This window comes from Lycium barbarum, chromosome 2 (genome assembly GCF_019175385.1).
Source record: "Lycium barbarum isolate Lr01 chromosome 2, ASM1917538v2, whole genome shotgun sequence".
Taxonomy (NCBI): Eukaryota; Viridiplantae; Streptophyta; class Magnoliopsida; order Solanales; family Solanaceae; genus Lycium; species Lycium barbarum.
This window is the reverse complement of record NC_083338.1, coordinates 130,299,144-130,443,322: the sequence shown is the minus strand read 5'-3', so window position 1 is coordinate 130,443,322 and position 144,179 is coordinate 130,299,144. Positions and strand designations below refer to the sequence as shown.

The following is a 144,179-nucleotide window of genomic DNA, read 5'->3' as shown; positions in this document are numbered from 1 at the left end:
TCTTTGCCCTTGTTTTTATTTTTTATTTTCGCATTGCTTTGATTTGCCTGTCGGTATCTGACTTTTCTCCCCTTGTTTTCTGATTTTCTTTTGAGCCGAGGGTCTTTCGGAAACCGCCTCCCTACCAAGGTGGGGGTAAGGTCTGCGTACATTTAACCCTCCCCAGACCCCAAACTGTGGGATTCAACTGGGTATGTTGTTGTTGTTGTTCCTTCTATAAAAGTACTCATCCATTCCCTAGGCCTTCCTAATAATTATTTACAATAAGATCGAAAAGAATAAGAGTCAAAATTAAAAGAGAGGATAGTGGTGGAAAAGAGAGAATGGAATCTTTTTCTTTCATTAACTGAAAAATAAAAGAAAATTATTGGTAATGTTTAACACAAGTTCCATTAGTGGGTATCTTTTTGTTCTTAGCACATCTTAATGCAGATGCTTTTTGGTCACTATGAGGAAGTTTTATTAAAATAGTTCTGTACTTATGCTTTTGCTGAGAATAAATATCACCTTCCAATAAATCCCCGTTCTTTATACTTTCTTACATGTTCTCTGAATCCAAAGATGTTGAAGAAGCAAAAGAGAGGTGAGACTTTGAGAGCGATTATACAAGTATGTTTAAAGGACAATCTTTTTCCCCCTAAATAGAGAAAATGTTAGTGATTATAAATCTATAGCTAAAGTAAGAAAGTAGGGTTAAACTCACGGGCATATGAGAACTTTTTATCAATCTCGTGGCATATGAGTGTTTTATAATGAAATATTCACAAATATCTTGAAAAATATTTATTTGATGACAAAAGTTATGTATCTCTTTATTTTATGGTTTTCTTTTTTATTTAAGATTAACTGTTCACCCACTTGTAGAAAAATACTACTATTACTGTTATGTGATAATACTTTTTCAGTTAATCCTCAGATGATTATTATTGTAATGCCTGATCCACCTATATTTCACCCTTTACAATCCTGACCATCCATGGAAAACAAAATTAAAAAGTAATTTGAGTAAATCTTGGGTGGATTGAGCCCTTGTTGTGTTGTTGATGCAAACTATCTTGGTCTTCATTCCCTTGGCTTGGGTTTCACTCAAAGTTGCAATTGGACTCACCTGCTTTGGAATGATTTGTAAAAGTAAACATAAACGAGACTCATTATTAAAGCTTGAGTTTGTGATGGATTCACATTATGGCTGAATCATATATAGATCATGAGTTAGGGCTTGACTCATGATATAAGCTTCTGAGAATTTTGAATTTGCAAATTTGTGGAGTTTATGACTCCTAACTGATATGGGTATTGAGGATTCCACAAGAGTTGGTTGATAACTTGCTATAGATGAGTGTTGTTACAGATAAGGTCAAATAAGGTTTGAACCAATAAACTGGTATCAGGGATATTGAATCCTATGGTATTACGTACTAGATAATTTTTTTGAGCTTTATCAATTGTTAATCCTTAGATATGCATTGTCTCATAGATTTGTTGAAGGAGTTGAGATCGAGTAAATTGGATGATATAATATGAATGATAAATTAAATTCCTCTTCCATCTTTTCTTCAATTGCCCAACGAATAACTTCAACATGTCCTAATAAGTCACAATAATCCTAATCAATATAAAATCAATAACATTAGACTAGTTGAGCATATATTACCACCAAAAATACTCAATGGACGATAAAAGTAGGAGTAAATTAACACTAAAACATATATAAATATGCTCAACATCACTGGCCTGCACCATATGCTAACTTTCTCTGGGACATTTCCAGTTTTCTAGCTTGAAAAAAGCATCTCTTCCATGAGAGACATCAAAATTTTCCGCACTGCTTTTGGAATTTTAGGTTCATGCATCTTAATTCTTGTTCTCATTCCTAGTTTTCTCTGAATATTGGTTATTATAACTCTTTTTTCTTTTTTCTTCTTGGAATAGGAGATGTTTTTGGTTTATTACTGTTCATGGCGCCCATGTAAGCCTTCTTGAAAATTTTCTTTATTTTGTTACGTTTGTGTGTGCGCGCTCTTTTCGTCTTCTAATTTGGTTTATTTTTCTCATCAAAACTAATAGAACACTTTAATGATCAGATTTTGACACTACATACAGGATTACATTCAAAAGGATTATTAGGAAGAGATCAACAGAACAGTTCTCTTGCATGCCTTATGTAATAGCTTTGCTCACTTCCTTGGTCACAGCTTGGTAAGTTTCTTCAATTAGCTCTATTGTAACTTGAAAAGCATCTGCTTTTTTCTACCTACCTTGGTCTTTCTCCTATTAATACTTTGTAAATAGTTTTATATCGAATAATTGACCACACTCAGGTCAGAGCTATGGCCAGGGGAGTTTAATCTTCTGAAGCGGCAATGTTACGTGAGGGAAAAATAAAAATCCAATTTTCGCCGCCAAAACTATAGTCTAGTGGTGGTTTCATTGTTCTCTTTCCCCCTTTAGCATCTTTGTTCAAAGGATAAAAATCAACCATTTTCTGTTTCAATTCATATACTAATGAAAAGTTGGGTTTTTCTTGTCATTAGTCAAATTTGAACTCGAAAACAAAACTACATATAGGGTGTGTTATTTTTCACGAAAAATGTTTTCTCTATTTATTTTCTGGCGTTTAGTAAGTAAAAGATATTATTTCAAGAGTATTTATATATAATCTAGACAAGCAATATGGTGTCAGGATATGTGGTGAATTTTTTTTTTGCCGGGGGGTGGGGGGTGGGTAAGCGAGGAGGGTGGGTGAAGGGGGAGGAGTGGGATAGGAAAGGGTGGGGGTCTTGGGGTAGGGCGGGCGTAAGGGGGGTGCAGGAGGATTGTATTGGGGTTGGGGTACGGTGTTTAGGGGTGCGGAGGATACATTTAGTGTGAAATGCTACTTAAGGAGCTTGTTTTTCTAGAGAAAATATTTTTCAAATTTTTGACCAACCAAACATAGAAAATTAGGGAAAATATTTTCCTACGAAACACCTATAGAGAAGTTGGTGAGACTCAATGGAATATTTATTTAGCTCCGAAATTTCAAGTGAGTTTAGTTTTTGTTAGTGATGGTGTAAAAATGTTAACACAGTCTGGTTGGAGAATTAGAAATAAATTCTATAATAAATATTATTAAATGCTAACCTAGTAAAAATGGTACTAACATGCTGTTACATATTAAACTACACTGATGGTGTAAAGAACTCTTAACTGTTGGTGTATATAATTCAAGTCCAAACATAATATTATCGATCTTTTGCTTTTTTCTTCTTTAAATAAATATTGAGTTTAATTTAGGATTCCAACTTTGATGAATGCAAACAGGTACAGTTTACCTTTTGTGTCACCAGACAACCTGTTGGTAACTATCATTAGTTCCATAGGCATTGGCCTGGAGGCAACCTACGTGCTTATTTTCCTCATATTTTCCTCCAAGAAAGAGAAGGCCAAGATCTGCGGATACCTCTTTGTGGTCCTTTCCATCTTCTCATGCCTCGCCTTGGTTTCCATGTTAGCATTTAAGGGCAATAAAAGGAAACTCCTTTGTGGCTTTGCGTATGCAGTTTCTAGCATTATGATGTATGGTTCTCCTCTCTCTGTAATGGTAAGTTTTTCAATCTTCCTCTTGTTTAGATAAGTAACTAGCTGATTCAGTTTTAGTATACTCAATAGGTACTAGAAGTAAGAAAGTTTTACAATGTCATCCTTTATGATGTTTTTTTGGTTTGAGTTTAGGCATTTCATTTACCTTTAGATGTAGGTTGGTATATTTACTGAATGGATTTATCATTGTTATGGACAGGTTACAAAAGGTATGTTCGTCTATAATCTATTTTTATGTGTTTGCCAATTTAGGCATTTTATCCACCTTTTGCTATCCGTTGGTTAATCTATTAGATTTATCGGTCAATTATGGTAAGTAAATCACTGATTTTATTCAAATATCTTTCCAGTGGACTAAGCCCCGTTTGTTTGCCTGTTAAGATTATTTGAGTCTGATACATATCCAATTATTAGGAAATTTTTCTTTTTATATGAGCACTGGATATTTAGGATTGTTTACTCCTCAATGTCTGAGTGTGTTTAATTATTTTTATTTGAAAATTAATAAAATAAAAATTTAAATAAAATAATAATCAAATGTTATATTCACAAAATATTAGGGAAAATCTTCATTTACATGGTATTGTGAAAACTGTTTATTTGACTAAGCACGCTCTAAAAGCTAGTTGCAGTGGTAGTTGACAGTAATGGTGGCCAATATTGATGGTTCAGATGTGATGCCTACTGGTGATTGTATCTGGTATAGCTGATCAGGAAAGGTGGTTGGCTGGTTGTGCAATGGTGTATGGAAGGTGGAAGTTTGTGGTGGTGATTGTGATTTGTGAGGCGGAGGCTAGTGATAGAGGCTGTGGTGGCCTGCGGGTCGAGATGGAGGTGGTTATTGGTGGTGGGCTGGTGGCTGTGTAATGGAGGTGGTTGGTAGTTTTGGCTAGTGGTGGAAATGGTTAGCGGTGCTAGTTGTGCAATAGTGGATGTTTAGTGGAGGCTGATGGTGGTTGTTGTGCGGTAGTAATGGATACAACAATGATAAAAGGTCACCTTCACAGAAAACTTTTAAGTATACATCATCTTAACGATTTTATGATTTTGCACTTAAGCTGTCATCCTGACATATTCAGAGTAAGTGATTGTAAAAGAAAAAAAACAAATGCACTTAATATACTGAGATTGATGATTCAAATTTAGACATTCATAAGTAAGCATGTATTATGCAGTAAAACAAAATACTCTTTTATGTTCTTTTATTTTTATTCCATTTCTCACTTGATAGATGCTGGTGATCAAATCTAAAAGCGTGGAGTACATGCCATTCTTCTTGTCGCTATCTGTTCTCATCTGCAGTACCTCATGGTCTATTTTCGCCCTCCTTGGAAAGGACCCTTTCATTCTTGTAAGTAGCTTTTATTTGAAGTATTCAGTAACTTTTACGTTGGTCATTTTGTGACTAGAATTTTTGTAAAATTTTCAGAGAATCATGATACTGAAGTCAGTACCAACAAAATAAAGGAATAAAAGATTGAGTTAATAACAATGAGAAATCTTAAGATTAAATCTCAGAGAAGTGTTTATTTTACAGGTACCGAATGTCGTTGGAACTTTATTAGGAGCAGTGCAGTTGATTTTATACACAATTTATCGTGATAACAGAAGGGAAGTCAAGAAAGATGAAATGAATGATGTAGTGGAGATGAGGGTTGAAAAACTCCAGGATAAAGAAGCTAGCTGACACCCAAAATGCATGAGATTGGAAATTCATAAATTTCATTCAAATGTACGCAAAGTTTCTGAAGTTATATACCTACTTAAAAAGTATTATCTTGTAACACTCCGTTTGGATCGATAGTTATGGTTGCTTCTTTCAACTGTCTGGGAGCGAGCATATGCAACCACTTACCTTTCTATACCTATAAGAAAATTAAATACTGAGATTGTGGTTAATGCAGTCTTAAGCTTCTGAATGCTCAACCCATACCCAACTACTCATCAGAATTGCGTGCCTCTCGAGTCATCTGAGTGGTATTGCTATGTTTTGATATGTCAAATCACCTTTATTTCACTGTATACTTTATAAATGTAGTATATGGCCTTCTAAAGGTAAATTTCTATGTTCTGATTCGTTGTATCTTGCTTTATTGAATTCTAAATCAGTGGATACTAAGTCGTAAGAACTTTTGTTTTTTGCTAAAAAACTTTTTCAAAAGTATTCAAAGAACCTTTGCATAGGACCTAAATTAGAAGTCTTACCTATTCATGATAACAATTTTGTCCATAAAAGACCCTTTATAATAGGATTTTAGTGAGAGCAAATCCAAGGGAGAAGGAAAATATCTTGGCAATATTTTAATTCGTTTTGTTTAAGTTTTTAAGTATTTGGGATGTAATATGTGTTGTTTTTATTTAATTTAATTTTAAAAAAAAAAATATTCTTACTTAGTGTTTTAGGAAATGAATTTCAACGGATAGGCAACTGTGATGCACGGGAACCCTTTCTCATTTCATGGGAATCTCCAAGTCTGAAATTCAAGGATTTCGTAATACTTTTATACTCCATTAAATAACCACTTAAAAATAAAAGAGGATTAGGCGCACTAATATACTTATTTTTTCTTCTTTTTTATTATGTTAGGTAGGATGGGGTTACATTGCAAATCCAAACCTTTACTTTGCCAGGAAATTACACCCAATAACCTTGAAAATGGGCGGTTTTGTACTTTTGAGCTCCACTCGCTTCATGATCAAATTTTCAAGGTTAAAAGTCAAAATTTACTATTAAACTTGATTTACCCAATAACCTTGAAATGCGGTCTTGAACTTTTGAGCTCTGCTTATCTCATGAGCAAATTTTCAAGGTTAAAAGTTAAAATTTACTATTAAACTTGATTTACCCGATAACCTTGAAATTAAGTGGTCTTGAACTTTTGAGCTCCACTTATCTTATGGGAAATCTTAAAGGTCAAAAGTTAAAACTTATTAAATTTGAAATTTTGTACATAAAGTAAGCGGGGTCAAAAGTCCAAAATCATCAAATTTGAAGAACATCCCTGTAAATTACCCTTGCTCAATAATTTGGTCCGCGAAGGTCCTATATTTTGTTATAATGCATTTTTGTTATTTAAAAAAAGCTTTTTCAACACCAAACTCGTCGTATTAAGTAGCCCCTTATCTCTCAAAAAGAAAAAAAAATTGGAAACTTATTCTATTAGATTTGGAGCTATGAGATAGTGCTTTAATTTACCCTTTTAAAGTCTTGCAAGTTCTCGAGTTCAATGAGAGAATTCAAAACATTAAAACATCTTCTTGCTTCAAGAAGTAAGTCTCTTCTGGTGTCCTATGTTCATGTAACCATTATGCAATAAGCAATACATACAATCAATTGTTAATATAAAATCTTACACAATTCTTACATACTGTATTGAGCTTCGGAGAATTTGGAACAGGGAACAAGCCATAAAAAACCATCTCAAAATTTGATCTATAGGTATAGATCTTGGGATAAAAAGAAAATCAAATTTATCTAAAGAAATGGCTATTTGTCTCATTGGAGAAGTGTTATTCACTGGGTTCTTAATTAAAATAATTAGACCTGAACTTATAATGCTTAAAGGAAACGAAAACAGTACTGTTTAAATTTAAAATTTAATTTTCAGCCCAAAATTGACCGTGTGTCCTTAAGAGATTTAATCTCTTCACAGTACTCGAAGTATAGATTAATTATGTTCTCTCAGGATAGAACATAATATCTTTACTGGAATAGCGGTGCCTAAACTCTGGCAACGTTCGGATGCAATGGTCGGGGAGCAGAGAGCAGAGCAAATCACACGACTCTACTTTTTATTTTGAAACAATGCAAAGAAAAGAAAAGAAAACGAATTTGAAATCTATGCAAAAATCCGAGGCCAGGTCTCATTATATAGACAACTAACAAATAGATGTTGTGATGAAAATGTATAACCTAATCTGGTGTTCATCCAAAGTAAAAATTGGTGTGCCTTTTCTAAAGATAAGTGACTTTTCGGAAAATAGTTACTTTGAAAAAAAAACACTAGAAAAAACCTTCATTTTTCATTCGCACCCAAAACAAAACCCAATAAGAAGTTGGGAAAGAATTAGCTAATAATAATATTGACATCATGGTCAGCTCCACATTAGTTATTTAGCATGGTCTTCTGTTGGAGGTGCTTTGGTTTTTGGTCACTGGCCGACCCAATTTTGTGACGAAAACATAGTGCTTTTATCAATCAACTTTGGCTGGTTGGTGAGATATTCATCTCATGACAAATCGAATTACAGATATGATTACACTAAGTATTAGTGTAAGACCCACAAATTAAAGTGAGAATACATCTTATCTAATCTAATCATGGTTAAGTGTATAAGTTTAAATATATAAAAGACAAATATTTTACATTCATTGAATCATCCCTTTATTGAACGATTTATTTAATGAAATTAAGAGTATACATACCAAAATTTTAACTCTATACATTGTCGCAGTAAGTATCTACAAGTTTCTTTTTTCTCTTTTACTTTGATTTTACACATAAATTTGCCATGAGCAAAGTTTTATTTTATTTTATCTTATTTCTTATATTCTTTTAAGAGCGAGTGTTAGACGTGATGCTTTTATTGTCATGTTGTTTAGAGACACCAAATATCGCAAGGAAAAAAAAGATTGCAAGCACAATAAGAAAACACAGTACCAATCAGTTAATGCAGTATCAAATGGTCGTCATGCGAAATTGTGAATACAAACAATCCACCGGGTGGAGTCTGCAGAGAGTAGAGTGTACATACACCTTATCTTTATCTTTTGACGGGTAGATAGGTGTTTTTGATATTCCCCCGACTCAAAGAGAGATGAAAAAGCTTTAGGAAATAAATAGTAGTATGTAATAAGCAGTAATAACAACAAGATAATAGAATAACATAGTAAAAGATGTTAGAAAAATATTAGAGATGATCACATTAAGAAGAACAAATAACAAACAAATAAAGTATAGTAATAACAATAAATATCAGACAAAGTTGAAATTGGAAAACCCGATTCAAGGCATGCTATGGATGGCGCTATCATCAGAGTAGATTTCCATTGCTATCCCGGTGCAAATAGCAAAGTGACGTTCTACTCCCAAGATATAATGAACCACTCAGGAATCTTCTAATGTGCACTCAAATAGAAGTTCCGGAGAACTCTTTTAATCTCTCAACCGCTTTTGTAGGAATTCGGAATAAGAAGAAAAATGGACTCTGGAAGAGAATGACATAATAAAGAGCCTAAAGATCTAGATCTGTTGGTTTTTATTTTCTACATAGGGCTAGTATTTATAGAAAGTGTCACACCTCTTCATGAATAGATATACCCCTTAAGATTGGATGACACATTTTCACAATGAATAGGTGTATCCTTTAAAGAATGGGTAACACATCTTCATAATATATTGCGTCTTTTCAAAGGTACTTTTAAATTTTGAATCACTCCTAAAATAAATTCTAACAAAAAAAAACAATCAAATAGTACTAGAAATAAAAACAAGCAATTCAAACCAGTATAAAAAGGCATGATGAAATACTATAAAAAGAAAAATAATATGATAATCGAAGTACAAGCAACAACAAATCATGAGATATTGTGAATCCTGAAGATTATTTTTGTTGGAGATATTACTTGATGATTTTATATAGGTTTTATATAATGTGTATATTGTGTATATTTCATTCTTTGTACATATAACAAATTCTGATTAGTTTTTAGTTGATTAGTCCAGGCTGGCCCAATGTAAATACCAAGTCCATTTATCCAAAGTATCTGAATTGGGACATTGTCATTTTACTTTCTGTCACAAGGAATGACACACGGTTTCTCTCTTCCTTCTCTCTACAATTAGGGCTTTGTCCCAATTTTAAATTTCCTTCGATTATCTCTTCGTCTTCAAGTTAACATGGTATCAGAGCGGTGATTCCGACTCCTCTCGTTCTCCGCTTTCGTCCGATTGTACCCTTGGGCTTTGATTCTGATTTTTCTAGATGATTCGAGAATGTTCGAGAATTCTAGGGTTTCGATTTTTCGTTGTTTTCAAACCAAACAAGGCCTTACTTATTCAGGTTGCGAAGAAGACCGGTAAACTCTTCCAATTTTCACTCTTTTGAGGATTTTTTTCCAGTTCATAGTTAGGGTTGCTTGTACGATAGTTTTTGTAGTGAGTTTTACTTTAGATTCGCATATCGATTTGTCGATTCTCTTATTGTATTAGTTGTTCTTGTTCTTCCGCATCAATTTTTAGTTACGATGGGTACAGATCAACCTCGAAATGTTCAAAATTCGACTGGGAATTCGAGTGGTTTTACTGAGTTCACTATAGAACATTCTCACCCCTTTTACATACATCCTTCAGATAGTCCTGGTTTACAACTAGTTCATGTTCCCTTCAATGGCACTAGTTTGTCATTTGGAGGAGTAGCATGCTAACTTCCCTATCAGCTAAGAATAAACTAACCTTAGTAGATGGTAGGGAGCCTCAACTTGAGAAGAATAGTCCTCTATATTTATTTTGGGAAAGATGCAACCATATGGTGAAAGCTTGGATAACAAACTCACTTTCTAGGGAAATAGCTATTAGTGTCATGTGCATGACCACTGCCAAAGAAGTCTGGAAGGACATCAATGACAGGTTTGGTCAATCCAATGGGTCCAAATACATACAACTCCAAAGGGAGATAGCATCCACTGGCCAAGGTTCCTTAGATATTGCTGGGTATTTCACAAAAATGAGGAGCCTCTGGAATGAAGCTAAATTCTTCATATGTTGGACCTGAATGCATATATGGTGCCTTGCCCAAATTCATACAAGATCAACAATTGTTTCAGTTCCTGAGTAGGCTCAAGACACTTATTCTACTGTTAAGAGTAATACCTTGGTGATGGCTCCTCTCCCTACTCTGAGTAAAATGTACAATCTTCTATAGCGGGATGAAAGTCAAAAGGAAGCTAAGCCTGTTATTCCAAGTTTTTCTGGTGACTCAGCTTCCTTCTCCGCTTCTACCAGTCACCACAACTACAATAGAAACAATCAACACAGAGTCTCTTTTGACTCAAAGAAACCTTACTATCCTTTAACAAACACATCATCAAACAATGTATGCAAGTATTGTAAAAGGTGTGGCCACACTATTGATGATTGTCATAAATTACATGGGTATCCACCTGGTTACAAGTTCACTAAGAACAAAAAGGTTGCAGCATCCTGTGTCCAAGTGAACACACAACAGCAGTCTAACTTTACTCCACCCAATTTTAACAGTGTCTCTCCTAGTTCTCTTGCCCCTGTACTTTGCAAACAGCCTGATTTCAATGGTTTTAACAAGGAACAATGTAATCAGATCATGTATATGCTACAACAACATCAGGCTTCCCCTTCTCAGCAGAATCAACCTATGTTTCCTTACCAAGCTCCAAACATGGAAGACTCATCTGGCTTTGCCAACTTTGTAGGATCTTTCTCTGAGAAGGGTACTTTTGCAGGTATGGTTGGCAGTTGTGGTTCTGTGTTTAGTCAAAATGGCTATATTGTGTGTGCATCCTCTCACTTAGGTGTAAATCCTTGGATTTTACACTCAGGTGCCACAAACCATATGACACCCCATAAACATTTTTTACACAACCTTACACCTCTATCTAGACCTTTCTTAATTACTCTGCCCAATGATTACAAAGTAAAAGTAGTTTCCACTGAATCTTTGAAACTAAGGGATGATATTACTCTGCATAATGTATTGTTGGTTCCTTCCTTTCATTTCAATTTGATTTCTGTCTATCAACTTCTTAAACAACTCCAATGCTTAGCAATATTTTCCATTTCTGCCTATTATTTGCAGGGCCCTTCTCTGAAGAGGCCACTGGAAATTGGTAGGGCTGCAAATGGATTATACTTTTATCATCATGCAGGAAATTCTACTCCTAGATCCTTGTCCATCCCCGTTTCATCTTTTAATTTTTTAAATTCTGATGACATTGTTGACACTGTCCCTTCCCTAATTTCCTCTTGTAATCCAAATGTTCCCATTAATAAAGTGGATCTGTTTTGGCACCAAAGACTGGGCCATATGCCCTATAACATAATGAAATCTATTCCTTCCATTAGTTCTATTATATCACCCAAACAAACTTTCACACTCCCCAACAAAATGGGGTGGTAGAGAGGAAACACAAACATCTTATTGAAACTTCTAGGGCATTACTATTCCAACTCAAACTTCCCCCTAAGTACTAGGGTGATTGTGTTTTGACAGCCACTCACATTATTAACAGACTTCCTTCCTCTGTTCAAAATAACCTTTCTCCTATTGAGAAACTGTATGGTGCTCCTCCTAATTACACTCACCTTAAATCCTTTGGTTGTCAATGTCTTGCTACCACTCCTAAACTTGGCAGGGACAAATTCCACCCAAGATCCATCCCTTGTGTTTTTCTAGGCTACCCATCTGGCAAAAAAGGATACAAACTACTAAATCTCCTTAACCACTCTATTTTTTTCTCCAGAGATGATGTTTTCTTGGAATACTCTTTTCATTATGCTTCTTCCTCTGAACATGTGTTTCCTAATTCTTCACATGCAGACTCATCTGTCCCTCCCTCTTCCATTTCCCTACCTTCCATCATTCCACCAGTTCTTCCCTATTCTTCTTCTTCTATGCCTCCTACTCCACCTTCTCCTAATCCATCTTCTCCTACTCCTCCACCTCTTTCCAACTCTTCCACTTCCTCCATTCCCACTAGAAAATCTAGCAGATCACACCACACTCCTTCATATCTCTCAAACTACATTTGTTCCTCAGTCATTCCTTCCTCAATTCTACCTTCAGATTCCAAGATTTCATTTAGTGAGATATACATGCATGAACCTCAGAACTTCCAGCAAGCTGCAGCTCATCCTGCCTAGCAAGAGGCCAGGCTACAGGAATTCAAAGCTTTGGAAGCAAATAAGAATTGGGAACTGGTCCTTTTACCTCCCTACAAAAAGCCCATATCTTGTAAGTGGGTCTACAAAATAAAAAAGAGGTCTGATGGGTCTGTGGAGAGGTACAAAGTCAGATTAGTGGTCAGAGGTGACACCCAAAAAGAAGGTATTGATTACACAGAAACCTTCTCTCCTGTTGTCAAATTTACTACCATTAAATGCTTTTTATCTCTTGCTGTCAAAAAGGCTTGAACAGTTTATCAATTGGATGTCAATAATGCCTTTCTTTATAGGGATCTCCATGAAGAAGTTTACATGAAGATCCCACCTGGTATGCAAGCCCAATCATCTGATTCCACCTCTATTCCTTTAGTTTGTAGACTCAGAAAGTCTTTGTATGGCCTTAAACAGGCTTCCAAGTAGTGGTTCTCAAAGTTGTCTGAAGCTGTGTCTTCTAAAGGCTACATGTTAAGCAAGAATGACTACTCCTTATTCACCAAATCTACCAATGGTTCCCTTACTGTCCTGGCTGTTTATGTAGATGATATCCTCTTATCAGGAGATAATGTATCTGAACTAGATAGCCTGAAAGCTTACTTGGATGATCAGTTTAGGATAAAAGATTTGGGGCTGTTCATTATTTTTTGGGTTTGGAACTGACTTCACATCCCCAAGGATACATCATGTCTCAACATAAGTTCACTAATGATTTACTAGCTGAGTTTCATTGTGATCAGTTTACTCCAGTTGGTGCTCCTCTTGATCCTTCTATCAAGCTCATCCCTAATATGAAAGCACCTTTGACTGATCCCAGCTTGTATAGAAGGCTGGTTGGAAAGTTGAATTTCCTTCAACACACTAGACCAAATATTTCGTTCTCAGTCCAGCATTTGAGTCAATTCCTGCAGGCTCCTCACGTCCCTCGTATGCTAGCTGGTTTGTATGTTTTGCGATACTTATTGAATGATCCTGCATTGGGTATTCTACTATCCAGTTCTGCTGATTTTTCCTTGAAGGCCTTTTCTGACTCTGATTGGGCGGCCTGTGCTCTTTCAAGAAGGTCTATTACTGGTTTTTCCTTACTTTGGGTGGTTCCCCTATTTCATGGAAGAGTAAAAAGCAGCCTACGGTCTCACTTTCTTCAGCAGAAGCTGAGTACCGGGCCCTCAGGAAGGTTGTAGCTGAAATTTCCTGGTTGGTCCGATTATTAGTTGATCTAGGGCTTTCCATATCTCAACATGTTCCAATTTATTGTGACAGTTAGGCCGCATTCCACATTGCGCGGATGAGCACACGAAGCATATCAAGATCGACTGCCACTATGTTCGAGACTGCCTATCATCAGGCCTCATATCCTTACACTTTGTTCCTTCTTCAAATCAGTTGGCTGATATATTCACCAAGTCCCTTCCAGGCTGCACTCACAAGCCTCTACTTGGCAAGCTTGGACTGGTCACACCCTCCAGCTTGAGGGGGGGGGGGGGGGTGTTGGAGATATTACTTGATGATTTTATATAGGTTTTATATAGTGTGTATATTGTGAATATTTCATTCCTTGTACATATAACAAATTCTAATTAGTTTTTAGTTGATTAGTCCAGGCTGGCCCAATGTAAATACCCGGTCCATTTATCCAAAGTATAAATAGGACTGGGCCCATCTGAATTGAGACTTTTGTCATTTTACTTTCTTTCACAAGAAATTATACATGGTTTCTCTCTTCCTTCTCTCTACAATTAGGGCTTTGTCCCAATTTTAAATTTCCTTCGATTATCTCTTCGTCTTCAAGTTAACAATTTTTGTGCATATGTTTTTTTTTTCTTTTCTTTTGAGTACTTTTCCCACTATTATATGAGTTTTAGTTTCACTATTGTTATAGTACAACTAACGTACCATATCCAAGCTTTAACTCTCATACTGTTATAAAATATATATATATATGAATGTCCATATAGTCTAGGTTTTTCACATGTCCTAAATAAGAGTAGGTACATGTACATTTGGTGGTGTTGCACCCTATTTTTACCAAAGGCTAAACAAAGCACAACTTATGGAGCTCTGAAATAATTAATTATATACAGAGTCGCCACCTAGCATTTAAGGTATACTAGGGTACCTATAAATTATTAATATATGCAGCTTAACATGGTCTACGAAAATAAGTGAGATTCTAGGTAAGGGTTCAAATTATTCCGAAGGGAAGGTGTTAGGCATCCTTCAGAATCCACAAATGTGGTTCCCGGCTGGACCAATTTAACTATACGAGGGATGTGTAAAAAGGCTTGATTATTATTTACAAAAATTAATAGAATTTAGACTAAAGAATAACTAATATGACTATTCACATAAATAATCATGCAATACGTATTTTATACATATGTGATATAATAATTATTAAAAAAAAGTTATGTGCAACTTAGAAGCTTGGGTATGTGAAAAGGGTATAAAGAATGGACATGAAATTACTCAAGGTGAGTTAACTAATTTAACTAGCTAAGTATGTACGCCTAATCAATTAATTATGAGAGTACATTCTAAAGCCTAATATTGAGGCAAATCACCCTATTTGTTCACTTAAGTGTGCTAAGCTATTGAATTAAAACTCGAGCGAAACATGATAACTATAAGAATATTAGCTACAAAAATGATAACTGCCTAATATTAATTTGTCTAAAACACATAAAATTTAAATCACCTAAGCAGATCATAAATAAATACCACCAACCTGCACCCTAAAAAGTAAAGTTTCACTATATTTTATGCTTGTATAATTTAAGACTGTAAAATATATATATATATATATATATATATATATATATATATATATATATATATATATATATATATATATATATAAACAGAGAATTTAAGAAGCTATTTAAACTTCTTTTGAGTGTCATCTTCAAAAAGTAACTCCGAATACCTGCATGAGACTTAATAAAAATGTTAGTAAGAGAATAAATAACTATCGGATGAATTAAAGAAATAATGAATAAACTTAAAATAAAAACCCGTCTTTGTATATGGAAGGCCTTGGAAATCGACCGAAATTTCTTCATCGGCCATTTGAATTTAGTATCTTCAATCCTTACAAATACCTCCCTCAATAACTCTGAAGGCAAATTAGCCCAATAGCTCTCTATAAACACTTGATCAATCTCAATTCCTTCAGTTTCCTCTGCCACAGCAACCACTTAATTGTGGTGACACCTTGACTTTGACCCATAACCCCACTTCATCCCACAACCCCAAAAATACTTTAAAAAAAAATAAAAAAAATAACTCAAACAATGCTTACAAACTCAACAAAAACAAATCCAACTTACAGAATTTTATAAACGTCCCACAAACCAAAAAGAAATGAATTCTCAAACAATGCTTACAAACTCAACAAAACAGATCCATAAGCTAGAAAAAAACTCAAATCTACAATCTAAAATGCGCCTCAAATCCAGATCTGAAACCCAAGGTTCACCAAACACCAAAAATATTGAGTCTTTAACATTTATGCACGTCTATAATCAGTACCCATCAACCAAAAAAAAAAACTGATATGTGAACTAAAAACCAAAAACTGAGCTAAGACAACAAGAAAACCAGATGGGGTTTGAATTGAGCTGAAAAATTAAGGACTTGGTTATTCACCAAACACCAGAAAGACTAAATCTTTAACATTCATCCACAACAAACACTGATATGTGAATTAAAAAACCAAGAATTGAGGTAAAACAAGAAGAAAACCAGATGGGGTCGGTTTTGAATAGAGCTGAAAAATAGAGAAGTTGATTATTCAGTATTGGTGAATGTTGAAGTGATAAGCATAAATAAAAGTGAAAGTGAAGATAGAGATTCTTAAGTTGGAAGGTGAAATCATGCGTTTAAGGTTGGGATTTAAGGAGAGAGGAGAAAAGATATGGAAAATGTTTTTTTGGCGTGTGTAGCAGCGGTGGTGTGGTGGTGACGCGACGACGTGGTTGCGGTGAAGGAGAAGACGAGAAGAATGTAGAGAGAAGGAAAGGAAGGAGCAGGGGCAGTGCGTCGTTGGGGTTCGCCGAATCTCGGAGCTCCGGCATGGAGGGGCTGACGGCGGATGAGGAGTGATGTGAAGCTCGTCGTTCCAATGAAAAGACGAAGGGGTTGTTTGGTGCCGTTTGGTTGTGGTGGGGATTCGCCGGAGTTCGGAGTTTCGGCGTGGAGGAGGCTGGCGGAGAGGCGGCTGGAGAGAGATGTGGCGGAGGGAGTAGAGGGAGACGAAGAAGGAGGTGCGGGGGTTGTTTGGGGTACGTCGCCGGAGCTCCGTGGAGGCGGCGGCGGCGGCTGTGGAAAAAAAATGAGAGGGAAAGTGTTTTTATTAGGTTTAGAAATCTGAGTGTTTGTGTGTGTGTGTAAATATATGTAGAAGATGAATACCCTCCCTTTTCTTATAATGCAAAATGGCCCCTGTTTTGTCCAAAGAATAGAAGATTGTACCCTTTTGTCTCCTCAATGCTTACCTTAATCCTTTTTTTTTTTTTTAAATGATGAACCTTGACTTGATCGGATTTTACTCTGCGTTTAAAAATTAATTACTCTGATTTTCTCTGCACAGTCAGACTGTACTAAAATATAGTTAATTAATACATGTATAAATAATAACGCAAGTATAAAATATAAACATTAATGTCTATGATATGAAAATGTATTGCTATGAAATTAAGAAACAATTATTAATTGCACAAAAATGGTAGTATTACGCTGTACATGTGCAAAATAATGATTCTTGAAAAAATGACAATAAATTGAGAAAATTCCTAAAATAAGGATAATCATCAATAAATTGTTGAAGAAATGTAAAAATGTGTAAAAATGTATTTCGTGCTCTTTAACGAATCAGGGCCCCCCAAAACGTTAATTTTAAGCACGTCGAGCCAAAATTAGGTGTCAACAACTTGTCCCTCTTCGACCGGAGACGATGAAAGAGTTTTCGGACGAAGACGTTGACATTTAGCCTATTTTGGCTCGACAAAGAATTGCTAAAAGGATATGTACGGAGAAAGAGGCCAGACGTTGGTAGAGCTTTGACAATACTCTCAGTCCGTCGGCAAGGTTGCGATAAAAAAATGATTAAAAGGGAAGGATTGTATACTTGCTGGGGAAAGAATGATTCTCGTCCCAATGTGACCGAACTCTGCATAGAGCTTCCTACATATCTCGTCAATCACGAGAATCAGGTCAATGTAGTTCGAAAGGTGATAACTAATAGATGTTGTGGCAAATTTTGATCGTCCAATCAAAATTTTGCCCCAGTGTTGTCAGAATGGTCCTAGCAAGTGTAGGATGAAGAACGGTCGTGTTATGTAACGCCTTTTTTTTTTAAGCTGGTATGATGCAATGCGTTTGAAGGGTATCTGAAAGTGATAATGCAATGCATGTGCAGTGTTTGCGAGCATTCGCAAAGCAATGATGCAATGTATGTGCAGTGCGTCTGCGAGCATACGCAGGGCATTTAAAACAAACAAATGCAGGTACGGTGCAATGCGTCTGCGAGCATACGCAGGGGCATTTGAAAACAATAAAACAATGCAGGTGCAGTACAATGCGGCTGCGAGCATATGCAGGGGCATTTGAAAACAATAAAGAAATGCAGGTGCGGTGCAATGCGGCTGCGAGCATACGCAGGGGCATTAAGAAAACAATAATAAAACAAGGGAGATGCAGTGTGATGTCTTATGCAGAAATTTTCAAAGGGCGGTGCGCGGCCCGTGCAACATATGATAGGCGGTGCTCAGCCTTATGCAGAAATTACAAAGGGCGGTGCATGGCCCATGTAACATATGAAAGCGATGCGAAAGGCGGTGCGCAGCCCGTGCATCGTATGAAAGGCGGTGCTCAGCCTTATGCAGAAATTACAAAGGGCGGTGCATGGCCCATGTAACATATGAAAGCGATGCGAAGGGCGGTGCGCAGCCCGTGCATCGTATGAAAGGCGGTGCTCAGCCTTATGCAGAAATTACAAAGGGCGGTGCATGGCCCATGTAACATATGAAAGCGATGCGAAAGGCGGTGCGCAGCCCGTGCATCGTATGAAAGGCGGTGCTCAGCCTTATACAGAAATTACAAAGGGCGGTGCATGGCCCATGTAACATATGAAAGCGATGCGAAGGGCGGTGCGCAGCCCGTGCATCGTATGAAAGGCGGTGCTCAGCCTTATGCAGAAATTACAAAGGGCGGTGCATGGCCCATGTAACATATGAAAGCGATGCGAAGGGCGGTGCGCAGCCCGTGCATCGTATGAAAGGCGGTGCTCAGCCTTATGCAGAAATTACAAAGGGCGGTGCATGGCCCATGAAATATATGAAAGCGATGCGAAGGGCGGTGCGCAGCCCGTGCATCGTATGAAAGGCGGTGCTCAGCCTTATGCAGAAATTACAAAGGGCGGTGCATGGCCCATGTAACATATGAAAGCGATGCGAAGGGCGGTGCGCAGCCCGTGCATCGTATGAAAGGCGGTGCTCAGCCTTATGCAGAAATTACAAAGGGCGGTGCATGGCCCATGTAACATATGAAAGCGATGCGAAGGGCGGTACGCAGCCCGTGCATCGTATGAAAGGCGGTGCTCAGCCTTATGCAGAAATTACAAAGGGCGGTGCATGGCCCATGAAATATATGAAAGCGAACTAGCCTAAACTGTCCTATTAAAGGCGGACTAGCCTAAAATGTCCAATTAAAGGCGGACAAGCCTAATGTTATAGTAAAGGCGGACAAGCCTAAATGTCCAATTAAAGGCGGACGAGCCTAAATGTCCAATTAAAGGCGGGCTAGCCTAAAATGTCCAATTAAAGGCGGACAAGCCTAAAATGCGGTACTTTTGCGAACAATGATATTGCCTCTGTATGGCATTTGAGAGTGATAATGTAACGCAGGTGTGGAAGATAACGCCTTTGCTTCGGCGCGAATGCAGTGCAGAAGGTAAGGTCCTTGGGCCATGAAATGGTGCCTTTAGGCGATGAGAATGATGCCTTTAGACTATGATGCCCTCGGTGTCCTGTTTTGGGGCTGGACGAGCCAATGCAGCGTCCTACTGTGGGGCTGGCCGAGCCCGTGCTCTTTCTCTCGAAATGCGCCATTGGTGGAATTTTTGAGGGCCCCCTCAAAAATTTTGTCCCAGTTTAGAAAACAAACAAAAATTTGCATACTTCCCGCGAAATGCGATGTGCACTTGCGGTTTTTTTTTTAAGCTACTAAAAAATGTTCTCCCAATTTCATGCTTCAGCGGAGAAATACGAGGATCTTTCATGGTAAGACCAGATGTGGATACCTCATAGAGTTAGTAACAACACAACAACATTGAACTATATTTACTGTGCAACAATAAAAAATAAAAAATTAAGAAAAATAACAAAATCACGAAAGCAAAATCCAGCAAATTGTTTTTTTTTTTTAATAATAACAATGATTGATATAACATGCCCCGACTTCAGTTGGTACCAACAATTAGTATTGTGCATAAGAATTCACCATTATTTATCGTCCAACAAACCAAGATCGACTTATTGGTAATTCCTATAGCTTCAAGTGGTACCTCAGACATACCTAAGGATCGACAAGATTGGTTCATTTTGCTTCAAACAAGGATTATGAACTATACCTATTCTCATGTTTCAAGTGCCCTCACCAGAAAGAAAGTCACTTTTCACACATATTCAGTATTTTTGAACTTTGGGACATCTAGAGAAGTACACTCAAACTCAGAAAGATGTTCAATGCTTGCAATTGTAATACCATAAGCTTGGCCGTCATGTAAGTATCCACTAATGAGAGAAACCTTAGCATAGAATCACGTAGGGCTTGTTATGGTGTTGTAATATAGACTTGGGAAAAGGGTAGGATATTATTTGGGTAAGGAGTGACTAATCCTTCCCTAAGCGTTGCACTATGTCTGTGCTCAGTATTTGTGTGCTCTGACACTTTGTTTTATTGTCCCTTTCTTTTGTACTTGTGCGACCTCTTTTGCAAGTTAAAGCCCTTTTTTTTTTCTTTTTTTTTTGAGTTGAGGGTTGCATGCCCGAAACTCTGTGGGGATTAAGGGAATTGACCTGGGTTGCATGCCCGAGATCTTGATAGTAATTCCAGGTTGTATGCTTGAGTGTGAAAAAAAATAAAAAGAAATAACGGGTTGTATGTCTGAGATTCTGAATGACTAAGTTTTTTTTTTTTTTTGTTTTTTTTGTGTGGGCTCTTTCTTGCTTTGGAGGTCGTTCTTAGCCTTTGTTTTTCTGGGACGGTCGAATCCCTTTTTTTTTTTTGAAGCTTCAGCTCAGATCTCTATCCGCGGTTGCACGTTTTTAGTGCGCTCAGGGAGGTTGGGCCAAGAGAGAGATAGTGCATGTAAGCACTCTGATGTGGTTGTCAAAGAAAAGGCTTTAGGCTCAAAGGGGGAATGCTAGGGATAACGTCATTTGGTAGGCTAAAAAGGCTCAAACGGGTCAAAGAAGGCCTACGATCCTTTTCTATGCTGAGTGTTACTCATAATTTCGCCTCAACAGACATTCAGGCCAAGTTCTAGATCACAATGCAATGCAATTGAACGTTATATAAAGCTCACCACACAATGCACATGAAACAATGAGGTTGGTTTTGTTCTTGTCTTACAAGCATGCAAGAGAATTTTCAAGTGTCACTTAAAGTGTGAATGAGAGGTACCAAAAGAATCTATAGTTTACCACGAAGTCAGTCCTTTCCATCATATTGATTGTTACTTGTTTCTTTCCTATGCACATTCTAACTGTGTTGGTACCAACCAATTCAAAGATATAAATCCAAAAAATATTTTTTTGTATTTTTTGAATAAGGGGTACCGAACCCAAAAAGGGTTGCCTACGTATCTCATCTTTGATGAGAATTAGGTGTGCGTAGTTCGTTCAGAAAGGATAGAAAAAAATAAAATATTTTTGTGATTTTTTTTTCAAAAATAAAGATTTTTTTTTTATGAATAATGAATAATGAATACCGAACCCAAAAGGGCTGCCTACGTATCTCATCAAAGAAGAGAATCAGGTGTGCGTAGTTCTTGCAGATAGGGTATAAAATGCATGATTGAAGAAAAAATATTTTACAAAATGCAGGGTTCAACACAAGTCAACTAAAAATAGTTAGATAAAGTGCTAAGGTAGTGCAAAGCAAATAACAACAATATTTATTTAAAAACAAAACATGTAACAAATAAAGAGTATGTGAAAAATGAAAAGAATGTTCGAAATAAAGGATAAAATTCAACCTAGCTAAAAACAACTGCAAAATGGAATGTACAGTAACCTAGGAATTCTAAGAGTTGGTTTTCCTATGACACAAGGCTCCCGAGCGGACTACTCGAGTGAGAAGGCTACGCGGTCCCCGTTACTCGGGCACCCCGCGCATACGCCAACTCTCCTAAAATTTGAATTCTACGAAAAAAATTCGCGGGTGCGCAAAACACACCTCGCGTGTACGTGTGATAGTGTGAGTTTTCCAGAAGTGGAGGAAATATGAACGGCATGCCATTTTATATAAACCGATAACACATATGAATATTAATATAAAACCACCAAAAGATAGCAATCAAAGAGAAACAGTAAAAGCAAGATGCATAATTTACAATAAAGTAAAAAATGAGTATGGTAAATAAAACTGGCTAGTAAAAAAGGCAATAATACAATGTATGAAATTAAAAGCAGATATGTACGTAAACAAATAAGGGAACAAGGGAAAGGATATACATGACGAATAAATATAGGCAAGTAAAATAAAGAAAAATTCAAATAAAGACAACATACCTCGAATAACAAATTGAGTCCATATGGTTAGAACCTAAGTGTCCCCAGCAGAGTCGCCATGTTGTTGCACCCTATTTTTACCAAAGGCTAAACAAAGCACAACTTATGGAGCTCTGAAATAATTAATTATGTACAGAGTCGCCACCTAGCATTTAAGGTATACTAGGGTACCTATAAATTATTAATATATGCAGCTTAACATGGTCTACGAAAATAAGTGAGATTCTAGGTAAGGGTTCAAATTATTCCGAAGGGAAGGTGTTAGGCATCCTTCAGAATCCACAAATGTGGTTCCCGGCTGGACCAATTTAACTATACGAGGGATGTGTAAAAAGGCTTGATTATTATTTACAAAAATTAATAGAATTTAGACTAAAGAATAACTAATATGACTATTCACATAAATAATCATGCAATACGTATTTTATACATATGTGATATAATAATTATTAAAAAAAAGTTATGTGCAACTTAGAAGCTTGGGTATGTGAAAAGGGTATAAAGAATGGACATGAAATTACTCAAGGTGAGTTAACTAATTTAACTAGCTAAGTATGTACGCCTAATCAATTAATTATGAGAGTACATTCTAAAGCCTAATATTGAGGCAAATCACCCTATTTGTTCACTTAAGTGTGCTAAGCTATTGAATTAAAACTCGAGCGAAACATGATAACTATAAGAATATTAGCTACAAAAATGATAACTGCCTAATATTAATTTGTCTAAAACACATAAAATTTAAATCACCTAAGCAGATCATAAATAAATACCACCAACCTGCACCCTAAAAAGTAAAGTTTCACTATATTTTATGCTTGTATAATTTAAGACTGTAAAATATATATATATATATATATATATATATATATATATATATATATATATATATATATATATATATATATATATATATATATATATATATATATATATAAACAGAGAATTTAAGAAGCTATTTAAACTTCTTTTGAGTGTCATCTTCAAAAAGTAACTCCGAATACCTGCATGAGACTTAATAAAAATGTTAGTAAGAGAATAAATAACTATCGGATGAATTAAAGAAATAATGAATAAACTTAAAATAAAAACCCGTCTTTGTATATGGAAGGCCTTGGAAATCGACCGAAATTTCTTCATCGGCCATTTGAATTTAGTATCTTCAATCCTTACAAATACCTCCCTCAATAACTCTGAAGGCAAATTAGCCCAATAGCTCTCTATAAACACTTGATCAATCTCAATTCCTTCAGTTTCCTCTGCCACAGCAACCACTTAATTGTGGTGACACCTTGACTTTGACCCATAACCCCACTTCATCCCACAACCCCAAAAATACTTTAAAAAAAAATAAAAAAAATAACTCAAACAATGCTTACAAACTCAACAAAAACAAATCCAACTTACAGAATTTTATAAACGTCCCACAAACCAAAAAGAAATGAATTCTCAAACAATGCTTACAAACTCAACAAAACAGATCCATAAGCTAGAAAAAAACTCAAATCTACAATCTAAAATGCGCCTCAAATCCAGATCTGAAACCCAAGGTTCACCAAACACCAAAATTATTGAGTCTTTAACATTTATGCACGTCTATAATCAGTACCCATCAACCAAAAAAAAAAAACTGATATGTGAACTAAAAACCAAAAACTGAGCTAAGACAACAAGAAAACCAGATGGGGTTTGAATTGAGCTGAAAAATTAAGGACTTGGTTATTCACCAAACACCAGAAAGACTAAATCTTTAACATTCATCCACAACAAACACTGATATGTGAATTAAAAAACCAAGAATTGAGGTAAAACAAGAAGAAAACCAGATGGGGTCGGTTTTGAATAGAGCTGAAAAATAGAGAAGTTGATTATTCAGTATTGGTGAATGTTGAAGTGATAAGCATAAATAAAAGTGAAAGTGAAGATAGAGATTCTTAAGTTGGAAGGTGAAATCATGCGTTTAAGGTTGGGATTTAAGGAGAGAGGAGAAAAGATATGGAAAATGTTTTTTTGGCGTGTGTAGCAGCGGTGGTGTGGTGGTGACGCGACGACGTGGTTGCGGTGAAGGAGAAGACGAGAAGAATGTAGAGAGAAGGAAAGGAAGGAGCAGGGGCAGTGCGTCGTTGGGGTTCGCCGAATCTCGGAGCTCCGGCATGGAGGGGCTGACGGCGGATGAGGAGTGATGTGAAGCTCGTCGTTCCAATGAAAAGACGAAGGGGTTGTTTGGTGCCGTTTGGTTGTGGTGGGGATTCGCCGGAGTTCGGAGTTTCGGCGTGGAGGAGGCTGGCGGAGAGGCGGCTGGAGAGAGATGTGGCGGAGGGAGTAGAGGGAGACGAAAAGGAGGTGTGGGGGTTGTTTGGGGTACGTCGCCAGAGCTCCGTGGAGGCGGCGGCGGCGGCTGTGGAAAAAAAATGAGAGGGAAAGTGTTTTTATTAGGTTTATAAATCTGAGTGTTTGTGTGTGTGTGTAAATATATGTAGAAGATGAATACCCTCCCTTTTCTTATAATGCAAAATGACCCCTGTTTTGTCCAAAGAATAGAAGATTACACCCTTTTGTCTCCTCAATGCTTACCTTAATCCTTTTTTTTTTAAATGATGAACCTTGACTTGATCGGATTTTACTCTGCGTTTAAAAATTAATTACTCTGATTTTCTCTGCACTGTCAGACTGTACTAAAATATAGTTAATTAATACATGTATAAATAATAACGCAAGTATAAAATATAAACATTAATGTCTATGATATGAAAATGTATTGCTATGAAATTAAGAAACAATTATTAATTGCACAAAAATGGTAGTATTACGCTGTACATGTGCAAAATAATGATTCTTGAAAAAATGACAATAAATTGAGAAAATTCCTAAAATAAGGATAATCATCAATAAATTGTTGAAAAAATGTAAAAATGTGTAAAAATGTATTTCGTGCTCTTTAACGAATCAGGGCCCCCCAAAACGTTAATTTTAAGCACGTCGAGCCAAAATTAGGTGTCAACAGGTGGCATGTATGAAATGAAGAAAATGAAGCAACACAAGTTTGATTTTAACTCTTGGTGTTGTCATTGATGACTTCATCAAGAGATTTACCATCTCTATAAATAGATGGTTAAGTTCTCAATTTGTTAAGAGAAATTAACAAGAAGTGAAATACAATCTCTCCCTCCTTTCTACAAAGTTATTAGTTTGCTTCTCTTGTTTATTTCCAATTATATAGTTTTATAACACGTTATCAGCACGAGACTCTGCCATATTGGTCATGTGCTTTAGAAAGATCGAAGCAACTCAAAATTCAGCCAATGATGAAATCCTTCTACTATTTATAAGATAAGTATTAATTACTTATGCTCTTTGGTTCCTTTGATCTTGAATAAATATGTCCATCACCTATGATTAAAATTACGTGTTTTAGTCTAGTGATGCATGTACAGTTTTATTTGGATACAATCTCGTGAGATTGGAGAGAAATATATTCTCTATATTTTATATCTAATGGTGCCTCTTTTGATAAGGATGAGTCAAGGTCCTTATTGGTGGACAATTTCACCCCCAGTTACGTATCTATTTAATTCTTATGTGTAAGATGTGTGTATTGTGCTAGTGATCTGCAGGTGACATGGTGATACTCCTCAAAATATAGTCCTGCCATGCGTCAGCATGAGTTTGTCAGAATTGGGTAGAAGGATGGCCCGGTACAAGAAATATAGCACCAAACATTCCAGCAAACTAGAGCCATGCTCATTGTTGGATGTGTTCCAGCTAGATTCTTTGAATTTTACATGAGGATGAAAAAAAAAAAATCAAACATCCTTTTTATAATCTAGCCACGTTCATCAGGTAACGTCTTTACCTTGTTTATTTTTTGTGGATTTATAACTTGATTATAAATATGAGCATATACAAGCTTACGCTCTGGCAGAAATTGAAGAAAGAAAATTAACCATCGGAAGTGGTAATATTTTGTTGGCTTTGTTGTGATTACAACTGAAGATGTGTTAGAAAAAAAAAATCTCTACATCATATGTATAGCTCAATTTGCTTCTGAAGTAGCAGTATCTCTAAAAGAGGTTATAAGCTATCACTATTTGATATGCTTAAGGCACGTTCAAATGATTATATTTCATTCCTCAAGAATGAGAAAATTTGATAAATGTTGCAAATACGTGTTCATTCCCTGAAGTGAATGTAATAGTATGTAGTAAAGCCTATAAATATGAAAGTGCATTTGGTTGTGAAAATAATACGAATCATCTCCAGAAGAAGTAGAATAATTGAGAAGTAATATTCTGAATATTCTATGATTTACTCCCGAAGTAGTAAACTCAGAAATCTACTCTAGAAGTAGCAAACTCAGAAATTTGTTTTAATGGTACCAGAAGTAAACTAATCGATAACTTGCTTTTGTGAGGGGATAAAAGAGGGATAAGAAATATTTGGTAATAGAAATTAATGACCAAAGGCTCCAGAAGAGCTAATTATTTATTTACAAGTATCATGACACTAGCAATGTCCAAATAATATCTGATTATGATAAATAAATTGAAGTCTCTTGAAGATGTTATATATGATAATACCATTCATCGTAGATCGTAATTGGTACGATCGGAACACTGTAGTAGACCTGAAGTTTACTAACAATAAAAATGGTTATCATATTGAGACTACAAATGATCGGAATATTAAATATCTTCAAGTTACTATGGGTAAGAAATACACAAGTGAAATGTTACCCGAGCATGATGAGATCACATACCACGATAAACCAGAAGTTTATTGATATACAATTTCATGCAATAGTAAACCAGAAGTTTATTAAAAGAAATAGCACTCGTCATAGTAAACTTGAAGTTTACGGGTACAGATAATTTTATCAGTTGACAAGACCATTTTGATCGTCCTGATTTAAATCTGATGTGCTAATTGAGTATTAAAACATATTGAAGAACTAGAAGATTCTTCAAGAATTTGTTTGTGTTGCTTGTTCTCATGATAAGTTGATTACACCAGCTAATGTTGGGACTGAATCCCCAAAATTCTGAAAAATATAAAAGGTGAATGTGGGCCCCTTCACCTGTAATGTGATGTCTTAAATCGATGCATCTATAAGACGGTCTCATGTATGTTTATTGTCAACTAGCAATTTGACATTTACGAAGTTGCTTGCTCAAAATGATTGAGTTGGAAGCACAATTTTCAGAATATGTAATTAAGACAATCATCTTGATAATGCTGGTTTATATCTAAGTTGGTTTGGCATTAGATGCCTTTATAATACAGCCAAACCATTGCTTATGAGAACAGAGTTTCAGATGTTGGTCTGAGATATGATATATTGCATACAACAGCACTTGTGTGCTTCAGATCAATAAATTTTGATAAATTCTCCCCTCATATTTGGTTCAGGGTCAAGAACTAGATATTTCCATCTTTTAGCATTTGATGTGCGGTACATGATTAATGGATATACCATGATGCACACAGATGGATTTTCCCAAAGAAAATGGGGACATATGTCACTAAAATAAAAGGGAGAGAATAAGCAGCTAAGAAATATGTTGTGAATTATCATCAGTATGATCCTCAGATAATTCAAGTCAAATGCTGGAAGCAATTGCTGACCCAACTATTTCATATTTCATCTGCAAAATGCTCCTAATGTCCCTGAAGGACAGAGTCTACAACATGCATGGAGCATGGTAGACCAATCGGTTCCAAATATAATAATCCTTGAAAAAAAAAAGAGGAGCAAATGATCATAATAAGGAGGCAAAGTGCTCTTGAAGAGCCGTCGACATAACATTTCATGAAACCTTATGAGAGGTTCAGGTACCTGAAAATAATGAAGTGATGAGATCTCAGTAAGTTATGTCGAATTGCGAACCGATACAACATGATATCTTGTCGACAGTATTTTGATACAATATAGCGCGCAATATTATATAAGGTTGTGAGGATTTGATTTCTACGTCACTTAAAGCATGTTGATGTGGAAATAATTACCAAGTAAAATGATGCATCTTGGTAAACGTAATGTTTATTGGGCCAGCAGTCCAAACATCAGAAAATGTCACATTATTTATAATGATGGAAGTTGTCAAACTTATATGTGGCTTACTTGACAAAATTTATATGAAAATTTCTGAAGGATTCAAAATGCCTGAAGCATATACAAATTCTTGGGAAACTTGTTTAAAATCCTTAAATGGATTAAATGAATCAAGGCTGATGTACTGAAATCGCCTTAATGAATATTTACTGACGAAGGGTACAAATAAGATCATGTTTACCCTTGTCTCTATATGATAATCAGAACCTTTCATATTATTATGCAAGTTGATGACTTGAATATTATTGGAGCTCTTGAAGAGTTTCCAAAAACACTTGATTATATCTGCTAAAATGAGAAAATTGAAATGGTCCTGAAGTACCATATATTTGTGCAGTTGATGCATTTATATATCTTGATATAACTACAGGCATGATATAATTTACTCCAACATGGAGTTATTGAAATAGATCAACTGCATATTGCAAATGAAAGCCCTAACATGAATGTATTTGTCCTAACCAATATTGTCAAGTGTTTTGGACATATAGGGCATTCATCTTATCGACTTAAGAATTCAATCCAGATGTGTTATCTATTTCCATAAAGGATTATTATCATGACAGTCAAATCATAGAAAGACAACAACAGATTATGAAGCAAGTCATGATGTACTTGTCCTGATTGCAACAATATTATACGGCGATGATGCAACTCTATCTAAGAAAGGAAGATGCAGATCATCAACCAGTTCGTCAAATGATCATTTGACAGATCTGATAAAAGCTCTGTCAATCTCAAGATATGATAAGTTGGTATACAAGATTTGTCACATCATCGTCAAGAATTATGTGATGCTTTAATCAGGGGGAGCAAATACGCACTGTACTCTTTTTCCCTTGACCAAGGTTTTGTCCTATTTGGGTTTTCCTGGCAAGGTTTTTAATGAGGCAGCTCTCAAAGCGTATTACTAGATATGTGTACTCTTTTTCCTTCATTAGGACTTTTTCCCATGGGGTTTTTTCCTAATAAGGTTTTAACGAGGCACGTCATCTATTAATGGTTTATAGCAATCCAGGCGCATGTGGTATAACCGCCTTAGTGAATATTTGTTAAAGGAAGGCTATAAAAATGATGCAATTTGCCCATGTGTTTTTATAAAGAAAGTAATATCGGAGTTTGTTGTACTTGCTGTATATGTTGACGACATAAACCTTATTGGAACTCCTGCAGAGCTCAAAAAGGCAATTGATTATTTAAAGAAGGAATTTGAGATGAAAGATCTTGGAAAGACAAAATTATGCCTTGGTTTGCAAATTGAACATTTGACAAATGGGATTTTTGTCCATCAATCTGCCTATACAGAGAAAGTGTTGAAACGATTTTATATGAATGAAGCACATCCATTAAGTACTCCGATGGTTGTTCGATCACTTGATGCGAATAAAGATCCGTTCCGACCTCAAGAAAAGAATGAGGAAATTCTTGGTCCAGAAGTACCATATCTTAGTGCAATTGGTGCACTAATGTATCTTGCCAATACCACAAGGCCTGACATAGCATTTTCAGTTAATGTGTTAGCGAGACATAGTTGTGATCCTACAAGGAGACACTGGAACGGAATTAAACACATATTGAGGTATCTAAAGGGGACTATCGATTTGGGCTTATTTTATTCTAGCAATTGCAGTCTCAATCTTGTTGGTTATGCAGATGCAGGGAATTTATCTGACCCACACAAAGCTAGATCTCAAACGGGCTATGTATTTATTTGTGGGGGCGCTGCCATATCTTGGCGATCTACAAAGCAGTCTATTGTGGCTACCTCATCAAATCATGTTGAGATAATAGCTATTCATGAAGCGAGCCATGAAGTTGTGTGGCTGAGGTCAATGATACATCTCATTCGAGAAAAGTGTGGTTTGAAATGTGATAAAATACCTACAATCTTATATGAAGATAATGCAGCATGCATTGCCCAATTGAAAGGAGGATTCATAAAAGGAGATAGGACAAAGCACATTTCACCAAAGTTGTTCTTCACACACGAGCTCCAAAAGAATAGTGATATCAACGTGCAACAGATTCGTTCAAGTGATAATATGGCTGATTTGTTCACCAAGTCTCTACCAACCGCAACTTTCGAGAAGATGGTGCACAAGATTGGAATGCGAAGACTCAAATATTTGGACTGAAGTTCTCATCAGGGGGAGTTAATACATGTTGTACTCTTTTTTCCATACAAGGTTTCGTCCCACTGGGTTTTTCTTGTAAGGTTTTTAATGAGGCAACCAAAATGTATATTATTAGAAATATGTACTCTTTTTCCTTCACTAGAATTTTTCCCACTGGGTTTTTTTCTAGTAAGGTTTTAACGAGGCATATTATCTCTCAATGGACATCCAAGGGGGAGTGTTATAATATATATATATATATATATATATATATATATATATATATATATATATATATATATATATATATGAATGTCCATTTAGTCTAGGTTTTCCACATGTCCTAAATAAGAGTAGGTACATGTACATTTGGTGGCATGTATGAAATGAAGAAAATGAAGCAACACAAGTTTAATTTTAACTCTTGGTGTTGTCATTGATGACTTCATCAAGAGATTTATCATCTCTATAAATAGATGGTTAAGTTCTCAATTTGTTAAGAGAAATTAACAAGAAGTGAAATACAATTTCTCCCTCCTTTCTACAAAGTTATTAATTTGCTTCTCTTGTTTATTTCCAATTATATAGTTTTATAACACATACAGTTTTTTTCCTTTTCCTTTTTAATTCTCCTATATATGAAATGATGTATAGGAGAAGAACCTTCCGATTATATTGCTTATAACAGGTACCCAAATGTACGAAGCATCGCTAATTTTGCTTCAAATTGCCTTAAAACATATTTATTTATCAAATATGCATCCAAGTGACTGATTGTTCTGTTTGTTTCTTGGGAGCAAATGATCACCTTTTGAATTTAATTAAATACATCTTTCAGAGCGGCGGCTGAGTTGGTCTGACTAAACAAATATGGAGAAAAGCAAAAATATTTTGTAGAAATATATGGTTGATGTTTTTATCTCCAAAAGCTCTTATTGGCGGAAATGTACCTTTAGTAGAATATTCTTGACTCTTCTTGTCATTGTTTCCTACAAGGATTGCACTTTCTTTCTTCTTCTTTTTTTTGTTCCATTTTTTCCGTTTAAAGTTATAAAAAAATGTAAAGTAAATGTCTTAGTGGGATTCCCTGTCATAAATCATAACATTTTCAAAGATTGCGTAATGTTCCAGTTCGTTTCTTTTGATGGTTAATCACTTCATCTAGTCAATTTACTGTGTAACATAAATACTGATCTAATTTTTCTATAAGGGTTAAATATAGCTTTAGAATATTAGAAAATTAAAAAATTCAAAAGAAAAGGAAAAAAACAAAAATTAAATTGAGACCAAAAGGGTAATTTCAGATATCTTAAGGCCATGAATAAGCAATTCATTATTTACATGTCGAATATTAACTAGTATTAAAGTAAGTATATTCAAGAATCAATAAAATATATTGATGTCGCGTAAAATGATAAAATAGTAAATCATTCAACCGGAAGTTAAAAATGCGAAGAAGTATGATTTTAGGATAAAAAGAAGTAAGACAAAAAATACACCGCCTAACTCAGTACTTCCCATAGTGAATATGGACAAAAATAAGAGTGACATTAATACTACATATGGTAAATTTCAATTTGGATTATTAGATGTTATATTATTCTCAAAAACTTTCAATGAAATAAAAAAGAGAAGGGCTTTTATGTCATACATTTGTTTGAAAATAAAAAGAAAGTCTAAATAGAAAAATATCCTTCTTTAACTTTTAAATACTTTTGTATTATGATTTAATGTTTAGAAGTTTGCAAAATGGCTAACTATTCTTTCAATAACTTAATGTCACAATAAGTGAGAATTTTTTTTAAATAATTACAAATTTAATACTATCAGTTTGGGCTCGGGCTAAGAACAGGCTAAATGTCACGAGTTATTACTATATATTTTGTGGTCCTAACCTGGGCAAAATCAGGAATTTTGCTTTTGGATCTTGTGAAGTTTTACCTTTTTTTTCTTAAAGAATTCGCTCTGTTTGGAAAAGTAAAATATTGATGGATCCCACTTGCGTATATTTGCACTGCACGTTACGTCTTGTATTTGAGTTTTGATATATGGTATGATTTTCGTAAGTTATCAACCTCAAAATTTGACGTATGTAAACTTTTCTTACAATCTACAAATTCAATCTTGATGAAACTTTTTAGAGTCTGGAATCAAAATGCCCCCCAAAAAATCATTTTGAATCAAAATACTCCAACAAAAAAAATGTTACAAAAGTACTTTTAGCGCAGTAATTTACCGCGCTAAAGCAGTTCACGGAGACGGAGCCGTTAACTGCTTTAGCGCAGTATTTTACTGCGTTATAAAAGCAGTTAAAAAAAATATTCTATAACGCAGTAAAATACTGCGTTATAGAAACAGTACCCAAAAAAAAAAAAAATTGGCCAACTTTATTTTTTGCAACACTTAATGTTTTTTTCTATACTTTGACCAATGATTAGTCGTGTGTCAAGACTCCGAAACGTCAATATTTTATATAGAACCTGATATTTTTTTCTGCGTACAATAATGTAGCCTAAATACATCAAGGATACGTAAACGTTCGGATCGTCATTTTAGGGGTTGAAAAGGTGCCTGAAGTAAGTTTTGTTTGTAAACTTTAGGTTTAAGTATTCTATATACATAGACGTCCATTTTTATTTGAAGACTTGTTGTCATTAGCTTAAAGTTTTTATTTTATTTTTAGGGTTTAGGTTTAAGGGTGTTATTTTTTAAAGCGTAACTTTATTTCGAATATACGCGATTTTTTGCGCTCGGACGTCCGATTTACGCGATTTTTTGTTTTTTGCAACATATTCGAAATAAAGTTACCCATTAAAAAATAACACACTTAAAGTTTTTTTCATAAAAAGATCGCAACATCCTATTTTAATAAATCTTTTCTTTGCAGCACTTAGTGTTTTTTCCATACTTTGACCAACGATTAGTCGTGTGTCAAGACTCCGAAACGTCAATATTTTATATAGAACCTGATATTTGTTTCTGCGTACTATAATGTAGGCTCAATATATCAAGAATACGTAAACGTTCGGATCGTCGTTTTAGGGGTTGAAAAGGTACCCGAAGTAAGTTTTGTTTAAGGTTTAAGTGTTTTATTTTTTGAGGTTTTGATTTAAGCGTGTTATTTTTTAATCAAGACATAACTTTATTTTGAATATAAATATAATTCTAAAAAATATAGGGAGAAAAACTAGTTGTAAAGTGGTCAAACTTTAGATGGTCATAACTTTGCGCTCGGACGTCCGTTTTACACGTTTTTTTTTTTTAACTTGCGTATTTTTTCGAGATCTATGCGGACAAACTGCCGCCGAGCCGATTTTTTAAAAAACAACTTTTATCCCATTCAATTTCAATTTTCCCCTAAATTGGCCTGAAATTTTCAGTTTTATTTATTTATAAGATGATGATACTCAATAGATTTTAACATAAAAATCTCGGGGTAATGTAGCTATGAATGTCAATTTCACTTCTGCGGTTTCAATTTTTGAAAATAAAGTTGACTAATTTTCTCGACATATAAAGTTGACTAAAATAACCTTACAGTCAAGCACTAAGTTTTTTTCAAACAAAACTTAGTCAAGCACTAAGTTTTTTTCAAACAAAATTTACTTCGGGCACCTTTTCAACCCCTAAAATGACGATCTGAACGTATACGTATCCTTGATGTATTGAGCCTACATTATTGTACGCAGAAAAAATATCACGTTCTATATAAAATATTGACGGTTCGGAGTCTTGACACACGACTAATCGTTGGTCAAAGTATGAAAAAACACATTAAGTGTTGCAAAAAAAAAAGTTTGCCAAATTTTTTTTTTTAGTGCTCGCTATTTTACTGCGCTATACAAACAAAAAAAAAATATCTATTACTGCGCTAAAGAAGTTAAAAACCTTTTGGCAACGACTTTATTTTCAATAAATCTAAACCCTAAAAATAAAAACCTTAAGCTAATGACAACAAGTCTTCAAACAAAAATGGACGTCTATGTATATAGAACACTTAAACCTAAAGTTTACAAATAAAACTTACTTCGGGCACCTTTTCAACCCCTAAAATGACGATCCGAACGTTTACGTATCCTTCATGTATTGAGCCTACATTATTGTACGCAAAAAAATAATAATCAGGTTCTATATAAAATATTGACGTTTCGGAGTCTTGACACACGACTAACCACTGGTCAAAGTATGGAAAAAAACACTAAGTGTTGCAAAAATAAAGTTGGCCAATTTTTTTTTTTTTGTACTGTTTCTATAACGCAGTATTTTACTGCGTTATAGAATTTTTTTTTTTAACTGCTTCTATAACGCAGTAAAATACTGCGCTAAATCAGTTAATGACTCCGTCTTCGTGAACTGCTTTAGCGCAGTAAATTACTGCGCTAAAGATACTTTTGTAACATTTTTTTTGTTGGGGTATTTTGGTTCAAAATGATTTTTTGGGGGGCATTTTGGTTCCGGACTCAATTTTTTATTGCCTAATGGCCCTAATCTATTTTCTCGTGATCGCTTTCCAAACATGTCTAATAACTATTAGTACAGTCAAACCTCTCTATAACATCATCATTGGGTTCGAAATTTTTCGACTGTTATAGAAAATGGCTATTATACACCTATAACAACATTGAAATTTAAATAATATTTCGCTATTATACGCAAAAAAGATACATAAAAGCTCATTTCTCATTTTTAATTGCTAAATTCTAAGCTTAATCACACTTTGTATAACAAAAGAAAATCTTTTAATAATGAAAATATATATTCATATGATATTCTTTGTCACAAATAGTGTATTAAAGGATTAAATATTTTGGTCAAAATCTCGACAGTTATTATTGATAATCATAGATATTCTATTTTTTATAAAGATGGTTAATTATTATATTACCAAAAAAAGAAGATAGCTGTTATATGAGGTTAATTTTATAAAGAGTACTGCTTTAAAGTTGATTATTGCTGTTATAAGTAAAATGCCATTATAGAGAAGTAAAATATAGCATAAAAAATCGATTCTGAAAAAATTGAGTTGTTATAGAGAGGTGTTGTTATAGAGACGTCCGACTGTACTACCAATTATTAAGGTTTAACCAAACTAACGGACTCAACAATGAAAATTAAGATGCCAAACTAACCTAACCTATGGACTCAACAATGAAAATTAAGATGCTAAAATCGTAAAATGAAATATTATTATTATTGAAATTTTCCTTATTTGAAAATTTTAGTTATTAATATGAGATTGTAATATGTAGAAGATTCGAGAAAGAGTTTTTACCGCTTCATGTTTTCATATTCCGACTTTTGGTGATTGTATGAAGTTACATGTATTATTATGGTTCGTTTTCTAGAAACTTTTCATCGATAATTTCATCCATTAACTTTGAAGTATTTGTAATGCATTATAAATGCCCAAAGTAGGTTTTTTTTTTATATATAATAACCATATTGTTGAAAATAAAAGCAATGATATAGACTTTATAAACAATTCAATATTTGTCAAATGTTCTTGCTTGATTGATTAACAAATTTATTCAAAGATAAAATATCCACGATTTAATTAAAATTATTGCTTTTATATGTTGAGTTTAGGTCCGGACTTAACACGGACTTTCTTAGGCTAGTATATGGATAGAGCTGATTCTATATGTAGAGGCACTGTCGATTAGTACTGATTATAATTTGATGTTTAATAAGATAGTCGTGGTTGCAAATTATAGCCCCGCTTAGAGCATATATAGCTAATTACATCTTCTTTTTTTCTTTCTACTTCCCCCTAATTCATCAAAAACAATCATATGACTCAAGCAATTAATTAAGGGTCTGTTTGGAAAGCCACCTGGTAATTGGAATTGGTGTAATTACTAAGGTAGTAATTACACAACCTAGTCATTACACAATATAGTAATTATGGCGACCTTTTGTTTGTCATAACGTAATTACAGTGTAATTACAAGCATACTATTTGGTTGCACACGTGTAATTACACAACTAGATTAGTTTAAAAATGAAAATTAACACATGAAAAGTATGTGCCTTATAATTGATATATTAAATTAGGTATTTAAGATACATATAGTTTCTTAAAAATATATTAATTAAAAGCACACATTTTATAAGAACATTATGGGTTGGATATTTGACAAAAAAATTAATATTTATACATATAATGTCATAACATTATTCAAATGTTTGACCAAAAAATAATCTATTAATTGTAAGTTGAAAATGAACAACATGCAATGTAAAACAAGTGAATAGTACTAAAGCAAACAAATTGAAATTGAAAATATAACCTAAATTCAAAATCCAAAAAAGAGTTTAATATGATACTTTCATGTCAAATTCCAACATAATATAAAATAAGTTCCAACATAACCTAAGTAAATATAATTCAAAAGAAAGTGAAATATATATAAGTATATAATGTCATTCAACAACGGAATTCTACTTTAATAACATTACTCGTTATATGTCAAGTTTGTTAATTACTCATTCTTTCTAATATTGGGAAGTGTAATTTCAAAAACTAGAATAATAACATAGTTACGCTAAAAGAACGAAATAAGAAAAAAAAACTTAAAAAAAATACGAGCAATTACATAGAATCACAAGAAATAAAGGTTGAGAAATGAGAAGAAACAAAATGAAAGATAAATATTATAAAAAATAGTTTTAAAATAAAAATAATTTAATATGTAAAAATTAAAAGAATTAAAATAATAGTAATAAAAATAAATTAAAAAGAAAAAGAAAAGAAATTAAAAAATAACCCTGTAATTACAGGTTGTAATTACATCTAATTCTCAGCCCCCACTTCAGAATTGGAGAGTGTAATTACTCCCTGCCAATTACACCCAATTACATGTTGACCATGTAATTACTTGACTTGACAAACATGTCAAATTGTGTAATTACACCCAATTCGGATTACCTGGGTGGCTTTCCAAATAGGCCCTAAGTGGAGTTTGTAGGGCCTGGACTACACTGAATATTCTAGTACTATGTAGTGGATCATTCATCAGCAAATCAACAACATTATGTAAATATATACCCCAAGAAACTCAGCTTATTATGCCTGCATTATTTTGCTTCTGGTTTTTCAATTCTCGTACTTTTAAGAATTTTCTGCCATGGGTCATGTACATGTTATCAGAATTCTCCACACAACCTTCGGAATTTTTGGTGGGATTTTAATTTCATTATCCAAGTTTCCTGTGTTTAATCTTAGTTTAATTTATTTGAGTTGGTTATGATCGATCTTTTTTTAATTTATTCATTTGCTTTTCTTTAAATAGGAAATGTTTTTGGCATATTACTCTTCTTGGCGCCCATGTAAGTCTCTTCTTCAAGTTTAACTTCTCTTAACGTATTTAACAGTGTATGCATGTGCGTTTTATTTCTTATTCTTTTTGTCATTGAAACTAATAACACAATTAATTATGAAAATTTGAGACTACAGGATAACATTCAAAAGGATTATCATGAAGAGATCAACAGAGAAATTTTCAGGGGTGCCATATCTAATGAGTCTGTTCAACTGCTTGTTCTCAGCTTGGTAAGCTACTTCTCCAAGTCGCACTTCAACATGAAATTAAAACAGCTTTCCAACTGAAAAAAGTTTTCTTCAATTTGGGATTTATAAAGAAAACGAGGTAACGAAATGTAAGGTTGCAAATGAATATATAGTGTGTAAATGAGATATCTAAAAGTTTAAACTCCCAGAGAGAGAACGCACGTTTATATACACTCTCTCACATGTATGATTTTTTTTTTTTTAATCAAGCACGCATAAATTAACTTTATTTTCCTTTTATAATGGATGAGACGATCTTGATCCTTGAACCTAGGACTGGGCATAAATACCGAAAACTGAAAAACCGAACCGAATCGAACCGAAACTTCCAACAAACCGAACCGAACCGAACTAGTTAGGTTCGGTGTTTGGTGTCCACCGTCAAAAAATCGAAACCGAAACCGAAATAGCCAAACCGAAAAACCGAATGCGCACCAAAATTTAATACATTACCCAAAAAAATTAAAATAGTCCAGACCCATTAAGTTTAAAGCCAAAAAAAATCCAATTGTAACAAGTCCTCTTTTGCATTTGTATCCCTAATTTTTCACTTCAGTTAAGAAAATCAAATATCCTTAACAAAGGAAGGTAACTAGGATGTGTCTTTAGGATTAATGTATGTCCTTTATGTGTTTTCTTAATTATTCTTACGGTATGTATATAACACCTGGTAATCCTATATCATGATTATAGTTTTTTGTTCTTGTGTATCCTGTTTGTTTGATTTTGATTTCGATTTATCAGTTTTATGTTTTATTGCTTTTAAGAATATGAATTAGTGTCAATGGAATCACTTCTAATATCATATCAAAAAAACCGAATTGAAAAAATTGAAACCGAACCGAACTTTAAAAAACCGAAACCAAAAGAACCGAACCGAACTAGTTTGGTTCGGTATTCGGTGTCCACCTTCAAAAAACCAAACCCAAAATAACCAAACCGAAATTTGATAAAACCGAACCAAAAAACTGAACGCCCACCCCTACTTGAACCACATTCCTGATATATGAATAAATGAGTCAAGCCTACACGTAAGAGGGCGTGTCAAAGCAGGCAAATGTTCTGATTTTTTTTTTTTTTTTAATATAATGGGTGGCAAAAAGACTTGAATGAATGTCAAAGTGCACCATGTAAGAGTTTGCGTTCCATTCGTGTAAAAGTTAAATCATTAAATATAAGACCTTTACTTACGTTAGATTGCAACACACTCTCTCAAGTGCAGACCCTGCCTGGTTTCTTTTTGTGGACAAGTACCACAAAATTCTTTTTCTTTTTCCTTTAATAATAATGATTGACAGCTAAAGTTGAACACATGACCTCAACCTGGGTCCTTTTGCCGCTAAATTTTTTGACTACGACATATATCGTGTCAAATTTTACTCACTTCATTTTTTCCTTCAAGCAAAATAATATTGAGTTTAACTATGGATTAATTCTACTTTTGATGAACCAAACAGGTATGGTCTGCCTTTTGTGTCACCAAACAACAAGTTGTTAACAGTCCTGGCTTCAGTTGGTGGTGCCTTGGAGGCAATTTATGTGTTGATTTTCCTCATATTTTCACCCAAGAAGGAGAAATTTAAGATTTCTGGAATTCTCTTTTTGGTCCTTTCCATCTTCTCAATCGTGGCTTTAGTGTCCGTGTTAACACTTCATGGCAATAAAAGGAAGCTCCTTTGTGGTTTAGCTTTCGCTATTACTTGTATTATGATGTTTGGTGCTCCTCTTACTGTAATGGTAAGTGTCTTTCAATTTTATTCATATAAATATACTAAATCACTCTACGTAATGGATTTAACGAGGGATAATTACACTTTTCGTCTCTCGATTATGTATGAATTCAGATTTTAGTCCATGTAATATTTGAATTTACCTATTTAACCTTCATTTAATTGAAATATGTGTTTTTGGTCCCTTTATATAAGAACATGTGATTTTTCGACTATTTCTTTAATTATTTTACTCTCAGATATGGTGTAACAGTACAAATTTAACATAAAATACATCGACACTTGAATGATTTAGCACTTAATATTACAAGGATCAAAATCGGAATTTGTCAATATTTGAGGACAAGTGCTAATATGCCATTTAACTTATACATTGATAACTTAAAATCTTTTATATGATTAGTGTAGCTCAATTAATTACAGAAGATTGATTATCAATCATATAATTAATGATTATTATAGTGATTTGCTTAAGAGTTGGTTGTATAAATACTACTTTTTATCTGATTATTTATATAACTAACACTTGTAAATAAATTTTTTTTTACTCTGCTTTTGTATACAGAGGCTGGTGATCAAATCTAAAAGTGTGGAGTACATGCCCTTCTTCTTGTCACTATCCATTTTCAACTCTAGTACCACATGGGCAATCTACGGCTTGCTTGGCAAGGACCCTTTTGTTACTGTGAGTAGCTTTAATTTGAAACATTAATTTAGTAACTTTTACTTTCATCTTTTCATAAATAAATTCTCACACAGTATTTTGTAGAGGCTCACATTTACAGTAATAACTAGGGATAATTATCTTTCTGAGACACCTTAAAATAATAGCAGATACATGTATATGTTTTGTATATCAAGTATAAATAACACATAGTATACATTATATATACCCTATGATAAAAAAAAATAAAAAAAAATATATATATATACCCTATGATATACATAATCAGTATATATGTTTTGTATATTTTGACTAGTCCTAATAATTAATTTCAGCAACGGGCACAAAATGAAAAGCTCTAATAATTATTCCCTCTGTTTCATTTTACATGATACTCTTATTTCTAAGTTTGCTAAAATAGGTGATACATATCTATACTACGATGGCCTCGAAATGCTGGAAAAATAAATCCACTGAGAAGTGTTCAATAACCACTGGTTTTATGGTAACAGATTAAGTCATGGAGACTAAATCTCACAAGTTTAGTATTGTTTGATAGGTACCAAACGCAATCGGATCTCTATTAGCATGTGTGCAACTGATTTTGTACGTAATTTATCGCGATAACAAGAAGAAACAAGACCTCGAAATGGAGGGTTCAATCGAAACAGGGCTTGGAATACCCCAAAACGAGTTACAGAAAAATATGGAAGCAAGTCAGCTGGATAACGGACTATAGTTGTTGGAGGGGCGAAGAATATTTGAAATTTGATATGCACTGTTTCAAAAGAAATGAAGGAAGAAGTCAGACACATTATTTTACGATTTAATGCTTCCTACTTTTCCATTAGTAAAAAATGTGTATGAAGTTAGATTCATTGATGCATTTATTTTGCAAGGTGTTTGTTATAATTTCAATTAAGAGCATTTTAACTAGTGGCTCGTGTTAGAATGGAACATTTGAGCCCTGAATGATGTATAAATAATAGGTCATTCGGTCAATTTGCAATCTCAATTTCAATGTCAGCTTACTTCCTTTTTTCTCTTGGTTTCAACTTTCAACCACTAATTATGCAGTTTTCTCGGATGTCTTCATTTTTTCTGTTTGAATTCTCTAGCCTCTAAAATGGTTGGTATCAAATAGTAGTACATATTGGAGTTTTTATATACCGAGTATACGGGCCTGATTGGTGTAAAATTTGAAGCAGTATAGAGTTGAGAAACAGAGTCGAGGATGACCGAAATTTCAAGCACTACTCCTTTTTCTTTTGAGGAAGTTACCTATTTGGCTAGTCGATCCAAAATAATTACATTCTCTATCAAATATATAAAAAAATACACATTATTATATATTAAGAATATATATTTTATGTATATTATACATTAATATACCATGAATATACATGTGCTAACTATTATCTTGGTGTGCGGTTATTTATGTCATTCTCTCTCTCTTTTTATTTTTTATTTTTTTTAAATAACTGTCTGTCATCAATATTCACCACCATTTGAAAAATTGCAATTTGATGAAATGGTGCCAAAACTAACCTTCCTTTACAAGATGTTAAAAGCAAAAATCCCTCTGCAAACGAGTGAGCACTGATTCAAGGTGGATTTTAGGTGGTAATGAAATTTTATACATCGAAGTGAATAAAAATAATAGTACTAGGACTTCTCTCTTGACCCATGCAGGTAATTGCCATCTATCAGTGTTGAGAAGTCCTCTAACCTGTCTTGTTAAGGTGGAGAAGTGGTTATAAATGTATATCTCCTCCAGTTGGCAACTCAAGGATTCCATTTTATAAGCTACCTATTTGGCCTCTCAAAAACAATGCCTAGTAAAGAGGCCATGATGATCTACTAGTTGTTGAATCTCAGAAAAAGTTCATGTGATGGTGTTGACTATTTTACCATAATACAATTATGAAGGAGAAGTGAAATATGTCTCTCCTATAATAAGTCCGTGGCCTCTGTCAATGCACCACTTTAGACCAAATAATAATGACCTTAGGTTCAACCCAGTTACTTGTTCCTTCCCCTAGCGGCACAAACCATAATATTTTTCTGATCAAGCTGTCCCTGACCACTCCACCACAATATCCACCCTGCAGCTAATTTTACAAAAAACAGTGATGGCCTTATACATTTAACCAAGATAAGGGAGTTATTTATAAAAGAGGCCTCAAACAGTTTACATATGGTCATACTCTTGAGTTTCCTGGAGATGATTCGAGATAACTTGTAAGTAACTAATAAGATTTAGTTGGTTGTTCTGGTCAACTGTTTTTCCGGCGCACGTCTTTCTTAGTTACCAATAATAATGTAAGGTGTGCGAACAAAGTCTCATATTGATAGCTGAAAAAATTGAGAAACTATACATGTTGGATCTGTTAGGATTTTATGAATAGGTATGAATGGGAAATGGTCCTTTGCATGGAAAAGACTTCACACTTCTTCTTTCGTATCCTTTGTTGTCTATAAATACTTAGCCATTTCCATCAAGCTTTATAAACGGAATTCTGATTATCTTCTAATTCCTTCTTTCTTCACTTCAAATATATTCTATGTGATTTGCTGGAGCCTGTTACGTTCGCTGTTCATTGGGGTTTGAGGTACCACTACATTGGTGAGTTAATTCGTTCTATCCTGGAAGGATATATTCCATTACTTCGGGTACTTGAGGGGAATAAGTTCCTTAATTAAGAAAACATTGTGAATTCAGTGGGCTCGAATTATTCCTTTTTACATTTATTTTCAGATTCGGTTTAAGTTATTATCACATACAGATTGACAACATGATCTCTTAATAATGTGAGATCTTTTGAGGAAAACCGTGCGAACTTGATTCAAAATGGACAATATCTCACCATGTTAAGAGTACCTTTGAGCTGAATCAACCCAACAAATAATAGCATTTCTTTTAGAGTTTTAAGTTTTGGATTCGTGTATCGGTGTATGGGGCTAAAATGGCTAAGTTCCAAACGCATTTACTCCTTTCTCAAACTGCCTTCAAATTCCAACAGAAATCAGATGGATATTTTTGGTTGGCTTGCAAGATGCAACTCTCAAATTTAATGGAAAAGTGATAACTGATCAATACCATCAGACAAGGGGGTGGGGGTGGGGACCTCAGACATGTCATGTTTAGTTACTCTCCTTGCCATACATTCAGTCGGAAAAAATAATTTTAAAAGGTGAGAATTTTTCAAATAGTTAATTAAATAGATTCTGTAAGAATTTTTCATGTTTGGTTCTGTGACTCTAATGATACAACAAATGATTTTATGACTTAATTGATAAAATACATAAAATTTAGTGACTTTAATGAGATAAAAATCATTTTACAACTTTGTTGATACAACGCATAAACCTCAAAGACCACACATCAAAAGGCCAAATGGTGCAAAGCTTTAAGAGAAAATATTCCAAACCTAGCAAACCAATTGTTTGTTTGTTCCACTACTTGAAATTTCTGTCTAAATATTTGCTTAAGGTTAGAGTACAACAATTTATATCTCAGTCACCAAAATCCGTTAATTCTCTCTTTCATATTAACATTTTCAATGATTCTTCGAAAACAATATGAATATTTCCAACTGGCAGCTTGTCGTTGTTGGGGAAAATAGATATTTGGTAATATTATCATTCTATATGTATGTTTGGATTTATTCATGAATTGAATTAGGAAAATTGTAACTATAGGAATTGGGTATTTTGATTGGTAACTACAATGAAATGTGACGAAGAAAATACAAAGAGTTGGAGGACGTACTTTTCATGGATATATTAATGTTACTTTAGGTAGAATAGGACCACCACTAGGGTCCCCATTTTCAGTCTGCTGAAACATTACTCTATATTTTTTAAAAGTTATCTGAGAAATATTACTAATAGAAATGGGGAAAATTTTGGTTCCCAACAATTTTAAGAGCAGTTGATTCCGATTGCATTACTTCAAATAAAGGAATTTAAAAAAATAAAGAATATTTTTTCGTTAAACATAATTTTGTTAAAATGTTTTCATATTTTACACTATCTAACTCTACTTTTTCGGTACATTCACGTAGTGTTTGAAGGGTTTTTTTCTCTCTTTTTTTTAAAAAAAAAAAAAAACCATCTGAAGGGTTTTCTTTGAAAAGAAAGAAGCTAATCAATAATCGCCTTGTATGTTAGACTAAGCTCTAAGGATATTAAAGCTCTTACAAATTTTAGTCTACCAAAATATTAACTAGCTTGTGACGAGGGGTGGACATAGTACGATATGGTACGGTATTTGAAACTTCAGTACGGTAATTAATTTCGGATTTCGGTTATTAAAAATATTATATCATTACCGTACCAAAATTAATTCGGTATGGTTCGGTATTTTAAAGTTCGATCTCGGTATTTTACGGTACGATAAATCGGTACCATAATTTATCCGACTTCGACTTACATATACTCATATCGTGGAGAGTTATGACTTCCATTACTTAAGAAACGTCTCAATTATTATGTACTAAACACTTTACACATAAAAATATTCAAAAAAAAAAAAAGTATAAGCAATCCCCTTCGTAAATCAATTACACAAAAAATAAATCAAGATAGAGTAATCAAAGTTCCAACGTTTAAACAATTAGTTTTCCAATAATACTAGTTTATATATTTGTTAGTATATATTATAATACTAAGATATATGAATTGTATATGTAATTATATACTTCGGTATGGTCTTTGGTTTGGGTATTTTCTTTATTAATACCAAATACCGTACCGAATACCAAACTTTTTAAAAATGTATATTAAATACTGTACCAAATACCATAATACCGAAACCGCGGTATAAAAAATTGTCATTTCGATATGATAATCGATATCTACCATACCATGCCCACCCATACTTACTTGTGACACAATCAACAATTTCTCTAATTAGGTACGTGATTTGATACATTGATCAAACAGTACAGCTCCAATTTGAACTGCATTTTCTCCATTACAATGATTGTGAAATGATATCTGAACTAATTGTTCTTTGATAGTTCATTTGTATACGTAAGAAATGTGTACTGTTAATTAAAGCGGGATCAAATATTTATACTCGTTTAATTATTTTTTTGGTTATACTTGTTTAAGTTGACTCCGAAGTAATATGATCAGCTAGGTTAGCGTCATTTCACAAATGCATCACATTCAAAATTAATTCGTCGGATTAATGAGTCCGGAACCAAAATGACCCCAAAAAAATATTTTGAACCAAAATACCCCAACAAAAAAAAAATGTTACCAAACTACCTTTAGCGCAGTAATTTACTGCGCTAAAGCAGTTAGCGGGGACGGTTCCGTTAACTGCTATAGCGCAGTAATTTACTGCGCTATAGTGTGCGTCTTTTTTTTCCGGCCCTTTTGGTTAACCCTTCTTCCATTACACTTTTTAACGTACTTTGACCATAGATTAATCATGCTTTGGGACCCCGAAACTTTAATATGTTTTATAGAACCCTACTTATTTTTGTGCGATTAATAAGGTAGGATCAATACATCAAGGATACACAAAAGTTCGGATGGCCGTTTTAGTGGTTGAAAAGTGCTCGAACGCCATTTTCGTTTGAAGGCTCGGTGTCATTAGCTTGAAGTTCTTTACGAATATTTAAACTTATTCATTAATAATTAATCAAAAGTTAGTCAAAATGGCAGCATTCATACAAAAAAAACTTAATTAAATTATTGCATCATTCATAACCTTGAGTAGATGAAAATACTTAACATACTAATATTCTTCAAAATAACAGCATCATCATAAATTAAACTTAAAACTAAAATCACAACATTCTTAATCATCATCAGAGTACAAGTCTTCAATATCGTCCTCAGAAAAATATTAACGGTTTCTTAAGACAAATCTTTTTTCAGTAGCAGTTAGTTCTCTACCGATTGATGATGCTTGTTCTTCGGCCAACTTTAGCATGTAAAATCTACATCGTTTTGTCAGCATTCTGTTGTTTTCTTTTCTAATCCCTTGCACGGCAAGCTCGTAAGTTTCTGGACCTACTTGAGGCATGGTTAAGGAGTACCTTGTTGGGATTGGAGCGTTGAGATTTTCCAAGTCACGAACAAGACGTTCTGATTAGGCAAGCCGATGTGACCATTCTCGGCGTAAGCCGCAATAATATTCCCGCGGATCTGAATATTTCACACTGTAGAAATCATCATTACGCTCTATAAAAAGGTGGGGATTTAGCTCATCTAGTTTGAAATCACTGGTATTGCTCGAAAAACTGCTATGATTTGAACTCTCATCATCACTGCTATTTGGTTCTTTTTCAAGGAGTAAAGACCAAGTTGAGTTTCTACTACTCGACATTGAATATGGTGTAGTCTAATAACAAAAGAAAGGGCTACTTATGTAGTTGCAAACCCCCAAGTACCCTCGGGGGGGGGGGGGGGGGGGGGGGGGAAGATCTTTATGACCCTACCTACTTACCTTATTATAAGAAAAATATTAATCTTCATCGGATATTTCACAGTCCGAATCCCACTTGGATCTAAATCTTGTGCTACCATGTATACCATATTCTACCATATGGTAACGTATTTGCATCCGATTGTTCTCTTTGCGAAAACGATCAAGAGCAAATTAAACTCTTGTGGAGTTCCGCGAGGCATTGACATAGCACGTTTTTTTGGGCGTTTAAGCCCTACTGACACTAACTTGTGCTCCAGTGCTGCAGCCTCCCTAACACGGCAATCCCACTCCTCTCTCATTTTATTATTCTATTCTCGATTGAATCTGTCGTTAGGGTTATTTGAGTAATGAAAATCATCATCATTAAGTTCCCAGGTCCTACCCATTGCTTCAAATATGTTTGCTGGAGTGAACGATACAACACGACTAATATCTCTAAATTGGTCAAAAAATGACATAGTAACTCAATTTTGTGTGAAATTTTGTGTGGTTGATAACAACTATTCGTCAAATTACGTGATGAGTGTCTGGCGTATATATATTTTTACTCGTACTCTGTCAAATTATAGTATAGAAAGATGTCGAACCCACAGAGATTGGTTTATCTATTCTACAGACGTTTCTTATTTTAATTACTATTTGAGAATATCAGAAGAGAGTTGATTGGTGGATTAATTAACTAAAAATATGTAATTAAAGCAATGGAGAAATATTTTAATTTATCACAAACGTACTAAAAGGTGTTGGGATCCTGACTTCACTTAATATTTCTATTATAAAGTAAATTCTTTAATCTTCAATTTCTATTTCTCATAAATGTATAAATGCCTCTCACGATTACATTTATATATTATTACTTAAGTTTAAGAATTAATCGCACTCCTCTCGGTTATACAAATTAATTATTAAAATAGTAATATTAAAGCACCAGAAATATATGCTTGAACTGAAACATGCTCTTTATAGTAAGTCCCTTTCGGTTACCTTACTTGCTATAACTAATCAATACACTATTCGCCTCTCTCGATTACAAATAAGTGTAAAATTAATTATTACATAAAAGAGATAGATGTCACTAAATAAATATTAACATCTATCAATACGACAATTAACTATGTTACTTCTTCCGCCTCTCTCGATTACAGAATTAGTAACAAATTAATTGGTAGTATAAATTAGATAAACGTTAGCAAATAAAATAACATCTAACTGTAAAGCATATAAAAGTTAAATAGAAAGCTTTCGCTCAAACATGTGAAATTGAGGAATAATATTATCTACTATTATATAGAAATATCAAGATTCGTCATTCTCCCAACACAAAAGAAAGTTATTCCATATTGGAGTTAATACAGCTAATGAAAATATTCTTATCCATTAATAAGAAAATAGAAAAAATATTCACGAAGAATAATTCCGCTATTTAATTAAAAGTAGGACCTAGAATAATTTCCTAATATTAAACAATTAAAGAAATAGTAGAAGAGTAGAAGAAAAGAACAATATATTTTGCGGTCCTCCCTCTCCTGTCTCAAATGCTCTCAATTCGTCTTCTATTTATAGCAATGATTTCCAACTTTTTCAGCCAATCAAATTGATTGGTTTATGCAACTTGCTTTTTCAATTAGTGAGCACGGTCCATTTCCAAAATGGAAACTTGCGGGTACGTAGATGAGATTTTGCTTTTCTTTTCTTCTTGTGGGTCCCACAAAGGAAAACTTGCACAATTTACTTTCCATTTTGCTGCACCTTTCTGTTCCCCTCTTCTTCTTCTTTTCTCATTCTTCTTCTTGATTTTGCTATTTTGATTTATTTATTAAAATTATGGTGTCTCCTGCAAATAAAATATAGAAATATTAATATTTAAAATTAAATAACAACTTAATTTATATATGTATTTTTGTCTTATCAAATACCCCACACTTAAATATTTGCTCGTCCTCGAGCAAAGACAATTATTAATTATAGTGGCTAAATGTTTTAAGTAAAATCATGAGAACTTTTGGTAGAGAAGATTTGACTAAGATGATTTACATGAGCTCGACAACCTTTGACCGTACTCATATCTACTTATTGAGAAGTGAAATAACAATATTTTCTAATCCCAAGTGTGTCTCACCAAATGAAGAAAGATGCCCAGATATCACACAATATATCTATTTTAGAACAAAGAAGGGCATATGCTGAAATTACGCTCACTCTCAACAAAGAAGTATTTCATGTTACTGGAAATAACCATAAGCTTGACTATCATGTGATTATCTACTAATGTAAGAGTCTTTGAGTTGAGATCATGTAGGACTTTTATAAGGTTGTAATTTAGATTTAAGGACGGATAGGATACGTATAAATAGGAGTGACTCAAATTTCCTTTAGACAGTACACTTTACTTTCTTGCTTAAGCACAACTGCCTTCCATTTTCTTTAAACAATCAATCTCTTGTTCATCATTTTTTTTTCTTTCTTTTTCAACCTTGACACATTTTCTCTTATTTCCCTTCTTAAATTGAAGTGCCAGCATCTCTTTGTTACTCTTTTCTTTTTCCTTTTTTTTTCAAATTTTCAACAACAATTTTTTTTTCTCAGGTAACATCTCAAAAAGATCAACAATCTTAAACAATTATCCTTTCACCTGTTTTTTTTTCTTCATAACTCACACTTAATTTTCAGTATTCAAATCAATTCTCGAAGTGCCTAAAAGAAAATGGGGTGAAGAAATAACAAGTAGTCACATTAAAAAGGCTAAAGATTAAAGCTCGGTGAACAACAAATAAGGGGCAATTCATTTAGGCTCAACGGGTTTAGCTAGGGATAAAAGTCATCAAGGTATGTCAATTTAGGCATGGTTTAACAAGGAAGACCTACTTTCATTTCTCAACTCAAAAACAACCTAGAATTTCGCCTCAATCCACATTCAAGGCAAGTTCTAGATTTCCAAATAAGCATGAAAACTAGGTAATATATACTGACCACACAATGCACTTGGAACTAGCGAACACCGTGATTTCAATCACCAATAAGCAAGTATGAGTTTAGAAAGGTAGTCATACAACCCATGAATGGTACTCAGTCAAATCCGTCTTTTTAAATCTCATGAATTTCAAATCAAACCAAGTTTAACCAACTTATTTTCCAAAACAAACAAAATAACTAAAATTCCTAAAAAGTGTTCGGTTCAAAATATTACGACCATGGCAAAGAACCGAACAAGAAATCCATGGAAGTACATGAAAATGTAACTTATTTTATATCTTTTATAGTAAAACACACACCATTATATATATATATATATTTATTTTTTATTTTTTATTTTTTTTAATACAGGAGAAACAAAAACCTTTATTTTAAATCGTAAAAGAAATGACACATTCCGCTATCCCCCATGCTTAAGTAATGTCGTGTCCCCATGACGCACATTTTATAAGAAAAAGAGATAAAAAGGACTTCCCTGAGTGGCATCCCCTGTTGTTTTCATTCCTTTGGAGTATTTTGTTGCGATCTGTTATATAAATCAGAAAAAATGCGTCTCTCGTAAAAGAAAATGGTTTTTTCATGACGCACATTTTAAAGTTCAATCCTCTGTGTCATGGTAATTTGTTCCTTCGGGACAAAGTTTGTATACAGTTTCAATTATGATCTGGTTTTTAGGAGTATCGAAGAAAACATGACAATATAACCTGAAATGTTTGCCCAACAACTAATGATCTATAACGGAAGTACCGCTACTGCATGTAACATTTAGCTGTGCATTTCTTTGGCCCTTATTTTTCAATATTCACCTTATAATGCATATGAAGTTTGACTCCTCCTTTTCGATGGATGGGAAAAAAAAACGATTATGGAATTGAAGAAATGTGAGGAACTTTTCATTGTTTAGTAGTTATAGTAGTTACTGTTAACCTCCCCATCATAGTTCTGGTAGGGGTCCTGAGATTCATCCTCCCAACTGTTAGCACCTGCATCTCTTGCTATCTCTCCAAGCTGTTGAAAATTATTGACACTATCCATAAGTGCAAGATTAGGAACTCCATGTTCAATATACTCCCCATAAGCACCTTGCTGTCGTGCTACTTCGGACGAAGCTTCACCATGGTAAAATTGATTCTCTTGTTCCTGAAAATATTCTTGTCCTATAGGAAAATCAACTCCCATATTCTGTATATTAAACGTTGGGACAGTAGGGATGTTAGTTATAGTAAGTGCTCCTGCCACATTGTTAATAATTATTTCAATGGATTGTAAAATGGTGGCTGAATAAAAGAGAAGCTCCGTTTGCGTAGCTCGAACAGTAGCAAGCTCGTCCCTCATTTGCTGCTGTTGAGTGGACACATTATCAATTTTTTTCTCTAGCCTGTCGAATCGTGCTTGAAGATCAGTAACCCATGCCGGTGGTTGGTGCCTCTTGGCAACTCTGCATTATTTGGTCCGACACATGGTCCTAGAGCACGAGTAGTGTCCAGACCAATGTTCGAAGGCACAAAAGTTGTTATTTCATCATGCATAGGATTTCCATAAATGGAGATCAGCTTGGTTATAGTGGAGCTATAATATAGAGATCTAACAGATTTTTTTGTTCTACACTTCTTCATATTGGCGCAAATGACTCGTCCAACGTTAATTTGTTTTTCATTTAGCAGAGCGTACAGCCACGCGGCTCGCATAGGTCGGATTTCATTCGAATTTCTATTTGGTACCAACCTAGAGTTGAGAAACAACAGCCATACCTTTGCAACCACACTCAGATTTCTTTGCTGAAACCAGGCCCTAAGTGGATAGTACGGCCCCGAACAGTGGAAGTATTTCTTTCAATATCCATATTCGCGTAAAATTCGCGAACAAGGAATGAGACTACAGGTCCTGGATTTTGAGTGAACTCTGCCCAGTTCATTCTTTCAATCATTTCAAGAACGTGTCGAATTTCTTCACCGTCCCCTTCAGTGAATACAAGTCCTCTTTCTTCAATTAAGGGACGGACTTGGGCTGTTTTCTCCCAAGCATCAGCATCATAGGAGACAAACCTATTAGTATCATTGCTCCTTGGTGCCATTTTCAGATTTTGAGAATTTAGGTTGAAGGAGAAAAAGAAACAAAAGATTTTAAGCAATAGAAGAGTACTTTTCCTTTTCTCTGGTCACTTGATTTTCTTTTGTGATTGTGAAAGCTGTTTATAGAGGTTTGCATTGTGTTACAGCATTTGTATAGCAAAGTAATTTGCAGTCGGTTGTTTTCTTGATCAGAGTGAGTTAAATTACCGTGTTCACCTTTCGTATTTTGACGGCACCAACACAATCATTCCTTATATTCTCTGATATGTATTACGGTAGTATAGGAATAGCAAATCTTCTGATTTTCTCACTGTAGTTAAAGAAGATGATATGATTACTGGAAAAAATTCAGATTCAAGAAAAACATATTTCAAATGAGAAGGAAGAGTTTTGAGTTCAATTTTTGGTTGAACTTCTGGTGGGACTTCCTCATTTTTGAAATCTTTTTCAAGTGTTTCAGCTTCTTCTTTTATTATGGGGTCATCATCACTTGTCGAACCTAATTTGGACAAACATCTTTCCAATGAATAAGTAATCAACTGATCATCTTTGTATTCATCTGCAAGATCATTTAGCAGGTCAATTTGAAAACAAGAAGATGATAACTCATCCTCGGGAAATTTCATTATTTTCTGCATGTCAAAAATCACTCTTTCTTCATCAACTCGTAGTATCAATTGTCCTTGATGGACATCAATAATTGATCTACCTGTAGCGAGAAATGGTCTACCTAACATTAATGGCACCTCAGTATTTTCTTCCATTTCAAGTACTATAAAATCTGCTGGGAATATAAATTTGTCGACTCTTACAAGAACATTTTCAATTATTCCTTTCGGTTTTTTAGTACTTTGATCCGACAGTTGAAGAGACACACTAGTGTCTTTTATTTCACCAAGTTCTAATTTCCTAAAATTTGAAAAAGGCATTAGATTTATTGATGCACCTGAATCACATAATGCTTTTTCAAAATGAGCACCTCCTAGAGTGCAAGGAATTGTAAAACTTCCTGGATCACTAAGTTTTTGTGGAAGCTTATTTTGAAGTATAGCACTACATTTTTCTGTAAGCTTAACGACAGAAAGTTCTTCCAATTTTCTTTTACTTGACAAAATATCTTTCAGAAATTTAGCATAAGAAGGCATTTGTGTCAAAGCATCTGTGAAAGGTATATTAATGTAAAGCTGTTTTAAAATTTCCAGAAACTTTGAGAACTGTTTGTCAAGTTTTTATCGTTTCATCTTTTGGGGAAAGGGGAGAGGTTCAGAATGAGGATTTCTAATGATTTCATTTTCTTCCACCTTTTTCGTTTTTTCTTTTTGTTCACTTGGAAGGTTAGGTTCATTCTTATTCTCGCTTTCATTTACCTGTTCTACCTCTCGTGGAGTTCCTTGTCGATCCGCATATGGATCATCAAGAGCTTTACCTGACCGTAGGGCAATGGCTTTGAGGTGCTCCCTTGGATTCTTCTCGGTATTGCTCGGTAGAGTACCTTGAATTTGTCCTGACATGAGGGTTGCTAATTGGCTTACCTGAATTTCCAAATTTTTGATGGCTGAATTTTGGCTTTCCATTTTTTCATCAGCAGTCTTAATGTATTTGTATATCAAGTCTTCAAGGCCTGGCTGATGCGTTCTTTGGGGCTGTTGTTCGTACTGTTGAAAACTTTGCTGCCCTCTGTTTTGATTTTGAAAACCAGGTGGTGCCTGTACTTGTTGCTTTTGATTAAAAAATCGTTGGGAATTTTCAGCACCATTAGGATTACTCCATTGGAATCCTGGATGTTTTTGTTCCATAGGACTACCTAATGAGTAATTGTTTCTGTAAGCAATAACACTTACATGTTCCTCATTTTGAGTGAAGCTTGGCATTCGTGATTGGGGTGATTACCTCCACATACATCACAATTCTCAAGTTGAGATGGTGAGTGCGCATTTACCTGAATAGCCTCGACTTTTTGTGTGAGAGCTGCAATTTGTTGTGTCAATGAATTTAAAGCTTCAACTGGATTCACTCCTTCTGCTTTCTTGATAATCATTCTGTCTGAAGGCCATTGAATAGCATTTTCTGAAATTTCATTCAGTAATTGTATGGCTTCTGCAGTGGTTTTGCCCATTATAGATCCTCCTGATGCTGCATCAATTACATTTCTAGCAGAGGGTTTAAGACCATGATAAAAAATATATAAAATATCAGAATCTTGGATACCATGATGCGGGAATTTTCTTAACATTGAGTTTAATCTTTCCCATGCCTGGTATACAGATTCAGTATCTGTCTGCATAAAATTATTGATTTCTTGTTTCATTTTAATTGTTTTGGCAACTGAAAATACTTGTTAAGGAACTTTTGGGTCATTTGTTCCCATGTAGTAATAGAGCCTCTTGGTAAACCTCGCAACCATGTCTTGGCTTCTCCTTTTAGTGAAAAGGGAAAAAGTCGCAACCTGATAGCGTCTGTTATGACTCCATTGTACCTGCAAGTTTCAACTAATTCAAGAAAATCAATTAGGTGGGAATGTGGATCTTCACTTACATCACCCGTAAATTGGCATGAATTTTGGATGGTCTGAATCAAGCCTGTGCGGATTTCCAAGTTATTTGCCGCTATTGGTGGTCTCCTTACGCATGACTCTCCTTCAAAGTGATCTGGCCTTGCATAATCTCTAAGTATCCTATCATGCCGTGGTGCCACCTCATCGAATTGTTCATCCACTTGATGTGGTGGAGGTGGGTTGTTTTCATTGTTCTCCATGTCTTTCAGTGAAGGAATTTGTGATTGTCCTTTTCGTAATAATTTTAAGGATTTTTCAATTTCAGGATCGTATTTAACTAGTTCCCTTGAAGAGGAACGGGTCATGCACTTCCTGAAGTTGTTTTTTTTTTTTTTAAGTAAAAATTAATAAATAACAAAAAAAATGGTTCTCAAATTAGTAGTAAAACAGTTTATCTGTAGTAGACTTTGCCAATCCCCGGCAACGGCGCCAAAAAATTGACGAGTGTCTGGCGTATATATATTTTTACTCGTACTCTGTCAAATTATAGTATAGAAAGATGTCGAACCCACAGAGATTGGTTTATCTATTCTACAGACGTTTCTTATTTTAATTACTATTTGAGAATATCAAAAGAGAGTTGATTGGTGAATTAATTAACTAAAAATATGTAATTAAAGCAATGGAGAAATATTTTAATTTATCACAAACGTACTAAAAGGTGTTGGGATCCTGACTTCACTTAATATTTCTATTATAAAGTAAATTCTTTAATCTTCAATTTCTATTTCTCATAAATGTATAAATGCCTCTCACGATTACATTTATATATTATTACTTAAGTTTAAGAATTAATCGCACTCCTCTCGGTTATACAAATTAATTATTAAAATAGTAATATTAAAGCACCAGAAATATATGCTTGAACTGAAACATGCTCTTTATAGTAAGTCCCTTTCGGTTACCTTACTTGCTATAACTAATCAATACACTATTCGCCTCTCTCGATTACAAATAAGTGTAAATAACAAAAAAAATGGTTCTCAAATTAGTAGTAAAACAGTTTATCTGTAGTAGACTTTGCCAATCCCCGGCAACGGCGCCAAAGAGATTGGTTTATCTATTCTACAGACGTTTCTTATTTTAATTACTATTTGAGAATATCAAAAGAGAGTTGATTGGTGAATTAATTAACTAAAAATATGTAATTAAAGCAATGGAGAAATATTTTAATTTATCACAAACGTACTAAAAGGTGTTGGGATCCTGACTTCACTTAATATTTCTATTATAAAGTAAATTCTTTAATCTTCAATTTCTATTTCTCATAAATGTATAAATGCCTCTCACGATTACATTTATATATTATTACTTAAGTTGAAGAATTAATCGCACTCCTCTCGGTTATACAAATTAATTATCAAAATAGTCATATTAAAGCACCAGAAATATATGCTTGAACTGAAACATGCTCTTTATAATAAGTCCCTTTCGGTTACCTTACTTGCTATTACTAATCAATACACTATCCGCCTCTCTCGATTACAAATAAGTGTAAAATTGTGGGTTGTTTTCATTGTTCTCCATGTCTTTCAGTGAAGGAATTTGTGATTGTCCTTTTCGTAATAATTTTAAGGATTTTTCAATTTCAGGATCGTATTTAACTAGTTCCCTTGAAGAGGAACGGGTCATGCACTTCCTGAAGTTGTTTTTTTTTTTTTAAGTAAAAATTAATAAATAACAAAAAAAATGGTTCTCAAATTAGTAGTAAAACAGTTTATCTGTAGTAGACTTTGCCAATCCCCGGCAACGGCGCCAAAAAATTGACGAGTGTCTGGCGTATATATATTTTTACTCGTACTCTGTCAAATTATAGTATAGAAAGATGTCGAACCCACAGAGATTGGTTTATCTATTCTACAGACGTTTCTTATTTTAATTACTATTTGAGAATATCAAAAGAGAGTTGATTGGTGAATTAATTAACTAAAAATATGTAATTAAAGCAATGGAGAAATATTTTAATTTATCACAAACGTACTAAAAGGTGTTGGGATCCTGACTTCACTTAATATTTCTATTATAAAGTAAATTCTTTAATCTTCAATTTCTATTTCTCATAAATGTATAAATGCCTCTCACGATTACATTTATATATTATTACTTAAGTTTAAGAATTAATCGCACTCCTCTCGGTTATACAAATTAATTATTAAAATAGTAATATTAAAGCACCAGAAATATATGCTTGAACTGAAACATGCTCTTTATAGTAAGTCCCTTTCGGTTACCTTACTTGCTATAACTAATCAATACACTATTCGCCTCTCTCGATTACAAATAAGTGTAAATAACAAAAAAAATGGTTCTCAAATTAGTAGTAAAACAGTTTATCTGTAGTAGACTTTGCCAATCCCCGGCAACGGCGCCAAAGAGATTGGTTTATCTATTCTACAGACGTTTCTTATTTTAATTACTATTTGAGAATATCAAAAGAGAGTTGATTGGTGAATTAATTAACTAAAAATATGTAATTAAAGCAATGGAGAAATATTTTAATTTATCACAAACGTACTAAAAGGTGTTGGGATCCTGACTTCACTTAATATTTCTATTATAAAGTAAATTCTTTAATCTTCAATTTCTATTTCTCATAAATGTATAAATGCCTCTCACGATTACATTTATATATTATTACTTAAGTTGAAGAATTAATCGCACTCCTCTCGGTTATACAAATTAATTATCAAAATAGTCATATTAAAGCACCAGAAATATATGCTTGAACTGAAACATGCTCTTTATAATAAGTCCCTTTCGGTTACCTTACTTGCTATTACTAATCAATACACTATCCGCCTCTCTCGATTACAAATAAGTGTAAAATTAATTATAACATAAAAGAGATAGATGTCATTAAATAAATATTAACATCTATCAATACGACAATTAACTATGTTACTTCTTCCGCCTCTCTCGATTACAGAATTAGTAACAAATTAATTGGTAGTATAAATTAGATAAACGTTAGCAAATAAAATAACATCTAACTGTAAAGCATATAAAAGTTAAATAGAAAGCTTCCGCTCAAACATGTGAAATTGAGGAATAATATTATCTACTATTATATAGAAATATCAAGATTCGTCATTCTCCCAACACAAAAGAAAGTTATTACATATTGGAGTTAATAGAAATATTCTTATCCATTAATAAGAAAATAGAAGAAATATTCACGAAGAATAATTCCGCTATTTAATTAAAAGTAGGACCTAGAATAATTTCCTAACATTAAACAATTGAAGAAATAGTAGAAGAGCAGAAGAAAAGAACAATATATTTTGCGGTCCTCCCTCTCCTGTCTCAAATGCTCTCAATTCGTCTTCTATTTATAGCAATGATTTCCAACTTCTCCAGCCAATCAAATTGATTGGTTTGTGCAACTTGCTTCTTCAATTAGTGAGCACGGTACATTTCCAAAATGGAGACTTGCAGGTAATATAGATGAGATTTTGCCTTTTTTTTCTTTTTGTGGGTCCCACAAAGGAAAATTTGCACATTTTACTTTCCATTTTGCTGCACCTTCCGTTCCCCTCTTCTTCTTCTTTTCTCATTCTTCTTCTTGATTTTGCTATTTTGATTTATTTATTAAAATTATGGTGTCTCCTGCAAATGAAATATAGAAATATTAATATTTAAAATTAAATAACAACTTAGTTTATATATGTATTTTTGTCTTATCATTACATTATATAACTACACTTAAAGTTTGATTCGAATTATGACGTTTTTCTGTTTGACAGTTGAGGTGACAATATACTGCAGCGGTATAGCGCAGTAAAATACTGTGTTATGCCAGTATAACGCAGTATTCATAAAGAACTTCAAGCTATTGACACCGAGCCTTCAAACGAAAATGGCGTTCGAGCACTTTTCAACCACTAAAACGGGCATTCGAACTTTTGTGTATCCTTGATGTATTGATCCTACCTTATTAATCGCACAAAAATAAGTAGGGTTCTATATAAAATATTGAAGTTTCGGGTTCCCGAAGCATGATTAATCTATGGTCAAAGTACGTTAAAAAGTGTAATGGAAGAAGGGTTAACCAAAAGGGCCGGAAAAAAAAAAGACGCACACTATAGTGCAGTAAATTACTGCGCTAAAAGTAGATTGGTAACATTTTTTTTTTTTGTTAGGGTATTTTGGTTCAAAATATTTTTTTTAGGGTCATTTTGATTCCGGAGCCTGAGATTAACTGGGTTAGGCATGAAGTCGTTTAAGCCTGAAAATAAATGGTCGCACAAATATAATTTTTTTAATGATGTAGGATAAATTGCACTTTTAGTTCCTATCTGCTTACTCTATTTGTTTTCTAAAATGTCTCGACTCATCTAATGAACCTCCAAAAAGCTAATCCAAATTTCACTGAGCAAAGATTACATATGTTTCGTAAAAAAAAATTACTGTATACGTTCTTTTTTGGCTTCTTATCTGGTGTTTGGTATCCGTGTTATGACCCGATTAAATTCAATTTCGTGCCGAGAAATTCCCCCTATATTTGGGGTGAAGCACGCTGCCTAACAAAGATTATTTTATATCCTGTGCTCGAACCCAAAACCTCCATCCTGATGGAGCTACACTGGCTCAGAAGTAATCAATTGTATTCCTTTTGTCAGAAAATTACATATGGTAGAATGTACATTGGTATTTTTTTTTCTTTTATGCTTATAAATTGATTGTTAAATTCTATTAGCACAATTCCAAAGGAAGATTTAAAAATTCGTTTTAAGTCATGAATTGGATTTTTAGGTGTGACATTATTCCAGCATTTCATGAATCTACTTGTCATCAATCATGCTTGTGTATATCCCATTTGTGTGTGTAAAATATAAACAAAAAGAATAAAGGATTTAAGAAAACTGAGTTGAGTACCAAAAAATAGAAGGATAAGGACCTCATCTCATACTAGTACTACTACCAATACAACACGTATGGAGCTAGAAAGCTAAAAAAGATTGTTTCTTTTAGCCAACCTCTTTGTTTTTCGGCGCTATTTATATACATAATATATCTCCTCTCCATATTTCCTACATACAGCAACGTTTTGCTTCTCTGCACAATATCTCCTTTTTTCCTTTTCTTTTCCTACTTTCTTGAAGAAATTAAACTAAACACCTCTGCTATGGCAATCATCAAAATTCTCCACACTTTGTTTGGGATTTTTGGTACTACTTCTCATTCTATTCACTTGTGGCCCTTCCATTTTTAATTCCCTTTAGTTTTCTTGGATTGTTTCATGACTTCTTCTGTTCTTCTTATTCTTTCTTGAAATAGGCAATATTACTGGCTTGTTTCTTTTCTTGGCTCCCATGTAAGCCTTCTTGAATTTTTTCTTTCAAGTTTTTTAAAAGAAATGTGCTACCTGAAAAATGTTGGTGTGTTGAATTACTTGATATTGTGTTGGTAGTAAGTACCAAGTACACGCAAAACAGTCAAGGTGCATACAAATTGTCCGAACACAATCGACAAAAAACATTTCATTAACATTTTTTTTCTTCTTGTCGGTATAGGATTACATTCAAGAGGGTTATTATGAATAGGTCAACAGAGCAATTCTCAGGCATACCATATGTAATGACTCTGCTCAACTGCTTGCTCTCTACTTGGTAAATTTCTTAAATTAAGCTAACACATACTATATATATGTGCTTTAATTTTGTTTCAGTACTAGTTTTCTTCTAGTAGTAGTACTTTTCTTTTAGGAAATTTGACTTACTTTGACCTTCTATTCTAGTCCCATCTTTTAATTTGCTCCCTCTTCCTCGTACTTGTAAGTTCCTTTTATTGAAACAAATTTCCCCTGTTGAATAGTCAAAAGCAGAATTCTAGATAGGGTGCGGGTATTAAATTTGTAAAGTACTATAGTTTGGATACCCTAGAAAGTTCATTACATAAAAAAAAATTAAGACACATCGGTTAAAAAGATAAAGAAAAATGCGTTTCACCTTAAGGGTGTGTTTGGTGCGAAGGAAAGTGTTTCCACAAAAGAAATTATATCCGTACCGATTTTACTCAGAATTGTGATTCATACCAACATTATGCTCCTGAAATTTCTAATTATATGATGGTTGTGTAAAATTTGTGATTAATTAAATCTTTGATGGATTATATAATTATAACAGGTATGGTCTGCCATTTGTGTCACCAAACAATATATTGGTATCAATTATCAATGGCACAGGTGCAGGACTTGAGGCATTTTATGTGTTGGTATTCCTCATATTTGCACCCAAGAAGGAAAAGGCAAAAATCTCTGGACTTCTATTTGTTGTCCTTTCCATATTCTCAACTGTGGCATTAGTCTCAATGTTAGCCCTCCATGGCAATAAAAGGAAGGCCTTTTGTGGCTCTGCTGCTGCAATTTTCTCCATCATTATGTATGGTTCTCCTTTGGCAATTATGGTATGTATCTTTATCTTACTCCTCGTGACATTTAGTGAGATTGTTGAGATCCCTTTATCCTTAGATTAAATGTTTTGGTTTGAGTTCGAGAATATGGAGAACCTTTCGGAGTGTGTCACCCCGTTAGTGGGCTTAATCCGCACAAATCATATTAGTTGAACTAATAAGTTCCGATAGTAATAATGTCTTTCGCAACTTTTCGACTCAATCTTTGAAAAATAGTCATTGTTATGGAGTTTTAAATTTTACAAGTGAAAATTCCATGAAAAATGTGTTTCACCGGTGAAATTTGAAACTCTATGACAGTGATTAATTATTAATTATATGGATTCAAAATAAAAGTGGCTATTTTGTGAATTTTATCCTAAATTTCAGAACTTGAGTTCACAAAAACCTCTTGATACGGAGCACATATCTTTCTAGTAGGTTTTGCATATCAAATGCCTACGGAAAAAATTATAAAAAAATTAATGGAAAACAATACATATCTTGAACAGCTGTGCTATTTGAAAGAATAGACTAGTCATTGTCCTAAATCATTCCAAGCTACTTTTGTTGACGGCTCTTATCTTTTTTGGTTAGTTAAATAACTTGTCAAGTATATTTCATGGAATTTGTTGTTATTGATCTATTTCCTTTTTTGGCAGAGGCTAGTGATCAAGACTAAAAGCGTGGAGTACATGCCCTTCCTCTTGTCCTTGTTTGTCTTTCTATGTGGTACCTCATGGTTTGTCTATGGATTGCTTGGAAAGGACCCATTCATTGCAGTAAGCATTATAATCTTACATTTATTCACAAAAAAATAATTAATGGCATGGTAATAAGTGGTAAATTTTTTTATTTTTTTTACTCGTACTCGGTGTGTACATCCAATACTAGCTATGTCGGGTATATAAAGTTTTATCAGTTAATCGTGATCAAGTGACAGTATTCCTACCTTAAGCTTATAAAATTCATAAGGTTAAATTGTTTGATATGTCGTAAATAATGAGATCGGATAAGTATTTACCGGAATAAATCTCACAATTCTCCAATTTTTGCAGGTACCAAATGGAGTAGGAGGTTTGCTGGGAACAGCACAACTGATATTGTATGCAATTTATAGAGGCAACAAAGGAAAAGGCAAGAAAGGTGAGGAAAATGGAAAGGCAGATATGGAATTAGGGAAACCCCAAGAGAAGGAAGTACCTAACACCCAAAATGGTGATGCAAACGCATGATTATTATGGGATTATTTAATCAAAAAAATGTAGCTAAACCTTATGCTTATTTTTTCCTAATTGGAAGGAGTAATCCTCAAAAAATTAAGTGTACTTGTAATAGCCTAGACATAATTACTATTTCCCTGTGAAAGTTCTTTAAGAAATGAAAGTCTTTCCCAATAATTTCATTTTTGTATTTCAGATATATTTGTTTACCCCGGATTCGGATAATCAATTAAATTTATAAGTGGGTATAGGATATGTGCTTTGTTCTTGATGTATGTTAGATAAAGAAAATAAATATTTGAGGGCTCCTTAGTAAAACGGCTAATGATGATAGTTTGCTAAGGATATGAACGTTTATGAACAATATACGATATTTGATGGAGGGAATGCAATAATAATAAAAAGGGGTGGCCTTGGCCGAATCGAATAATGAGAGAGATTGTATATATATGATTCTTCTACTACATGTGTTCTTGGAAAATAAAAGGAGTCAACCCCCACAAAGGAAGGGGATATGCCCTATTTATAGTGGCACTCCCAAGGTTCTCATCCAATATGAGCTAATAAAATAATAATAAAAAGGACTGTTCTGCACGGATTTGGTGGGATTAGACTGACGGCGCCGTCTGACACACGCATGGTAGGTAGTTGACCGTGACTAGACGTTACCGGCGCGTGACTCATCTGCAACGGCCACACGGACAAACGGCCACTCGGGCTAACGGTCATGCGAACCAACGGCCATGAAAGCCCAAGTCCTCGGGCTTGGCCGTTTCAACGATGCAAAAGGAAGATCGGTCGGTGCCCCTGCTCAGCTTCGGCCCTGGTACTGTTTCGGACAAGGGCGAATAGCATCGGACGCATTCTCATTTCCTCCTCCGGTTCCCGTTCCACCGGTTTGACTCACATCCGGTTTTTACCGTATACAGATAGCCCCACACTTCCCGGATCTGCGATCCATCGGAGTAACGGGAAGTGGATAATTCCCGAAAATCGGTGGTTCCGGCAGCTCGTCATTGTCTTCTTATTTTGGCGGGAACGGTTGCGCAATGCATCCCCTTTTATCGGCCACGTGTCCTGCCCCGAATGGCTCGTCTCTGTCAACCGCCTTTTTCGCATCGTTTCAAGTCACTTCGAATTAATGACGGGACACGTGGCGCCCCTTGATTGGCCGTCCTCGGTAACCGCTCCTCTTCTTTGCCTATATAAAGCCCTTCACCTCCTCATTTTTCCATTTTCACGCATTTTGCTCTTCTTCAACTCCACTCCATTTTCTGCTCCTTTTCACCTCCACCACACACAATTAACTTCCCACTTGATCTGCTGCTGCTTCATTGATTCATACAGCGTGCAAAAGAACCAATTATGCTCCCCTTTCTTTTAGTTATTACCAGTCTCTTCATCTTTCTTAAATCCCTCTCTTGGGCCTTCCCTCTTTCTCGTTAGCTCGATGTCTGAATCCACTTCTCATGATGTTCCGCCGGTATCGTCCCCAGGGGCCGAGCCTGCGACTCCAGTTAAATTCGAGCCCACAGCCTCGGATATCATACCGGCTAAATTCAACTTTAACAAGGACCTTGAGGTCAAGAAGCCTTCCTCCGTTTCAGACAAGGGATTTGACGTGAGGCGGTATCCCTCATCTATCACTGAGGAGAGGCTCGACATAGTCCGGGTCGACTGCGGGTGGGACACCCGTCCGGTTCGGGTTTTCACCCCCGGGCCAGATGAATCCGTTACCGACCATCGTGAAGGGTTTTTGTATGTTTATACATACCCCTTCACTCTCAAACTCGACCCCCCGGTGGACCCGGTCATTCTCGACATGTGCTGGGTTTACGGCGTTACATTGGCTCAAATGGGCCCAAATGTTTGGAGGGTCGTAGCGTGTCTCCGGATGTTGGCCAACAACGCCGAGGAGGAGTTCACACTGGCCCATCTGATACGCCTTTGCTCCTCGAGGCTGTTCCGGGGTGGTGTAATGAAACTGGCCAAGCGGAGCCGGAATCAATTCTTCTCGAAAATGGATGAAGATCGAGATCGGGGATGGTTGGAGCGATACGTCCGGGTGAATACCGAGGACATAATTCCAGCCGAGCACATGCCTTTCCCGGAGAAGTGGAATAACAAGCGTAAGCCCGAAGTCTCGAACAATTGCGTTAGTATTGCCTCGTCAAATTTTGATTCTGCTTTCTCACCGTTTCTTTCTTACTTTTGCCAGCCAATGGGTACGTTCCTCCGGTCATCCGGAATCTGAACGATTGGGTCACCGTGCTCCTCGCCCAGCATCCCTACGACGACCGGACATGGGCTCACATGTCTCGTGGCCGATGGATTTCCCAAAATCACGGTAACCCTCTATTTTTATTCTGTTGCATTCCCCTTTATTCGTTTCATCCTTTGATCTTTGCTAACATCTTGTCTTTTTAGGTTTGCCTAAGGGCTCGGTAGCAACCATATCGGAGTCGGGGACCGCCCCTCCAGCACCGGCGCCCGAATTCGACACAGCGGGTTCTTCCCGTGTCCTCTCCGAAGCTGCAAAAAGAAAGCGGCCCTCCGAAAAGATGCAGACGCCGAAAAGGAAGAAGGCAAGGAGTGTTGCTCGCCCTTCGAGGGAAGAGACAGAGCCCGACATCATTGTTCGGAGAGTCGACTCCGTTTCCACCGTGGCTTCAATACCGGAGGAGGCGGTCTCCGTTCCGCCCCTTCCTTCCATCGGCGAAGGTCTCTTGATTCCTGCTCCACGTTCAGGTGCGGAAGAAATACTTTCACCAGCTCCTCTTCAGTCGATTGACTTTGTCGACATTTCAGGTGAAACTTCTTCGGAAGACGCTCCCCTACAAAGAAAGAGGCCCGGGGAAGCGGTTGTTGTTGAAGCCGATAAGGGGGTCGCCCCGGTATCGGAGAGCGAAGCCCCCACGGGCGCTCGTCCGTCTCCCGAGCACGAGCCTGCTACAATTGTAGAGCCCTCGGCCTTTGCCGAAAATATTGAGGCTGCTCCAAGTTCATCTACCCCGGCTCTGCGGGTGGATGGCTTTGATGATATGTTCTCGAGCACCCCCCCCCCCCCCGCCGCCGCTACCGGAGAAGCAGCGGGCTTTGGTCATCTGCCTATTCCTCGGGCCACAAGGCCGGCTAATCGGATCTCCGATTCAGGGCCAGGGACAGCTTGGTAAATATCTTCCCGGCCCCGAGCGTGGAGCCAAGGAGAACCAGATCGGTCGTAGTCACCGTACCCGAGGACTGCAGCTTTCTGTCGCGCCCGGTGGGCGTAGCGAGCTATTTGTGGCCCTTTATCTCTGACTCGGACAAGCGCAAAATGACCGGGCTCACTTGGCAGTGCCTCATCAACGAGGGTATGCATGCAAGCAACCGGGTAAGCCCTTCTGTCATCTTTGTTCAATTTATTTGTGGATTTTATCCTTACTTCGCCTAAGCCTTCTGATTTGTTTTACCTGTAGAGTGTGGTGCTGGTTAATGAACCTTTCATCCGTGCCCAACATGAGATAGATGATCTTTGAGGCCACTTAGACGCCCAAGGCCGAGAAACGGAGAAATAGCGGCATCTCCTTCAGGAGAAGGAGGAAGAGTTGAATCGGGAGGCCGTGCTGGCCAACCTTCGTCCCGAGTTCGATGCGGCTAAGGACGAAAACCGTCGTTTGAAGAGTGAGCTGGCCGCTATGACCGACTATAACCGGAGTCTCGAGGCTGAAAAGATCGGCCTTAGCCGGGATAAAGCCCAGTTTTCTTCGAGGTTAGATGAGTTGGAGACCACGGTTTCCCGACTCCGGGGGGAGCTGGACTCGGTGAATGCTGATGCAACAACCCTGACCGAGAGGAACCGGCGGCTCGAGTCCGAGGCCGCTTTGTCCGACGAGCGCAGGAGGGTGTTCGAAGAGAAAGCCGAGGAGCGATCTCGGATGTGCCAAGGCCTAAGAACCGAGCTCGAGGAGGCGGCTATCGCCAACGATGCCCTTAAGGCCGAGTTGGATGCAGCCACTGGTAAGATAAGTGTCCTTGAAGGGGACCGAACTGATCTAGAAGCAAAACTGGACAAGGCTGAGACCGACTTGGAAGAAACATGGAGAAGTGTTGAGGCGGCCGAGGCTCATACTGCTACTGTTGCCGAGTATGAGAAGTGGAAGTCTCGGCGGATCACCCTTGAGCAAGCCGAGCATGGTCTCTCGGATCTTCCGGCCCTGATACTCGAGGCCAAGAGGATGGAGGAAGAAGCCAACCAAGCCCTCGGGTCCGAGTCAGACGACTCTGAGGGAACTGAGTCCGAGCATTCGACCACCTCTAGTCATGCCGGATAGTATGGGGCTTGTGCCTTGCTTTTTGTTTTTGCTTTTTGCCTTTGTAGGACTTTGTTTTTCTTTTGATGTAAGAGACATCCGTTGTATAAATGAGAAGTGCATCTTTCTTGCTTCTTCGTTTGAATGTTTGTTTACTGTTTTTGCTATAGTTGTTGATCCGTTCTAGGACCGGTCGACTCATAGTCGTTAATTCATTGTGCCCACCGGTTTTATCCAAAATTTTAGGGTCGGTGGCTTTATCAAATTTTGGCTTGGATCATAGTGATCTCGTTGCCTTTGTCGAATTTCGACCAAGGTACCCGGCGTAGGGTATGCGAATGAGGCAGCGTCGAGATACGACGGTTACCGACTGGGCAAAGTATATTTAACAGAGAGCAGTTTTCCCAACTTTTGATAACTTGTGTTCGCAAAATGTTTGTACACATGAGAATTTTAACTCTTTCTTGCTTAGCCGTAGCAAATGTAAAATGGGACACGATTCACTATGATCGTTTGGTCCTTATATCGGAGGCTATGGCCGGTGGCCGGGCCTTAGTTTTGCCGTAGCAAATGTTGAATGAGACACGATTCGTTATGATCGTTTGGTCCTTACATCGGAGGCTATGGCCGGTGGTCGGGCCTTAGTTTTGCCGTAGCAAATGTTGAGCTTCTCCGTTTGTTTTAATCGGTGTCATCTTTGGTGTGGCATAGTACTCCCCTAGCACTCATCCGATCTCCGAGGTCGGGTGAGTGCTATTATGTCCCCAATCGGAGGATGCGACACCGGGAGTCCGGGTGCTTGCCCTTCATGTTCGTCAAGTAACACGTTGTACTCGTTGCCTCGTTAAAAACCTTGTCGGAAAACCCATTTTGGGACAAAACCGTACTAAGGAAAAGAGTGCAACACGTGTTTTCAGATGTGGGTTCTAATTTTGTCCCACCCTTGCCTTCCTACAAAAAAGTGAAAGGTTAACGAGAGAATACGGGGGGACCATACCTTAGCAGTAGTATCTCTTTAGCTGGGCCACGTTCCAGTTATTACGCAGACGCTGCCCGTCCATGGACTCCAATTGATACGACCCTTTGCCCGTTATACCGGTTATCTTGTACGGGCCTTCCCAGTTCGGACCCAACTTTCCCTCGTTGGGGTTCTTGGTGTGCAAGGTAACTTTTCGAAGTACTAAATCCCCAACTTGGAAATGCCGAAAGTTGGCTCTTCGGTTGTAATATCTTTCCATCCTCTGTTTTTGGGCCGCTCTGCGGACCGACGCTCTTTCGCGCAATTCATCTGTGAGGTCGAGCTTCACGGCCATGGCCTCTCCATTTGACTCTTCGGTGGTATACCTGAAACGGAGGGTCGGTTCACCAACCTCCACGGGGATGAGGGCTTCGGCTCCGTAAACCAATGAGAACGGGGTTTCCCCCGTGCTCGACTTGGACGTGGTTCTGTAAGCCCACAACACCTCCGGGAGTATCTCCCTCCAATGATGCTTCGATGCTTCAAGTCTCTTCCTCATATTTTGGATTATTGTTTTGTTCGTTGATTCTACCTGTCCGTTTTCACACGGGTGATACGGGGTTGACACGATTTTCTTGATCTTCAACCCCTCGAGGAAACTGTTGACCTTGCCACCCACGAACTGGGGGCCATTATCACAGGTTATCTCGGAGGGGACGCCGAAACGACAGATGATGTGATCCCATATGAAGTCGATGACTTCCTTCTCTCTTATCTTTTCGAAGGCCTGTGCTTCAACCCACTTAGAAAAATAGTCAGCCATAAACAAAATGAAACAGGCCTTACCTGGTGCCCGAGGTAACGGACCCACAATGTCCATTCCCCACTTCATGAAAGGCCAAGGTGAGATGACCGAACGCAGCAAATCCCCGGGCTGGTGAATCATCGGAGCATGCTTTTGACACCCGTCACATTTTTGGACAAAACTTTTTATGTCCTCGTCCATCCGGTTCCAGTAATAACCGGCCCTGACAATTTTTCGAACCAAAGCTTCTGCACCGGAGTGGTTGCCGCAGGTTCCCTCGTGTACCTCTCTTATCACATATTCCGTTTCACCGGGGCCCAAACACTTAGATAGAGGACCGAGGAAAGAGCGTCGATACAGTTGACCGTCCACCAAGCAAAAGCGGGCAGCCTTGGTCCGCAGTGATCGTGACTCCTTCGGGTCATTTGGGAGCTTACCATCACGCAAGTAGTCGATGTACTTGTTGCGCCAATCCCAGGTCAAGCCCATTGTGTATATTTCGGCGTGCCCGGTTTCTATGGCCGTGTTTGATAAGTGCATCGTTGCCTCGAGGTTGATTTCCTCCCCCTCAACCGAGGATCCCAAGTTTGCTAATGCATCGGCTTCGCTGTTCTGCTCCCTCGGTATGTGCTGCATGGTCCATTCTTTAAATTGATGAAGTACCACTTGGGTTTTTTCGAGGTACCGCTGCATCCGTTCGTCCTTTACCTCGAATACGCCGTTCACCTGGTTCACGACCAAAAGCGAGTCGCACTTTGCCTCGATTGTTTCGGCTCCCATGCTTCGAGCCAATTCCAAACCTGCAACCATAGCCTCATACTCGGCTTCATTATTAGTCAATCTAGCAGTTCTAACGGACTATCGGATGACCTCCCCGGCCGGGGTCCTAAGGACAATCACTAGTCCGGAACCTCTAAGATTCGAGGCCCCGTCCGTATGTAGAGACCAAATGCCCGTGGTCTTTCCCGAGGTCAGCAAAAGTTCCTTCTCGACCTCGGGGACCATGGCCGGGGTAAAGTCTGCCACAAAATCGGCCAAGATTTGGGATTTGATGGCCGTCCGAGCAAACTCGATATCGTAACCGCTAATTTCTACAGCCCATTTTGTTAATCTACCGAATAACTCAGGTTTATGCATGATGTTTTTTAAAGGGTAAGTGGTTACTACACATATGGGGTGGCATTGAAAATAAGGTTTGAGCTTTCTGGAAGCGCTTACCAACGCTAATGCCAGTTTTTCTAAATGGGGATAACAGGTCTCTGCATCCCCCAAAGTTCTACTTACATAATAGATAGGGAATTGCGTACCTGATTCTTCTAGAACCAAAACGCCGCTTACCGCCATTTCAGAGACTGCTAGGTAGAGGAAGAGTGGCTCATCGGTCCTCGGTGTGTGCAGCAACGGGGGGCTGGACAAATACTTCTTCAACTCCCTTAGGGCTTCTTGGCACTCCGGTGTCCAAACGAAGTCGTTCTTCTTTCTGAGCAAAGAGAAGAAACGATGACTCCTGTCCGAGGACCTCGAAATGAAGCGACTCAGCGCCGCTATCCGCCCGGTGAGCTTCAGTACCCCCTTTATGTTGTTCACGACCTCGATGTCCTCGATGGCCTTGATCTTGTCCGGGTTGATTTCAATTCCCCGGTTTGACACCATGAACCCCAGAAATTTACCAGACCTAACGCCGAAGGCACACTTCTCCGGGTTGAGTTTCATGTTGTATCTGCGGAGTACATCGAAGGTTTCCTGCAAATGCTTTAAATGGTCCTCTGTTTCCAGGGACTTAACAACCATATCGTCAACATAAACTTCCATTGTTTTCCCTATTTGTTCTTCGAACATCCCATTAACTAGGCGTTGGTAAGTTGCACCGACATTTTTTAATCCGAAAGGCATGACGTTATAACAGTAAGTCCCATAAAGGGTGATGAAGGATGTTTTCTCTTGGTCCTCCGGGTGCATCCGGATTTGGTTGTACCCGGAGTAAGCATCGAGAAAACTTAACATTTCATGCCCGGCCGTCGCATCGATCATTCTGTCGATGTGAGGCAATGGAAATGAATCCTTCGGGCATGCCTTGTTTAAATCCTTATAATCGACACACATTCGAAATTTATTACCTTTTTTGGGCACCACCACCACGTTAGCAAGCCAATCCGGGTATTTCACCTCCCGGATGGAACCTATATTCAAAAGCTTTGTTACCTCGTCTTTCACGAAGGCATGCTTTGGCTCTGACATGGGCCTTCTTTTTTGCTTGACCGGGGGAAATTTCCCATCCAAGCTGAGTTTGTGTGATGCTATTTCCGGTGATATACCTGTCATATCTATATGCGACCATGCAAAGCAATCGGCGTTAGCTCGAAGAAACTCAATTAATTTACGCCTGAGCTCCAGGGTGAGCCCCGTGCCCAGGTATACCTTTCTGTCCGGTAAGAACTCGAACAAGATGATCTGCTCCAGCTCCTCCACGGTTGACTTGGTCGCGTCCAAGTCATCCGGCATGACGAAGGATCTGGGCATCCCGAAGTCGTCCTCCTCATGCACTGGATCCGGTCCAGTATACTTTAGTTGCTATTGGGGGACCTCCCCTCCGGCTGTACCCTTCTCTTCCTGAGCTGGCTTCTCGGGCCGGGGAGCTACCTCATCTACTGCAAACATTTCCTTTGCTGCGGGCTGCTCGCCCCGGATGGTTTTCAGCCCCTCCGGAATGGGGAATTTCAGCAACTGATGCAGTGTTGAAGGAACTGCCTTCATGCTATGTATCCAAGGTCTGCCCAATAACGCGTTATATTTCATGTCCCATTCGATCACATAGAACATTGTTTGCTGAATGGTGCCATCCACATTCACGGGCAACGAGATCTCTCCCTTCGTGGTTTCACTAGCCATATTGAACCCGCTGAGTACCCGGGCCACCGGTATAATCCTATCGAGCAACCCTAGTTGTTCGACCAATCTCCATCGGATGATGTTGGCCGAGCTACCTGGGTCAACCAAAATACGCTTAACCTTAGTTTTAAAGACAAGTACAGAAATTACCAGTGCATCGTTGTGTGGCTGAACAATGCCTTCCGCGTCTTCGTCATCGAAGAAAATAGAGCCCCTGGTCGAATGGTCTCGGATGCGTTTTTCACGAACAATTGAGACCTTGGTCCGTTTCATTACCGGTCCTGGTGGGACGTCAATACCCCCAACTATTATATTGATTGTATGCTGGTGTTCAACCGGTTCGACCCTTCGATGAGCTTCCCTTTCTTTGTAGTGATTTTTGGCACGCTCGCTCAATAGATCTCGGAGGTGGACGTTCTTTAACAACCGGGCTACCTCTTCTCTCAACTGGCGGCAATTCTCTGTTTTGTGACCATGAGTACCGTGATATTCACACACCACGCTCGGATCCCGCTGCCCCGGGTCTGACCTTAGTGGTTTCGGCCATCGCACATCCGGGACGCGGCCGATGGCCGATACAAGGCCCGAGGTATTGACGTTGAAGTTGTACTCCGAAATCTTCGGTGGACCCTTATTGTTGACGGAACTTCCGGCGTCGCTTCTGAAAGAGAGTCCCCGGCTGTTTGACGGGCGCTCGACCCGCTTGCTACCTCGACCGGAGAGGTAGTTTGGGCTTTCCCTTGGCCTTTCCGACCTGAAATTTGGTCTCTCCGAGTGAGAGTATGGCCGGAACCTTTCTTTCGACGATTCCGACTTCACTTCATAACCTTTCCTCGACTTCTCGAACCCTCTATCCACTTTTAACTTTACCGGAGAGACTCGAACTGATCATCCTCTACCCGAATCTTTGATTCATACCGATTGTGGACATCGACCCATGTCACGGCCTCGTATTCCAGCAAATTTTCTTTCAACTTGGCCGAGACAACTGAACTTAGCATGTTGAGCCCTTTTGTGAAAGCTTGTGCGGCCCATTCTTCTGGCACCGAGGGGAGTTCCATCCGTTCCCTCTAGAACCGGGTAACGAACTCCCGCAGTAGCTCATCGTCCCTTTGAGTTATCCGGAAGATATCGGCCTTACGGGCCTGCACCTTTATTGCACCGGTATGTGCCTTTACGAATGCATCGGCGAGCATTGCGAAAGAAGTGATTGAGTGCTCGGGTAGATGGTCATACCACGTCAACGCTCCCTTCGACAGAGTTTCCCCAAATTTCTTCAGCAATACCGACTCGATCTCATCTTCTTCCATATTATTGCCTTTTATGGCACAAGTATATGAGGTCACGTGCTCGTGCGGGTCCGTGGTGCCGTCATACTTCTGTATGTCGGGCATTTTGAACCTCCTCGGGATCAGTTTCGGGGCCGCACTCGGTGGGAAAGGCCTTTGGATGTACCTTTTCGAATTCGGCCCCTTCAGTAAAGGTGGAGCCCCCGGTATCTGGTCCACCCGAGAATTGTATGTCTCGACCCTCTTTTCGGTCGAATCCACCCGTTTCGCCAAGGTTTCGAGCATCTTTAGGACCTCAGTTGAGGAGCCGTCGCTCTCAACCATTCGTGCTTCGTTTCTTCCGGTTTCGACTGTACCCTTTGCCTTTACCGGCCCTGCTTCACCCTTTCCGTTCTGCAGTTGGGCAATTCCTAATCCTTGCTCGGCGATTGCCGCCCTCTGCTCCTGCAACATTTCAAAAATTAAACGTAAGTTAATGCCGTCGTTTGGTGCGTCCGGTTCTCTCCGGCCCCGATCCCAGGATAACGTAACGGAATGGTGAGTGTTTAGAGGATCGGTGGCCGGTAAGGCGGCGTTCTCTTGATCTACGGTATTTTGCCGGTTGAGTCCTTCCCTTAAATCAACGGGGTTCGGATCAGCGGGGTTCGGCAATGCCCGCAGTCCGCTCCCTTCATTTTCCGCCACGATCTCGGTATTATTGACATGACCGGATTGTTCGACGTCAGCCATTTGGACCGTTTCCACAGAGATGGGTAGAGACGCTTTTGGTTTTGATGAATATGGTAGAAATCAAGGCCAAAGACCACTATTACCCTAGCCCCACGGTGGGCGCCAAACTGTTTATCCCGGATTCGGATAATCAATTAAATTTATAAGTGGGTATAGGATATGTGCTTTGTTCTTGATGTATGTTAGATAAAGAAAATAAATATTTGAGGGCTCCTTAGTAAAACGGCTAATGATGATAGTTTGCTAAGGATATGAACGTTTATGAACAATATACGATACTTGATGGAGGGAATGCAATAATAATAAAAAGGGATGGCCTTGGCCGAATCGAATAATGAGAGAGATTGTATATATATGATTCTTCTACTACATGTTTTCTTGGAAAATAAAAGGAGCCAACCCCCACAAAGGAAGGGGATATGCCCTATTTATAGTGGCACTCCCAAGGTTCTCATCCAATATGAGCTAATAAAATAATAATAAAAAGGACTGCTCTGCACGGATTTGGTGGGATTAGACTGACGACGCCGTCTGACACACGCATGGTAGGTAGTTGACCGTGACTAGACGTTACCGGCGCGTGACTCATCTGCAACGGCCACACGGACAAACGGCCACTCGGGCTAACGGTCATGCGAACCAACGGCCATGAAAGCCCAAGTCCTCGGGCTTGGCCGTTTCAACGATGCAGAAGGAAGATCGGTCGGTGCCCCTGCTCAGCTTCGGCCCTGATACTGTTTCGGACAAGGGCGAATAGCATCGGACGCATTCTCATTTCCTCCTCCGGTTCCCGTTCCACCGGTTTGACTCACATCCGGTTTTTACCATATACAATATTTATGGTCTCTTTTAACAAGGAAAAAAATAATACAAATTTCATCACTTTTTGATAAAAACGAAAACTAATGATCATAAGTTTTAACACTATTTGCACGTCATATTTTTTATCCACAACGTTATGTCGTTGCACTTATGGAAAAGCTTAAAAATGGCCGGTCGTTTCAAATGGCAACCGATACCCACTTCTAAAGTTTCACAAATAGAAAGAAAATATTGAAGAAAGAAACACCAAATAGTCACCGTTTTGTAAACGAACCGTCTTTGTACATATACTTGACATATGTATGAATTATATATGAAATAGGTTCTAGTAGAGATATATACGTATAATAAAACAAAATTAAAAAGAAAGGAGAACAAATATAAAGTTGGAGACCGTCCTTATCCAAACATAATTCCATCCATTATAATTTATGTTGCTGCGTCTAAATTGGCATAAAATTTATAGAAGAGCAAAATCTTTTGAACTTTAAATTTTAAATATGTTGAATTTTCTATGGCTATAAAAATATGTTACCAAGAGTTCTAAAAAATAAAATAAGATTTAAAATATTTTATATATATTAAATAAGTACTAGTATTATTTACATATAAATTAATACTAAAATACGTACCACAGTGTGATTTTGTGGTATCCAATCCACATATGTGTATTACTTCAATTGTTCGTTTCCCAAAAAGGAAAAAAGAACACTAAAACCCAAGATAACTTTAAATGATGCATGTAACCAAACAATATGATTTTGTTACGCACAAGATTCCAAATAGTATGTGCACAAGTAGATATATTCTTGGAACTGTAAACCCCTTTTCTCTCTTGGAATTTTCCTCCAAATGGTGTTAAAAGATCACATGACTTTGTGACAAGTGAAACATTGTCCTATTTCCTTTCCTCCACACCAACAAGTAATGCCGTGATTATCTGACGCGCTGGAACTAAACGTGGCAACCGGTTTGGCCTTACCGGTTTTACCGGTTAAATCGGAACCGAAACCGGAACCGGTAGATGCCGTGATTATCTGACGCGTTGGAACTAAACGTGGCAACCGGATTGGCCTTATCGGTTTTAACCGGTAACCGGACCGGTTAAACCGGAATCGGAACCGGAACCGGTAGAACCGGTTAACCGGTTCCGGTTAACCGTGTAATGGTTTACCGGTCCGGTTCCAATATTTTGGAAACCGGAACCGGACCAGTTTAACTGGTAAAATTTTTTTAAAAAAAAAACGAAAGAGTCGTTGGGCTTAATGGACCGTTGGCAACGGTCCATTTGCAAAAATGGCCGTTGCAAAACGATCAGTTTTTTAATTTTTGGCCCCCAATTTTTTTTTTAACACTTTAACCCATCCCCACCCCTATATAAACCCTTCTTCATTTTCATTTTGATGCACATCAATTCACTCTTCTTCATCTTTCTCTCAAATCTCAATCTCTCAATTATAGTTACTTTGCAATAATTAGCCACAAAGTCTTATTATAGTTTCAACTTTCAATTATTAATTTTGCAATTATAATATTGTTGGTGGAGTTGGTGATTTTGCAATATCCGAAGTAGCTTTGGTGGATTTGCAATTCTAGCTGCCTTCACTTTGTTGGAAATTAATCCGGCAATTTGGTACCTTCGTTCCAACTCTATCTTTATTTTTCGCAATTTAATTCTAGCAATTTATTTTTCGCAATTTAATTTGTTGTAATTTATTTTCTTGTGATTTATTTGATTGTGATTTAAATTAATTCCATGTAATAATGTCAAAGAGATTAAGACGTGGTGCCGGTAGTAGTAGTCGTACTGTTAGGGGTGCGCTTAATGAGGAAACATTTGTGGAAGAAACACCTAATTTAGGTATTGATGTTGGTGGAAATAATCCACTTTTAGGTCATGAGGCAATGCAACAACATTTTACCGACACTTTTAATGAAGACTTAGATGATGATGATGATGAAACACAACCCCCCGAAAATCTCATAGGAGATACATGTCCTGCACAATCACATACACAAGACAAACCGCCTAGAACTCGTAAGCCAACAGCTAAAGTTTGGAAATTTATGACTAAGAATAGGGAAAACCAAACAGCTACGTGTACCCTATGTGGACAAGTATTTAGTTTTAAGCAAGGAACTGGTAAGGATGGTGGAACGGGTGAGAACCAAACATATGGATATTTGGGGAGAACAAACGGGTTCAAATGTGGGGGGGATTCAAATGACGATAGACCCACGAACCGGTAGAAATTTTAAGTATGACAAGAAAAAAGAACGTGTAGAAATAGCTAAAATGGTAGCTTATGATTGTTTACCATTTTCCTTTCCCTCGGGTTTGGGATTTGTTACTTACATTCAACGTTGTTATAACCCGTTATTTGAGGGTATTCCTAGAAGTACTTGTAGAGCCGATGTTATAGATTTGTTTAAAAAATACAGTTTTTTTGCGCCATGTATTTAATTCTTTAAATTGTAATGTTTGTCTTACCGCTGATTTGGGTCTTAGTATTAACCATTTAGATTTTTTTGCTATTACATGTCATTGGGTTGATGACAACTGGGTTATGCAAAAAAGAATTATAGCTTTTTTATATGACGAAGGAAAAGGTCGTCACGATGAAAAATTTTTAGCCGATTCAATGTCTACTATAATGAGATTTTTTAACATTTATAGAAAAACACTTTGTATTGCTTTAGATAATGCTTCTAATAATACAAGGGCAATTGGTCTTTTAAAAAGAGAAATAAACCCTCCTCTAAGAAATATTTTTCATGTAAGATGTAGTTGTCACATTTTAAATTTAATTGTTAAAGATGGTCTTGTGCATTTTGATGATTTTTTTCAAAAAGTTAGAAATGTTGTTGCGTTTCTTTTTTGTAATGCTAATAGGGGAAGAATTAGAGATTTTAAAAATGCTTGTGTGGAAAATAACCTTAGACCTAGGAAAATTCAAGTAGAAATTGAGACTAGGTGGAACTACACTTACATTATGCTACAACAAGCATATGAGTATAGGATTCCCATACAACAAGTTCACAACAAATATAATACTGATAGTGAGGATTGGTTAACTTTTAGGCATTGGGAAGATGTTAAAGAATGTATTGAACTCTTAGAAATTTTTTATAATGCAACTCTTGCTTTTTCTAGACAATTTTATCCCACAGTAACCGGAATTTTAGCCTACTTAGCGGAAATAGCTAGAGTTTTACAAGAGTATAAATATAAATCCGATTATCAAGTGGCTATTTTTGAAATGATAATCAAATTTAAGAAGTATTTTTTTCCCATCCCAACTTTATTTATATTGGGTTCCCTTTTAAATCCTTGTTTAAAAGTGTCTTATACTAAAAATTTGGTTAGTCAAATTTATACATTTTTAGAAATTGAAGAGGGAGTTCAACCATCTTTAGCTGAAGCCGATCTCGCTATTGATGATGAGTTTAGAAAAGTTTTTACTCATTATTCTAGTTTGGAAGAACGTGCTACACCAGTTGCTCCACGCCCTACTACTTCTCAGAGTAACAAAAAGGGCTTGTCGGGTTTAAAAGTTTTACATTCACAGCCAACTTCTTTTTCTACTGCAAACTTTGATGAATATAACTTTTATTTGATGCAGCCAAATGTGGATATCAAGGAACTGGATGAGTTGGACGTCTTAGCATGGTGGAAGAAGTACAAGGCAAGCTATCCGGTACTTTCAAGAATGACTCGAGATATCCTTACGGTTCAAGTATCAACCGTGGCTTCGGAGAGCGCATTTAGCCAAGGAAGACAGCAAATTGGAGACCATAGACATTCATTATCCGGCTTTAGCTTGCAAGTACTAGTGTGCATTCGAGATTGGATTAGATCGGAGCGACGCAACCAAAACTCAGAAGCGGAGCAAGGCGAAGAGGAAGAAATTGAAGATTAGATAGCTAGTGGACCGGACCAAATGGAAGACTTTAAAGATATTTCCATGAACGAATATGATGTGGGGGAAATTAACTAAATGGTTCAAAATTGGTGATTTTATTATTCTACTATTTTTGTATAACTCATGTATTATTTGCAAGAAAAAAAAATACAACTTGCAAATAAATGTTATCCAAGAATGAATAAAATATATGACTCATTGAGCTTTCTTCTATTTACTTGTGTTCATATTTTTACTTTTATTAAGTTATGAATATACTTAAAATATACTAAGAATATACTTATAAGTATATTAAGTTATATAGTATACTTAAACATATATAAGTATATATAGTATATATAGAAAAAATAGTATATATAGTATATAAGTATATATAGTATATAGTACATATATATAAGTATATATAGTATATATAGTATATATATTAAGTTATACACGTATATAAGTATATATAGTATATATATTAAGTTATACACGTATATAAGTATATATAGTATATATAGTATATATATTAAGTTATACACGTATATATATATATATAGTATATATATTAAGTATATATCTATATAGTATATATATATATATATATATAGTATATATATTAGGTATATATAGTATATATAGTAGATATGTATATATAGTATATATATATTAAGTTATACATATATATAAGTATATGTAAGTTATACATATATATGTATATGAAAAGCACTATTCTGTATTGCTGACTTGCTGTTAGTCAGTAAATATTTAAACTTTAATTATAAAGTTGTATAACATATGAAAATATAGCTACAATATACAAATAAATACTATAATATATATATATAATACAAAAAATAAAAAATAAAAATATTTTAAGCAATCCAAACCGGACCGGTTCCGGTTTGGACTTTAAAACCGGTAAACCGGAACCGGAACCGGTTAGGCGGTTCCAGTTTTGAAACCGGAACCGGCCGGTTTCCTAACCGGTTCCCGGTCCGGTTCCGGTTGGAACCGGTTAACAGGCATAGCTGGAACTGATTCAAAAATATTGTACCATACCACAGATCTTGGAATCTGAGCTTTAGGTACAACCTTATTATTACAGTAAAAATAAGTTTGTAAAATATCTCCTTGGTTTTCAAGAACGACAGTAACTCACTTGTAAGTTCAGTTTGGTAATTTTAAAAAGCACTTTTTGTCACACTATTTTAGCCACAATAGTCCAAATTGAGTAAATATATATGACTATTTAGGTCAAATTTAATAATTTATGCTTACTTAATGTCATTTCTATTTTTTCTTCTCAAAGTTTATCTTAATTTAAAATTGTACAATAGAGGTTATAGTGATTTTTACATAAGTGTGGTCAAATTTGGGTCAAATTAGTGTTGCAATTTAGCAACTCTCTTAAAAAAGATACTGCTTTTCCTTGTGCATTATTTTGTTGTTGTTGTTGCTACTGTTTTTATTATTTCCGTATCCCCTCCGATAGAGCCGAGGGTCTATCGGGAACAACCACTCTATCTCTTCGAGGTAAGGGTACGGTAGGGTCTGCGTATGCTCTACCCTCCCCAAATTCCACTTGTGAGATCATATGTTGTGGTCCGCTTCCTACTTGAAAAATAGCTTGGAGGACACCCGATTTAGATTGGGTTTAGGCCCCTTGCTTCGTCCACCCCCACAAACATAACACCCCCTTTTTTTTTTTTTTTTCTTTTTCTCAAGTGAGAGCGGCTGAGAGGATGGCTAGCAAGTCAGAATCTGTTTAGACATCTTATTAACGCTTCATATATTACTCATTCCCTCAGACTGAAGGATGATAAAGGTGAAAGAGCGTCGTCAACAATGTTAACAAAATTCCTATTTGGTAATAAATGCGGATATTATCATAGAAAAACAAACATTTTAATACGCCTAAAGAACACCTTACATCCATGGCATTCTTCCACAGGATAACCACGGATATAGGCCACAAAATGCTAATTTAAGTACAAAGTGATTTGGATAAAACTTTCACATACTGCGCGCTCGCTTAGATCCCCAAGTGTTTCCACCCCTTCCCTTATCTCTAGCTACTTATATTTGCTGCAATACAAAATTCCTTTGTAAGGTATAATTTAGAGCTCGGCATAAATATCGAAAACCGAAAAATTAAATCGAACCGAACTGAACCGAAACTTCAACAAACCGAACTAGTTTGGTTCGGTGTTTGGTGTCCACCGTAAAAAAATCGAAACCGAAATAGCCGAACTGAAGTTTGATAAAACCGAATCGAATAACCAAACGCGCACCGAAATTTAATACGTTACCCAAAAAAAAATTAAAATAATCCAGGCCCATTAAGTTTAAAGCAAAAAAAAACTCAATTGTAATAAGTCTTCTTTTGCATTTGTATCCCTAATTTTCCACTTCAATTGAAAAAAATCAAATATCCTTAACAAAGAAAGGTAACTAGGATGTATCTTTAGGATTAATGTATGTCCTTTATGTGTTTTCTTAATTATTCTTACGGTATGTATATAACATCTAGTAATCCTATGTCATGATTATAGTTTTCTGTTCTTGTGTATCCTGTTTGTTTGATTTTGATTTCAATTTATCATTTTTATGTTTTATTGCTTTTGAGAATGTGAATTAGTGTCAATGGAATCTCTTCTAATATTATATCAAAAAAATCGAATTGAAAAAACCGAATCGAACTTTAAAAAACCGAAACCGAAAGAACCGAACCGAACTAGTTTGGTTCGGTGTTCGATGTCCACCTTCAAAAAACCGAACCCGAAATAGCCAAATCGAAGTTTGATAAAACCGAACCGAAAAATCGAACGTCCACCCTAATCTAATCTCTAAAAAGAAAAAAGGAAAAAAAAATCAATTTCTAATTTTCCAGGTAGGGTGTAGATTATGGCCCCACATGTTTGCTGCGATAATCTCTTTTTCGGATGTCTTTCAATGTTTGCTTTCAATCTGGATTATGCTTTGCAGAATGTCCCTTTGATGGATATCTTGACAAACCTAGCTGCTAATATCACCCCCAATCCCCCATAATGATTTTATCCAAGAACAATCAACAAACAGATGTCGTGCAGCGTTCAATATATCTGAGTCATTTCTACATCCAACAATTTGATACAATTGTTATGGTCTTACGTAAACCACGAGCAAGATGGTTGGGCTTGGGCCTTGGGTGCATTTCGATTTAAAAAATTTACGGCTCATAACTACCTCTAAGACTTATTTATTAGTAATAATTATTTTTTTAATTATATTTGGTAGCTTAATTATTTATCAAATTATCATTTATAACTTGTTTTTATAACTGCAGTGTATTTCCTTAAAAATAAGGTACCTCTCTCCTACTTACCCATAATTTTTTTTTTTTCCAAATATTTTTCTTTTACCTATCAAATTTATTTTGTCCCTCACCCCTCTTTCTCTCTCCGTTCCATCTCCTAGTCTTTCAAATTGATTTTCTCTCACCTACCAAATTTATTTTCTCCCTCACCCCTCTTTCTCTCTCTGTTCCATCACCTACCCTAGATCTCATTTTCTCTTACAAATCAAAAGAATCCTACAATAGTAGCAGCAGCAGCCATAGTCGACGACGGACTGAAGCTTTATTAAAAAGAGCCATGGTCGACGACAGAGTGAAAAAAAGAGCTCTAACAACGGTGAAGCTTTATTAACTAGTCCAATTGAAAGTCTTTATCTCCGGATAACGTCCTTTTTGTAGCAATCTGAGACGACTCGCTTCTTTCCCATGAGAACACCATTGATGAGAGTTGTGGAGCTTCATGCCCACCAAGTGTTTGATAAAATGTTTCAGTATATTTCAGTGTATTTCTATGTATTAACAAACAATATATTTAATTTTCAGTATATTTCGCTGTATTTCAATGTATTTATCTTTTTTTGGTGCAAATATTGTGAATGTTCCAAATATAGAACCTATTTTTACTACACTTTGTTTTCACGACTTTTGTATTTCGTTGTATTTCAATGTATTTCTGCATTTTGTATTTTTAATTTATGAAATAGTTTATGATATATTTCATTGTATTCCATTATATATACACATACTACAACTTTATATTTCTTAAACAATTAACCATATTTCATTATATTTTAGTGTATATATTTCTGTATTTGGAAGCTTTTAGATCTTTAGTAGTTTTTTAATTCAAAAAGTTTTGATTGTGATAAAAGTTGGAGAGAGATTCGTAAGCATTTATGAAAGAACAATCGTTTTGCATGATTTATGGGAAGTTTTAAATTGAATCCCATAATTTTTTTTTTAAAAAACTGTTCCATAAATAGGGCCTGATTTTACTCTTCAGTGATTTGTGTGAAATATGGTTGATTTATTTGACTAACTATTTAAAAAGGAAAAGAATATTATGTTCCAAAAATATAGCCTGTTTTTTCTGTCATAATTTTTTTAAAAAAATATGTTCAAAAAATAGAGACTAAATTTACTCTAACGTGTTTTGTATTTCTCTGTATTTCGCTATATTTCACTGTATTTTAAAAATGCGAAATACAACTGAAATACAGCCAAAAGCAGCTACGAATTGTAAATCTTCAACTTATAGCTATAACTAGTTAGAAGTTATTAAAAGGTAGCTATTTGTGTAAATTTTTCATTTTTTTTCTGTAATATTTGCGTAAAATTGAATGATTTTTTTTTTATCGCAAAAAATATGTTACTAGTAACTTTTTTGATACTTAAGTAAGTTGATTGTTTTTTTTTTCCATTACACAAAATAGTTGAATAATTTTAACGCAATAAAGTAAAAATTGGGTGATCATCATCTATAACATCAACCTTTAAATTCATATGTACACTATCACCTACTTTCACTTTAGGAATTTTTCTCTTCCGAAAATAAAGCCAAGGAGATTATATTTAGTACTTTTCGTCCGAATTCCGAAGTGATCCACGTTCCTTTCTTTAACCATTGATACCAATATTGGACCTATATTACGATAGTATTCGTTGCATCTAATTAAGTTGACAAAATGCGTCAAGTTAGGCGCATAGTTTGTTTATTTTGCATATTTGATGTTTGAAGAGGAAAAAGGCATATCAAACTAATCCTAGAACGCTAGAACAAGAGAATATTATTGAGAAAATATCTTTCCTTTTTTAGTAAATTCACACGTTTCCTATAAGATTTTAAAGGAACCTTTGATATATTGTTTTACTTTTTTTTTTTTAAACTCTATATCCGATTATAAATGAAACGAAGTATAATTTAGGATTGAGAAAAAGAAAAAGATATTTTTTCTTGGCATACAGTGTCATCTCATTGCTTGTACGTACTCATCAAAGTATGAAATTGTCCAAATTTATACACGTCTCACAGCTGGCGGGCACATCTGGTATCTAGCTAGATTTGTCCAATACTCCCTCTATTAAAGTTTATGAGGCAACATTTCCTTCCGACTCCGTTCCAAAAAGAGTGATAATTTCTTAAGTTTTAAAATATATTAACTAAAAATTATCAATTTACCCTTAGCATGAAACTTTAATGCAGCTAACACAAATGTTGTGAGATATATTTAGGACCCAAATTTCAAAAATCTTTTAACTATACAAATGTTATGACTTTTTTATAATCTTATTTGAAAATCTTCCTTTTTATTTTAACTTTGTCTTTTCAAACTTTGTCACAGAAATGCACAAAGATATCACTATCCTAGAGAAGAAAGATCGGACACTATTGTGGAATATTCTGACTAATAAAGCACCTTTTGGTTTACTAACTTCCGCTAACTTTACGTATTTACCTTAAAAGAGTATCGAATCATTCATGATTGCAAGTGCATACCTGAAAATCTTAACTAACATGACAAATTAGACATGTCTTTTTCCCTGTTTAAGACACCTATGCTATAGGGTGCAACTCGACAAGATTATCATAACAATTAGCTAATCATAAACTCAAGAACAAAATTAGTAGCATCTTAAAATTACTTACGTAACAAAACTATGCTTCCTAATTGTGTCAAAGGTAAAATATGAAGGTTACACTTGTCGGCAATAATTATGATCTTTGGCCTTTTCCTTGTAATGAGAGAGCAAATAAAACTATCAACGAGTGTGCATAGTAGGATGAATGTGATTTATGTACTCTTAATTATATAAAACTATCAACGAGTGTGCATGTAGGATGAATGTGATTCATCTACTCTTAATTATACTCTGGAAATGAAGAAGCTACTAGTTGGGTACGATTCCTCCTTTAATGAGTTCTACATGGCACAGATCCGAATTAATCAGGTCAGTTGATTTTGAATATCGAATAGTTATTTTTAATGGATAGCAAATAATAAACTAAACCCCTAATTAAAAACCACGAAAGGTAGATAGGAAGACTAAAACCTACCTAGGTCAAAGGGCATATATATAGGACAGGGCCAATTAGTGTAGAAAAGATCTTATGCTTCCCCACAAATTGAATGCAACAGGAATTATTGGAGTCCCTAAGCTCTAAAAGCATTGGATGTCATGGTTGCAAAGATTCATGAAATTGCTGAGAATAATACTTGGAACTCTTATAATAACAAATTGCTATAAATGCTTGTATTTCTATTTTGTGGCCAATTCTTGATTTAGACACCCCATTTGCAGCCAGTGGGATTTAGGTAAGAAACTGAAGAGAGTCCTGTTGATTAGGGCAGTGTAAGTTGTAACCTTCAATGAATGTACTTCCCTTTCTTTCTTCCTTCCTTCCGTTTTTTATTCTTCTTTTCTTTTCGTCATGATTTCCGATTACAGTCAAACCTCTCTATAGTGGAATCATTTGTCCGAATATTTTTGGCTATTATAGCTAGATGTTGACATAATATGAAAGTCGATTCCAAAGAAAACTTGACCGTTATAGTGAAATATTATTATAGAAGATGATTTTTATGTTAACGGTATATCATTTTCATTTATTCGCCTCGTTATCCTGCATTAATTTCTAATTTAAGATATCAAAATTAAAAGTACTCCCTCTTCAACTTTTCAGCTCAATCATATTTAACAGATCCCAAAACATCTTAATTGAATTTTTAAAAAGTCAAAACGACCAAAAACTCAACTCAAAGGAGAGATATATACTTCCCATCGGGAGTAATTCTGATAAACTGTGTTTCCAATATCAGTGATATCTCACCATCTCTTTTAAACTTTTATGAGTGTTTTGTCTTTTTCTTATTTATTAGATTGTGATTTCGGATCATATATGTGGCCATGAATGTGCATTTTTAATGTAACTTATAGATGCGGACTAGTTGTACATTTAAATGTAAGAATTGTCAATAAGGCAATAACTACTTGCGGTGGATTGGGGAGAGATCATAATTTTGAAGTTGAAGAACTTATCCATAAATATTATCCGAGGGAGTAACGGGACACAATTACAATATTTTGTTTTGAAATGTTGTTTTACATTCACAAGCAAGGAAACCATAACGATAACCTATTTATCTCACATTTTAAACATTTACTAAGTTGGTGCATATTTTGATGTTTAAACAAAAAGTGGGTAAAAATTTTCTTTATTCTTTTTAAAGAAAATCTTATGAGCACTAATATTAAACGATGGCTCGTGCACAAGGTTCTCCAAATTTCCATGACCCTTTAACAGTGTATATCATTTTCAAGATTTGGAAAAAGAGAATAAAAGTCAAAGATTATGGAAATGTGCTTAATTTTGTATCATGGTATTTATTGTTGAAAGAGAACTTGTTTGAATGCATGTTATTAATGAGGCGGCTAGGAGGCCCTGAGATGATACATTGCTACATGAATCAAAACTGAATCACGAACTTATTAGTTAAAGAAGGAGAAACGAAGATTTTTTTATTTTTTTTATTATACATTGTTGCACTAGTGAAGAGAAAAAGCTCGAACTCAACTCTTTTGGCTCTTTTTTTTATACCTATTAATGTACACAACTAGTTGAGATGGGTGAGTAATCCAAGCCCATTCAGAGTAGTTAGTGTGCCTATTTCGTTCTTCTTTGACAAAATAAATGTTGTAGGAGAGGTTGGAAAGGCGGAACTTCGCTAAAGATGACCATCTATGACTTGTGAACGGTCGCTCAATTCATGGCATGATTGAGACTATCAGTTTCTGGCCAAAATCATCCATAATTTCCAATGACGGAAACAAGTAATGTTTAAAAAGACAATCTATTTCAAGAATTCTCTCTAATCAAGTATAGGATTGGTCTTTCACCTGTGATTCTCTTTATAACTGAACTAGACACATTCACATGTAATACCTTAGTGGTGTTTCAAGCATCAGTCTTTTAAGACACAAACAAACTACAAAAGTACTATAGTGGTATCAGTTCAGATCGATAAAAAACTATGTAAACTGCGAGTTTGTAGCTCGGTGATTGACTTGGAGTTAACCAGAGAAAAAAGGGCCAAAAAGGATAGTTAAGGTGATTAACTTTAAATATCTACCTATTGACTTCATTGTCGATTTCTACCTTGGTGCATCATTCTCGACTTCCATTTAGTTGCTGTCCTTCTTGCTCTCCAACCACACATACAAGAACACACTTTATGAGTGTTAATTTTGGGGAAAAATTAATCCAAATGAGCATGGATGTTGTGTGTACTCTCTTCCTTCTGCTTATTATAAAAATGAGAACTTCAGTGACATTTTCAGCAAGCTAATATCGGCACATGTTGTTGTATGACTATTTTCTAGTCATAACATTGTTTCAGTTGATGCACCAATGAAGTTCTTATTGTCTTTAACATGGTCAAGTCATTTTTTTGCTTGACGTTTTTCTTTAACATGTCAATTAGTTGGCATTAACAAATAAATCATGAACTGAAAAAAATACCGCGTTCGTCTATTAGATAATGTTTCTATAGATGCCTAACACGACTCACGAATTTGAATCATAACACTTACCTCTACCAAAAACTTATATCATTAAACTCGGATGCCTAATGACTATTACGCAAAGTTGAAAGTGAGAAAAATTAAACAACATAAGCACCACTTAAAAAGGAAATATAATATGATTAACTTGCAATCTCGCTCTAAAATAGACCAAGAAAATGGTAGGATCATTTAATGGAAGGAATTAGGAAAGCTAGATTTGGTATAAAATCCCGTGTAAAACAATACAATAATAACTTGGACGGATTATCTCGTATAACCGAAGTAATGTGGTGATTGGTCGGCTGATTAAACAAAATAGTCTTCCCATAACTAATGTGTATCGTTTGATTTGGCGGTGTTATACCGTATTAAATTATGCAAAAAAAATTCTATATCTTATTTTATAAAGCATATAATATGGAGTAAAAATCCATATATTAGCAATAATATGACCAAAAAAATACCCTATAATATAAGGGGTCTGTTATTGTTATATACTGTATGGGAAACTATGTAAAAAGAGAATAACTATCCAGATTGATGTTTTTTTCTCTCAGAAAACTTCCCATAAACTAATTAAACAAGATATTTTACCAACAACCTGCCAAATTCACGCCTAGATAGCTCTCCGAAAAGAGTATAATTCATGGATATATAATGCATTTTTCAGTTCGTCGCATTTTCTCATTACTATCTTTGCGCCAGCTCTATTGCACAACTGACTTGCTACAACATCCAATTATAATTTAACCATCAATGAACTCTACAACTTTTCTCATCAAAAGAACACATTTCTTTTAGGGAAATATAACAATTATATTGTTAATTTTTTTTTAATGTACCATCAGATCAATGAAGTTTAAATCATATAACGATTCGTACTAATGTTCTGACATGAGTATAGAGGTTCATTCACCAAATAACTCCATTCGTGGACAATCGAATCATTGTCTTTCTGTGTGCTTTTGCCTTTTTCTTTTAAAACGCCAAGCAACTATTAAATACAGATGGCACACGAGAAAGTAAACTCTTATTACTACCAAGAAAAACAAAAGGAGAGAAATAAACGAGCAGAAAACTAAAGATTTAGACTTGATCACACATAAAAAAACAATAAGGAAAAAAGAGAGGAAGGAACGAGAAAAGTGAAGAAGGATGTACATATCAAAATACGAAGGTATTAAATGGATCAACTAACTAATTGTGACCAGAAGGGCAAAAAGGAAAAGGTGTATTAATTGATGACATCTCAAATTTGTTCAGCATGTTTTGACGTATTTATGGCTAAAGTTGTTAATAAAGAGAAGGTTTGTTAAATAGGCTTAGACTAATTAGTCACCTATACAAGCAATTGTACTAAATATGAGTATATAACTTCCTTACTTCATTTTTTTCTTTCGTTGAGTGCTTTGATTAGCATCATGAGAACAGTATTTGGTTAAAGGTGAGAATTAGTTCTTGCTTCGTTTACCCTTTTTTTGGAAGGAAAAAAAAAAAAGAAAGAAGGAAACTTGTTTGTTTTAAGATGATAGAAGGCTTTGTTTTATAAGCAGAACATATTGTTTTTCCAAATTTGAGATATCATCAATATGTATGCCTTTTCCTTTTTCCCCTCTATTCCCTCTTTCCCAAATGATTGTCATGTATTGTTGTTTTCCGAGAGTGAATTTAATTAACTTTAGTATATCTTATAATGTTGGTTAAAGTTCATGTAATTTGACTCTCTAAAAGTAAAATGTGACAAGTATTGGAGAGTGTGTGTGTGGGGGGGGGGGGGGGGGGGGTGAACACCACCGGGAACTGCAGTGCAATGATAGAAGATTCTTCCTTCTTTAATTAATATTATTGTATTCAAGTCCCGGGAATAGAAAGTCCTTGCTGGTAGAAGCACTAAAACTCCGATAGTGAACTTTTTATGGCGTGAAATCAATTAATTATTGAATTTTGACACTGCATGATTAACTTAAAAAAAGAAGATATATTACTACTGTTATTTTTTTTTACTTTAGCTATTTTACTATTTTTGCTGTCAATACTTGTTTTCTCTCCATATTTTCATCTTTATTTTTACTAGTATTTTTTTCTCATACCTGTTTTAAAAAACACTATTCTTAAGCCGACGATATACCGGAAACAACCTTTCTACTGCAAAGGTAAGAGTAAGATTTGTATACACCCGACCCTCCCTAGATTCCACTTGTGAGATCACCCTGAGTATATTGTTATTGTTGTACATATACGTCTAGAGAAATTTTATTTTTTCACTTTTAACTTCCAACCTGAAACTGTCACACCACGTATAAAATAGGAGTACCAATTATCATCAAAATAAACTTTAATCACATTGAAGAAAATAGCCAATGTTAGTAGTACTAGTAAGAAAAATATAAAAGCTCAACGTCCTGAAATATAAAAGCTCAACGCACACAGAAATAGTTGTGTGACCCAACTGATAGGGACAAGGAAAGGGTGGAAAAAAGAAAAATACTCTTAATATAAACTTTAGTGTTTTTTAGCAGTTACTGACTTACTGTCCTTCCTTCATCTGGCCCTATATATACCCTTCTATATGACTCTATTTTCAAAAGAAACAGTCTCTTATTTTCGAATTCTTGTTCAGTTTTCTCATTTGGGTATCCAATTATTTGAAATTCTTGGAGAGTTTTGTAAGTTTCTTCAAAAACCAGTCTTCTCTATCTCTGAATCAAAGAAGTTGTTGTGAACTAGTAAAGAAGCAATGGGTGTTGTTCATACTCTGCATTTTGTGTTTGGCATATTTGGTAGGTTTTTTTCACTCTTCTTGAAGGTTTTTTGTATTTGATTTTTCGTTTTGTGTATTACATTCTAAATTTCCTTTGTTTTCTTCTCTGTTTTGTAGGAAATGCCACTGCTCTGTTTCTGTTCTTGGCACCAATGTGAGAACATTTTCAAGAACTCTTTACATTTCTTAAACATGTCTTCTATACTTTTCTTGTATATTATTTCTTGATGTTCATACTTTATAGTTTTTGTTTGGAATGACAGATGAGAAAAAAGGGGTGTTTCTACTTTCTACATGAATTTTTTATTTAACCTTTTAACTTTCTTTTGGATTTTCTTCTTTTTCTGTTTTGGCTGAATTTAGAATCACATTCAAGAGGATTATTCAAAACAGATCCACTGAACAATTCTCTGGCTTGCCTTACGTGATGACTTTACTCAACTGCCTGCTTTCTGCATGGTAAGTTTAAAGAACATTATTGTATTGTTACCTTTTTCAGTTCTAATTAATGAACTCCTTTATCATACTTTTATGTTAATTTTAGGGTAATTAAGTCATTTCAAGAACTCTGCTTATATGATTTCCACTGATAATCAGTGCTCAACTTTGAACCTCTCAACAATTACTCTTTCTTGTTTTTGTTTTTTCCTTTTCTTTTGCCATAAAGATTGCTGTCCCAGTTTTTGGATAAGTAAAATGTTAGGATGTGTTCAGTTACTCAAATCTTGGGATTTGGCTATCTGTTTTTAGAGAAAGACATCATCTTGTTCATTAAAAATATTGTTGGTTTCTATTAATCTTGATTTTGTAGTGGAAAGTGATGTATGTTTCCTTGAACTGGTTTGTTTGTTTATCAATTGGATAGGTATGGATTACCATTTGTGTCACCAAACAATCTATTGGTGTCAACAATCAATGGGACTGGAGCTGTAATTGAGAGCATTTATGTACTGATCTTCATTGCTTTTGCACCAAAGAAAGAGAAGAAGAAAATCTCAGCACTACTTCTATTAGTCCTTACTGTTTTTGCTGCAGTAGCCCTTGTTTCCATGCTTGCTTTACATGGAAATAACAGGAAGCTCTTCTGTGGTATAGCTGCCACTATATTCTCTATCATTATGTATGGATCTCCTCTATCCATCATAGTAAGTTCCTTGACACCATTTCTTAATCTTTTTCTGCAGTTAATTAGAGTTCTTTTTTTTTTTTCATTCTCTTGACTATACTTTATAATTTTCTGTAAAAAGGTCCAAACTTTGATGCTCAAGAAGGTGGGGGTTAGGGGAATGTGTTATTAGATGTTCAGTTTTAGATAAGGGGCTTCTTTCTAATAAGATAATTTCCAAAACTTGGAAAAAGATAATTTAACACCATTTTTTGTTCTCTTTCTAACACTCATAGACTGGCGGATAAGTTCCAATTTGGGATGATTTTGTTGTTAGATGTTCAATTTTAACATAAGGGATTCCTACTTTTGTTGGAAATGTTTGATAGCTTTCAGAAAATTTAAGCCACTTTACCTACTATTTAGTAGCTTTCAAAAATTTATGCCATTTTACCTAATACCTACTTTATTAGTAGCTTTAAACTCAAGATAAACTTTATGTATACAGAGACTGGTAATCAAGACGAAGAGCGTGGAGTTTATGCCATTTTTCTTGTCACTGTTCGTGTTCTTATGTGGTGCTTCCTGGTTTGCCTTTGGCCTTCTTGGCAAGGACCCCTTTGTTGCTGTAAGTACCTATTAGAATTGAGAAGTGATGTTGATCAACTTTCACTCTTTCAGTATACCAAAATATGGATATTGCACTTGATTAAGGATTTACTAAACAATAAATGTTGTTACATTGCAGATTCCAAATGGTTTTGGCTTTGGTTTAGGAACAGTGCAGCTTATCTTATATGCAATATACTGTGACAAGAAGGGATTTACTAAGAAATCAACCCCTGTTGAGTCCTTGGAGATGGGAAATGACAAAAGCTTTGGCAAGTCTCACAATGAAGAGAAGCAATCTAGCTTCCATAACAAGTCAAAGCTTGAGCAAGTTTAGGACATGTGCTAAATTCTTGAATGATGTTCTGAAATCTGTATTTTTTAGGTGCTAATATGCTTGTGATTTGCTCTAGTGATCCTTGACACATCTGTTTGTTCTGTTTAGTATTGGACTAGTTCATATGTTTAGAAATTCCCACTTAAGTTTTTCTTTTAACTTTTTCTCCTCATTGCTGCTGAAATAAACCATGATCCTTCTTTTAGTTCTTTGGTTTCTTCTAAATTCTAATGCCTGTTTAATGAATCACTTTTGTTTCTCTCCTTTTTTTTTTTTTTTGGGTGGGGGGGGGGGGAGGGGGGGGGGTTGGTGTGTGTATGTGTGTTTTGTGGGAGAGGGAACAGGGTGGGAGGATCAATTTTAATGGATAGTGTGTGTGTGAATGCTGACTAACATATTAACATACCAGAGGGCCAAATGTAATTTTGTAGAATGGGTCATTAATGTGAGGACCTGGTCAGCCTCAGCCCCCATAGTTCGAACTGAGGAAAGGGTCATTTGCACTTTTGATCCTATTTTGGGCTGGTCTTTAATTTTTATCTGTCAAGACAAACAATTTTGTCACGAACATAAATTTATATTTTCGTTCATAATATCTCATAATTTATGCCGGATTCCTTAAAGAACTTATGCCATGTTAAGCATAGTTCTTTATTTTGAAGGACAAAATTGGAGACCAGCTCATCTAAAGGACAAAATTTAAAGACAACTCCATTTGAACGCAACCGTGGATACATCAATATATAAATACAATAAAAATATACCTAGTTTTCCCAAAAATACAATTAGTCAAATACATTAAACTTATATATACACTCAAAAATGACGAAAATACACTCAAATTTTGAGTTACAAAAAGGAGAAGAAGCCATGGATTCTGATCAAGTCTTTGGTCAAATACAAAAAAATACTCAAAAAATGACGATTACACTCAGATATGATATACAAGAAGGAGAAGAAGCCAGGAATTCCAGTCAGATCTCAGATCTTTGGTCAAATACAAAAAATACACTAAAAAAATGACAAATACATTCAGATCTGAGATCTCATGTTGTTCATGGATTTCGATTTCTCCGACGTGTGTGAATCTCCACGCGCCGTCGCCGGGTCTGAACTCCAAAACAATCAGCTACTCAACGCCATTAGATTAACTCGATTTCCAGTCAAATGTGAATAACGAATAACTTCTACACATATATTTCGTCATCTTACAGTTTGCTGGGTTTCTAAATTCTATCACATAGCAACATTACTTTTTGAAAATTAACGCTGAGCGAATATAAAATCGGTAAAATACAACTAAAAGCATTAGAAGGGAAAGTCAATTAGATCCTTCGATGCATGCAAGGGGTGAGCGACTGATACAACTCGAATGGCATCAAGACCTTTTACAAGGAGCCAAGCGAGGGAACTTCAAGCTATGCAAGCATTGTTCATGAGGAGGGACATACTTGAATACACTCTAACACCTTCCCGGGGATTGCAAGTGTTCATGATAGCATGGGAGGATGGTTTGGAGAAGAGGTTGGAAGATGGTCATACTTGTAATGTGACTATTACTTGAAGATTTGCAAATTCAAGTTTTGTTCCCAAAAGAAGACACCCAAACAAGGCCCTTACTTCATTAAGGGTAAAAGTGTAATAGTGTAGTTGTCTTCTTTTGAACCTTAGTATAAATAATAGTCTATTTCATTTAGAAGACTTAGTCTATGTTGAATATTGATATCTTGAAATTGTGAACTCTTTTGAGTGTTGAGAGCTTGCTAAGCTAGAGATTGTGAATCTTGTGAGAGGATTGGTTATTAGGGTATCAAATCCCTATTGGTCATCCTAAGAGGTTGGTGCTTGTTTATGTTAATTAATTGAGGTCTTTAGGTTTGATATACCTTTAGGTTGCTTTTAATTCCATTTTCTTGTGTCAATCTATCTATCCTTTACTTTCCTTGTTAATTTATTGCTTTCGCGTATTCGTTATTGTATCAATTGGTATCAAAGCTTAGTTTAGGTTTGTTCTACCAAATCTAATCTTGGGTTTTGATTCAACAAAAAAAAAAAAAAAAAAAAAAACCGAAATTCAAAAAAAAAAAAATGATTTTTTTTCTTGTTGATTTTGTTGAATCTAGTGTTAGATTAGAGTTTCTTAGTGTTTCTAGAGTTCAAATCTTCCATTTCGAGCTATTTGGAGTTAGGGTTTATGTTCCACCATTGTTGAGCTTCAAAGCTTCAAGAACAAAGTTGGTGGGTTTGAAGAAGGAGAAGAATTGAAGGTTCAAGTTGATTGGGGTTTGTTCTCTAGTGGATAAGGACTCTAAATCCGAAATTTGGAGGTATTTAACCAAGGATTTAAGGATCTACCATTTGTTTTTTGTATTTGAAGCTTTAAAGAACTTAAGAACTTGAAAAGTGGGTCTTGTGATTCGGTTGAAATTGAAGGTTGAAACTTATTGGGTTTTGTTCTCTACATCAAAGAGAACTTAAATCTGAAATTTGAACTAATTTGGAGTTGGTTTGAGGGTAGTTGAATTTTTGAATTGTTCTTGTGTTTTTGAAGACCTTCAAATCTTCATAAGGAAGAAGACTCTCCAAAGGGCCATTTGATCTAAAAGTTGTCAAATAAAGTTGTGAAAAAAAATGTTTGTGGGCCCAACAAAAAAAATCAGAAATACTTAGTCTAAATTTCTGATTTTTCAAAAAAAAAAAAAAAAAAAAAAAAACTGTTCATCCGCTTTTGGTCCGCATAGCGGAAGAAAAGCCTGATTATCTGAGAGCATCCGCCTTTCATCCGCGAAGCGGAAGGAAAGCGTGAATCACTGAAGAGTTTTCGAATTTTTTCTCCACGTGTCAAAATGGTTTGATTCTTTCCTAACTTCTTTTCTTTGATTCTTACAACTAATTAACAACTAGTAATCGACCTTATTAGTTGATAATTAGTTCTTGTGTCCGCATTTCTTTCGTGCCAATTCTTTCATGCTTTTCTTCATTTTTTTTTTCTTCGTTGTTAATTTCTTGGTTCAAGTCCGTTAGATTGAATTGAGTCGTTCGTCGTTCTACTTAGTCTAACAAGAATTTATTCCGACCAAGAGTAGAATTTGAACCCTTGTGACTAGTCGACATTAACAAGCACACAATCTTTGGCGGAAGCAATTTGTGAGGCAATCAAAGATGCGTATACTTGAGCGATTGTGAGTTGATTTTACTAATCTAACGTGTTTGGTTGTTTTGTTGAGTGTCTTAATAGGTACTATGGCTACGGAGGATGAAACTAGAGTTCCCACCGGGGAACTCACACTAGTTGATGTAATGAGAGCCTTACAAGCCTTGAATGATAAGGTGGATAGTATTGGTGGTCGGATGGAAAACATGGGTGGTCGAATGGAAAACTTGGGAGGTAGGGTGGAAGCAATTGAAGGAGGTAGTAGGGAGGTCTCATATTCGCCCCAAGTGCAATACCAAGGTGGCACAAGTGGTGCTACTCGAAGCACTTCACCTACAATGTCACCCAGCACCTTCCATCATCTATATAACCCCACTCCCCAAAACACTCTTCAAAACACGACTCTCACCCCACCAAACAACATTCCCATAGGCCAACGGAACAACCCACTCCCACAAGATCAAAATCCAAATGATCCACCCCTAAATGCACCAATGCCACCCCAAAACCGTCCAAACATCCAACAACCAAATGAAGAAGAGATAGAGGAAGCTATTCTTGAGCACGAACATTATGGCGACCAAGGTTGGAGGCCACGAGGGAAAGCACAAGGAGGTCATCGAGGGAGGGGTGGAAGACATGGTCATAACCCTCACATAGGTGGGAAAAGAGGGTACCAAGCTCGTGAAGGGTACCAAGGTCGTGACCATCAAGGTTATGATGACGATGGAGATGTCAATAGGAATCGCGGTTATGGAGGAGGGCGAGACACGAGTCTCAATTCCATTAAGGTTACTCTCCCAACCTCCAAAGGAAGTAGTGATCCTGATACATTCCTTGATTGGGTGATGCATTGTGATAGAATCTTCTTGACGAATAACATGTCCGAGGTGAAAAAGGCGTCTTACGCCATTGCTCAATTCGAAGGTTATGCCTCCACATGGTGGGAAACTCAAGTGAAAGCAAGAAGAATTATTGGACTCCCGCCCACACCTACTTGGGATGAATTGAAGGAGGCCATGCGGCGTAAGTATGTCACCGAACGCTACAAACAAGAACAACTCAAGAAGGTGTACACCTTAAGGCAAAAAAAAAGAGTGTGGAAGAATACTATGATGAGTTCCAAATTGTCAAGATGAGGATCGACTTTGAAGAGGATGAATTAAATGCTATGACTCGGTTCCGAGCCGGGTTAAATGGTGACATTGTCTCCCAAATGAGACTCCACAACTATGGGAGCATTGAAGAGACCCTTCAAGCGGCTATTGAAATAGAGGAGGGTCTCAAGGAAGACAAAATCAATAGGTCAAGGGGCTATGTGAGTTCATGGAACAATAACAAAGAACGAGGGGCTTTCTCCTCCAATTGGCAAAAGAATAAGGGCCCCGTGCAAGAAGTAAAGAAGCCATTTGTGAAACATTCCCAAGTTGAGAAACAAGTTGACCAACAACCTCCAAAGTTTGCGCCAAAAGAAGGAGGTACGAAAACTCCTATTCAATGCTTTAAATGTCATGGCTTCGGTCATAGAGCAAGCGAGTGCCCTAATCGTAGAGCGTTTATTTTGAAAGACGCTTATAGTGAGGATGATGAAGAATGTGAGGAAGCGGATGATGAGGGCAATCATGAGAATGAGCTTCATGATAGTGAAGGTAATGGAGTTGAAGGTGATGATGAGCCTATTGTACCTCTCTATGTGGTGTGTAGGACCATGATAAGCAAAGCAATGGATGACCCAAGTCAACGGGAAAATCTCTTCCATTCCAAGTGCATCATTAACCAAAATAGTAGCATCATGATCATTGATAGTGGGAGTTGTGCCAATGTTGCTAGTACCACACTTGTTGATTTCTTGAAACTTCCCACCACCCTTCATAAAAACCCTTACAAACTTCAATGGCTCAATGAATGTGGTGAGTTGAAGGTGACTAGGCAAGCTATCATCAAATTTGCGGTTGGGAAGTATCACGATGAGGTGTTGTGTGATGTTGTCCCCATGCAAGCGTGTCATCTTCTACTTGGCCGACCATGGCAATATGATGGGTCTGTCAACCATAATGGGATAACTAACCAATACACCCTTGTCCACAATGGTGTCAAACATGTCTTGAATCCCATGACCCCTTCCCAAGTGGGTGAGATCTATAACACAATAAGGGAGTTGAAGGAGAAGGGTCATAGTGCATTGCAAAAAAAGAATGTGGGGGATGAGGGAGTAGAGGAGAGTAGTTCTCAAGAGGTGAGTGCAAAGAAAGGAGAGCTTAGAGGAAAAACCAAGGTGTCACTTTTGGCGAATTGTGGGGAAATTAGGGAGGAATTGGGGGAGCGTCAACCGGTGATTCTCCTCATGCATAGGGACTATGCATTGCACACTAATGAACTAACCCCTTCTTTTCCTAGCTCTATGTCTTCTCTTTTGCAGGAATTTGATGATGTGTTCCCAACGGAACTCCCAAAGGGGTTACCACCCTTGAGGGGAATTGAACACCAAATTGACTTTGTTCCGGGGTCTCAATTGCCAAACAAACAGGCTTATAGAGCCAACCAAGATGACACTAAGGAGCTTCAGAGGCAAGTGGATGAGCTCCTTGAAAAGGGAGTTGTGAGAGAAAGCATGAGTCCTTGTGCCGTGCCCGTCATCTTGGTGCCAAAGAAAGATGGATCATGGCGCATGTGTGTTGATTGTCGGGCCATCAACAAGATAACGGTAAAGTATCGCCATCCCATACCCCGTCTTGATGACATGCTTGATGAGTTGAATGGTTCATGCATATTCTCTAAGGTAGATCTTAGGAGTGGGTATCATCAAATCCGGATGAAACCCGGAGATGAGTGGAAAACCGTATTCAAGACCAAGTTTGGTCTATATGAATGGTTGGTGATGCCTTTTGGTCTCACTAACGCTCCTAGTACTTTCATGCGATTGATGAATCATGTGATGAAACCTTTTATTGGCAAATTCGTGGTTGTTTATTTTGATGATATTTTGGTGTATAGCAAAACCATGGATGAGCATGTTAGTCATTTGAAATGTGTGTTTGAAGTGCTTAGACAAGAACAACTTTATGCCAATGTTGATAAATGTTCCTTTTGTGTGGATGAAGTTGTTTTCTTGGGATTTGTCGTGAGCTCAAGGGGGGTTGAGGTTGATGAATCCAAGATAGAAGCCATAAGAAATTGGCCCACTCCAAAATCCATTGGAGATGTAAGAAGCTTTCATGGCTTGGCTAGTTTCTATAGGCGTTTTGTTAAAGGATTTAGTACCATAGCCACTCCTTTGACCGAGGTAATCCGAAAGGACAAACCTTTTTCTTGGGGTGTGGAGCAAGCTAATGCCTTTGAAACTTTGAAACAAATGCTTAGCTCCGCACCATTGTTGCAATTACCCGACTTTGACAAAATATTTGAGATTGAATGTGATGCAAGCAAAGTGGGTATTGGAGCCGTTTTAATGCAAGACCAAAAGCCCATAGCCTATTTTAGTGAAAAACTCAAGGGAGCGACTTTGAATTACACTACCTATGATCTTGAGTTGTATGCCTTGATTCGTGCTTTGGGAAATTGGCAACACTACTTGTGGCCTAAAGAGTTTGTAATTCGGACCGACCATGAGTCCTTAAAGCATCTTAAGGCCCAAGGTAAGTTGAACAAAAGGCATGCCAAATGGGTTGAATTCCTTGAAACCTTCCCTTATGTAATCCAATACAAAAAGGGAAAGGAGAATGTAGTGGCGGATGCCCTATCAAGGAAACATGTTTTGATTAATACCTTGTCTTCCAAATTGATGGGTTTTGAAAGCTTGAAGACATTGTATCCCGAGGACCCCGTCTTTGCCAAAATCTTTCTAGATTGCGAAGAATGGGAAAGGGAGAGGTGGATTAGGGATAGGTCTTCTACCCCCTATTCCAAGTTTGATGGTTTCTTGTTCAAGAACAAGCGACTATGTGTGCCCATGAGCTCTTGGAGGGAGTTATTTGTGAGAGAGGTACATAATGGGGGATTGATGGGACATTTTGGGATTGATAAGACTTTGGGGATTCTTGAGGAGCAATTTTATTGGCCTCATATGCGGAGGGATGTGGCTAAGATTTGTGGCCAATGCATTGAATGTCGCGGCGCCAAGTCTAGACTCCTTCCCCATGGTTTGTATACCCCTCTCCCCACCCCTCAACAACCTTGGGTTGATATTTCGATGGATTTTGTGTTGGGTATGCCTAGAACCAAAAGGGGTAAAGATAGCATCTTTGTTGTGGTTGATCGATATTCTAAAATGGCTCATTTCATTGCTTGTCATAAGGTTGATGATGCTCCTCATGTTGCCTCTTTGTTTGTTGAACATGTGGTAAAGTTGCATGGTATTCCCAAAACCATTGTGAGCGATAGGGATCCAAAATTCCTTAGCCACTTTTGGAAAGAATTGTGGGGACGACTTGGTACTAAATTGTTGTTTTCTACCTCTTGTCACCCACAAACCGATGGCCAAACCGAAGTTGTCAATAGGACCTTGGGTTCTATGCTTAGAGCCATGGTTAAAGGAAAATTAACATCTTGGGAAGATCAATTGCCTTTGGTTGAATTTGCTTACAATAGAGTCATTCATAGCACTATTGGCATGTCACCTTTTGAAGTCGTTTATGGTTTTAACCCCCTAACCCCTTTAGATCTAACCCCTTTATCTCAAGATGTTGTGTTGAGTTTAGATGGAAACAAACGAGTCGAGGCCATGAAGAAGTTTCATGAGAAGGTGAGGCTTCACCTTGAGAAAAAGAATCAAGAAACGGCCAAGAGAGCAAACAAGGGCCGCAAACGAGTTGTGCTTGAACCGGGTGATTGGGTTTGGGTACATTTCCGAAAGAAGAGGTTTCCCAACAAAAGAAAGACCAAGTTGATGCCTAGAGGAGATGGTCCATTTGAAGTACTTGAATGACTCAATGATAATGCATACAAAATTGATCTTCCACCTGAATACCAAGTTCATAACACCTTCAATGTGTGTGATCTCTCTCCTATGGTGGTGCAAGATGTTGATCCCTTAAATTTGAGGACAAATTCTCTTCAAGAAGGGGAGAATGATACAACTCGAATGGCATCAAGACCTTTTACAAGGAGCCAAGCGAGGGAACTTCAAGCTATGCAAGCATTGTTCATGAGGAGGGACATACTTGAATACACTCTAACACCTTCCCGGGGATTGCAAGTGTTCATGATAGCATGGGAGGATGGTTTGGAGAAGAGGTTGGAAGATGGTCATACTTGTAATGTGACTATTACTTGAAGATTTGCAAATTCAAGTTTTGTTCCCAAAAGAAGACACCCAAACAAGGCCCTTACTTCATTAAGGGTAAAAGTGTAATAGTGTAGTTGTCTTCTTTTGAACCTTAGTATAAATAATAGTCTATTTCATTTAGAAGACTTAGTCTATGTTGAATATTGATATCTTGAAATTGTGAACTCTTTTGAGTGTTGAGAGCTTGCTAAGCTAGAGATTGTGAATCTTGTGAGAGGATTGGTTATTAGGGTATCAAATCCCTATTGGTCATCCTAAGAGGTTGGTGCTTGTTTATGTTAATTAATTGAGGTCTTTAGGTTTGATATACCTTTAGGTTGCTTTTAATTCCATTTTCTTGTGTCAATCTATCTATCCTTTACTTTCCTTGTTAATTTATTGCTTTCGTGTATCCGTTATTGTATCAGCGACAGCGGTGGAGGAGAGAGAGAGGTGAGGGAGCGGATCTGAGAGGGAACGGAGAGAGAAAGGCGATGGAGGAGAGAGAGAGAGAGAGGTGAGGGAGAAGAAAGGAGTGAGGGAGAAATACAACCCATAAATCTAATGTATTTTAGTGTAGCTATGAATAATAATTTACAAAATCACTGTACCTACTAAATATATATAAATTAAAAGGTAGTTATTATCAATAATTACCTCTTAGAGCTAGATATGCCAAGTAATTATTCCATAAACACACTTGATCAATCTGTGGGCCCCTTCATAAGATGGGCTGAATTGGTTGAAGTCCACCTCCTTCATTAAGCGTTAACTCGATTGGAAAATTCAGCTACGTGAGCAATTTGCCAAGGGCAATTCACAGAATTGCCCTTCTTCTGGGGTGGTCTTTAATTTTTTCCTCTCATATTTGCGGTCTTTAAATTTTGCCCCTCATATTTGTGGTCTTTAAATTTTGTCCTTAGCTTGGATACCTGAGGTTCTGGGTTCGAATTCCCGCTCAGGCATAAAATTAAAAAATAATTTCGCAAGGCAGGGCTGGAGGGAGTGTATGCCGGATCCGGCATAAAGTCTTTAAGGAAAAACTAAAGTTATGCCGGAGGGGCCATAACTTTTCCTCAAGGCATAGTTTAGTTATGCCTTATGGGGCAAAAATTTTCCTTAAGGAACTATGCCTTATGGGGCAGACTTTTAATTAAGGCATAACCAAAAGTATGCCTCATAAGGCAGAACTTTTCCTTAAGGCAAACTTTTAGTTATGATACAACTCGAATGGCATCAAGACCTTTTTCAAGGAGCCAAGCGAGGGAACTTCAAGCTATGCAAGCATTGTTCATGAGGAGGGACATACTTGAATACACTCTAACACCTTTCCGGGGATTGCAAGTGTTCATGATAGCATGGGAGGATGGTTTGGAGAAGAGGTTGGAACATGGTCATACTTTCAATGTGACTATTACTTGAAGATTTGCAAATTCAAGTTTTGTTCCCAAAAGAAGACACCCAAACAAGGCCCTTACTTCATTAAGGGTAAAAGTGTAATAGTGTAGTTGTCTTCTTTTGAACCTTAGTATAAGTAGTAGTCTATTTCATTTGGAAGACTTAGTCTATGTTGAATATTGATGTCTTGAAATTGTGAACTCTTTTGAGTGTTGAGAGCTTGCTAAGCTAGAGATTGTGAATCTTGTGAGAGGATTGGTTATTAGGGTATCAAATCCCTATTGGTCATCCTAAGAGTTTGGTGCTCTTTAGTTCCTAAATTAGAGGTCAAGTTAATTCAAGAACTTTGGTTGCTAATTTGGGTCTTTAGTTGTGTCAAATTATCTATCCTTTATGTTTCTTGTCCTTTTTTCTTCATTTTCGTATGGAATATTGTATCAATTGGCATCAGAGCTTAGTTTAGATTTGTTCTACCAAATCTAATCTTGGGTTTTGATTCAACAAAAAAAAAATCCGAAATTAAAAAAAAAAAAAAAAAAAAAAATCGAATTTTCTTGTTGATTTTGTTGAATCTAGTGTTAGATTAGAGTTTCCTAGTGTTTCTAGAGTCTAAATCTTCCATTTCAAGTCAATTTGGAGTTAGGGTTTGTGTTCCACCATTGTTGAGCTTCAAAGCTTCAAGAACTTGAAAGTGGGTCTTGTTGAAGAAGGTGAAGTTGAAGGTTGAAACCTATTGGGCTTTGTTCTCTACATTAAAGAGAACTTAAATCCGAAATTTGAGCCAATTAGGAGTTGATTTGAGGGTAGTTGAATTTTTGAAGTGTTCTTGTGTTCTTGAAGACCTTCAAATCTTCATAAGGAAGAAGGCTCTCCAAAGGGCCATTTGATCCAAAAGTTGTCAAATATTTCTGATTTTTGCGAAAAAAAAAAAAAAAAATCGAGTTGGCCCACATGCGACACAACATGCGAATCGCATGTTGAACCTGCGAGTCGCAGGTTATGTCGCATCTTGTGACAGAAAGTTGAAATTTGGCTGCCTCATATGCGAGACGCATCTCACCATCGCATGTAGCACATGCGAGTCGCACATGGTGTCGCATCTTGTGACAGAGAGTTGATACCTTGGTTGCATCATCTGCGAACCGCACATCGCCATCGCATGTTTCACATGCGAGTCGCATGTGATGCACAGCCGTCGCATATGGCGCATTTCAGGTTTTTTTTATTTCCAACTTTAATTCTCTTTGATTTCAATTCTCAAAACAAAAATTTCTTGATCCTTAGTTGATGATATTGTGTCCCTAATCCTTTGGTAGGAAAAAAAAAAAAAAAAAAAAAAAAAGTATAGAAATTTAAAAAATTTCATTATTTCAAATTGATACCTTGGATCAATTGGGGCTTCCTGGTCGTGTTTTCAAGTTATCACCTACCCGGGCCCGAAATTTAGTTATTTTCCCGATTTTTGCATTCCAATTTTCTTGTGTCTCTCAACTAGTAGCCATTTAGTAGTTGTTCCTACTTGTGTTTGCTAGTTCTAGTGTCCGCATTTCTTTCGTGCCAATTCTTTCGTGTTTTTTCTCTTTTTTACTTCGTTGTTCATTTCTTGGCTCAAGTGCGTTTGTTTTATTGAGTCATCCTCGTTCTTTTTGATAACAAGAATCTATTCCGACCAAGAGTAGAATTTGAACCCTTGTGACTAGTCAACATTAACAAGCACACAATCTTTGGCGGAAGCAATTTGTGAGGCAATCAAAGGTGCGCATACTTGAGCGATTGTGAGTTGATTTTACTAATCTAACGTGTTTGCTTGCTTTGTTGAGTGTCTTAATAGGTACCATGGCTACGGAGGATGAAACTCGAGTTCCCACCGGGGAACTCACACTAGTTGATGTAATGAGAGCCTTACAAGCCTTGAACGATAAAGTGGATAGTATGGGTGGTCGAATGGAAAACTTGGGAAGTAGGGTGGAAGCAATTGAAGGAGGTAGTAGGGAGGTCTCATATTCGCCTCAAGTGCAATACCAAGGTGGCACAAGTGGAGCTACTCGAAGCACTTCACCTACAGTGTCACCCGGCACCTTCCATCATCTATATAACCCCACTTCCCAAAACACTCCTCAAAACACGACTCTTACCCCACCAAACAACATTCCCATAGGCCAATGGAACAACCTACTCCAACAAGATCAAGCTCCAAATGACCCACATCCAAATGACCCACCCCTAAATGACCCCCACCCAAATGCACCAATGCCACCCCAAAACCGTCCAAACATCCAACAACCAAATAAGGAAGGGATAGAGGAAGCTCTACTTGAGCACGAACATTATGGTGACCAAGGTTGGAGGCCACGAGGGCAAGCACAAGGAGGTTATCAAGGAAGGGGGGGAAGGCATGGTCCTAACCCTCACATGGGTAGGCAAAGAGGGTACCAAGCTCGTGAAGGGTACCAAGGTCGTGACCATCAAGGTTATGACGACGATGGAGATTTTAATAGGAATCACGGTTATGGCGGAGGGCGAGACACGAGTCTCAATTCCATCAAGGTTACTCTCCCAACCTTCAAAGGAAGTAGTGATCCCGATACATTCCTTGATTGGGTGATGCATTGTGATAGAATCTTCTTGACGAATGACATGTCCGAGGTGAAAAAGGCTTCTTACGCCATTGCTCAATTCGAGGGGTATGCCTCCACATGGTGGGAAACTCAAGTGAAAGCAAGAAGAATTATTGGACTCCCTCCCACACCTACTTGGGATGAATTGAAGGAGGCCATGCGGCGTAAGTATGTCACCGAGCGCTACAAACAAGAACAACTCAAGAAGGTGTATACCTTAAGGCAAAACAAAAAGAGTGTGGAAGAATACTATGATGAGTTTCAAATTGTCAAGATGAGAATTGACTTTGACGAGGATGAGTTAAATGCTATGACTCGGTTCCGAGCCGGGTTAAATGGTGACATTGTCTCCCAAATGAGACTCCACAACTATGGGAGCATTGAAGAAACCCTTCAAGCGGCTATTGAAATAGAGGAGGGTCTCAAGGAGGACAAAATCAATAAATCAAGGGGCTATGTGAGTTCATGGAACCATAACAAAGAACGAGGAGCTTTCTCCTCCAATTGGCAAAAGAATAAGGGCCCCATGCAAGAAGCCAAGAAACCATTTGTGAAGAATTCTCAAGTTGAGAAGCAAGTTGACAAGCAACCTACGAAGTTTGCTCCAAAAGAAGGAGGTACGAAAACACCTATTCAATGCTTTAAATGTCATGGCTTCGGTTATAGAGCAAGTGAGTGCCCTAATCGTAGAGCGTTTATTTTGAAAGACACTTATAGTGAGGATGAGGAAGAATGTGAGGAAGGGGATGAAGAGGGCAATCATGAGGATGAACATCACGATAGTGAAGGGGATGGTGTTGAAGGTGATGATGAGCCTATTGTACCTCTATATGTGGTGCGACGAACCATGATAAGTAAAGCAATGGATGACCCAAGTCAACGGGAAAATCTCTTCCATTCCAAGTGCATCATTAACCAAAACACTAGCATCATGATCATTGATAGTGGGAGTTGTGCCAATGTTGCTAGTACCACCCTTGTTGATTTCTTGAAACTTCCCACCACCCGCCATGAAAACCCTTACAAACTTCAATGGCTCAATGAATGTGGTGAATTGAAGGTGACTAGACGAGCTATCATCAAATTCGCGGTTGGGAAGTATCATGATGAGGTGTTGTGTGATGTTGTTCCCATGCAAGCGTGTCATCTTCTACTTGGCCGACCATGGCAATATGATAGGTCCGTCAACCATAATGGGCGAACTAACCAATACACCCTTGGCCACAATGGTGCCAAACATGTCTTGAATCCCATGACCCCCTCCCAAGTGGGTGAGATCTATAACAAAATGAGGGAGTTAAAGGAGAAGGGACATGGTGCATTGCAAAAGAAGAATGTGGGGGACGAGGGAGTAGAGGAGAGTAGTTCTCAAGAGTTGAGTGGAAAGAAAGGGGAGCTTAGAGGAAAAACTAAGGTGTCGCTTTTGGCGAATTGTGGGGAAATTAGGGAGGAATTGGGGGAGCGTCACCCGGTGATTCTCCTCATGCATAGGGACTATGCATTGCACACTAATGAACTAACCCCTTCTTTTCCTAGCTCTATTTCTTCTCTTTTGCAGGAATTTGATGATGTGTTCCCAACGGAACTCCCAAAGGGGTTACCACCCTTGAGGGGAATTGAACACCAAATTGACTTTGTTCCGGGGTCTCAATTGCCAAACAAGCCAGCTTATAGAGCTAACCCGGATGACACTAAGGAGCTTCAAAGGCAAGTGGATGAGCTCCTTGAAAAGGGAGTTGTGAGAGAAAGCATGAGTCCTTGTGCTGTGCCCGTGATCTTGGTGCCAAAGAAAGATGGATCATGGCGCATGTGTGTTGATTGTCGGGCCATCAACAAGATAACGGTAAAGTATCGCCATCCCATACCCCGTCTTGATGACATGCTTGATGAGTTGAATGGTTCATGCATATTCTCTAAGGTAGATCTTAGGAGTGGGTATCATCAAATCCGGATGAAACCCGGAGATGAGTGGAAAACCGCATTCAAGACCAAGTTTGGTCTATATGAATGGTTGGTGATGCCTTTTGGTCTCACTAACGCTCCTAGTACTTTCATGCGATTGATGAATCATGTGATGAAACCTTTTATTGGCAAATTCGTGGTTGTTTATTTTGATAATATTTTGGTGTATAGCAAAACCATGGATGAGCATGTTAGTCACTTGAAATGTGTGTTTGAAGTGCTTAGACAAGAACAACTTTATGCCAATGTTGATAAATGTTCCTTTTGTGTGGATGAAGTTGTTTTCTTGGGATTTGTCGTGAGCTCAAGGGGGGTTGAGGTTGATGAATCCAAAGTAGAAGCCATAAGAAATTGGCCCACTCCAAAATCCATTGGAGATGTAAGAAGCTTTCATGGCTTGGCTAGTTTCTATAGGCGTTTTGTTAAAGGATTTAGTACCATAGCCGCTCCTTTGACCGAGGTAATCCGAAAGGACAAACCTTTTTCTTGGGGTGTGGAGCAAGCTAATGCCTTTGAAACTTTGAAACAAATGCTTAGCTCCGCACCATTGTTGCAATTACCCGACTTTGACAAAATATTTGAGATTGAATGTGATGCAAGCAAAGTGGGTATTGGAGCTGTTTTAATGCAAGACCAAAAGCCCATAGCCTATTTTAGTGAAAAACTCAAGGGAGCGACTTTGAATTACACTACCTATGATCTTGAGTTGTATGCCTTGATTCGTGCTTTGGGAAATTGGCAACACTACTTGTGGCCTAAAGAGTTTGTAATTCGGACCGACCATGAGTCCTTAAAGCATCTTAAGGCCCAAGGTAAGTTGAACAAAAGGCATGCCAAATGGGTTGAATTCCTTGAAACCTTCCCTTATGTAATCCAATACAAAAAGGGAAAGGAGAATGTAGTGGCGGATGCCCTATCAAGGAAACATGTTTTGATTAATACCTTGTCTTCCAAATTGATGGGTTTTGAAAGCTTGAAGACATTGTATCCCGAGGACCCCGTCTTTGCCAAAATCTTTCTAGATTGCGAAGAATGGGAAAGGGAGAGGTGGATTAGGGATAGGTCTTCTACTTCCTATTCCAAGTTTGATGGTTTCTTGTTCAAGAACAAGCGACTATGTGTGCCCATGAGCTCTTGGAGGGAGTTATTTGTGAGAGAGGCACATAATGGGGGATTGATGGGACATTTTGGGATTGATAAGACTTTGGGGATTCTTGAGGAACAATTTTATTGGCCTCATATGCGGAGGGATGTGGCTAAGATTTGTGGCCAATGCATTGAATGTCGCGGCGCCAAGTCTAGACTCCTTCCCCATGGTTTGTATACCCCTCTCCCCACCCCTCAACAACCTTGGGTTGATATTTCAATGGATTTTGTGTTGGGTTTGCCTAGAACCAAAAGGGGTAAAGATAGCATCTTTGTTGTGGTTGATCGATTTTCTAAAATGGCTCATTTCATTGCTTGTCATAAAGTTGATGATGCTCCTCATGTTGCCTCTTTGTTTGTTGAACATGTGGTAAAGTTGCATGGTATTCCCAAAACCATTGTGAGCGATAGGGATCCAAAATTCCTTAGCCACTTTTGGAAAGAATTGTGGGGACGACTTGGTACTAAATTGTTGTTTTCTACCTCTTGTCACCCACAAACCGATGGCCAAACCGAAGTTGTCAATAGGACCTTGGGTTCTATGCTTAGGGCCATGGTTAAAGGAAAATTAACATCTTGGGAAGATCAATTGCCTTTGGTTGAATTTGCTTACAATAGAGTCATTCATAGCACTATTGGCATGTCACCTTTTGAAGTCGTTTATGGTTTTAACCCCCTAACCCCTTTAGATCTAACCCCTTTATCTCAAGATGTTGTGTTGAGTTTAGATGGAAACAAACGAGCCGAGGCCATGAAGAAGTTGCATGAGAAGGTGAGGCTTCACCTTGAGAAAAAGAATCAAGAAACGGCCAAGAGAGCAAACAAGGGCCGCAAACGAGTTGTGCTTGAACCGGGTGATTGGGTTTGGGTACATTTCCGAAAGGAGAGGTTTCCCAACAAAAGAAAGACCAAGTTGATGCCTAGAGGAGATGGTCCATTTGAAGTACTTGAACGACTCAATGATAATGCATACAAAATTGATCTTCCACCCGAATACCAAGTTCATAACACCTTCAATGTGTGATCTCTCTCTCCTATGGTGGTGCAAGATGTTGATCCCTTAAATTTGAGGACAAATTCTCTTCAAGAAGGGGAGAATGATACAACTCGAATGGCATCAAGACCTTTTACAAGGAGCCAAGCGAGGGAACTTCAAGCTATGCAAGCATTGTTCATGAGGAGGGACATACTTGAATACACTCTAACACCTTTCCGGGGATTGCAAGTGTTCATGATAGCATGGGAGGATGGTTTGGAGAAGAGGTTGGAACATGGTCATACTTTCAATGTGACTATTACTTGAAGATTTGCAAATTCAAGTTTTGTTCCCAAAAGAAGACACCCAAACAAGGCCCTTACTTCATTAAGGGTAAAAGTGTAATAGTGTAGTTGTCTTCTTTTGAACCTTAGTATAAGTAGTAGTCTATTTCATTTGGAAGACTTAGTCTATGTTGAATATTGATGTCTTGAAATTGTGAACTCTTTTGAGTGTTGAGAGCTTGCTAAGCTAGAGATTGTGAATCTTGTGAGAGGATTGGTTATTAGGGTATCAAATCCCTATTGGTCATCCTAAGAGTTTGGTGCTCTTTAGTTCCTAAATTAGAGGTCAAGTTAATTCAAGAACTTTGGTTGCTAATTTGGGTCTTTAGTTGTGTCAAATTATCTATCCTTTATGTTTCTTGTCCTTTTTTCTTCATTTTCGTATGGAATATTGTATCAAGTTATGCCTTAGGGAAAAGTTCCGTCTTATGGGGCATACTTTTAGTTATATTTTATGGGGCACACTTTTAGTTAAGGCATAACTAAAAGTATGCCCCATAAGACGGAACTTTTCCTTAAGGCATAATTAAAAGTTTGCCTTAAAAAGTAAAAAAAAAATAAAAAATATATGTCTCAAGGCAAAGTCCGCCCCCTCCGGCATAACTTTAGTTTTTCCTTAAGGATTGTATGCCGGATCTGGCATACACTCCCTCCAGCCTTGCCTTGCGAAATTATTTTTTTATTTTATGCCTGAGCGGGGGTTCGAACCCAGAACCTCAAGTATCCAAGCGAAGGGCAAAACTTAACGAACACAAATATCAGGGGCAAAATTTAAAGACCACCCCAAAAGAAGGGCAATCCGTGCAAAAAAATGATTTGCCGAGGGCTTACAAAATCATTTTTTTGCACAGATCTCCTTCAAAGGCGCTGGTCTTTAATTTTTGCACCTTAAATTGTCGGTCTTTAAATTTTGCCCTTTGCTTAAAAAAGTGATCGAAAATATTCCGATATTTTGGGTTTGAACCCCGTTCAGTAAAAAAAAAGAACAATTTCACAAGGCATAATTTTTTTCTTACTCGGCTGGAATTCTATAAAAATTAGGCCTTGCCCGAATAGGCTTAATTTTGCTACGAAATTCTACCTTGCACCTTTTATTTTCTGATTGAGCCGGAGTTCGAATCCAGGACCCGAAATAAGGCAATCGTGCAAATTGCCCTTACAAAATTAGTTACCAATTTTTTATTTTTTATTTTTTAAAATAAGGTCCCAGGGGCTGTTTTATTATTATTAAAAGTAAATGTCTTGCAATGCACAAAATGAAATCCTAATAGTAAAGTAGTTCAGGAAAAGAAGAACAAAAGTGAAATCCCTAATTGGAAACTAATTTGATGTCTTTCCCGTTGGCTTCCCTGGTCGATCTTTATATTGTGGTCTTGTGGTTGAAACTTGTGCGAGTGCTGCTGATTCGTCTGTTGTTTCTTGAAGATGTTGTTCTCCATTCACTTGGATGCTGGTAAATCTTGCAACTCTTTTTTTTTTTTTGTTTCAGTGCCATTCAGTCTCTGTTTTTTAGATTGTCCTTGTGGTGGTCCTGCTATGTTCTTATGCTTATGTATTTGATACCTCCAAAACAAGGAACTAATGTTAGATAAACTTATTTCCCATCTTCTCCTTCTACAACAAGATTTGAACATAGAAAATATGACTTGTTCTCCTTCCTTCAATGTTTTCATTCATCTCTTGCACCGTCTGATCCTTAGGTATGGTAATTGTAACTTTTTTGATGACAAGGGAACCCACAGCCCGCTACCCTTCGGGTGCGCACAGGTTAAACCCTGCTCCTAGCCCGCAAACCACACAAAAGAGACAACCCACAGTAGGCAAGCCTGGTGTGACGAGCTCAACCCAGAAGGCAAATCCCCTGATGTTGTAGGCAGGGGGTTTCGAGCCTGAGACCTCCATTACCAACTGAGCCACCCTTGCGGGTTGGTAATTGTAACTTATCATTGTTAATCAATCTCCTCCCCTGAGTTCCCAACCCCTTGAAAGAATCTGAAGCCACTTCTCCATGATCTCATGCAAAATTAGCTAGGTGATCTGCCAACATATTAGCCTCTCATTATATGCATCACCCTAACTATTTTATGAGTCATTAATCTCCAGATTTCCTCCACCATTTTCAATTATCTGCCAGGGGATTTCCCAAGCTCTGAGAATGATATTCTTTAATAAAAGAGAGTCTGTTTCAATTATAATCCTGATAATACTGCCTTTCCTCCATATATCTCAGAGCGTGTACTATAGCCATAGCTTCCGCCTGAGTATTAGTACAATTAGGATCTTCCATCTGTTTTGCCTTAGCAACTATCACATCTCCAGTCTCATTTCTCACACAGAATCCCCATGATCCTCTTCCAGGATTTCCTCTAGACGCCCCATCATTATTGCATTTCACCCAACCAGTATCTGGGGGCTTCCAGAGAACTTTAATCACCTTAGTTCTTGGGGCATAAGATTGCAAAGTCTGCACCTATGTATTTAGTTGTAGGCTGCCTGTTTAGTAGAATCACAATAATGTTGATACCATAATTAGGTTTACAATCGGAAAGCAGCGAAGAATGAGATGAAAAGATGAGCATCAGGAGAAATAATTGATTAGAAAGAACAAATAAGTGAAGGTAATGAAGGAGGCAACAACGTAAAGATTTGCGGTGAGTGAACGACAAAATGAAGATTATATATTTTAATTGAGAAATTCCAACAAAGATAACAAAAATTAGAAAGAGGGGGAAAAAGTAGGAAAGGAAGTTAAAAAGGCGACAAAATAAAGATTTTCGGTGAGTCCATTATAATGTTTAGATTTATGATCAGAACACGCCAAAGAAAGAGATGAAAAGATGAGCATCGGAAAGAATAATGATTGGAGAATGAACAAAGAAGTGAAGGGTAATGAAGGAGGCAACAAAATAAGGATTTGCAAAGAGTACACGACAAAATGAAGATTGTATTTTAAATCAATAAATTCTTGTAAAGACAACAAAAATTAATAAAGGGGAGAAAAGTAGAAAGGGAAGATAAGAAGGCGACAAACCAAAGATTGCGGTGAGTACATAACAATGTAACATAAATTTTAACAAGAAGTAGGGGAAGAATGTCAATGACGTTGATATAATGTTTAGAATTACAATCAGAACGTGACAAAGAAACAGATGAAGAGGCATGTGAAAAGTATTAAAACGTTTTGAACCCTAACAAGGAAACTTATTCAAGCATTAGCATCACATGAGAGTAAATATCTCAAAAGGTCACTCAAGTATGTGAAATTATTTAACAAAGTCATTTAACTTAGTTTTATAATAAAAAAGTCACTCAACTTATGAGTTTTCTCTTAAAAAGTCACTCTACAAGGTTTGTCATAGAAAAATCTGACTTGACAAAACAAATTAATTTTTATGTCATGTATACATGGATCCCACAAATAATAAAATATTAAAAGATCCGATATATTTACATGACATAAAAAATTTATTTATTTTTCCAAGTCATATTTTGCTGATGACAAATCATATAAAGCGACTTTGTAAGAGAAAAATCATAAGTTGAGTGACTTTATTGATACAGAACTAATTTAAGTGAGTTTGCTACATATTTCTACATACTTGAGTGACCTTTTGAGATATTTACTCCATCGCATGACTAGTTCATGCACTTAGGTGTCGTTTGGTTGGGTTTTAATCCCTACATTAAATCTAAATTAATCCCTACATTAAATCCAAAGTATTATGTTATATCATGTTTCATTATTTTTATTTTCCTCAAGCTATATGCATGAATTTATGTATTATCTTTACGGGATAAAACGTAGAATAAAGATGAGGGTATTAATAATACATGAATGAAAACTAACCCTTATAATAGTAAATAATTGTTTTTATTTTTTAAGAAAGTAATCACACATATTTTAGATCATATATTGTAGTTCTAGTTTTGTAATATTTAAGTTCCTTATCAAAAATAATAATAATTGTATTTTTAGTTCTGTAATATATCAAGTTAAATAACATTCAAATAATCGTTATATTATAATCCTTAAATTGTTAATTTCTGCATTACTAATCCCAAATTCTCAATATTACTAATACCAACATTGTAACTCCCACATAACTTGTCTCTAAACCAAACAGCCCACTTAGGGATCTTTAATTTTCCCTCTAATTATGCAAGGATTATAGTATAAATATTATTTATGTGGAGATAATAATGTTGAAATTTTTTATATGATGAAAATAAATGTAGGAATTGTCCTGCATGCAGTTAATCATAATAATAATAATTAATTGATGGTTACATACAAATATATTTGTCTAACTTAAGAGAATTTTTGTCTTTAAATATTTTTATCCATGTATTGTTATGCACCTGTTCTTATCTCACATTCTGTCCCATACAAAATAATACATACCATAAAGAAAGGAATTAGTCACTAATAAATTTTATCATTATGTAGCAAAATTCTATTGGTAATCCTATTTAGACGAATTAGCGAAAAAATTGTAGTAGTTAATTTCTTTTTTGTAGTATTTAATTATATATATGATACATTAATATATTTATAATTATATTAATTCTCGTATAAGTTATATCAGAGTTAGTATATACCATTTGGTTTTCCGATAGTAAACTTGGATTAATGTAATTCTAAGATAAACGCCAGAGAATAAGATAATAAGATCTGCCACTTTATTCATTACTACAAGATAATATTATTAAGTGCAAATTATAATACACCATATTTAGTGGCAAATAGCTTCATCTCCCCTCTCATATTCCTTCTTTCCCAGCTGCATCAACAGTAGTAGCTTCGTCAGATCCTTCTTTTGGCTTTGGCTTGCCTTTTTTCTGAATTATCATTAGCTCCATCAGAGTCTGATCTTCAAATTATTTTTTTTGTCAATTCCTTCGGTCATAAATTGTGTCCAAAAGAGTAATAATCGACTGCTTTTTTCTTTTCTTTTTTGGTTGTTGTTAGAAGCTCATAAAAGGAGTGACAAAACAAGAAGATAAGATTAGTTGCACCAAAGACAAAAAACAACCGAAGAAGCTAATTTAAGAAGAAAAAATGTGAAGATGTTCTGTCTTTACCCACCTGCCAAATTTTGTCCTCTTAAGAGTTGCATGCGAATTGCAGCATGTACTTTGTAACATCTACTTTTGCTTTTTTGTCGGTTAACATTGTTTAGCTACTAACTACTTTATTAAAACTGGTCATTTTCAAAGTAGTCAATTTGTTTTCTCTATCATTTATATTTATGCAATGTTGTCAAATGTATGAGCTGATCCAAAACTTATGAGTCTTGGCGGTGTAGAAGTCCAAAACTATGGATAATCAAACTTTTCTCATTTGTACATTTTTTTTTCATTTGTACAAGTTTGGATTGTCTATTATTATTATTATTGTGAATGGTGTGCGGGGGTGGAGAACTCGGACACTCAACCTGGAATGCATGGTCACCATTTTTCTCAAGAAACTGGGTTAAACACCTCAACGCTGCTTCCTGAAACGAACTAAAAAGGATAGCTGTTAGTATTCTCTATATTCACCAATAAGCCATAATAATTCAAGACAATTGCATTATATATATTTTCTGACATAAAAATCACTGAAATTTGTTCAAGTTTTCTGACATAAAAATCGCTCAATTTTGTTCAAGTATAACAGAAAGTTACTACATAACCTTTTTTGTAACAAAAAAAGATCTATTCAACCTTGTCTAAGTATCATATCTCTTTGTTTTTTCCTAATGGTTTTCTACGATACTTAAGCAACGCTGAGTAATTTTTCTGTTATAAAAGATTGTGTGAAACTTAAGCAGAATTGAGTGATTCTTTAATCACAAAAAATAATCTAATGAATTTATTGCAATGAAATAAAAACCAAGTGATCATTTATAAACAAAGAATGAGAGAAAGAAATAAAAAGTGTTAGATTTGATTAAGTGATGGAGAAAAAAAGTAGAAAAGAAACAAACCCTAGCAAGGAAGAGTTCATCAGAGAAGGCGGAAGATTTAACAGAACCAATCTTTCCAAGCTTACTGGGGCTACCTGGGAGTGGTGGTTTCTTGTTTTCCATTTTTTTCAAAAGGAAAAACTGAGAGAGAGAGAGAGAGAGAGCTTTCAGGGTTATGGTATAGGCTTGGTTTAGTGAAAGGAAATTGGCTGCTTATAGAAAGATAAGTGGCCAATTAGAGGTTTGCAACTAACACATAACGTGTCTTTCTTGTGTTTTTCTTTGTTTTCTTTTATTTTAAATTGGTTTGCCAATTGTGTTTCTGTTGGTTTTTTGTTTTTGGTTTCTTGTTTCTCTTCTTTACTGTACTCAATATAAAGTACAAAGGCAGGCAAATAGAAAATCCTCTGTGCGAGTACTGTTCTCTTTCTCCAAAAAGTTGTTCTTTTGGATGAGTAAGATATTAAAATGTGTTTGGTTCCTCAAATCTTTGGATGTGGCCATCTGTTTTTAGAGAAAGAAATGGTCTTTGTTCATTAACATAATAAAGATTTAAATGATTTTCCCACTCTAAAAATACTTTTGGTTCCTACCTCTTCTAGATTTTGTTACAGAAGTGATGTATGTTTTCTTGAACTGGTTTGTTTGTCTCTCAATTGGATAGGTATGGCTTACCATTTGTGTCACCAATCAATCTGTTGGTGTCTACAATCAATGGGACTGGAGCTGTAATTGAGAGCATTTATGTGCTTTGCATTTGCACCAAAGAAAGAGAAGAAGTAAATCTCAGCACTTCTTCTATTAGTCCTTACTGTTTTCGATGCAGTAGCCCTTGTTTCCCTGCTCGCTTTACATGGGAATAACAGGAAGCTCTTCTGCGGTATCGCTGCCGCTATCTTCTCCATCATTATGTATGGATCTCCTCTATCTATCATACTAAGTTTCTTACTCTTTCTCCAGCAGTTATTTATTTTATAGTTTTAGTTTTCTTGTCTACACATCACAATTTCTGTAAACTTGACAGAAAGGTACGAACTTTAGATGTTCAGCTGTTTAAGGGTTCCTGTTAGAACGTTACTTAAAAAAAATAAGCACTTGAACACCATTAATTAAAGTTCTTTTTTACCATTCTCTTGTAATTTCTGTTAAGTTGATAGATAGATAGGTCCAAAAAAAAAAAAAGAAAAAAAAAAAGATAGGTCCAAACTTTGGATGTGCAAGAGGTGGTTGGGGGTTAGGAGAATGTGTTATTAGATGTTCAGTTCTAGATAAGGTGCTCCTGTGTAATAAGAAAATGTCCAGAACATGGAAAAAGATACGCGCTTTACACCATTTGTTCTCTTTCCTACACTCATATTTGTTCTTATGCTGATGGACAAGTTCCAATTTTGGATGGAAGTTTGGATGATTTTGCTGTTAGATGTTCAATTTTCTTAAAAGGGAGCCCTACTTTCGTTACAAATGGCGATAGCTCTAAAAAGATTAAGACACTTCACTTAGGTGTCGTTTTGTTGGGTTTGAAGGGACTTAATCCCTACGTTAAGTTCCAAAGTATAGTGTTATATCATGTTTGGTTACTTTTATTTTTCTCATAAATAAAATTTGCATAAGCTATATGCGAAAATTTATATTTTATCTTATACGGGATAAACAACAACATACCCAGTGGAATCCCACAAGTGGGGTCTGGGGAGGGTAGAGTGTACGCTGACCTTACCCTGACCTTACATATAAAGAGGCTTATATGGATAAAATGTTAAATAAAGATGAGGGTATTAATAATACATGCATTAAAAATATTTGCATAAGCTGAGGTATAAAAGTGGATTCCAAGTGTGTTGTGCAAAATTGAGGATGAAACTCGAGATCATTTGTTTGTTACTTTCCCCTTTGTGGTCAAGGTGGGGTCTGGCTTATGCATGGCTACAAATTCAACAGCCTACAGGGCAGAACTGGACACAAAATCTGCACTGGTTGCTACACTGAACCAAGGTCAAAAGCCAAGCAGCTAAAGTGGTGAAACTAGTGTATGCAGAATTTGTCCATGCACTGTGGAAGGAGAGAAATACTAGAGTCTTTGAGCACAAGAGGTTACAGAGGATGTAATTGCCAGAAGAATAGTATGTCTTTGTAGCGCTCGAGCTCTTGATGCCAGTAGGACTTTCTCGGAGAAATGCATATTCTAATTCTATAGGAGAAATGCATATTCTAAAGCGAAGCCAGATAGCTTTCTTGATCAAGCTGGATGAGTTATCTGGCTTCGCTTTGTGAATATTACTTTGGTGATTAATAAAATGCTTAATTACCAAAAAAAGAGAAAAATAATGTTGAAATTTTATATGATGAAAGATAAATGCATGGATTTTTACGCAGTGAATAATAAACACTGATTGTTACATATAGATATATTTGTCTAATTTAAGAGCTTATTTGTCTTTAAATTCTCTTATAAATGTATTGCTATACACGTATTCTTATCTTACATTCTATCGTATCTGAAATATTTCTCCCGTGCAAAATAATGCATACTATAAAAGAAAAAGGAATTACTCTCTAACAAATTATGTCGTTAAATAGCAAAATTCTGTTGGTATCCTATTATTCAGATTGGCGAAAAATTGTAGTTAATTTCTTTTTGTAGTAATTAGTTGCATGTATAACATATATTAATGTTAAATTATGTTGATTCTCGTATAAGTTATACCAGAATTAGTATATACCATTTGGTTTACGGTAGTAGACTCGGAATAGTGTAATTCTGATTTAATGCTTGAAACGACACGACAAATTAATCATGCATGATTTTATAAAATAAACGAAATATTGTGTGACTGATACGAAACTTTATATGGAATTTTCCTAAAACTACTCGATCCTTTAGGGTTTAAACTTCTCAAAAGAGATTGAATCTCAATATACATTAGGAGTTAATTAGCTTATAAAATTAGAGACAGTATATAGTAGCTCGTATAAGAATCACTTTTTGCAAAAGAAGTAAGTAGTTCTTTGATAATGATGATTAGTTTTTAATTAGTCATAAATATACTCCTATCATGATTAATTAGAATCCAAAATGGAAGCCACGGAAAAGAAAAAGGCCTTAGATGAATAACAAATTAAAGAAACGCATCAAGTAACTCTAATATTAGATGAAGTTGAGAACTTCTCAACATCTTATTTATTATTATTATTATTCATAGACATAGGGAAGAAAAGGGTTACAATAAGAGCTGCCACTTTATTCGTTACTACTAGATAATATTATTAAGTGCAAATTATAATGCACTATATTTAGTGGCAAATAGCTCCATCTCCCCTCATTTTCATTCACTTCTCTCCAGCAGCACCAGCAGTAGCTGCTTCCTCAGATCCTTCTTTTGGCTTTGGCTTGGCTTGTTCCTGAAATATTATTAGCTCCCTTAGAATCTGATTTTCATTTTTTTTTTTAAAATTCCAATTACGTCATAAATTGTGTCCAAAGAGTAGTAATCCAATTTTTATTTTGTTGTTATTAAAAGCTCATAAATTGTTTATTTTTTATTTTTTTTATTGAATGAGGATAGGGGTGGGTTTTTGGAAGGGGTGTGGGGTAAATTGGACACTCAACCTGTGCATCCTCACGGTTTTTCACAACAAACTGGTTTTTCTCAAGAAACTGGGTTAAAGACTTCAATGCTGCTTCCTGAAAAGAACTTGAAAGGATAGTTGTTAGTATTCTATTTACTAATAAGCCAAAATAACTAAAGATGAAGCTGATTTCATTGATATGGTCACATAACTTTCAAATATTACACCAGTAAGCTATGTTTTGTGACATAGAAATCAATCAATCTTGATTTAAGCATGACAGAAAGTTACTAAGTATTAATTTATTTCTAATTAAAAAGTCATTAAACTTGACCTAAATATCACATAAAATGCTTCTTTTATTTCTTCAAAATAACTTTTTATGATTTTTAAGCAAAGCTGAGTAACTTTTACAAAAAATAGTTTAGTGACTTTCATTATATTTTGATAAAATTAAATAATTTTTTTCTTTAAAAACCAATCTAGTGATTGTGTGCAATAAAACAAAAATTAAGTGACCATCTATGAAATCAATCCCAAAAGAATGTTAGAAAGAAATTATAAAGTGAAAAAGAAAAGACATAAAAAAGAAACAAACCCTTGCAAGGACGAGTTCATCAGAGAAATTTCTTTCTGACTTACTGGAGGTACCTGGGAGAGGTGGTTTTTGATTTTCCATTTTCTAGAACTCAGAGGGAAAAAGAGGAAAAGATTAGAGAGAACTATTGTTTGTTTAGAGAAAAGCAATGTTGGTTGTTTGGGGCAGTGAAGGAAGGGGCTGCATATATAGTGATCATTGCTCAATTACAACTTGACAGACACTTACTAACGTGTGTGTCTGCATGTTTATCTTTTAAATTGCACTGTTTTAACAACTTAGTTTATTTGTTTTTGTTTTTTCATATCTGTTGGTGTCTACAATTTATGGGGCTGGAGCTGTAATTGAGGCCATTTATGTGCTGGTCTTCTATTAGACCTTTTTTGTTTTTGCTGTTGTAGCTCTCGTTTCCATGCTCGCTTCGCATGGAAATAGCAGAAAACTCTGCTGCGTTATCGCTGCCACTATCTTCTCTACCATTATGTATGGATCTCCTCTATCAATCATAGTAAGCTCCTTAACACCATTCTTAACTCTTTTTCTCTAGTTAATGAAAGCTCTTTTTTTCATTCTCTTGGCTATACTTTATAATCTGTAAACTTGATAGAAAGTTCCAGACTTTAGGTGTTCAGTTTTTAAGGGCTAATGTTAGAATATCCAGATCTTATAACAAAGAGTACTTTAACATCATTTCTTGTTCTTTTTTCTACACTCACAATTCTTGTTAAGCTGACGGAAAAGTCCCAAAATTGGATGGGGAGTTGGGTGAGTTGTGCTATTAGATGTTCAATTATGACATAAGGGATATTCCTACTTACGAAAATGTTTGATTGCTTTCAATAATTAAGTCACTTTACTATGTAGCAGCTATAAACTCGAGAACAATTTTATGTATACAGAGACTGGTCATCAAGACGAAGAGCGTGGAGTTCATGCCATTGTTCTTGTTCCTATGTGGCGCTTCCTGCTTCGCCTTTGGCCTTCTTGGCAAGGGCCCCTTTGTTGCTGTAAGTACCTATTAGAATTAAGATATAGGAAGTATACCAAAATATGGATCTTGCAGTTGATTAAGGATTTACTTGACAAGATGTGTGTGCTGTTGCATTGCAGATTCCGCATGGATTTGACTTTGGCTTAGGAACAGTTGCAACTTATCTTATATGCAATATACTGTGACAAGAAGGGATCTACCTAGAAAACGACCCCTGATGAGTCCTTGGAGATGAGAAATAACAAAAGTACTTAGCAAGTCTCACCATGAGGAGAAACAATCTTAGCTTCCATAACAAGTCAAAACCTGAGCAAGTTTAGACAAATGCTTAATTCTCGAATGATGTTCTGGATTTGTTTTTTTTTTTTTTTAGGTGCTAATACCCTTTTGATTTTCTTTAGAGATCTTTGACATCTGTTTGTTCTATTTAAATTTGGACTAGTTCTCAGATGTTTTTTTACACTTTTTCTCCTCATTGCGGCTGAAATAAACCACGATCCTTCTTTTTGTTCTTTGGTTTCTTCTGGTGAATGCCTTATTATTCAGAGAAATCTTGTAAGCTGAACTTAGATTTTATTTCCTTTTCCCCCCCTCAAAAGGTTCATTTTGGTGTTTATGTTGGACTAATTTTGATAGACAGTGTGTTTGTGAATGCTGAGGCTCATCCTTAACATATACCAGAGGCCCAGAGGTAAAATTAACATGACCAGCCCATTAATGTGAGGCACATCGTTCATAATCGATGTGTTAAATACTAGGGGGTTAGTCAATTCATTTTGTTCATTGGAGAGGCACTTAGCAACCAATATGAGCACCATGTCTTTTTTTTTTTCCCCTTTGGAAATTTCCGTAGCTCCCTTCATAAAAAGGGCTGAATGTTGAATTCCACCTCCTTCATCAAGCGTTAAGTCGATTGTAAACTTCCGCTGCATAAGCAATTTGATTGTGCCTTATAAAATTAGAAAATGGTAAAAGATGGAGCATGAAGTTGCAAAGGTAACAGAAAACAATTTGTGATTAGTACATGATAATGCAACATAAATTTTAACAAACATGGGAAGAATGGCAGTAACATGAATAGAATGTTTAGTTTTACAGTCAAAACGCGTCAAAGAAAGGAATGAAAAGATGAGCATCGTGAGGAATAATTGATTAGAGAATGAACATATGAGTAATGTAATGAAGGAGGCAACAAAGTAGAGAATTTCAATGAGTACACGACAAAATGAAGATTATATTTTCAACCGATAAATACCAACAAAGACAATAAAAATCTAAAAACGGGAAAAAAAGAAGGCGACAAAATAAAGATTTGCGGTGATTACACAACGTACATTAATGTAGGGGAGGAATGCCAATAACGTTCACACTGTTTAGAATTACAATCAAAACGCGACAAGAAAAGCGGTTGAGAGCTCGTGGAAAAGTATTAAAAAGGTTTTGAACCCTATAAGGAAACTTGTTCGAGCATCAACATCACATGACTAGTTCATGCCCTTAGGTGGTGTTTGGTTGGGGTTTGAAGGGATTTAATCCCTACATTAAAATCTAAAGTTATATCATGTTTGGTTACTTACTTTTATTAATTACTCATAAATAACACTTGCATAAGCTATATGCAAAAATTTGTGACTGAGGATTGGGGTGGGGGTGGGGGGGTGGGGGGGGGGTTTCAAATTGGACACTCAACCTGTGCATCTTCACGGTTTTTCACAAGAAACTGGTTTTTCTTAAGAAACTGGGTTAAAGACTTCGATGCTGCTTCCTGAAAAGAACTTGAAAGCAGTTAAGATTCGATGATCTAATCAAATAATAGTACTATGGTTCGAGAGAAAGTAACTTTAACATTCTATTTAATTTACTAATAAGCCAAAATAACTAAAGATGAAGCTGATTTCATTGATATGGTCACATAACTTTAAAATATTACACCAGTAAGCTATATTTTGTGGCATAAAAATCAATCAATTTTGATTTAAGTATGACAGAAAGTTACTAAGTAATTTATTTCTAATGAAAAAGTTATTAAACTTTACCTAAATATCACATAAAATGCTTCTTTTATTTCTTCAAAATAACTTTTTATGATTTTTAAGCAAAGCTGAGTAACTTTTACAAAAAATAGTTTAGTGACTTTCATTATATTTCGATAAAATTAGATAATTTTTTTCTTTAAAAACCAATCTAGTGATTGTGTGCGATAAAACAAAAATTAAGTGACCATCTATGAAATCAATCCCAAAAGAATGTTAGAAAGAAATTATAAAGTGAAAAAGAAAAGACATAAAAAAGAAACAAACCCTTGCAAGGAAGAGTTCATCAGAGAGAGAAGGCAGAAGGTTTAATGGAACCATTTCTTTCTGACTTACTGGAGGTACCAGGGAGAGGTGGTTTTTGATTTTCCATTTCTGAAACTCAAAGGGAAAAAGAGGAAAAGCTTAGAGAGAACTATTGTTTGTTAGAGAAAAGTAATGTTGCACTACAAGAAATATGACTTTTAACGATCACTTCTTAACGAAGGGACATGAAGCCGGTCGTTATAAATATATTTATAGCGACAAACCTTTTTTCCGGTCTTTAAAGCCAATTTTTAGCTTAACATTAACAAGGGGATAATATTCCGTCTTTAAAACACATAATAACCGGTCGTTGAAACTATAATCAATAAAAAATAGGCGCTACTTTTTCCCTCTTTTTCCTTTTCCCCCAACCCAACCCCCCTCTCTCTCAAAAATAAAACATTATGCATTGATGAAAACACACGCACAGTTCCGAAGAATAAAATAACTCCAACATGGTCCACCATCAACTGCTACCAAAAGTAAGTTCTAGGAGAAGCAAAACTGTTACAGTACGTTTATGGGAGAAGAAAAAATTGTTCGTCACCTCTGTCGGCATCAATTGTTCATCTTAGAGCTCCTTCTTAAGGTATGATTCGAAACTTTACCTTTTTATATGTTAATTTTGGTTTAGATTAATAAGATTATGATCACACTTGTAGATATATGGATGTTGGTGCTGCTTTGGTGGTGTTGGTGTTCAAGAATCTTATCGATTTCAATTATCCTAATTTAGGGTATTTTTAATTTGTGCTTTAGAAGAAAGAATTTCTGGTATGGTCGAGTTTCCATATCCACTGCTTTCGATTTGTGTTATTCTCTTTTTTTCTCCTTCTTCGTGGACTAACTTCTGTGTTCCTTTATGTTGAGTTTAAAATTTAAGTCTTTCTCTAATTAGTTTTTCAAAAATTTAGAACCCTAGAGGAATAAAGCACAAAAACAGTGATTCTGATGGTGGAAGCTTAACTGTGATTTGCTTTTAACGACTGGATTTCCCTTCGCTAAAAGCCTATTTTCTTGTAGTGTTGGTTGTTTGGGGTAGTGAAGAAAGGGGCTGCTTATATAGTGATCGTTGCTCAATTACAACTTGACAGACACTTACTAACGCGTGTGTCTGCATGTGTATCTTTTAACTTGCACTATTTTAACAACTTAATTTTTTTGTTTTTATTTTTTGGATCAGTTGGTGTCTGCAATCAATAGGACTGGAGCTGTAATTGAGGCCATTTATGTGCTGGTCTTCTATTAGTCCTTTTTCGTTTTTGCTGCTGTAGCTCTCGTTTCCATGCTCGCTTCACAAGGAAATAGCAGAAAACTCTGCTGCGGTATCGCTGCTAGTATCTTCTCTACCATTATGTATGGATCTCCTCTATCCATCATAGTTAGCTCCTTAACACCATTCTTAACTCTTTTTTTGCAGTTAATGAAAGCTCGTTTTATTCATTCTCTTGGCTATACTTTATAATTTCTGTAAACGTGATAGAAAGGTTGGAGAAATGCATATTCTAATTCTATAGGAGAAATGCATACTCTAAAGCGAAGCCAGATAACTTTCTTGATCAAGCTGGATGAGTTATCTGGCTTCGCTTTGTGAATATTACTTTCGTGATTAATAAAATGCTTAATTACAAAAAATAAAAGAGAAAAATAATGTTGAATTTTTTATATGATGAAAGATAAATGTATGGATTGTTACGCAGTGAATAATAAAAACTGATTTTTACATATAGATATATTTGTCTAATTTAAGAGCATATTTGTCTTTAAATTGTCTTATAAATGTATTGCTATACACGTATTCTTATGTTACATTATATCGTATCTGAAATATTTCTCCCGTACAAAATAATGCATACTATAAAAGAAAAGTAGTAATTAATTGTATGTATAACATATATTAATATTAAATTATTTTGATTCTCGTATAAGTTATACCAGAATTAGTATATACCATTTGGTTTATGGTAGTAGCCTCGGAATAGTGTTAACTCTGATTTAATGCTTGAAACGACACGACAAATTAATCATGCATGATTTTATAAAATAAAAAAATTATTGTGTGACTGATACAAAACTTTACATGGAGTTTTCCTAAAACTACTCGATCCTTTAGGGTTTAAACTTCTCCAAAGAGATTGAATCTCAATATACATAAGGAGTTAATTAGCTTATAAAGTTAGAGACAATATATACTAGCTCGTACAAGAATCACTTTTGCTAAAGAACAAAGTAGTTCTTTGATAATGACGATTAGTTTTGAACTAGTCATAAAATATACTTCTATCATGACGAATTAGAATCCAAAATGGAAGCCATGGAAAAGAAAAAGGCCCTAGATGCATAACAAATTAAAGAAACGCATCAAGTAACTCTAATATTAGATGAAGTTGAGAATTTCTCAACATCTTATTTATTATTATTCATAGCTCCATCTCCCCTCTCATTTTCCTTCACTTCTCTCCAGCTGCACCAGCAGTAGTAGCTTCCTCAGATCCTTCTTTTGGCTTTGGCTTGGCCTTTTCGTGAAATATTATTAGCTCCCTTAGAATCTGATTTTCATTTTTTTTAAAATTCCAATTCCGTCATAATTTGTGTCCAAAGAGTAGTAATCCAATATTTATTTTGTTGTTAAAAGCTCATAAAAGTAATGAGGAAAGATGAAGATAAAAGTAGTTGCACCAAGGACAAAAAAACAATGAAAGAAGCTAATTAAGAAGAAAACAATGTGACGTTCTTTTACGGAAAATCTTTTTTTATCCTCTTCAGAGTTGCATGCGACTAGTGTTTTTGCAACATCTCCGATCCTTTTTTTTTTTGTTGATAACATTGTCTAACTACTTGAAACTGATCATTTTTATGGTATATTTATTCAATGTGAAAAAACCTTTCTTGTTTCCTGATCACAAACTTATGAGTCTTGGTGGTATAGAGGTCTAAAACTATGGATTATCACACTTTTCTCATTTGTACAAGCTCAATAACAAGCTAAAATAACTAAAGATGAAGCTGATTTCATTGATATGGTCACATAACTTTCAAATATTACACCAGTAAGCTATATTTTGTGGCATAAAATTCAATCAATCTTGATTTAAGTATGACAGAAAGTGTAACGACCCGCTTGGTCATTTTGCGTGCATTGACCATTCTACCCTTGCTAGTACTTTCCCGAGGTTCGAAATGAGTGGGCCTAAATAACTTGGGGTGTGTTTATGTTGTGTTTTGTGACTTATAAGTGACAATGTGATGTGTTTTTAACTTAGTCTGTTTGTTGGCTGTGTTTATAAGGCCTTAGAACGATTTTTAGAGACTAAGAGTAAAAAGTGGAAAATTTCTGAGCTCACTGCCTAGATTGCACCGCTGCAGCGGAAGAATTTCCGCTGCCACGAGCCCGCTGCAGCGAGGATGGGTTACACTGCAACAAAGGGTCGATTTTTCAATTGGTCGCTACAGCGAGGGTAGTTCTCGCTGCAACGAAGCGGGGACCCCTGCAGCTGTCCTCATTAAATCAGAAACCCGATTTAAATACCTTATTTCGACCCCACTCCTCACATAATCCCTAAAACAGTTCCCAAGAGCATAGAGGCTACTTTTTAAGGCTAGGGCACTATTCTCCATCAAAGGTAAGCCTTAATTACTAACTTTCTACGCGTAATGTTCTTAGTTGATTCCTGTTTCAATCGAAGGACCTTTAATGGGAATTGAAGGGTAGAACACAAATACCAAGGAAACCCTAGAATATTAATGGGTATTGTTTATTGTTGTATATTGATTGTTTGATTATCTACGAGTAGAGATTATCGCTTCATAGCATGAGGACTTGATATTCAATGATGGAAATTGGTTGTTTGGCTAAAAACAGAATTGTAGGGTTGAAATGATTAGAGAACCCATAAATTGATTCAATATGATACTTGAGACTAGCATCAGGATGATTATGACCCTAAGGATAATGAACCCATTTGATTGAGGGTAGAATTGGTGGGATTGTCATCCCCAATTTGTTATTGTTAAGTTGATGATCCTTTACTTAGAATTGTAATTCTAGACTTTGAATGTTCTGAAGCTTTGAGGAAAGGAAAAGCTATTGTGAAGTGATTACATTGTTCCAGTTCGGCTTCGAGGTAGGTTACGGTTTACTTGAGTTAGACTTTGATTAGTTGATAGTATATGTCGTAGAATCTATAGGAGAAAGCATGTCTAGGACTTCGAACATAAAGTTTGGGTGATTGTTGTTAGTTGTATGATTTAATTGTGTGAAGTGATTTTTCTTTGTTGAGGTTTACAAAATTGAATTGCATTCTTGAGACCGTGTAAGGAAGGTGTTCATATATACCCTTCAGAGATTGATTGAGATAGCTTCATATTGTACTATCATTGAGCAGACTATTGGTAGGTCTTATTGCGACTTGTGTTATTTGATTACACTTCATTGATGTTAATTTGATACGTGTTCTTGAGTCATTCCGTATGATTTGATTATGAGACATTGTTGATGATAATTGAGATGGAACATATACATCTTTTAAGGCACATTTGACAGGGGGTGACAATGTAGCCTAGTGTGAGCTTGTGGTCCGAGGTTCGTTCCAGAACGAGTGGTACATGAACACCATTGGTCCCCTGCAGGTCATGGATATTGGGGAAAAAATTACCATTTATCATGTGTATACAGATGTGTGACAGAGTTGGAAATTTATTGTTTATTTTACTTCCTTTAGCTTGAGCATTGGTGTTTCAGTGTTGATTAGTGGTAACTTGTTCTGGAAGTGGATTATTTGAGGATCTTATTTGTGATACATGTTTGTTGTTCCTGTCTGCCTATTTCGTTTATTTTATGTATGTATGCATGATACTAATCTTAGTCGGCCTGTTATACCTACCACTACATGTTGTTTGTACTGACCTACACTTGCTACACTTTTTTTGTGCATGCAGATTTTGAGCCAGAGACGTCTTCCAGACCTCGTATCTAGTTGAGGCTATCCGTGCCATGCCGCCTGAAGATCTTTCTTTACTTCAGATGTCTATTTTCATCCCAGACATTATGTTTATTTTTAGACAGTATCTCTTCTTTTAGACATTGTTGGTTAGAGTCCTTATACGGTGACTTTCAGATTTTGGGGATGTAATAGCTAGACTTCCGCACTTACTATTTAGTTTATTTTATTGTTAGACATTTTATGCTATTATTTCTGAGCAATGTTTATTAATTGGTTTAAGAAATCGACATTGACTTGATAATGGGTTAAGGGATTGGTTCGCCCACTATAGGACTAGTGTGGGTGCCACTCACGTCTGTTTGGGACGTGACAGAAAGTTACTAAGTAATTTATTTCTAGGGAAAAATCCATTAAACTTTACCTAATTATCACATAAAATGCTTCTTTTATTTCTTCAAAATAACTTTTTATGATTTTTAAGCAAAGCTGAGTAACTTTTACAAAAAATAGTTTAGTGACTTTCATTATATTTCGATAAAATTAAATAATTTTTTTCTTTAAAAACCAATCTAGTGATTGTGTGGGATAAAACAAAAATTAAGTGACCATCTATGAAATCAATCCCAGAAGAATGTTAGAAAGAAATTATAAAGTGAAAAAGAAAAGACGTAAAAAAGAAACAAACCCTTGCAAGGAAGAGTTCATCAGAGAGAGAAGGTAGAAGGTTTAACGGAACCATTTCTTTCTGACTTACTGGAGGTACCTGGGAGAGGTGGTTATTGATTTTCCATTTCTGAAACTCAAAGGGAAAAAGAGGAAAAGCTTAGAGAGAACTATTGTTTGTTAGAGAAAAGTAATGTTGGTTGTTTGGGGGTAGTGAAGAAAGGGGCTGCTTATATAGTGATCGTTGCTCAATTACAACTTGACAGACACTTACTAACGTGTGTGTCTGCATGTGTATCTTTTAACTTGCACTATTTTAACAACTTAATTTTTTTGTTTTTGTTTTTTTGGATCAGTTGGTGTCTGCAATCAATAGGACTGGAGCTGTAATTGAGGTCATTTATGTGCTGGTCTTCTATTAGTCCTTTTTTGTTTTTGGTGCTGTAGCTTTCGTTTCCATGCTCGCTTCACAAGGAAATAGCAGGAAACTCTGCTGCGGTATCACTGCCATTATCTTCTCTACCATTATGTATGGATCTCCTCTATCCATCATAGAAAGCTCCTTAACACCATTCTTAACTCTTTTTCTGCAGTTAATGAAAGCTCGTTTTTGCATTCTCTTGGCTATACTTTATAATTTCTGTAAACTTGATAGAAAGGTTGGAGAAATGCATATTCTAATTCTATAGGAGAAATGCATATTCTAAAGCGAGACCTGATACCTTTCTTGATCAAGCTGGATGAGTTATCTGGTTTCGCTTTGTGAATATTACTTTGGTGATTAATAAAATGCTTAATTACCAAAAAAAAAAAAAAAAGAGAAAAATAATGTTGAATTTTTTATATGATGAAAGATAAATGCATGGATTGTTACGCAGTGAATAATAAAAACAGATTGTTACATATAGATATATTTGTCTAATTTAAGACCATTTTTGTCTTTAAATTCTCTTACAAATATATTGCTATACACGTATTCTTATGTTACATTCTATCGTATCTGAAATATTTCTCCCGTACAAAATAATGCATACTATAAAAGAAAAAGAAATTATTCACTAACAAATTATGTCGTTAAATAGCAAAATTCTATTGGTATCCTATTATACAGATGCGAAAAATTGTAGTTAATTTCATTTTGTAGTAATTAATTGTATGTATAACATATATTAATATTAAATTATGTTGATTCTCGTATAAGTTATACCAGAATTAGTATATACCATTTGGTTTACGGTAGTAGACTCGGAATAGTGTAACTCTGATTTAATGCTTGAAACGGCACGACAAATTAATCATGCATGATTTTATAAAATAAATAAATATTGTGTGACTAATACGAAACTGTACATAGAATTTTCCTAAAACTACTCGATCCTTTAGGGCTTAAACTTCTCTAAAGAGTTTGAATCTCAATATACATTAGGAGTTAACTTGCTTATAAAATTAGAGACAATATATACTAGCTCGTACAAGAATCACTTTTTGCTAAAGAACAAAGTAGTTCTTTGATAATGATGATTAGTTTTGAACTAGTCATAAAATATACTTCTATCATGACGAATTAGAATCCAAAATGGAAGCCATGGAAAAGAAAAAGGCCCTAGATGAATAACAAATTAAAGAAACGCATCAAGTAACTCTAATATTGGATGAAGTTGAGAATTTCTCAACGTCTTATTTATTATTATTCATAGACATAGGAAAGAAAAAAGTTACAATAATAGCTGCCACATATTCATTACTACTAGATAATATTATTAAGTGCAAATTATAATGCACTCTATTTAGTGGCAAATAGCTCCATCTTCTCTCTCATTTTCCTTCACTTCTCTTCAGCAACACCAGAAGTATTAGCTTCCTCAGATCCTTCTTTTGGCTTTGGCTTGCCTTTTTCCTGAAGTATTATTAGCTCCCTTAGACTCTGATTTTCATTTTTTTTTTTAAAATTCCAATTCCGTCATAAATTGTCTCCAAAGAGTAGTAATGCAATTTTTATTTTGTTGTTAAAAGCTCATAAAAGTAATGACAAAAGATGAAGATAAAAGTCGTTGTACCAAGGACAAAAAACAATCAAAGAAGCTTATTAAGAAGAAAAAAATGTGACGTTCTTTTACGGAAAACCTTTGTTTATCCCCTTCAGAGTTGCATGCGACTAGTGTTTTTGGAACGTCTCCAAGCCTTTTTTTGTTTTGTCGGATAACATTGTTTAACTACTTGAAACTTGTCAGTTTTGTTTTTTCTGTTATTTATATTTTTATTTATTCAATGTGAAAAATATAACTTTTCTTGTTTCTTGATCCAAAACTTATGAATCTTGTTGGTGTAGAAGTCTAAAATATGGATTATCACACTTTTCTCAATTGTTCAAGCTCAGATATTTTTTTTTGTGACTGAGGATTTGGGGGGGGGGGGGGGGGGGCAGGTTAAAGTGGACACTAAACCTTTGCATCCTCAGGGTTTTTCATAAGAAACTGGTTTTTCTCAAGAAATAGGGTTAAAGACTTCAATGCTGCTTCTTGAAAAGAACTTGAAAGGATAGTTGTTAGTATTCTATTTACTAATAAGCCAAATTAACTAAAGATGAAGTTGATTTCATTGATACGGTCACATAACTTTCAAATGTTACACCAGTATGGAAAAAAAATCAATCAATCTTGATTTAAGTATGACGTAAAGTTACTAAGTAATTTATTTCTAATGAAAAAGTTATTAAACTTTACCTAAATGTCACATAAAATGCTTCTTTTATTTCTTCAAAATAACTTTTTATGATTTTTAAGCAAAGCTGAGTAACTTTTACAAAAAATAGTTTAGTGACTTGCATTATATTTCGATAAAATTAAATAATTTTTTTTCTTTAAAAACCAATCTGGTGATTGTGTGCAATAAAACAAAAATTAAGTTACCATCTATGAAATCAATTCCAAAAGAATGTTAGAAAGAAATTATAAAGTGAAAAAGAAAAGACGTAAAAAAAAAAAAAAAAAAAAAAAAACAAACCCTTGCAAGGGTGAGTTCATCAGAGAAGGTAGAAGGTTTAATGGAACCATTCCTTTCTGACTTACTGGAGGTACCTGGGAGAGGTGGTTATTGATTTTCCATTTTCTGGAACTCAAAGGGAATAAGAGGAAATGCTTAGAGAGAACTATTGTTTGTTTAGAGAAAAGTAATGTTGGTTGTTTGGGTGAGTGAAGAAAGGGGCTGCTTATATAGTGATCATTGCTCAATTACAACTTGACAGACACTTACTAACGTGCGTGTCTGCATGTTTATCTTTTAACTTGCACTGTTTTAACAACTTAATTTATTTGTTTTTGTTTTTTCATATCTGTTGGTGTCTACAATTTATGGGGCTGGAGCTGTAATTGAGGCCATTTATGTGCTGGTCTTCTATTAGACCTTTTTTGTTTTTGCTGTTGTAGCTCTCGTTTCCATGCTCGCTTCACATGGAGATAGGAGAAAACTCTGTTGCGGTATCGCTGCCACTATCTTCTCTACCATTATGTATGGATCTCCTCTATCCATCATAGTAAGCTCCTTAACACCATTCTTAACTCTTTTTCTCCGGTTAATGAAAGCTCTTTTTTTCATTCTCTTGGCTATACTTTATAATTTCTGTAAACTTAATAGAAAGGTCCAGACTTTAGGTGTTCAGTTTTTAAGGGCTAATGTTAAAATATCCTGATCTTATAACAAAGAGTACTTTAACATCATTTCTTGTTCTTTTTTCTACACTCACAATTCTTGTTAAGCTGACGGAAAAGTCCCAAATTTGGATGGGGAGGTTGATGAGTTGTGCTATTAGATGTTCAATTATGACATAAGGGATATTACTACTTTCGAAAATGTTTGATTGCTTTCAATAATTAAGTCACTTTGCCATATAGCAGCTATAAACTCAAGAACAATTTTATGTATACAGAGACTGGTCATCAAGACGAAGAGCGTGGAGTTCATGCCATTGTTCTTGTTCCTATGTGGTGCTTCCTGCTTCGCCTTTGGCCTTCTTATTCAATAGAATGTTTAGTTTTACAATCAAAACGCGTCAAAGAAAGGAATGAAAAGATGGGCATCGAGAGGAATAATTAATTAGAGAAAGAACATATAAGTAATGTAATGAAGGAGGCAACAAAGTAGAGGATTTTCAATGAGTACACGACAAGTAGATTATATTTTCAACCGATAAATACCAACAAAGACTATAAAAATCTAAAAACGAAAAAAAAGGCGGCAAAATAAAGATTTGCAGTGATTACACAACGTACAGTACATAAAATTTAACAAAAAGTAGGGGAGGACTGCCAATAACGTTGACACTGTTTAGGATTAATCAAAACGCGACAAGAAAAGAGGTTGAGAGCGCGTGGAAAAGTATTAAAAAGGTTTTGAACCCTATAAGGAAACTTGTTCGAGCATCAACATCACACGACTAGTTCATGCACTTAGGCGGTGTTTGGTTGGGATTTGAAGGGATTTAATCCCTACATTAAAATCTAAAGTTATATCATGTTTGGTTACTTACTTTTATTTACTCATAAATAACACTTCTATAAGCTATATGCAAAAAATTATTATACATGATAAAATGTAAAATAAAAATGCAGGTATTGATAATACATGAACTAAAAATATTTATATGACAAAACTAACACTTATAATAGTAAATAATTTTTTTATTTAAAAGTAAACACATATTTTAAATCATATAGTATTTTTAATTTTGTAATATATCAGGCTAAATAATAGTCAACAAGAAATAAACCTTACATTATGATCCTTGAGTTACTGATTTTTGCGTTAGTAACCTCAAATTCTCAAGTTACTAGTGCCAGCATTATAATTCCTACATAACTTGTCTCTAGACCAAACAATCCCTCAACGATGTTTTGGTTTATCCTCTAATTATGCAAGGATTATAATGTAAGTATTATTTCACTGGAGGATAACAACGTTGTTGTTTTTTACGATGAAAATAAAATGCAGGGCTTGTTACATAGTGAAGAATAATAAACAGATTGTCAGTTTGTCTTTGTCACATATAGATATATTTGTCTAATTAAAGAGCATTTTCGTCTTTAGATACTCTTATCCACATATTGCTATACAAGTTCTTTTCTCACATTCTATCCCATGCAAAATAATACATACTATAAAAAAGGAATTAGTCACTAACAAGTTATATTGTTAAATAGCAAAATTCTTTTGGTAATCCTATTTAGGGATTAGCGAAAACTTTCAATTAATTTTTTTTAGTAATTAATTAATTTTATATTGATTCTCCTATATAAGATATATACCAGAGTTAGTGTACACCATTAATTTGGTTTGTGGTAGTAAACTTATAATAGTGTAATTCAGAGTTTAATGCCAGAAATGTTGCGTCAAACTAATCATATGTGATTTTATAAAATAAACGAAGTCTTAATTCGGGGTGGGCGTTCGGTTCTTTCAAACTTCGATTCGATTCTTTGATTATTTGTTAGTGCATACCAAATACCGAATCGAATTCGATCCAGTTCTGTTTGTTCGATTTTTTCTAATTCGGTTCTTCGATATGGGCTTGATTAATGGGCTATTTTTCTGCTAGTAAAATGGGCTATTCTTTTTAAATAAAAATGGGCCATTCACAGGAATGCCCTTATTTTGGGGTGGTCTTTAATTTTTGTCCCTCAAATTGGTGGTCTTTAATTTTTGTCCTTCGTTTAATACCATGAGGTTTGGGGTTTGAATCCTGGCCCTATAAAAAAAATAAAAAAAATCGCAAGACAGAGTTTTGTAGCAAAGTTAGACCTATTCGGGCCAAAGTTAGGCTTGCAGGCAGAATTTTGCCTACTTCAGGAAGAGTTTCAAACTCTACCTTAAAGCAGAATTTCTTAAAATTCTGCCTTGCGAATCCAAACCTCTACTGTGTGATTTTTTTTTTTTTTACTGAGCTGAGATTCGAACTTCGAACCTAGGGATATTAGGCGAAGGACAAAAATTAAAGACCACCAATTTGAGGGCCAAAAATTAAAGACCACCCCAAAAGAAGGCCACGCGCAAAAAACAATGAATCATATGAGTTTTTGTGTGGTTTTTCTTTAAAAAAAGGGCCACAAAGTTACAAACGCAGCTATATTTTCTCCATTATAAATCATAGTATATGTTGTTAATATTATGCTACTATCCCATGGCTCATTACAAATACACCATATAGTATATAGAAAATTGACTCTTCAAACGTATCGACCGAAGAGGGCAAACTACACCAAATGATGTTCAAAGTTATATCATGATGAAAGAGCACATCAACAAACAATCGTGCAGATTTCTACTGTTACTAAACACTTGCAAAGCGAGGAAACATGGAACCATTTCAACTTCAATTTGATTAAGATAGAGGAAATAAGATCCGGGAAATGTAATTAAAATTGCGGTTAACTGAAGATTCGAAGAACTGAAATTCTATAACCAAGAATCGAACTGAATATTGAAGTTTTTAAAAAAATAATATCGATACCAAATTGATGAACCAAATTAATTTGGCTCTGTCGAATTTTGCGATTCTTCTGTATTTAGACCCACCCACTAATGAATGATACGAAAATTTCCTATTTTAAAACTAATCCATCCTTTAGGTTTAAACTTCTCAAAAGAGATTGGAACGAACTCAAATATATTAAGAGGTAATAAATTTATAGAATTAGATACAGTATTCTATTCGTGTAATAATCACAGCTTTTTGGTGAATAACTAAGTATTACATTTCGATAATGATGGTTAGTTTTTTAATTAGTTACAAAATATTCTCCCATCTAAATAACTAATTAGAATCCAAAAAGAAGCGATGAAAAACAAAAGGGCCCTAAATGGATAACAAAAAAGCACAAGTGATTAACTCTAATATTTGATGTATGAGGAGCTTTCTTGATCCAAAACTTATGAGTCTTGGCGGTGTAGAATTCTAAAACTATGGATCATCAAACTTTTCTCATTTGTACGAGTTTTGGATCGTCTTTTTTTTTTTTTTTTTTTTTTTTGTGAATGAAGATTTAAATTTTTTTTGTTGGGGGTGGGGGGGGTGGGTGGGTGGGTGAGGGGTTGGACACTCAACCTGAAATTTCACCATTTATTTTCAAGAAACTAGGTTAAACACCTCAACGCTGCTTCCTAAAAAGAATAAAAAGGGGTAGCTGTTAGTATTACATTTTCCAATAAACCATAATAACTCACGATGATTGCATTATAAATATTTTCTAACTCAAAAATCACTCAAATTTGCTTAATTATTACAGAAAGTTACTACATAAAGTTTTTTGTTACAAAAAAAGATCAATTCAACATTGTCTAAATATCATATCTCTTTATTTTTCCTAATGATTCTCTACGATACATAAGCAAACCTAAGTAATTTTTCTGATACGAAACATTGTGTGAAACTAAAGTAAAATTGAGTTATTCTTTAATCAATTTTTTTTAGTGAATTTATTACAATGAAATAAAAATTAAGAGACCATTTATAAAGGAAAGAATGAGAGAAAGAAATACAAACTGTAAGATTTTATTAAATGACGAAAAAAAGGTAGAAAAGAAACAAACCCTAGCAAGGAAGAGTTCATTAGAGAAGGCAGAAGATTTAACAGAACCAATCCTTTCAAGCTTACTGGGGCTACCTAGGAGGGGTGGTTTCTTGTTTTCCATTTTCTTCAAAAGGAGAGAGAGAGAGAGCGCTTTCAGGGTTGTGGTATTGGCTTGGTTTGGTGAAATAAAAGTGGCTGCTTATATAATTATAAGTGGCCAATTAGAGGTTTACAACTAATTCATAACGTGTCATTCTTGTGTTTTTTTTTTTTTTTTTTTAATTTTCTTTTATTTTAAATTGTTTTGCCTACTATGTTTCTGTTGGTTTTTTGTTTTCCTTCTTTTGTTTCCTCCATATGCAGTACAAAGGCAGGCAACTGAAATTGACCAGCAAATAGAAAATTCTCTGGGCGAGTACTGTTCTCTTTCTCCAATAAGTTTTTCTTTTGGGTGATTAAGATATTAAAATGTGTTTGGTTCCTCAAATCTTTGGATGTGGCTATCTATTTTTAGAGAAAGAAATGGTCTTTGTTCATTAACATAATAAAGATTGAAATGATTTTCCCACTCTAAAAATACTTTTGGAATCCCATCTCATCTAGATTTTGTTGTAGAAGTGATGTATGTTTTCTTGAACTGGTTTGTTTGTCTCTCAATTGGATAGGTATGGCTTACTATTTGTGTCACCAAACAATATGTTGGTGTCTACAATCAATGGGACTGGAGCTGTAATGAGAGCATTTATGTGCTGGTCTTCATTGCATTTTCACCAAAGAAAGAGAAGAAGAAAATCTCAGCACTTCTTCTATTAGTCCTTACTGTTTTTTCTGCAGTTAATAAATTAATGTTCTTTTTGACTATTCTCTTGTAATTTCTATTAAGTTGATAGATAGATAGATAGGTTCAAAATTTGGATGTGCAAGAGGTGGTTGGGGGTTAGGAGAATGTGTTATTAGATGTTCAGTTCTAGATAAGGGGCTTCTGTGTAATAAGAAAATGTCCAGAACTTGGAAATAGATAAGCCCTTTAACCCTATTTGTTCTCTTTCCTACACTCATATTTGTTCTTGTACTGATGGACAAGTTCCAATTTTGGATGGAAACGGCCTTACCCTAGCAAGAACGAGTTCATCAGGAAAGGCAGAAGGTTTAATGTAACCAATCCTTTCTAACTTGTTGGAGCTACTTGGGAGAGGTAGTTTTTGAATTACTCTTTTGGACACAATTTATTTTCTTGAATTCAAAGGAAAAAAGAGGAAAACTATACAGAGAACTATTGTTTGTTTAGAGAAAAGTAATGTTGTTGGCTTGATTTTGTGAAGGAAATGCTGCTATATAATGATCAATGCTCAATTACAGCTTGACACACGCTATCGAACGTGTCGTTCTGCATATTTATTTTTTAACATAAACTGTTTCTCCAACTTTGTTTGTGTTATTTGTTGTTTTTCTGCATATTTATTTTTTAACTTAAACTGTTTCTCCAACTTTGTTTGTGTTGGCTTTTGTTTTTGGTTTCTTGTTTTACTCTTCTTTTACCCTCCTATTTTTGCTTGTGAAAAATATAGAGTATAAAGGCAGCCAACTGAAATTGGCCAGCAACTCTTAAGAGGAAAAACATAAGATTTGTGGTTAAGAATCAACTTCTTCACCTTTTTTCCTTTATTAATTAACTTTTCTCTTTGTTCTTTTGCCGTTGGTGAAACTATTTCTATCCTCTTCGTTGTCACTTCTTGTTTTATGAGCTTTTAACAAAAAACAACATTGAATTACTATTTTGGACACAATTTATAACTGAAAGAGTTGACAAAGATTGAACTTCATCTAATATTAGAGTTATGTTTCTTCAAAAGATTCAACTCCATCTAATATTAAAGTTATTTTCTTCCTTTGTTATTCATTTAAGTTTTTTATTTTATTTTTTTATTTTTTATCATGGCTTCGGTTTGGACTCTGATTTGCCAATTAGATGGGAGCATATTTCATGTTATTAGAGTTAGCATAGGTTCTTGGTTCAAATTTTACTGTCACTCTAAAATAAAAAGAACATTTGCACGTGTGTGGCACATGAAGTGAATCAAGATCACACGTGCAAGTACCGTACATGGCCAAAACAAGGTGAAAATAATTAGTTGAAGATCTCCAAAAAGCAATTCTGCAGACTAAAAATCAAATTAGATGTGTTTACAAGGTAAAATTAATATTTGACAATAACTAGTAGTAAAGTAGTCTAACGAAAAGAAGAACCAAAGTGAAATCCCTAATTGGAAACTAAGAGTGCCGGTGCTGAAGCTCATTTTCGGTCAATTGTGGTCTTGTATGCTGGTAAATTTTGCAACTCTTCTTTGTTTCAGTTCCATTCAGTCTCTGTTTTTTATCATTGCTGACTTTCCAGTTTTTTGTATCTTCGAATCTGTTTGTTTTCTTGTTTTTTGGATTGTCCTTGTGGTGGTCCTGCTATGTTCTTTATGCTTATGTATATGGTACCTGCAAAACAAGGAACTAATGTTAGATAAACTTATTTCCCATGTTCTCCTTCTACAAGAAGATTTGAACATAGAAAATATGACGTGTCCTCCTTCCTTCAATGTTTTCATCTATCTCTTGCACGGTCTGATCCTTAAGTATGGTAATTGTAATATTTTTTATGACAAGGGAACTAGAGCCGCTATCCTTCGGGTGCGCACATGTTAAACCCCGCTCCTGTACAATATAGCACGCAAACCACACAGAAGAGACAATCCGCACTAGGCAAGCATGATGCGACGAACTCAACCCAGAAGGCAAATCCCCTGTTATTATAGGCAGGGGGTTTCGAACCTGAGACCTCCATTACTAACTGAGCCACCTTTGCGGTTGGTAATTGTAACTTATCATTGTTAATCAATCTCCTCCCTTGAGTTCCCTACCCCTTGAAAGATTCTGAAGCCACTTCTCCATGATCTAGTGCAAAATTAGCAGTATCTGGGGGCTTCCGGAGAAATTAAATCACCTTAGTTCTTGGGGCATAAGATTGCGGCTGCCTATTTGAAATTGCTTCTTACCTTCATGAAAATTATGATGTTGTGCATAATTTGATACATTTACTTCACCTTGGACATTTTTTCTCCACGTCTTATGGCATTTCTCCCCTTCCAGAGTTCCCACACTATGATAGCTGGAATAACCCGAAAGTTGCATGCACTTCATATGATGATTAACATGAACATCCCACCATAAGTTAAAATTAGTCCCTCCTTCTCAATTCATGTGATATAGTTTGATTAGGCACAAAATTTAAAAAAGAAAGGAAGACTTTTGAAACTTGTGGTCTAAAACAAGTCATAGATATTTGATATAATCTGATATGTAATGCAATGAGAGAAGGAAGAAGATGACATGATGAAGAAGAAGAATGGAGTATTATTCAGATTGTATGTCCAAGCTGTATATCAGGCCTTTTATAGGCTGTGTACAAATAACTAACTAACTACTTAATGGATAACTAACTTTACTAACTACATTTAATACAAAGGACTAAACTACCCTTTATGCTAACTAGCCTTTACAGATAATCTCTCAACACTCCCCCTCAAGCTAGGGAGGGTGAAAAATGTTTTGAACACCTAGCTTGTAGGTAAGGCAGTGATGCTGTACTCTGTTGAGCCCTTTTGTTAGTAGATCAGCTTGTTGATCCTTGGTTGAAATGTACTTGGTTGTCATCAATCCTTGAATGATTTTTCCCCTTATAAAATGACAATCAATCTCAATATGTTTGGTCTTTTCATGATATACTGGATTGACTGTAATTGGCATTACAGCCTTGTTATCAGTAAAAATGTTAACAGGATGCTTGACTTCAATTCCTAGTTCTTTCAATAAGCCTAACAACCATATCAACTCAGTAACAATAGTAGCCAAGCTTCTGTATTCTGCCTCTGCAGAACTTCTAGAAACAGTTGTTTGTTTTTTGATTTCCAAGAGACAAGAGAATCTCCTACTTTCACCAAATAGCTCGAAACTGATTTTCTTGTGGGTGGCTATGCAGCCCAGTCAGCATCACAATATGCTGTGGCTGTGGTGTTGTTTTTGCTTGACAATAGAATGCCAAGGCCAAGTTGCTGTTTGATATACTTAACTATTCTCAAAGCAGCATCCATGTGAGAAGCTTTTGGTTGCTATAGGAACTGGCTTAAGGTTTGAACCCCCAAAAGCTCTGTCAGGTCTTGTCATAGTCAAGTATAAAAAGACTGTAATTGGCATTACAGCCTTGTTATCAGTAAAAATGTTAACAGGATGCTTGACTTCAATTCCTAGTTCTTTCAATAAGCCTAACAACCATATCAACTCAGTAACAATAGTAGCCAAGCTTCTGTATTCTGCCTCTGCAGAACTTCTAGAAACAGTTGTTTGTTTTTTGATTTCCAAGAGACAAGAGAATCTCCTACTTTCACCAAATAGCTCGAAACTGATTTTCTTGTGGGTGGCTATGCAGCCCAGTCAGCATCACAATATGCTGTGGCTGTGGTGTTGTTTTTGCTTGACAATAGAATGCCAAGGCCAAGTTGCTGTTTGATATACTTAACTATTCTCAAAGCAGCATCCATGTGAGAAGCTTTTGGTTGCTATAGGAACTGGCTTAAGGTTTGAACCCCCAAAAGCTCTGTCAGGTCTTGTCATAGTCAAGTATAAAAATTTGCCTATTAGTCTTTGATAGGCAGCCTGATCAGTTAATGGATCCAATACCTCCTTTGAACCACCATTTCCTTGTGAGTCATTAGCAGCTTTCACAAAGTCATCATACTGTTTCAGATGTAAGTTCCAAGGATCTTCCTGTTAGAATGTTACTAAAAAAACAATAAGCACTTGAACACCATTTCTTACTCTTTTTCTGCAGTTAATTAAAGTTCTTTTTTAACATTCTCTTGTAATTGATAGATGGGTCCAAACTTTGGATGTGCAAGAGGTGGTTGGGGGTTAGGAGAATGTATTATTAGATGCTCAGTTCTAGATAAGGGGCTCCTGTGTAATAAAAAAAGTCCAGAACTTGGAAAAAGATACGCGCTTTAACACCATTTGTTCTCTTTCCTGCACTCATATTTGTTCTTATACTGATGGACAAGGTCCAATTTGGATGGGAGTTCGGATGAGTTTGCTGTTAGATATTCAATTTTCTTGAAAGGGAGTCCTACTTTCGTTACAAATGGCGATAGCTCTAAAAAAGATTAAGCCACTTCACTTACGTGTCGTTTTGTTGGGTTTGAAGGGACTTAATCCCTACGTTAAGTTCCAAAGTATAGTGTTATATCATGTTTACTTTTATTTTTCTTATAAATAAAATTTGCATAAGCTATATAAGAAAATTTATATATTATCTTATACGAGATAAACAACAATAACATATCCAATGGAATCTCACAAGTGGGGTCTGGAGAGGATAGAGTGTACTCATACCTTACCCCGACCTTACAGATAAAGAGGCTTATATCGGATAAAATGTTAAATAAAGATGAGGGTATTAATAATACATGAATAAAAAATATTTACATAAGCTGAGGTATAAAGTGGAGTCCAAGTGTGTTGGGCAAAATTGAGGATGAAACTCGAGATCATTTGTTCGTTAGTTTCCCCTTTGTGGTCAAGGTGTGGTCTAGCTTATGCGTGGCTACAAATTCAACAGCCTACAGGACAGAACTGGACACAAAATCTGCAGTGGTTGCTCCGCTGAACAAAGATCAAAATCCAAGCAGCTACAGTGGTGAAACTAGTGTATGCAGAGTTTGTAGCGCTCGAGCTCATGATGTCAGTAGGACTTTCTTGGAGAAATTCATATTCTAAAGCGAAGCCAGATAACTTTCTTGATCAAGCTGGATGAGTTATCTGGCTTCGCTTTGTGAATATTATTTGGAGATTAATAAAATGCTTAATTACCAAAAAAAGAGAAAAATAATGTTGAATTTTTTATTTGATGAAAGATAAATGCATGGATTGTTAAGCAGTGAATAATAAAAACTGATTGTTACATATAGATATATTTGTCTAATTTAAGAGCGTATTTGTCTTTAAATTTTCTTATAAACGAATTGCTATACATGTATTCTTATCTTACATTCTATCGTGTCTGAAATATTTCTCCCGTACAAAATAATGCATACTATACAAGAAAAAGGAATTACTCACCAACAAATTATGTTGTTAAATAGCAAAATTCTGTTGGTATCCTATTATACAGATTGGTGAAAATTGTAGTTAATTTCTTATTGTAGTAATTAATTGTATGTATAACATATATTAATATTAAATTATGTTGATTCTCATATAAGTTATACCAGAATTGGTGTATACCATTTGGTTTGCGGTGGTACACTCGGAATAGTGTAACTCTGATTTAATGCTTGAAACAACACGACAAATCAATCATGCATGATTTTATAAAATAAACTAAATATTGTGTGACTGATACGAAACTTTATATGGAATTTTCCTAAAATACTCGATCCTTTATGGTTTAAATTTGTCCAAAGGGATTGAATCTCAATATACATTAGGAATTAATTAGCTTATAAAATTAGAGACAATATATACTAGCTCTAATAAGAATCCCTTTTTGCTAAAGAACTAAGTAGTTCTTTGATAATGATGATTAGTTTTTAATTAGTCATAAAATATACTCCTATCATGACGAATTAGAATCCAAAATGGAAGCCATGGAAAAGAAAAAGGCCCTAGATAAATAACAAATTAAAGAAACGCATCAAGTAACTCTAATATTAGATGAAGTTGAGAACGTCTCAACTTCTTATATATTATTATTCATTGTCATAGGAAAGAAAAAGGTTACAATAAGAGCTGCCACTTTATTCATTACTACTAGATAATATTATTAAGTGCAAATTATTATGCACTATATTTAGTGGCAAATAGCTCCATCTCCCCTCTCATTTTCCTTCACTTCTCTCCATCAGCACCAGCAGTAGTAGCATCCTCAGATCCTTCTTTTGGTTTTGGCTTGGCTTTTTCCTGAAATATTATTAGCTCCCTTAGAATCTGATTTTCATTTTTTTTTTTTAAATTCCAATTCCGTCATAAATTGTGTCCAAAGAGTACTAATCCAATTTTTATTTTGTTGTTGTTAAAAGCTCATAAAAGTAATGACAAAAGATGAAGATAAAAGTAGTTGCACCATGGACAAAAAACAATGAAAGAAGCTAATTAAGAAGAAAAAAATGTGACATTCTATTTTTACAGAAAACCTTTGTTTATCCTCTTCAGAGTTCATGTGACTTGTGTTTTTGCAACGTCTCCGAGCCTTTTTCCCTTTTTTGTCGGATAACATTGTTTAATTACTTGAAACTGGTCATTTTTATGGTAGTAAGTTTTGTTTTTTTCTGTTATGTATACTAGTATTCGTACGCGCGCGGTATAAAAATTTAATTATATAAAAAATTATAAAAAACAAATGGTAAAAATTTAAACTTGGCATATGTTTATATATACATTCTTATCACCAAATAATAAATAATTTTCATTTCCTCTTTAATTTATAACTTAACCAATGTAAATTCGCATGATTTAGTGTATACACCAAGTGTGGATAAACTTTTACCATAAGAGCCTACATTAACAGCTACACTATACATAATGCCGGAATTCTTCTAATCTATTTGACAACTGATTTCTTTTTTGAAACGTTATAATTTTAAAGTACAATAGATCATAATATTCAAACAAAGTGTTTAACTTTTTATTTTGTTTAAAGCAAATAAATATATCAAAAAGTCGTCCAATAGTTTTTGTCTGTTCTCCATTTTTCTTTATTACTTTTTCACCAATTGATACTATTAAATTGTCAATGTGACTTTTTATTAGTTTGTTACTTGATTTAATATCTTAAGTTGTTTCCAATCTACCTTTTCTCTTTTTATTTATTAAATTGGATTGCATGTACCAAAACAATGGATACAACTTTATTATTTATTAAATGCTACTCTCTCTCTCTCTCTCTCTCTCTCTCTCTCTCTCTCTCTCTCTCTCTCTCTCTCTCTCTCTCTCTCTCTCTCTCTCTCTCTCTCTCTCTCTCTCTCTCTCTCTCTCTCTCTCTCTCAGGAAAAGATACGTGTAATCATAATGGACTTATAAGTTAGTATTCGAAAGACAAAAATAAAAGCAAACAAAATAACACAACACAACATAAGCTTTTATTTGCTCAGTACTCCTAAAATAGTGATAATGCCAAAAGAAATTCTAGTACATTCATAATATTTTCAGTCATTCCTTAGTTATATACATCATATCTGTGGAAACTTCATATCTATGGAAAGTTTAGACTCCTTAGTTACATCTGTGATAAAACATATATATGTAATGTTAATCGTAACAAAAACAAAATAATAATATTAATGTTAAATCCAGCATGAAAATATACCTTGATAATTTGGTCAAAACTCCTTTATATTATTATTTTGTCGAGAACAAGGGTTAAAGAACATAAATCTGGTTTTATTAGTTCTAATGTGGCACCAGGTTGGGGCTTGATCAACAACTACTCCACTACACAAATGGCAGGATCTGGATATTATGGAATCAGCGGGACTTTGCAGTTACTACTCTCAAAAGTGACACTCAATATATACATTGTGAGGTGAAGAATTTAAATGAGTCTTTTGAATGTGTAGTCACAATAGTATATGGCCTGAATACTTTGGAACAAAGGAAAACTCTTTGGGCTGGGTTGATGGACATTGCACAAAGCATCTCTAAATCGTGGCTTATAGGTGGAGATTTCAACTCAGTCCTACTTCCTGACGACCGACTCTATGGTAATCCAGTAAGTTACACTACAAGAAATTGGACTTTTAGCGACCATTTCTTAACGAAGGGATATAAATCCAGTCACTTTAAGTGTAGTTATAGCGACTGAATTTTTTTGGGTTGTTAAATGTCAATTTTTAGCTCACTAGTAGTGAGAGAATAACATCCGATTGTTAAAAGGTGTGATATCCGGTCATTAAAACTAATTAAGAAAAGAAGCGCCATTATTTCCCCTCTTTTCTTCCCAACCGCTATATACCCACTAACACTCCCCCTCCCCACAAAAGATAAAATAGAAAAATCCTTAAAATACAAACTGAAATGTGACTTGGAGTCTCTCTGTTTCTGCCCTCTGGTTAAAGAGTCTCAGCGTTTTTAGGGT

The 144,179-nt window shown here is 35.7% G+C and overlaps 6 protein-coding genes across 27 annotated transcripts in view; 5 read left to right on the top strand and 1 right to left on the bottom strand.

Annotated features, from left to right (window-relative positions):
- The window catches only part of LOC132627237 (bidirectional sugar transporter SWEET1-like), an 11,694-nt gene extending 6,095 nt beyond the window's left edge, over nt 1-5,599 (top strand). For 3 of the 16 annotated variants that reach the window (XM_060342471.1, XM_060342469.1, XM_060342468.1), the window contains 5 exons: nt 1,933-1,969; nt 2,104-2,199; nt 3,304-3,583; nt 4,814-4,933; nt 5,120-5,599. In XM_060342471.1, coding sequence (XP_060198454.1) covers nt 1,959-1,969; nt 2,104-2,199; nt 3,304-3,583; nt 4,814-4,933; nt 5,120-5,269 — 657 coding nt within the window. In that variant the 5' untranslated portion in view covers nt 1,933-1,958 and the 3' untranslated portion in view covers nt 5,270-5,599. Of the gene's footprint in view, nt 610-661; nt 1,844-1,932; nt 1,970-2,084; nt 2,200-3,303; nt 3,584-3,781; nt 4,781-4,813; nt 4,934-5,119 lie in introns of those variants that run through there. The other 13 variants (XM_060342461.1, XM_060342464.1, XM_060342463.1 and 10 more) reach the window with 11 other exon arrangements.
- Nucleotides 5,600-37,537: 31,938 nt separating this feature from the next.
- LOC132627235 (bidirectional sugar transporter SWEET1-like) lies at nt 37,538-41,490 on the top strand. Its single transcript, XM_060342457.1, has 6 exons — nt 37,538-37,690; nt 37,804-37,840; nt 37,968-38,063; nt 39,539-39,818; nt 40,377-40,496; nt 41,035-41,490. Exons 1-6 carry the CDS (start codon nt 37,639-37,641, stop codon nt 41,212-41,214), a joined length of 765 nt encoding a protein of 254 aa, XP_060198440.1. The 5' UTR covers nt 37,538-37,638; the 3' UTR covers nt 41,215-41,490.
- A 10,729-nt stretch (nt 41,491-52,219) lies between these two features.
- On the bottom strand, nt 52,220-54,276 carry LOC132628909 (uncharacterized). Its single transcript, XM_060344660.1, has 3 exons — nt 53,859-54,276; nt 53,336-53,772; nt 52,220-53,152 (listed from the first exon to the last, which is right to left on the bottom strand). Exons 1-3 carry the CDS (start codon nt 54,274-54,276, stop codon nt 52,220-52,222), a joined length of 1,788 nt encoding a protein of 595 aa, XP_060200643.1.
- Nucleotides 54,277-59,512: 5,236 nt separating this feature from the next.
- On the top strand, nt 59,513-62,312 carry LOC132627234 (bidirectional sugar transporter SWEET1-like). 2 transcript variants are annotated; one of them, XM_060342454.1, is made up of 6 exons: nt 59,513-59,690; nt 59,800-59,836; nt 60,036-60,131; nt 60,648-60,927; nt 61,575-61,694; nt 61,971-62,312. In XM_060342454.1, the coding sequence occupies exons 1-6, from the start codon at nt 59,648-59,650 to the stop codon at nt 62,145-62,147; spliced, it is 753 nt and encodes a 250-aa protein (XP_060198437.1). In that variant the 5' UTR covers nt 59,513-59,647; the 3' UTR covers nt 62,148-62,312. The 2 variants fall into 2 exon arrangements, with proteins under 2 accessions (XP_060198437.1, XP_060198438.1); XM_060342455.1 differs by lacking the exon at nt 59,800-59,836 and having other exon boundaries at nt 59,539-59,690.
- A 26,976-nt stretch (nt 62,313-89,288) lies between these two features.
- LOC132627233 (bidirectional sugar transporter SWEET1-like) lies at nt 89,289-91,740 on the top strand. Its single transcript, XM_060342453.1, has 6 exons — nt 89,289-89,503; nt 89,602-89,638; nt 89,848-89,943; nt 90,350-90,629; nt 91,098-91,217; nt 91,338-91,740. The coding sequence occupies exons 1-6, from the start codon at nt 89,461-89,463 to the stop codon at nt 91,533-91,535; spliced, it is 774 nt and encodes a 257-aa protein (XP_060198436.1). The 5' UTR covers nt 89,289-89,460; the 3' UTR covers nt 91,536-91,740.
- A 17,752-nt stretch (nt 91,741-109,492) lies between these two features.
- On the top strand, nt 109,493-120,104 carry LOC132627231 (bidirectional sugar transporter SWEET1-like). 6 transcript variants are annotated; one of them, XR_009577809.1, is made up of 5 exons: nt 109,493-109,849; nt 115,009-115,509; nt 115,544-119,017; nt 119,377-119,516; nt 119,620-120,104. XR_009577809.1 is itself a non-coding variant. In XM_060342452.1 (5 exons), exons 2-5 carry the CDS (start codon nt 115,198-115,200, stop codon nt 119,683-119,685), a joined length of 339 nt encoding a protein of 112 aa, XP_060198435.1. In that variant the 5' UTR covers nt 109,611-109,849; nt 115,009-115,197; the 3' UTR covers nt 119,686-120,104. The 6 variants fall into 6 exon arrangements, 1 of the variants encoding a protein (XP_060198435.1); XR_009577808.1 differs by having other exon boundaries at nt 109,495-109,849; nt 119,409-119,516; XR_009577810.1 differs by having other exon boundaries at nt 109,496-109,849; nt 115,009-115,255; nt 116,246-119,017; nt 119,409-119,516.
- Nucleotides 120,105-144,179: the final 24,075 nt, after the last annotated feature.

What these genes read in the sequence shown, in the direction of transcription:
- LOC132627233 (XM_060342453.1), top strand. Translation starts at nt 89,461, where the DNA reads ATGGGTGTTGTTCATACTCTGCATTTTGTGTTTGGCATATTTG. An exon ending in AACTGCCTGCTTTCTGCATG is followed by an intron (nt 89,944 to 90,349) that starts GTAAGTTTAAAG and finishes TCAATTGGATAG; the next exon opens with GTATGGATTACCATTTGTGT. An exon ending in GCAAGGACCCCTTTGTTGCT is followed by an intron (nt 91,218 to 91,337) that starts GTAAGTACCTAT and finishes GTTACATTGCAG; the next exon opens with ATTCCAAATGGTTTTGGCTT.
- LOC132627235 (XM_060342457.1), top strand. Translation starts at nt 37,639, where the DNA reads ATGGGTCATGTACATGTTATCAGAATTCTCCACACAACCTTCGGAATT. An exon ending in TTACTCTTCTTGGCGCCCAT is followed by an intron (nt 37,841 to 37,967) that starts GTAAGTCTCTTC and finishes TTGAGACTACAG; the next exon opens with GATAACATTCAAAAGGATTA. An exon ending in AACTGCTTGTTCTCAGCTTG is followed by an intron (nt 38,064 to 39,538) that starts GTAAGCTACTTC and finishes TGAACCAAACAG; the next exon opens with GTATGGTCTGCCTTTTGTGT.
- LOC132627234 (XM_060342454.1), top strand. Translation starts at nt 59,648, where the DNA reads ATGGCAATCATCAAAATTCTCCACACTTTGTTTGGGATTTTTG. An exon ending in TTTCTTTTCTTGGCTCCCAT is followed by an intron (nt 59,837 to 60,035) that starts GTAAGCCTTCTT and finishes TTGTCGGTATAG; the next exon opens with GATTACATTCAAGAGGGTTA. An exon ending in AACTGCTTGCTCTCTACTTG is followed by an intron (nt 60,132 to 60,647) that starts GTAAATTTCTTA and finishes TAATTATAACAG; the next exon opens with GTATGGTCTGCCATTTGTGT.
- LOC132628909 (XM_060344660.1), bottom strand. Translation starts at nt 54,276, where the DNA reads ATGAAACAAGAAATCAATAATTTTATGCAGACAGATACTGAATCTGTA. An exon ending in GAATTGTGATGTATGTGGAG is followed by an intron (nt 53,773 to 53,858) that starts GTAATCACCCCA and finishes ATTACTCATTAG; the next exon opens with GTAGTCCTATGGAACAAAAA. An exon ending in CTCCACGAGAGGTAGAACAG is followed by an intron (nt 53,153 to 53,335) that starts GTAAATGAAAGC and finishes ATTTTAAAACAG; the next exon opens with CTTTACATTAATATACCTTT.
- LOC132627231 (XM_060342452.1), top strand. Translation starts at nt 115,198, where the DNA reads ATGGGAATAACAGGAAGCTCTTCTGCGGTATCGCTGCCGCTATCTTCT. An exon ending in GCTATCTTCTCCATCATTAT is followed by an intron (nt 115,256 to 118,910) that starts GTATGGATCTCC and finishes TTGCTGTTGTAG; the next exon opens with CTCTCGTTTCCATGCTCGCT. An exon ending in GATCTCCTCTATCAATCATA is followed by an intron (nt 119,018 to 119,408) that starts GTAAGCTCCTTA and finishes TTATGTATACAG; the next exon opens with AGACTGGTCATCAAGACGAA.